The sequence below is a fragment of the Hyperolius riggenbachi genome, chromosome 3 (genome assembly GCF_040937935.1).
Source record: "Hyperolius riggenbachi isolate aHypRig1 chromosome 3, aHypRig1.pri, whole genome shotgun sequence".
Classification (NCBI taxonomy): domain Eukaryota; kingdom Metazoa; phylum Chordata; class Amphibia; order Anura; family Hyperoliidae; genus Hyperolius; species Hyperolius riggenbachi.
This window is the reverse complement of record NC_090648.1, coordinates 124,763,892-124,908,070: the sequence shown is the minus strand read 5'-3', so window position 1 is coordinate 124,908,070 and position 144,179 is coordinate 124,763,892. Positions and strand designations below refer to the sequence as shown.

The window sequence follows — 144,179 nt, the reverse complement described above, 5'->3', positions numbered from 1 at the left end:
TGCAAAGATTCATATGCAGATGATCCCGCCTTTAGAAACAAAAATACTTTATGAAGAAACATGAGATCATACTTCCATTTCACACAACCTCATATCTGACAATGTGCACACATTGCTGTCCCTCTGCAAGATCTCCTGTCTGCTGTCAGCCGTGCATGTAGTGATCATGTCAATCAATCAGAAAATGTATACAGTAATTCAGCCTAATCACACTATAGTTTAGATTGTGTCTGTACTCCTAATCACCCTTGATTGACTGTTGTTCTTTGATAGTCAGTAGGTTAAAATTCTGTACCTCATGACTTTATAAGAGACATTCTAAAGAAAGGACTGTGTTGTGTGCAAGGCACTGTTACTGATAACGAAAGAACAACCAAAAATAACCGTAATGGAAAATGTTAGGGCTGCTTTTAAAATAACCGCAGTGCTAAATGTGACCACTAGAGGGAATTTATAAAAAGTAGCTGCTAACTAGGGACCGTCAATGAGATGTAAATCATTCTTGAGTTGATGCAGAATTATGCAATTAAGTTTATGCAGCTCAGAAAATGACCAATCGAATTCCATCTTGACAAGATTTGAGTGGGCTAATTTAAAGCTGCTTAAATTTGCATAATCTTTAAATTATTTGCACCTCACCGACCATCCCCTACTGCTAACCGATAAGCATGCTTGGACCGGCAACATTGCTCACATAGCCTGCTTCAGCATCCCCTCCCATCCTGCTTGTGAAAGTACTAACAGCAGCATTCCTCAGATCAGGTTATGTGCTAGAAGTCACCGCTCTGATTGTGTCTTCCATGATATTGATATTTCAGATGTGAAGAATAACAGTGGGAGACAGAGCGCTGGAGTGCAGCTGAGATCGGAGTAATCTTCATCTTAACCACCCTTACCTCACCGGAGAGCCTGGCCTCGCTCCAACCAGAGACTCCTGACTAGCGTGGAGAAGGTCCCAAGCGGTGCCTTGCTGGTGCCTGTTCATTGTGCCATTCCTCTTTTCAGTGGACGCCTGATGAGAGCATCCAGCGGAGAGGAGGAGCTTCCCTGGCAGGTCACAGGAACTTCCCCTCCTCTGCGGCTGGTCCTCTGTAGACATTTCTAGGCATTTTCGGACATTTCCGTCCATGGACAAAAGCTGTACAAGAAGAGTTAGTGGAGACCTCCGCGGGTGCCAAGTGGAGGACTGAACACTGTGAAGGTGTTGGGCTATTAGTACTTTATAGGAGAGATATGTTATATGTTTATTTTGTATTAAGCTAATCAGGGGCAGGGTAAGTGGAAATTAGAAGCATTAACAGAAATGAAACCCGTTTATCCTCATGTGATGTGTGTGGTGACTGCTTTGGGTTATCTGGTAACACAACACCTGCAATTCCATCGTGCAGGAACCAAGCTTTCTCTTATGATCCTCTATGAAGTGCTACCTGCAGTTTAGTCTGAGCAACACAGCACACGGCGTACCTATGAAATAGCTGCCGGGAGACTTGGGAGCAGGATACAGCCGATATACAGCTTCCCCTCCTCCTGCACAAGTCCCAGCGACGCTAATTACCTTTCCAGGTCCACGTGGATGGTGGGGAATGATGTAATTCGCTATTGCTAGCGCCCGAATTACATTGTTTTAAAAGTAACAAACTCCAGAGGAAACACACTTCTTATTTGTGTATGTTTACATGTATTTGACATTTTTTGCAATAGAGGTGCTATTGCAAAAATGTCAAATACATGTAAACATACACAAATAAGAAGTGTGTTTCCTCTGGAGTTAAATGAGCCATAAATTACTTTTCTCCTATGTTGCTGTCACACAGTAGTTAGTAGAAATCTGACATTACCGACAGATTTTGGACTAGCCCATTTTCTCAAGGAGGTTCTCAGAGTTTTCTTTATTTTTAAAAGCACTTAGTGAATGGCAGTTGCTCCGTCCCAACTGCCAAAAAAGTGTGCAGCAAGCAGGGAGGCTGGCCAGCATCTTTGTATAAATCTTTTTCAGGGAATGTCTTTAAAGAATAAAGGCCATGCTGAGAATCCCTCATGAAGAGATGGAATAACCCAAAACCTGTTGGTAAGGTCGGATTTCTACTACCTACTGTAAGTGACAGCAACATAGGAGACAAGTAATATATGCCTCATTTTACTCTGGAAGAAATTTACTTCTGATTTGTATGTGTTTTAAATGTTAAAGATTTTAGCGACAGTTCCTCTTTAACCTCCTCAGCGGTATGGACGACTATACACGTCCATCACCGCCGGAGGTCGCCGCTCAGGCCCTGCTGGGCCGATTTTAATGAGATAAAAAGCAGCACACGCAGCCGGCACTTTGCCAGCCGCGTGTGCTGCCTGATCGCCGCCGCTCTGCGGCGAAAGAGGGTCCCCCCAGCCGCCCGAGCCCTGCGCAGCCGGAACAAAAGTTCCGGCCAGCGCTAAGGGCTGGATCGGAGGCGGCTGACGTCCATGACGTCACTCCGCTCGTCGCTATGGCGACGATGTAAGCAAAACAAGGAAGGCTGCTCATTGCGGCCTTCCTTGTTTATTCTGGTCGCCGGAGGCGATCAGAATGACGCTTCCAGAGCGCCCTCTAGTGGGCTTTCTGAAAGCTGGCTGCATGAAAGTTTTTTTTTTTTTTTTTAAAAAACCTCCCGCAGCCGCCCTGGCGATCTTAATAGAACGCCAGGGAGGTTAAGCTCAGTCTTCTGACGGCACGGAAGTTACTCACTGTGCGCCACTATAGCCGTAACTCCTATTACGGTCTAAGGTGGTGCCAGCTGCGCCCAAATCTCCTGCGCTGTTTTAAAGGAATACTTAAGTCATTTAAAAAAAATGACTTTTACTCACCTGGGGCTCCCCTCAGCCCCCTGCAGCTGAACGGTGCCCTTGCCGTGTCCCTCCGATGCGGCTGGTCTCGCCGGCGGCCACTTCCGGTTTGGCCGTCACCGGCCGACAGGCTGTGAACGCGGCTCATTATCCGCGTCCCCGGACGCAATAGCGCCTTCTACAATGCTGAGGGGAGCTCCAGGTGAGTAAAAGTCATTTTTTTTAAATGACAAGTATTCCTTTAACAGCACTCACTGCACGTGCCCAACAGCATGCTAGGCAGGCGCTGTAGAACTGCAGCCCTGGTAAAGCTTGGCTAAGTGGCATGTATGGATGTGGCTCAGATGGTAAAGCTATTGCCAGTACTCAAAAGTATCAGAAAAGTGACAAATGGTTAAAGCTGGTCAATGAGTTGTTTTTGCAACAAGCAGCTTGTAACTGGGTGAGTCAAATGCACTTCCTGATGGTATCCCAATTCCAAGCTGCGTACTGTTTACATTAAAGTACAACTGAAGCTGGAAGGATATGGAGGCTGTCATATTTATTTCCTTTTAAGCAATACCAGTTGCCTGGCTATCCTGCTGATCCTCTGCCTCTAATACACATTTAGCCATAGACCCTGAACAAGCATGCAACAGACCAGATTTTTCTGACATTGTCAGATGTGACAAGATTAGCTGCTTGCTTGTTTCTGGTGTTATTCAGACACTACTGCAGCCAAATAGATCAGCAGGGCTGCCAGGTTACTGGTATTGCTTAAAAAAAAATACACAGCAGCCTCCATATTCTTATCACTACAGTTGTCCTTTAAAGTGAACCAGAGACAAAGCAGTGAGCAGCCTCATGTATTTTACCATATCAGTGGAAGCATTAGAGAAAACACCTACCCTGCTCTCTGTTTCATAGTTTACTGCTCAGCCTGCCTGTTATCAGCCCTGATAAAATTCCTGACTGATCATTCAATCTGGCTTTGCTCAGGAATAATTATAGCAGAGCCAGAAGGCAGCAGGCTTGGGCTTGAAAAGACATCATAGAAGATAGACTCCGCTACAATGATTGCTGAGCAAAGCCAGACTGAGTGCTCAGTCGGGGATTTTATCAGGGCTGATAACAAGCAGGCTGAGCAGTAAAGGATGACACAGAGAGCAGGGTAGGTGTTTTCTCCAATATTCCCACTGATATATATGGTATAATACATGATTCTGGTTCACCTTAAATTTATATGTCAGTCGGGAAAATTAGCATCCACTGACTGTTCTCATCAGGTTTCCTCCATCTGATGCTTAACCCTGAGGTCCCTTTTCCACTAGCGATTGCGATTCAGCAAAGTCCTTCTAATTCCCCGGGGATTGCGATTTTGCAATGCAATGCAATGCACTGCATAGCAAAATAGATTTCAAAATCACTAGCTATTTGCGATTTAGCATCGCAATCACCGCTAGTGGAAAAGGGCCCTTAGGGCTCTTTTCCACTAGGAAACGCAATCACAGTTCCATCTAATTTTGACTACTGCGATTGAGCTTCTGTACAAAGTATACAAAGCTAAATCATAGGCAAAACGCGGCAGGATGATTGTGCTCTGAAGAAAAATCATAACACAATCTGATTGCACTAAAAGAACCAATCCTTGTCATTTCCATAAATTGACTAACTGTAGCCTGCGTTTTGCGCTCTCTTAGTGACCGCCTGACCGGAATTGGAACACAAAACACAGGGTAGTGGAAAAGAACCCTAATCAATGCCATTAGGCGCCTGTGCATTAGAGCAGACCCGATTGGGCTTGGACATTTCCTCAGGAGCCCATCGGAAAGCCACTACTGCGCCTGCACTGGATTGTGGTAGGTAAATATTGCTGTGCTTGGTGGGGAAGTTTTCTGGGGGGAACCAGTGCTGAATCCCCAAGGCTACAGAGGATGGGGAAAGCCTCATTAAGATCCTGAAGCTTTTCCCTCCCGAGGTAAGTACCCCCATAGGGGTTGTTTTTTTCTTACAGGTATACTTAAAAGCCAAGTTTTCACTTTTCCCTCTGCGCCATTGCGGAGATTTTGTCCTCATCTCCTGGGTCCTTCATGAAGACAGGTTATTAGGGACAACAGAAACCTGACTGGTTTCTAACTGCATCACTCTACAAAAACTATGGCCATCTGAGTAGTCCAGTCATTATAACTAGCACATCTACACAGAATCATGCAACGGAAGAATATTCATTATTATTGGACTCGGTCCACATTTATGGTTACAATTCTCAAATGTAACTACTTTGAAATGATCTCTATATTAAAGGGTACCTAAAGTGAAAGAAAAATACCCAATTTAACTTACCTGAAGCTTTTTCCAGCCCCTTGTAGTCCTTCAGGTCCCTTGCTGGCATTCTGCTCTGATCAATTCAGCAGTTTTGGCCGTCTAAGCCAGTTGCAGGCTACAGGGCCCTGGCTTGGAGCCATGCTGGCCTCTCATCCTCTGAAGCAGAGAGGTGGATGGGTGGACTACATGGGACTGCCCATCTATCCAGCTTTCTATGTTCCCTTGGCAGTGACCAGCCCCATTCCATGCATGTAGAGGGCTGGATATTGGTGCCCATTCAGCTATGATCTGCAGGTGATGTGAGCACAGCTCCAGGATAGTCAGCGCAGGTTCCTGAACCCGTAACAGCAACCCTTAACACACTGACGCCTCTAGTGTGTCTCGTGCTAAGTCCACCATGCCTCATACACAAGTCCTCACTAGGTTGTTATTTATATAGCACTGACCTCATCCACAGCCCTTTAAAAAATGTCTGTGGTCATGTCACTAAATGTCCCCTCAGTGGAGCTCACAATCAAATCCCTACCGTAGTCCGAACATATGATGTAATCATTCCAGCCGCATTGGCACTACTAGCAGCAGAACTGTGACTGTTAGTTGCTATTACTAAGCTAACACCACTGAATCCAGTTGTCATGCGAGGGCCAGCAGAACTACTAAATGACATCAGTCATTCAAAGGACTAGAAGTTTCATATGGATTTATTCAGCAAATATAGAGCAAATATAGTAAAATACAAAAAAAAATAATAAAACAAGCAAAGGTAAAAATATTTTCATTCAGATTTACATATTTATAGTCCTGTCATCTGTACATTTTGCCCGGAGTTCTTTATTAATATACTTACTTGGTGTCCTCTACAAAATTTATAAGAACACATCTGCTATATTAGATGGAGCCAGATCTGCTGCTCTTTGGCCTCTGCGGTCCTGCACGTCCCTGAGGCCACTGCGGTGATGCAGGAGGAAATGGCATAAGTCCCGCCAACCTCCCTCTGCTGCCTGCGGAGCACACAAAGAAGAAACCAATTCACATATACCATAAAACCGCATACATCATGTAACATGCTGAACTATAGTTAAAAGAAGCAGAAAGGGACACTGAGCAGATAGTTAAAATGAAAATCTGCACTTACCTGGGGCTTCCTTCAGCCCCCTGTAGTCCATGAAATCACTTAGCATCCTCTGGGTCCCCTCCGTTGTCCTGATGGAAGCCCTGTTAAGCCAGCGACTTCTGTAGAAGTCGTGCGCATGCGCAGCCCTTCCATGCACCTGGCTCCTCAATCATGCGTGCATCCATCGCCGTAAGCATCCTATGTCCGTTCAGTCTTTTGAGAACCACGCATGCACCGGAAGCTTACGGCGACGGGTGCGCGGACAGAGGCCACACATGACTTTGCCCGACGGGCTAACAGAGCTGCCAGCAGGACCATGGCGAGGACCCAGAGAATGACAAGGAATTTCGCAGGTTGAAGGAAGCCCCAGTAATGTGCAGATTTTCATTTTAACGATCTCAGGTTCCCTTCCACACTTTTTGGAGTTTTACTGCTATTAGTATCTCCAACTGCAGGAATTTTCCATATGTTCTGCCAACACTGACAGACCATGATAAAAAGTTATTGAGTTGCATCTTCTGTCTGGCGCCTGCTTTCACCCCTCAAGTAGCCCGGCAACACCTCTCTATCCTCCCCAGCAACGCCGTGAGTATAAAAAAAATTGCCTGGCTGTCCTGCTAATCATCTGCTTTAACCACTTTGTCCTCCTTAATGTTGAACTACGTCAAAAAGGACACGTGCGCTCCCGCGGCCGATCGCACGCGTGCACCCGGCCCGCGGATCTATAGCCCAGGAATCAATGAATCGGGCCATAGTGCCCGTTCACTGATTCCTCTCCCCTGCAGAAAAAGCGACAGCTTCTCTCGGAAGCTGTCACTTTTTCTGGCTCCTATTTCCCTCTAAGCCAGGGGTCTCAAACTCGCGGCCCTCGATACAATATTTTGTGGCCCTCGCTGGCAAAAGTTTCCTTATAGTTAGCTTCAGTGCTCCCAAGTAATCTGCCGCATCCCCGCCGCTAAACGAGGGCTGCAGAGCCCCCAAATTGCCCGGGGGGCAATCCTCTGGCATTTCCTGGAAGGGGCAGAGCTTTCAGCCTCAACTCTGCCCCTCCTGATGTCAATCGCCGCACGGATCGACACCTCTCCCCGCCCCTCTCTGTGAAGGAAGAGTGAGAGGGGCGGGCAGAGGCGGCGATGCGCCGCGATTGTGAAATTCCATTGTACGCTTACATTGTACGCTTAGAGTAACGTCATGTAAACAAACTCACGGTTGCCATCCTGTGGCCAAAAAGTAAAACTACATCTAAATGTAAAAAAATAAAAAACAAACATATATTTACCCCAAACAAATACTATTCACATCCCACCCTCCAAAAAATACCCACATAAAATGTTTAATAATAATAAAAAAAAATTACAATAACAAAAAACAAAAAAACACGTTTACCGAGAGTCTAAACTTTTTAAATATCTATGTAAAGATGAAATATTTCTATTTTTTTTTATATAAGCTTGTAAAAAGTGATGGACGCAAAACGGAAAAATGCTCTTTTATTTCCAAATAAAATATTGTCGCCATACATTGTGATAGGGACATAATTTAACCACTTAACGACCGCCTAACGCCAATAGCGGCGGCTGGTCGTAACTGGAATTACATGGAAACGGCTCACGGAGGGTGTCTCCGTGAACAGCCTGCGAGTCGCCGATCGCAAGCTAAATGTAAACACGCGGGGAAGAAATCCCCACTGTTTACATCATACGGCGCTGCTGCGCAGCAGCGCCGTAAAGGAGATCGGCAATCCCCGACATCTGATAGGCTGAAGCCTGTCAGAGGCAGTGCAGGACGGATCGCCGTCCTGTGCCGCCCAGAAAGACGAGGGGAGGGAAAGGAAGCGAGGCTGGGAATCGCTGCGGAGGGGGCTTTGAGGAGCCCCCCGCAACACGCAGGCAGTCGGCGCCCCCCCTGCAGTACATCTCCCTAGTGGGGAAAAAAAAAGGGGGGGGGGGGGTTGGGGGAGTCTGATCGCCCTGCCTGCAACAGGATCTGTGCTGTGGGCTGAGTAGCCCACGCAGCACAGATCCTTCTAAAATAGCCCGGTCCTTAAAGGACTTACAAGGCCAGTTTAAAAAAGAAAAAAGTTAGGTACCTGCATCCATTTGTAAGGCACGGAGGACGCCGTCCACGCACTCGGTGCCGTCCCACCGTTCAGTAGCCCCCCGAACCGCCCCGCACTGCCTGGGTCGGGCTCTCCAGCCTGCAGAAAGATGGCCGCGGCTGCGCAGTCCGCATAGCCGGGAGTATGGCTGCGCAGCTCTAAGGCCAACCCCATGATCCATACTACAGGAAACAGCCTGTTACGTGGATCGGGGGGTTGGCCCTAGAGCTGTGCAGCCAGCTCCGGCGGCCATCTTTCTGCAGGCTAGAGAGCCCGACCTGGGCAGTGCGGTCGGGGGCGGTTCGGGGGGGGGCTACTGAGCTGCGGGGACCCGGCGAAACGGCACGGAGGGCACAGGCGGCGTCCTCTGTGCCTTACAAACGGATGCAGGGACACCGACTTCTAGGGGCTGGAAGAAGCCCCAAGTAAGTAAAGATGCATTATTTTTTTTTTATTTCACCTCATGCATCCTTTAAAGAGACACTGAAGCGAAAAAAAAAACTATGCTATTATGATTTGTATGTGTAGTACAGCTAAGAAATAAAACAACCACTTCCCGACCGCCTAACGCACAGAGGCGGCCGGAAAGTGGACCCCGCAAGGACCAGCTCATGCCCAAAGGTGGCCGTCCTTGTAGGGGCATGGGCGGCACGATCGCGTAATTCGTGACGCGATCGGCCGCCGGCACCTGGCTCCGCCCCCCTTGCGCTGTAACCCGCCGGCCGTTCGGAAGCGCCGGCGGGTTACTAGCACCCGGATCGCCGCTTACAAAGTGTATAATACACTTCGTAATGTTTACAAAGTGTATTATACAGGCTGCCTCCTGCCCTGGTGGTCCCAATGTCCGAGGGACCACCAGGGCAGGCTGCAGCCACCCTAGTCTGCACCCAAGCACACTGATTTCCCCCCCCCCCCCCCCTGATCGCCCACAGGTTTAATTTCCCAGCCTCGGGGTGACCTACATGGACTGATATCTTTTGCAAAAAATCTTTTAACGAACGAAAAACGGGAAATTAGATCATATTTCTCCAACGAATGCACTTTATATTGAGTCTGTTTCAAAAGCATTTAAATTGTAAAAAGAAAAAGGAGAGCCCACAATAGTGCAGTATGTTAAAGTCACGTTGCATAAAATAAAATCAATGTGAATGAATGCTCACAAGGAAGAGTTACAGCTAAGGCAACCACTATATAGGCAGGTGGGGAGATTACACCTGACCCCACTTGAGCAGTTGTTAAAAATTAAATTGGTACTTACCTGGGGTTTCCTCCAGCCCACCGTAGGCCACAAGGTCCCCCTGTGTCCTCCTAGCTCCTCTCTCGGTCCCGCTGGTGTCTCTGTTAACGGCGACTTTCGGGCTTCAGACTTTCTTCATCACGCTGATGACGCGGAGCATGGACTTCCAGGAACTATACGGACGACTTTCAGCCCCAAAAATTGCAGTTAACGGAGCCACCAGTGGGACCGGGAGAGGAGCCAGGAGGATGCCGGGGGACCTCGCGGCCTACTGTGGGCTGGAGGAAGCCCCAGGTAAGGCCCCGTTCAGACTGCAGAACGCAGACCGCAACGCATGCGGACCGCAACGCGTACGAACGCACGCCATCCGCGTTCGTATGCGTTGCGTGGCTGATCCCATCACTGAAAAGTGAATGGGACAGCCATGCGTTTTTACAAAAAATGCGTGCAGCATGCGTTCCCGGACCACACAGGTCCGGAACGCATGCAGTGTGAACATCAGACATTGCACTCTATGCAATGTCTGATGTCGTGCGTGTCGGCCACCTGCACGTATTTCCAAAACGCGGCTGGAAACGCGTGCAGTGTGAACGGGGCCTAAGTACCAATTTCAACTTTAACGACTGTTCAGAGTCCCTTTAAGAAGTTGCTCTCTGTAGATTGGAAAATAGGGGGTACACTCCTCCACCAAGGGTGGACAAACTTGGAAATAGGATAAAACAGAGCGCCAGGAAGCTTAAAATGCACTAAAAACAGTTAAAAAACGATTATGAGCTCTTAGGCACGGATGCCTCGACAGAAAAATTGGCTTCAGGTGGCAAATAGTGTACAACCAGCCTATTGAGGAGTCTGTGCCTGCTAAGAGCTCGTATCAGTTACACCTGCTAATTGCCTGAAGAAGCGAGAAAAATGCCTGTGAAACGCGTCACACTGTTTTGCGGCGTATGCAATAAAATTTGCCTGAATTAGACAAGTCATCAATGGGGAGGTAAGTCCACCACTACCTACCATTCAAACACACTAGCAGCCTTTTCCAAGCACTAGCGTTTTGAAAAACTTGCTAACGCAATGTTACGTGGGATTTTTATAAAATCACATCACTCAAGTGGGATCACACTCATAGCATTACATCAGCAAGAGCTTTTCAAATCACAAAGCGCTCAGAAAAGCGCTCCTAGTGGGTTCCAAGCCTTAAACTGTTTTTAGTGCATCTTCCTGGCACGTCTGTTTTATCCTATTACCTAAAAGCATCCAAATACAGGTTCAACACTTGAAGTCAACTGCAGACCTTTTACCTGCCCAACTATAAATGAGATGGAACGGACCACACCTTGTTACTCCATTTACAAAGGAGAAGACTACATCTAGCATAACATTTCTGCCTCCATTGGTTAGGATTTTCTAGGAAGGTAAAATAACTAACATTACCAATCTCCAGCTGCTTATGTACCAACCACACATGGTCAGATCAGCATCTTTCTGTTACACCAACTCTTCTGATCTATTCCCAGATGAGTATTTGACTGGATGGGAATTCCAACTAAACATACGCAGGGGTGCAGTTATTAAATGCCTATATGGAATGTATGCTGAAGCTTTATGTGGATCTGGTTTCCAGAACCACACCAAGGCATGCACCACATACAGAGTGCTGCCATTACTCTACAATGGAATGCTGTGCTTACCTTGTGCAGAGCAGTCCTCCCATCAGAGTCTGTCTTGGCTGGGTCTGCTCCATATTTCAGCAGTAGCTGGACCACTTGTAGGTGGCCACAGTATGCTGCTCGATGCAGAGCTGTGCTGCCCCCATGTGTCTGGGCATTGCCGTCTGCTCCACTATCGAGAAGAAAGCTGCATACAGGCAAGTGACCATTCCGGCAGCTGTAGTGCTAAAACAAACCGAGGAAAAGACAGAGTTAACACATTAGAAACAATTTAACTATAATTATGGTACATTGTACATGAGCTGTCATCTCCTTTCTGGAATTGACTCACCAATCCGATATTCACTACTGAGGCAAAGTCTGTCACCATTGGCTGCTCAGGTAATCATGTGACGCACCTCAGAGCTACAGCAGTCTGCAAGTTGGCATTGTTATGTATATTCTGCATGAGTTGCACAGCTACTGGGTTCACATTGCACAAACATCCATTCCGCAATGCTGTTGTGGAAACAACCTCTCATTCAATTCATTATTTAAATTCTTAATTGTGTAGATCCTGTCCGGTGTTTGGTGCGGGAATCGATCTCACAGGATGCTGTCCTGGAGATGACCGGGGGAAAAAGTCCTTCACATCCATTGAGCCTTGCACTAAAAACAATGTGCAGACTGTAAACTGGCACTTATACTACAGAAATGGAAGTGGGCATATTGTGTCTGCTTAGATCAGCTTAGGCCAAGGGCCATATCGCCGTTCTTGAGAGTGCTATGATGAGGCTGAACTAGTGAAACAAAACACAATTTCAAATAATGTCAAATAAAACATTTCCATGGGAAATAACTCAAGTTATTACAGTGCCAGCTGCTAAACAGTGGCTACTACTGCTATAGTGGAGGTCGATAACCTATAGGTGAACCTATAGGTGAACATAGGGGGAGGCAGAGTGGCAACACAAGGTGGCCCTGCAGCTATGACCTGCGTGCCCCACGGGATTAAATGTAGAGAATTTTGGATTACCAGAGCCCGGAACAGGTGGACACTGGGGGGACTCCGTGGCCTACCAGGGGGAGGGGAGGGGGGGGAAGGATGGTGCTCAGAGTCCCTTTAAGTTAATTATACACATATTGATTTTAGTTTGATCAGATTTAAAATTTGATACATAAAAAATAAAAATCGATCACCCCATCATACAAGGCATGATGTGTGGTCAATTCTATGATGAGGAAACAGAACATAAACACAGTGATAAAAGGGTTACTTTGAATGCTTCTATAATCTGACTGGGCAGCACAGTGGCGTAATGGTTCGCATTCTCGCCTTGCCGCTCTGGGGCACTACCTGCACAGAGTTTGTATGTACTTCCCATATCTGCATGGGTTTCCACCGGACACTCTGGTTTCATCACACACTTTAAAAAAAACATACAGATAAGTTAATTGGCTAAACTCTAAATTGGCCCTAGAGTAGACTATGAAACATGCACTACACAATACTATGGTATGGATTTACTATGGTAGGGATTAGATTGTGAGCCCCTATGAGGGACAGTTAGTGACGAGAATATGTAGACTCTGTACAGTGCTGCGGAAGACGTCGGGGCTATATAAATACTGTTCGCACTTGAGCGATTAGCAGGTATTTCCCGCTAATCGCTAGCGCTTTTTAAAGCGCTAGTGCAATAGAAAGTATATTGCAGTGATCTCACTGCCGCAATTGGCTCAGATCGTGGGCGATTTGTGCCAATCGCAAAATGCGTTACATGCCTAATTTTGCCGCGATTCTGAAGCGATCATGGTATAGTGCTTAGTAAAGCGCTGATCGCTCTGAATCGCAGAAATGTGAGCAGTGATTTACTGCGCTAAAAATCACCCACGTAAAAAACGTTTTGCAATTTATAGTGTGAATGGGCCCTAAAACGCACGCAAAATGCAAGAAAAATACATGTGCAGAACAAAAATGCAAACGCACACAAAATGCACAAATGAATATACATAAACACTAACGTTCACGCACTGCCTAGTGTGTTTCCACCCTAAAAGGTCAAATGGACTGCCTCACTGGATGGATGAACGGTCTCTAGTATGGCAGGCAATACACCAACAACAAATACAAGGATACTATTTTGAGCTGATAAACCCATAAATAAAATTAAAATATGGCAGAGCTTAACCGCTTCCAGACCAGGCTACTTTAAATCTACGCCCTGCTTGGGACCTGTTATCCCTCCCAGGGTGTAAATTTCAATTAGCCCACCGATCGTGCCGCTCTCCCAATTCTCCAAAAACTGAGCACTATTTTGCAGGTTTTGTTCAAAGTGAACCCGAGGTGAGACAGATATGGCAGCTGCCATATTTATTTCTTTTCCAACAATACCAGTTGCCTGACATTCCCATTGATTTTCTGGCTTCAGTGGTGACTGAGTCATGGCCCTGAAACAAGCATGCGGCTAATCCCATAATCTGCATGCGTGTTCAGTGTCTATGGCTCAAAGTATTAGAGGCAGAATGGGGAGGACAACCAGGTAATTTGCACTGTTTAAAAGGAAATAAATATGTCAGCCTCCATATTACTCTCACCTTGGGCTCCTTTTAAAGTACCTTTAAACTGAGAGGGTTATGAAGGCTGCCATATTTCCTTTTAAAACAATATTTTCCTAATGCCTCCATGGCAGCACCTACGGGTAGTTGCCCCGCCCCCTACCCCCATTGGACAGGTAACTAGATAAGTTTAAGCCACCCCCCTCAGTACCTGTCTATGTTTTTCGTCCTCACCTCGGACAGGTACTGGAAGGTGCACCATACCGGCCACTTCGGTGGTTAAAGTTTGCGTCCCCAGGTTCAGCCTCTCCTGGGAGGTGTCCGGTAGGCTCTAAATGTGTCTCTGTGGCAGGACCCCCGTTCTACTGGTCTTGGGGGGGGTCTAGGTCACCCCTCCGGTGGGCTGTCAGGTAAGTGGCTAAATGTCACTTTTTTGGAGGGGTGGCCAGTGTAACTCTCGGGGGCTAATAGCCGCCGAATGCGCAGGGTCAGGAGCTTACCTTCCGGGCTGGATGCAGCCTATCAGTGCGGGGACGCCTTCCGGGTTTCTCTCTAGGCCCGGGAGCGTCTTTTAGCGTCACTTCCGGTTGCGTTCCATGCGACCGGAAGTACGCGTCCTTGCGCTCCAGCGCCTGGGAACGCCCATAGCAGGAGGCGGCTGAGTCTTTTTAGACGGGGCTTCTCGCCGGCATGGCGTCCTCGGTTTCCCTTCGGCGGGGAGGACGCTACCAGTCGGCAGAATCGATTGCAAGCCTTGGAACAGCTGCTTTAGGTAGGTGCTTGCAGGTTTTTTTCTGGCTCGCTTTTTGCTGTCTGGGCGGGGGCTGTGGTAGTATAGTTAGTTACCCCACTTGTTTATGCTCTATTACAGCACTATTACTGATATTCCTCAAGATGGAGGACGAAGTCAGTCAGGAAGGTTACCCTAATGTGCAGCCAGTAGACCAGTCTCAGGTTGATAGGTATGTGTGCACCAGGTAAGTATTTCTTTTTATTGGAGCACAAAAGAGAGCAGAAGATAAAGCGACATATTTGTTTGTCCCCTGACAGCCCCAGAAGAAATCAGCAAAGACATCAATCCGAAACACATCAATCTGAAACACATCAATCAGAAAGACATCGGTCAGAGAGACGTCAATCAGAAAGACTAGGATCTCCAAGAAGGGACTACTATTATTCATCAAGATCATATCATTACAGGTCCAGAAGTAGATCTCCCAGGGATTATCGTTATGATCACGGACATAGGAGGCATTCCTCTAGAGGTTGCTGGGCCTGTGGCAGAAGACCTATGCCTGATAAACAGGTGTGCCACAGATGCTTTACACAGATAGCGACTGAACAACAGCAGCCGGTGGAGGTATCCGATCTGATAAAGAAGGCAGTACAGGACTCCATGGCGGAGTATATTGCCAACATGCCACAGGCACCAGTGCGGGAACCAATGCCATCAACATCCCAGCAGGAAGATCCAGCCCTTGATGACGAACTTCAGGCAGGTTTCGACTTTGCTCTGGTTGAGCCGTATATCACGGCAGTGAAACAGGCCCTGGAATGGGAGAAGGATGAAGAAGAAGCCCAAAGAGAGATGAAACCACAGAAGACCTATTTCAAACACCTGAAAAAGAACAAGGCATCCTTCCCGCTTATGGACGAGATTGCAGAAATAATAGAAGAGGAATGGACTAAATTAGAGAAAAAACCTAACCTCAATAACAGACTTACAAAGCTGTATCCGGTGCCAAACAAGCAGAGTGCGAAATTAGAGAATGTCCCGGCGGTGGATGCGTCAGTTATGAGACTCGCCAAACACGTCACTCTACCGTTAGAGGACGCAGTCTCCTTCATTGAGCCTATCGATAGAAAAATAGATGGGGACCTAAAGAAGATATATACAGTAATAGGGGGAGCAGTAAAACCGTCCATAGCGCTAACATCAGTAAGCAGGGCATTGAGAGTATGGACCGACAACTTGGAGACGGCGATTTCTACAGACGCTGATAAAGAAACCTTGATAACAGCCCTAGAAGAGTTCAAACTTACTTCAGATTTTATAGGGGAGGCGGCAGTGGATTTGGTACGCAGTACCGCAAGATCCATGCTCTACGCAGTAACAGCTAGACGAGCTCTCTGGTTGAGGGCATGGTCAGCAGACCAGACGTCGAAACAGAACTGGTGCAAGATTCCATTCGATGGGAAAAACCTGTTCGGTGAGAAACTGGACACAGCCATTTCTCGAGTAACAGGAGGAAAATCCGGACTACTCCCACACGATCGTAAACCAAAGAAATCGTTCAACCAGCAGAATCGGCCACAACAGTCAAGGTTTCGCAATGCTAGGTCCTACAAACCTGGCAAAGAGTTTCGCAGAAACTGGCAGGGTGGTCAAGCAGCACTACAGAGAGCAAACAAGCAAAAGACGGCGACCACAATGCCAAACACCCCGAAGGGTTTTTGATGGGGCGCCCGCCCAGGGGTGTCCGGTTGGTGGAAGACTTCAGGTCTTCGGACACATCTGGGCGGAGCACATTGGGAACCCTTGGGTGCGGGAGACGGTGCTACAAGGACATCGTTGGAGCTTCAAGTCTCAGCCGCCGGAAAATATATTCGTACCCACTCGGATTCCCCAGTCAGACCTCAGGAAGGAAGTGCTCAGGGAATACGTACAAGATCTGTTAGAGAAGAAGGCAGTAAGCATTGTCCCAGAAAAGGAGAGGGGCACTGGACTTTATTCACCGCTGTTCTTTGTAAAAAAGACCAGAGATTTAAGGCCTGTATTAGACCTCAGGGCATTGAACAAACATATTCCAATTCATCACTTCAAAATGGAGTCTCTACAATCTATAATTCTGTCCACGAGACAAGGGGATTGGATGTTGTCGATCGATTTGGCAGACGCATATTTACACGTCCCGATACACCCAGACTTCTATCGCTATCTCAGGTTTGCTGTAGGGAACCTTCATTTACAGTTTACGACTCTCCCTTTCGGGATAAGCACAGCGCCCAGAACTTTCACAAAGATCTTAGTTCAGATAGTAGCACTTCGAGTGAGAGGGTTAAGAGTCCACCACTATCTGGATGATATACTCCTCCTAGCACAAGACAACCAACTTATACTCAGACAGAGGGAAACATTGCTGGAAGTCCTTCAACAATTTGGATGGATAATCAGCTGGAAAAAAAAAGTCAGTTGGAACCGGCACAGGACATGCTGTTTTTGGGGGCAAGGTTCCAGACGCACAAGAACACAGTTGGTCTACCTGCAGACAAGAAGTCAATCATAATAGACCGCATATACACGGTCAGACAAACCCAAGTGCTAAAGGCGAGGCAATGTCTGAGCCTACTGGGCACGCTAACGTCGGCTATACCCCTAGTTCGTTGGGCGCAATGGCATTCAAGAACTTTTCAGTGGGGGTTTCTGTCCCAATGGGACGGTCACAGTATGTCTCAGAGAGTCCATATATCACTCGACATGAGGAACAGTCTACAGTGGTGGCAACAGGATGCCAACTTGTCCAGGGCACACCCCATAGAGCACAGGGAACCACTGATCGTGACCACAGACGCAAGTGGCAGGGGCTGGGGAGCCCACTACAGAGAAAAGACAATGCAGGGTACTTGGCACCAAGCGATGGCGCAGTCCCCAGCCAACGTCTTAGAACTGAGGGCAGCATATCAAGCACTACAACATTTTCTACCTTACTTAAGGCGCAACCCAGTCTTATTGAGAATGGACAACAAAACAGCTGTTGCTTACATCAACAGACAGGGGGGCACGAGAAGTCTTAAGGGCTCATTTCCACTATTGCGAATTCGCATGCGTTTTTCGCATGCAAATTCGCATAGCAATACAAGTGAATGGGACTGTTTTCACTTGTCAGGATTCCTTTGCGTTTTTCTGTGCAGAAAAAATTCGCATGGCAGAGCCATCAGAATTCGCATGCCGCATAGAAACAATGAAAAAGCACACCAGCAGTGCCATGGTTAAATTCGCATGCATCATCATCCATGCGAATTCGTGTGCGAATTCGCATGAAAATTCGCATGGACCCGCATGCGAATTTTGCATCCGCATGCGAATTTTTTCCGCGGCGATTCGCACCGCACAAGTGGAAATGCAGCCTCAGACTGCTGCAGGAAACAGCACAAATCATGAGGCTGGCAGAAGACAATCTAGACAGTCTCAAAGCAATATACATTCCAGGAGTAGAGAATGTGAAGGCGGACTTTCTCAGTCGCAGTTACATATGCAACAACGAGTGGGCGCTGGACAACAAGGTGTTCCTTCAGATCTGTCAGAGATGGGGAGTCCCGGAAGTAGACATGATGGCCACGACACACAACACGAAGTGCCAGAGGTTTTTTTCTCGCAGGCCGAATCCCTCAGCGGAGGGGGTGGATGCACTGACGATACCCTGGAACTTCCGTCTAGGATATGTTTTTCCACCTGTCCCAATGATCAGCAGGCTGCTCAAACGCCTGACGAAAGAGAGGGTGACCCTCATAGCCATCATCCCATACTGGTCTCATCGCCCATGGTTTTCGTTGTTGTGGAGCCTGAAGGTGGAGCAACCTTGGAAGATCCCGGTAACTCCATCATTGACTCAGGGACCAATACAACACCCAAATCCGGAAAAGTTAAATTTGATGGTGTGGCTATTGAAGGGGAGAGACTAGAGAAAGCTGGGTGCTCAGACAAAGTGATACAGATGTTACTAAAGTCCAGGAAACAGTCAACGAATAAAACTTACCACGCTATCTGGAATAAATTTCTGGAATTTGCCACAATCAAGAACTTTGACCCTCTCCAACCACTTCCTTGTCAGGTTCTCGAGTTTCTACAGTCCGGACTGGAGAGACAGTTGAGTTACTCGGCACTGAAGGTGCAGGTAACAGCGTTATCTGCGCTCACGGATGTAAGGTGGGCATTTAACCCATTAGTATCACAATTCATGAAGGGGGCAATGAAACTAAGACCCCCAAGGAAAACCCTCTTTACCAGTTGGGACCTGCCAGCAGTCCTGGATGCACTCACGGGACCTCCCTTTGAACCACTGGAGTCCTGCTCAGTTTGGAACCTGACACTGAAGACAGTGTTGTTGACGGCCTTATCCTCTGCAAAAAGAGTGTCGGAACTACAGGCAATTGGAATCAAGGAACCCTACCTAGTCTTCTTCCCTGATAGGGTGGTAATAAGACCTTTGCAACATTTCATCCCAAAGGTCTCCTCTACGTTCCACTTCAAACAGGAGTGGACGTTACCTACCTTCCAACAACAGGAGGAGGAGGCCCCACACAAACTCGATGTGGGGCGGACACTCAGGAAGTACATTCAGGTCACGGAACCCTTTAGGAAATCAGAAAGGTTGTTCGTAGTCCCAACAGGATACAGGAAGGGGGAATCTGCTTCTTCCAGAACCATATCATTGTGGATAGTGAAAGGCATACAGAGCTATCAACCTAGAGCCTCCGGTGCAGTTTGGGGCGCATTCCACTAGAGCAATAGCTACTTCGTGGGCAGCCTATGGAGGAGTGTCGGCAGAGAAGATCTGTCAGGCAACCAGTTGGAAGACCATCCACACGTTTATGAATCATTATAAAGTTGATCCTGCCGTAAGTTCTACTGTACAGTTTGGAAAAACAGTGTTAACTTCACAAGCTACTTAATCTCGCAATGGAGATATGCTTAATCTTATTAAATTTTTTTCTTTGGTGCACCAGCAATTTGGTCCCTCCCGTGTATCTTTTGAATGTTTCTCTAGTTAGATCCCGTAGGTGCTGCCATGGAGGCATTAGGAAAACAGAAAATTGTATACTTACCTATCGGTAATTTTCCTTTCATGATGCATCCATGGCAGCACGGGAGACCCACCCCTTTGCTCGGTGAGGTCGAAAAAAAGGACTAGACAGGTACTGAGGGGGGTGGCTTAAACTTATCTAGTTACCTGTCCAATGGGGGTAGGGGGCGGGGCAACTACCCGTAGGTGCTGCCATGGATGCATCAGGAAAGGAAAATTACCGATAGGTAAGTATACAATTTTCCATTATTTGCATGGCAGTCCTGCTCATCTCTTTGGCTGAAGTAGTGTCTGAATCACTGAGTTGTGAAACTCACTTGTTCAGGATCTATCGATAAAGGTATGAGAGGAACAAGATAGCCAGGCAATTTGCATTTTTTTAAGAGAATCTGTAAACTTAAAAACATCCCGTGCAAGGTACTAACCTTGGGAGAAGGAACCCTCTAGATCCTAACGGGGCTTCCCCTGCCCTCCTCCGTCCCACGGTGGCAGTGTCTCAATAAGATCCAGAGGCTTCACCCTCCCGAGGCAAGTACCCCCCAGGGGATGTTTTTTTCCGTTACAGTGTCTCTTTAAAAAAAGAAAGATATATATCAGCCTCCATACCTATCTCAGTTTAGGTGTGCTATAAAGGGAACCCAAAGTGAGAGGGATATGGAGGCTGACATGTTTAGTTCCTTTTAAATAATGCACATTGCCTGGCTATCCTGCTGATCCTCTGCCACTGATACTTTTAGCCATTGATAATGAACAAGCATGCAGCAGATCAGGTGTTTCTGACATTATTGTCAGGTCTGACTGGATTAGCTGCATGCTTGTTTCTGGTGTGTGATTCAGACCCTACTGACCAAGGAGATGAGCAGAGTTGCCAGGCAATTGTTTAAAAGGAACACAAAGGAACCTCAGGTTCCTTTTAAGAAGACTTAATATACTCTCTGTCTTAAGAAGCTATGCAGCATTGTAGAAGGTAAATAACGCAAATGTCTCACCAACGCTGTGTAACCAAAGTTATCCCTCAAGTCTGGATCCGTTCCCTTCTCCAGGAAGCGCTGGACACGGCTGAGTTCACCATCCAGAGCAGCTGACCAGATACCTGTATGAATAATGCAACATGTCCAAGTTCAATACATGCTGTTTGTTCTTGGCCATCAGGCACAATACAGACAATACAGCTTTTCTGCCCCAGGTGTCAGGAAGTGCTCAGCAGGTGCAGGGAATACACCAGGGGGCCTCACTGTAAAGGAAACCTGTAGGGGAAAAAAAAAAGCACCCAATTTGGGTACTTACCTCAATAGGCTAAACCTCTGAATGACTGGGAGGCTTCACTTGTCACAATTTTACCGCTAAATAAAGCCTTAGCGGTCCGTGCATCTGTGCAGAACGGCCACAGTTCAGGGGTCCCTGCTTGCAAACGACTTGGTGGAGGAAGAGGCGGGGAAGCATCCCAAGGTATCTGGTTTTTCTCTTCCTAAACCTCACAGGTTTACTTTAAGAAACTATTAAAGGGCCTATTTATGACGTTCTGATTCATAAATTCACCAATTCTTAGACATTACTATTTGATTATCACCAGATTTATTAAAACAAAACTGTCTAACACATTCATGTCAAACTCCGGCCCTCGGGCCAAATCTGGCTTTCGGACTCATCAGATTTGGCTCTCAGGTGCTTTCTCCAATTTGAATTATGTTTGGCCCACTCTAGACCACCAGAGAAGCTATATTGGAGGGTAAACCCTAGATCACCAGGGAAGCCATACTGAGAAGGGGACAGCACTAGATACCAGGGAACTGTATAGGAGAGGGAAGGGGGCCACTAGACACCAGGGAACTGTATAGGGGAAGGAGGGGGTCACTAGACACCAGGGAACTGTATAGGGGAGGAAGGGGGCAATTAGACACCAGGAAACTGTATAGGGGAGGTAGGACCACTAAACATCAGGGAACTGTATAGGGGAGGGAGGGGGGGCTATAAGACACCAGGGAACTTTATAAGGGAGAGAGGTGGCCACTAGTCATTGCGGTCAGCCCACCACTTTTTCCCAGAGCTCAATTTCGGCCCACTTTTTTATTTAAGTTTGACACCCCTGGTCTAACAGCAATAACTGTTCTGCAGCATTGACGTCCCCATTTTTTTTTCAACACTTTCTTCTTTGGAAAAGTCATTCTAAAATTACTTTAGGCAGTAAAATGCCTTTTTGCCACTTTATAAACAGCTAACAGGAATATAGAAGTGTAACGACACTGGGCACCTACTGGCACTAGTCTAGCTTAGGGGACCCAGTAGAAAACCTCACAGGGAACGGTTCTCCAATCACAGCACCCTCTACACTACAAAGCATTGTGATTGGACAAATTGTGTGGGCATAGTTTACTACAACCTACTGGAAACCTAGCAGTTCGAGAGGGTGCTGTCCACCCGATCACATTAGCTGAATTTCCCTATGAGGTTTCCTGCTGGGTCCGCAACTGTAGACGACAAGCTCTTTTCAAAAGCATCACCATGGGCAGGGGCGTAGCAATAGGGGTTGCGACCGCATCGGGGCCCTTAGGCCAGAGGGGCCCCGATGGGCCCTCCCTCAACTACAGTATTAGCTCTCTATTGGTCCTGTGCTGATAATAATCACTTCTATAGATACTTTGAATAGTGGTAATTATTAATAAACTGCTCCCCGTCCCCTTCTTGCACCTCTGACACTGGGGTTGCCATTGGCAGGTTTTGGTGCGCCGTATCAATTGTTATGTATAGAGTGCTTGGGGGGCCGCATTGTAAAACTTGCATCGGGGCCCACAGTTCCTTAGCTACGCCACTGACCATGGGAAGCCACCGTTGCTCACTTAAAGGGAAGGTTCAGGGACTGTTAAAAAAAAATAAAAATCCGCATCCACTTACCTGGGGCTTCCTCCAGCCCGTGGCAGGCAGGAGGTGCCCTCGGCGCCGCTCCGCAGGCTGCCGGTGGTCTCCGGTGGCCGACCCGACCAGGCCGGCGGCCAGGTCGGGCTCCTTCCGCGTTCCAAAATGCGCCTCACGGCGGCGCACTGACGTCATCGGACATCCTCCGGGCTTTACTGCGCAGGCTCAGTAAAGACCGGAGGACATCCGATGACGTCAGCGCGCCGCCGTGAGGTGCATTTTGGAACGCGGAAGGAACCCGACCTGGCCGCGGGCCTGGCCAGGTCGGGTCGGCCACCTCCTGCCTGCCACGGGCTGGAGGAAGCCCCAGGTAAGTGGATGCGGATTTATTTATTTTTTTAACAGTCCCTGAACCTTCCCTTTAAAGCTGAAATATTGAAAATACCTTCTGTTTTATGAAGGCAAATTCCTATTCATGGCCACTGAGGCAGCAGTGTGGCAGCATTTTTACATACATGTATTGCATATGGCCCAGTGAGGCAGCTGTCAGGTAACATTGGCTATAGGTCTCCCTGACCTGGTCTCAGCACTGCCAGTGGTGCACATACCTCTCTGGAAGTCCATCTCTTGCACAGTCTCTCTCACTGCGGGATCGGCACCAGTACAGGAACCCTCACAGCCCCGGGGGTGAGAGGAGCAGACTCCGGGACCCTCCATAGTGGACAGCAGGCAGCCAGGCACCACTCACAATTCACTAACCACAACAAACATGGCGCACACAGCATGCATCCATCCACCAACCAGGACGCTGCAAGCGTCCTCCAATCAGCTGTGAAATTGCGCCGGCCAATAGCATTATTTCCTTTCAAAGGCTGTCGTCATTTACCTCAGCCGCCAGCAGATGGCGAAGTTGGAACAAAATTGCAGGGCTGTGGGAGACGAGATCCTGCATGGGCTGTACATCCCGGCTGCTAAAGCTGGACCTGGCTGGCTTATCATAGTTCAGCCTCCCCATCCATGATTTACCTGACGGAAGCCTATAGAATTCAATAAAATGTTAAGATGTACTCCAAATTATATCCCTGCAATCCTCAAAGGAAACATCTGGGAAATATATATATATAAAAAAATCAGATTTACTTACCTGGGGCTTCCTCCAACCCCTGGAAGCTGTGGCCTCAATTCACTAAGCTTTATCAAACACTTTATCAAACGTTTGATAATTTTCCTCATGGGTAAAATCTAATTTTGAATTCACTAAGGTGTTATAGATTTATCGATCATTTAATCGATAAAACATTTGATAAATCTATAACACCTTAGTGAATTCAAAATTAGATTTTACCCATCAGATAAATTATCAAACGTTTGATAAAGTGTTTGATAAAGCTCTGTGAATTGAGGCCTGTAGTGCCACTGCTGCACTCTAATCGGGTGGTCTCCCATGGTCCCCTCCATAGCAACCGTGGACTTGGTCAGGATGGCAGCTACTGCGCATGCATGAGGCCACACTGCTCGCGGTCGCACTCTTGTGGCTCGGGGCGTTCTGCACATTCCATCTACTTAGAGCCTGAGCCCACTGATGCAGCTGTATCCGCTTCTTTCCGCTTTTCAGCATCTCTAACATTGATGTTTAACTGAAAAGCGGACACAACTGCGTCAGTGGGCTCAGGCCCTAAGTGCTGCCTTCTAAAACAAAACTTCCGCTCTAAAGGAAGAAGTGTAAGAGGATGGAACGCAGCAGGGAGTGCGTCAGAAGGGAATTGGTAGCTTAGGGGAGTTAACCCCGCATATACAGCCTGTTGTTCTCGACTCCATTATTTGCATGTCATTAAGTGGACCTTAACTCTTGCACTGGACAGAAGGAACAATGCACCCTGTATGTATTTAGAGAGTTTAGCCTGTCTAATTCCCCCTCGCAGTGACGTAGCAATAGGAGGTGCAGAGGTAGCGACCGCATCGGGTCCCTTGGGCTAGAGGGGCCCCATAGGACCCACTCTCATCCACAGTATTAGCTCTTTATTGGTCCTGTGCTTGTAATCATCACTTTTATAGATGCTTTGAATAGTAGTGGTTATTAACAAACTGCTTCCCATCCAATTCTTGTACCTCTGACACCGTGGTTATCCTTGATTGGTTTTGGTGCGCTGTATCAAGTGTTATGTATAGCATGCTTGGGGGCCCCAATGCAAAACTTGCACCAAGGCCCAAAGCTCTTTAGCTACCCCACTGCCCCCTTGCCTGTGACTAATCGCTACTGTAATTTGATCTGTCAGCTCAGGAATCTCCTCTGCCATGGCAGAGAAGCTAATTGGTAAACAGGATGTTAGGCATATGTCTGCTTCCATGAAAGCAGGAAGTAGACACACTGCAGATTTATTGCAGGATTTGTATCAGCTGTAACAAAGAAATGTTTTTCTTTAAAGTTATTATGCTGTTGCAATTCTTTTAGAGCACTGAGGAAGGTTTGAGTTCAGGTCCGCTTACCGGTATACATTGAGTACTTGTATGTGATACTATTTTGTATTTGCACTGTTTATAAAAGGATTGGCTCAGACGTAAGATAGTGGTGTGGGCAGGAGCCGGGAGTAGATACAGGAGCTGTCCATTCCTCTGCTATTTCCTTCAGTCACCGACCACAGTGACAATATAAAAACCTGTCTGTCACCAACTCTTGTCACTAAACTTCACCTATCTGCAACTACTTGTCACCCACTACCTGTCATTACTCATCACTCACCTGATACATGTCATTACTTTCACCTAGTGAGTACTAATTACTACCAAACCATCACTAGAATCTACCAGTCATGTCTTGTCTCAACCTAGAATCTACCAATCACTGCCTGCTTGCCACTAGAGCATATCAATCACTGACTGCCTGGCAGTAGAATTACTGATTATCTGCCTGTCACATGAATATACCTATTACTACCTTTCTGCGACTAGACTTTCACTAGCTGCCTGCCAACAAAATCTTCCAATCACTATCTGCCTGCCGCTAGAATCTTATTACCTCCTTGTCACTAGAATATAGCTAACATTACCTGCCTGCCTTAGGATCTACCAGTCGCTTCCTGCATGCCACTAGGATCTACCAGTCGCTTCCTGCATGCCACTAGGATCTACCAGTCGCTTCCTGCATGCCACTAGGATCTACCAATCACTTCCTGCATGCCACTAGGATCTACCAATCACTTCCTGCATGCCACTAGGATCTACCAACCACTTCCTGCATGCCACAAGGATCTACCAATCACTTCCTGCATGCCACTAGGATCCACCAATCACTTCATGCATGCCACGAGGATCTACCAACCACTTCCTGCATGCCACTAGGATCCACCAATCACTACCTGCATGCCACTAGGATCTACCAATCACTTCCTGCATGCCACTAGGATCCACCAATCACTTCCTGCATGCCACTAGGATCTACCAACCACTTCCTGCATGCCACCAGGATACACCAATCACTACCTGCATGCCACTAGGATCTACCAATCACTTCCTGCATGCCACTAGGATCCACCAATCACTACCTGCATGCCACTAGGATCTACCAATCACGTCCTGCATGCCACTAGGATCTACCAATCTCTACCTGCATGCCACTAGGATCCACCAATCACTTACTGCATGCCACTAGGATTTACCAACCACTTCCTGCATGCCACTAGGATCCACCAATCACTACCTGCATGCCACTAGGATCTACCAATCACTTCCTGCATGCCACTAGGATCTACCAACCACTTCCTGCATGCCACTAGGATCCACCAATCACTACCTGCATGCCACTAGGATCTACCAACCACTTCTTGCATGCCACTAGGATCCACCAATCACTACCTGCATGCCACTAGGATCTACCAACCACTTCTTGCATGCCACTAGGATCCACCAATCACTTCCTGCATGCCACTAGGATCTACCAATCACTTCCTGCATGCCACTAGGATCCACCAATCACTACCTGCATGCCACTAGGATCTACCAATCACTTCTTGCATGCCACTAGGATCCACCAATTACTACCTGCATGCCACTAGGATCTACCAATCACTTCCTGCATGCCACTAGGATCTACCAATCTCTACCTGCATGTCACTAGGATCTACCAATCTCTACCTGCATGCCACTAGGATCCACCAATCACTACCTGCATGCCACTGGGATCTACCAATCACTTCCTGCATGCCACTAGGATCCACCAATCACTACCTGCATGCCACTAGGATATACCTATATCACCATCTACCTGTTGATAGAAACTATCACTATCTGCCTGTCATTGGTATTATTTGCTTGTGATTAGTAATATCTGCATGGCATTGGTGATACATTGAATTGAATACATGTCATTGAATCATACAAAAGTAGCCATTTTCATCAAGTTTGGACCTAAATAAGAGAAACACAGGTGCTTATGGATGTGGCTAATTTACATGCATACAGTCATTAACCCTCTGCACTCAATATACATACAATATGCTGGAACACCGACAGCAATAAAAGCAACAGAGAGCTGTCAAAATAGAAGCCGCAGTTTACAAAAAAGATTGCAGTATCTTCTGTACTTAGCCAGTCCATCCCTTCACAGTTCCCGTTACCTACACCATTCCTATGCCAGTCAACGAGCATCAAGGCCTGGAACACGAGTTTCAAACTGAGGCAATTCTGGTTCTTTATCTTTAAACAAAGGGAACACAATCATGTATTAATCAGTCTCTCTTCAGGGAGTAACAAGTTGTATTGTTCACATAATTAAAACTATGTCCTATGCCTGATGCCATGTGTACCACAAATGATTCCGGGTGTGATACCTGTCGCACTTCATTCGCAAATAAAGATGCTTCTGAAATGGGTTGTGCTGGCATAAGGGCAAAAGAGCTCCAGCCTACAGTCAGACCACATGACTTCAAAATATATACACAAACAAGGGTAGCCATGCTCATGCTGCTAGAACCTAAATAAGGGAAATATAGGTGCTGATGTATGTGGTCAATCTACACGCAGGTTATTAACCCACTGCATTCAAATGCATGCTCACAACAGTGGACACTGACAGCTATAAGGGCCCTTTTCCACCAGCGCGTTTGCGCTGGCTGAATCGCAAAAACGCAAACCGCTAGCGATTTTACAATCGCTACGGTTTGCTTTTTAACATAGGAATCGCGGTAGGTCATTTCCACTACCGCGATTCGTTTTTGTCGGGAACGCGAACGCGCGGCGGAGCGATATTTGATGGATTTTGCTATGCAGTGCATAGCATAGCAAAATCGCGCCCGCGAACGTCAGGGAATCGCCGGTAATTGCGATTCAGCAATCGCTAGCGTTCAGCGTGAACGCTACCGATTGCTAGTGGAAAAGGGCCCTAAAAGACACTGAGTGTTGTCAAAATAAAGGATCTTAGTTGCTCAAAAGACTGCAGTAAATTCTGTACTCTCCCAGTTCACCCCTTTGCAGTTCCGTCCGTAGAATTGGTCTTCACACTTCATGCTCTGCAACCTCATATTCAAGCTGAAGGATAATTGTTTGCATGCTTGTCATTGATCCTATCACTGGTACGGGAGGTGATATCTGCACATCATTGGAACTTACCTGTTGTTTTTGTGTTACTGTGTATTCTTGGGCCCAGTGCACACCAAAAAACTAGCAGATCTGCTAAACGCTAGAGGTTTTTGAAGCAGATTTCAGAGCGATTCTAGGCATGTTTAGAGAGGTTTTCTAAACATGCCTAGCATTTTTTGAAGCGTTTTTGTGTAGCAGATTTCATATATTGTCAGGCCTAGTGCTCACCAGAGCGGTTCGGCAGCGTTTTCAGATCCGATTGCGGATGTGGAAACGCTAGGGTAATGTATTTCAATGGGGTGGTGCACACCAGAGCGGGAGGCGTTTTGCAGAAACGCATCCTCCCGGGCTGCTGCAGATTTTGGATTGCGGAGGCGTTTCTGCCTCCAATATAAAGTATAGGAAACCCGCAAACCACTCCGAAAAACGGCAGTTCAGAGCGGTTTTGCAGGCGTTTTTGTTACAGAAGCTGTTCAGTAACAGCTTTACTGTAACAATATCAGAAATCTACTACACCAAAAACGCTTCCCAAAACCGCAAAATGCTAGCTGAAACGCTACAGAAAAATAAGAAAAAGCGCTTCAAAATCTGCTGGCATTTTGCGGATCTGCTAGCGGTTTTTGATGTGCTCCAGGCCTTACAGTAAAGCTGTTACTGAACAGCTTCTGTAACAAAAACGCCTGGAAAACCGTTCTGATCTAGCGTTTTTCAGAGCTTTTTTCTACTTTCCTATACTTTAACATTGAGGCAGAAACGTCTCAGAAATCTACAAAATGCTGCAGGACAGGAGTTTGCGTTTGTGGAAAAAACAAACCGCTCTGGTGTGCACCATCCCATCCACTTTTATTAGCCAAGCGGTTTTCCCCCTGCAAGCGTTTTAAAAAATGCTTCAGAACCGCTCCGGTGTGCACCAGCCCTTTGAGGGTTGTTGGAGAGTTGTTTTGGCAGCACAAGAGGGACCCAGACAATATTAGTCAGGTGGTTTAATGTTCGAACTAATCAGTGTATTTTTACATTGGTGCCCAAGTTTGCCAGAAATGTTGTCTTTTTCTTTTCTCCAGGTGCCCATACATCAAGCGATTTTGGTGGCTGATCGACCAAGAGGCAGATCTCTCGCTGATCGAATCAGATCGGAGAAAGGTCTGTTGGATGCCATAAACCGCAGGCCAATTCCCAATCAATGTCAGTATGAAATCTTTTGGGATTTGGCCTCATGACGCTGCCGTATTGCCTCGCCGCCACCCGGCTGTGCCCCCCAAATAATAGCTGTACCCCCTGGTGCTTGCGCATTTATACGTTACCTGTCCGCTTCCCCCGAGTGTCCGCTGCTATGTCTGCTCTGTAATACCTCATTGGCGCCCCACATGGTTGCCAGCATTATAGCACGTGGGGCGCATGTGTAATGTCACATGGAATATGCCAGTAGTCACATGGGGTGGGCACAGCAGCAGTTTTCATTTACATCTGATTTTCAACCAATTTTCATCAGATTCAAATTAATGAATCGGATGAGTTGATCAGCCCCCAAGTTGACAGATGTACAGCCATCTTTAGACAATTTTTCTACACTTAAAAATGGTTAACAAAAGTGTGGAATCTTCATTCTATTTTCAAATGCGATTTAAAAAAAAAGGGGAAAAGAACAAAATTTTTCTTCGCTTTGTATTGACAGATTCCAGATCATGACAATTGTTGGAATACAAATGACCTTACGGCAGAATTAATAACTGACCCATGAATATCTGAGTGAAAGTAAATTTAGACTTTAAACAAAAGCAGCTGTCTGACATTGTGCGGCGTTTGCAGAGAGAGGTGGGGGGAACTGCCAGATAAGCAGATGAAACCACAGCACAACTTGTGCACAGTGGAGTCCTTTTTTTCTTGTACAATAGCCAGATTCATCATTTTCAGCCAGTTTCATCTGAGCAGTTTCTTTTTGAAGTCTTAAATATGCTTTACCACAAAACAATCTCAGTGTAGCTCTGCTGCCCATATTGTCACAACAGAACAAGTAGAATTACAGCAGCTAACGCCCATTGTCATCCTGTCAGTACTGATTTTTCCAGGAACGTCTGCAAAAAAACGACTGGGTGGCACACGAAAATCCATCCCGCCCCCATGGGTAACGCTCTCATATGGCAGCACATGCAGGTGGCATAGGCTTCAGTAAAGCCGAAGGCAGGGCCAGTTCAAGTGGCACAGGGGCCCCAGGGCGAAGGTAACCAGGGCCCTACTCATTCTTCCCCCCACCCCCCAGCAAAATCAGTCCCAGGGGCCCCCAAGCTGGCTGTCACAAGGTCCGGGGCAAATACTTTAATAGGAGAGGCTCCACCAAGTTCACATTATTCATGGTGCCCATCACACCGATCAGGATATGTCCTCCACAATGTACTCAATTACATGTCGTCTTCAACATCCTCCGACATTCACTGGCATTGCAGCACATACTTCTACTATTGCGTGCAGCATTGCCTTCCAGTGCCCTGTGCTTCCAAATCAGGTTGTACCACACTCTAATTGGTGGAGCTGCATACATGATCTTACGCCTTCCATGCAGTCGGAGGGAGCCAGGTCATTGGTCCGCCCTAATGTGATACCTGGACATGCAGCCACACAGAGTGCAGGGGCCCCAGTCAGGAGGAGACCACCAGGGGGCATCCATCAGCCTGGGGGACCACCAGGGGGCATCCATCAGCCTGGGGGACCACCAGGGAGCATCCATCAGCCTGGGGGACCACCAGGGAGCATCCATCAGCCTGGGGGACTACCAGGGAGCATCCATCAGCCTGGGGGACCACCAGGGGGTATCCATCAGCCTGGGGGACCACCAGGGGGCATCCATCAGCCTATGGGACTACCAGGGAGCATCCATCAGCCTGGGGGACCACCAGGGGGCATCCATCAGCCTATGGGACCACCAGGGGGCATCCATCAGCCTGGGGGACCACCAGGGGGTATCCATCAGCCTGGGAGACGACCAGGGGGCATCCATCAGCCTGGGGGACCACCAGGGGGCATCCATCAGCCTGGGGGACCACCAGGGGGCATCCATCAGCCTTAGGGACCACCAGGGGGCATCCATCAGCCTGGGGGACCACCAGGGGGCATCCATCAGCCTGGGGGACCACCAGGGGGCATCCATCAGCCTGGGGGACAATTTCCCCAGGCCATGCCGGAGAAGGGCAAACACACAGTACAGAGAGAGTAATAGGTGCAAGGGCAAACACACAGTACAGAGAGAGTAATAGGTGCGCAGGGGCAGCCGGCCGGTATCTGTCTCTATGCAATCACAAGTGGCAAGCAGCCGTGCCAGTTTTTCATGCGCCCCCTGTATAATGCACTTATCCATGCAATTTTTCCATTATTCTCGAATTTGTGATTCTGCATTTTGTGATATTTTTTTTGGTTATGAATATTCTTTTGTTTGTGCGAGTTATGTGAATTTACAGAATCCAATTTTCATGTATGCCAACTGAGTTTATCTACATGAAATTGCATGTAATTAACTTCAACATCTGAAAATGTACACAACACAAGTCAAATGCTATGCCATTGACTTGTATTAGATATGCGGCGAATGCAAATTCGCACATGAATTTTATGTGTAAAAGGGGCCTTGGAGATAAAAGAAGCACAAAAGTAGAATTCTAACTTTCAAAAAGTGGAGGGCGCTTTTGTAGACTTCCTAAAGGCTTGTCTTACCCGCAGCTAACCAATCATGTGTGGGGACCCACTAGCCCTCACAAAACAATATATAATATTTGTAGACTGAAGAACCAGTTGCGCTGGGTATATATATTCATCAATCTAAATAATCAATAATAATTAGTGTCTATACACCTAATCAAGATTTAAAATGTGCAGTTTTATTGATACAAAAAGCATGTACAAAAAATAGGAATAAGAAAAACTTTTAAAACTTCCACATAGGTATTTATAAGTTTGCATATGTGTATCAGCGCCAAGGAAACAAAGTGGCCGCTGCTGAGAGAAGAACGATGTCCAGAGTTCACAAACAGGCAAATTATATATGCTCAGCGCAGAGTCCAAAAACAAAAGACGAGTCTTCAACAAAGAATAAGAGCAGGCAAATCTCCACCACAATAAATATTGGGTTCACGGCACAGCTCTGCAATCATGGATACCCAAAAAAGGAAAGAGGTTTACCAGCTGGTGACAACCCACATTATAAGGTTGTATCAACGCTTTGGTAGGACATCAGGAAGCAACAGTCTGTCCAGGATCCACCAATTCAGCAATGATTCCTCTCACGAATGGATATCAGTAAACATCATAAAAAACAAACAAACGGCAACTCTAAGTGTAAACCGTTTAATATAGTGTTTTCATAGTAAAAACAGCTTAAAAATAGCATAAAAATAGCATAAAAACAAAACTTACATACGGGGCCCATGCAATGGGAACCCAGAGAAAGTTGCACGCGTGTATGGGTCAGCAGTAAAGGACAGTATGAAGGTGCCGCCTGTCTCCTTCCCGACCGGTTTCGCAAACTAGCGTCAGCAGGGGATTCGATGACGCTAGTGTGCGAAACCGGTCGGGAAGGAGACAGGCGGCACCTTCATACTGTCCTTTACTGTTGACCCATACAGGCTTGCAACTTTCTCGGGGTTCCCATTGCATGGGCCCCATATGTAAGTTTTGTTTTTATGCTATTTTTAAGCTGTTTTTACTATGAAAACTCTATATTAAACGGTTTACACTTAGAGTTGCCGTTTGTTTTTTATGATGTTTACTGATATCCTTTCGTGAGAGGAATCATTGCTGAATTGGTGGATCCTGGACAGACTGTTGCTTCCTGATGTCCTACCAAAGCGTTGATACAACCTTATAATGTGGGTTGCATCAGCTGGTAAGCCTCTTTCCTTTTTTGGGTATCCATGATTGCAGAGCTGGGCCGTGAACCCAATATTTATTGTGGTGGAGATTTGCCTGCCTTTATCCTTTGTTGAAGACTCGTCTTTTGTTTTTGGACTCTGCGCTGAGCATATATAATTTATAGGTATTTATAAAACAATAATTAATATCAGAATTCGCATATTTAATCAATAATTGCCATATGTCACACTCATCCACTCACTCATGCCCAGACCATCCAATGTGTACAAAAAAAAAGAGGGGGATATAATTGTAGTTTATATCAACCGGTTAGAAAAAATATATAGGATATGGTAGGGTAGTTTCAGATGGGAGATGGTTGTATCGTGATGGGGGATTAGAGTATGGAGATGGACGTGTGGTGCTGTGCACAGTCCCTCTCCATAAGTTTTACTTCTCTATTAGAACTTCCCTCTTTCTTCTCAAGTAAGTTACTCGTTTAGTTGTATGAGGATTTTATGCTATATATAATCATGTGAGAATGTTCTCCTTGTCCTTGGTCTTGTTAGCAAGTGTAGTGCCCTCAAAGTCTATTCCGGTTTTATACCATCCTAATTAGGTAACTTTCCGTATAGGTTATATGTATACTCACGCTCCCCTCTAGGTTTCTGCGGGGTTGCGGCAAAAAGTTCACTTCTTGAGTCAGAGCTCCTGCCGGCAGCTCAATGACTCGCAGTAGCTCTCGTCTCCCGTAATCACTGGTCTGCAATAGTGGGATGCAGTAGTTCCGGGTGGCGGCTGGTTCACTTCCGGTGACGTCACCTACTGCCCGCGTCTCCGGTTGCTTAGATACCACTCCGCTGCGCTTTTTAGAGAAGTTAGTAGAGTCTGTCTCAAGCGTATGTGCCTGTGTAGTAAAGTTCCTTAAGCACCTTGGGACTCCGGGAAGGTATACTTAAGGGCTGACGCATTTCAGCAGTCTACGGCCGCCTTTCTCAAAGCCAGTATCCTTGTGAACTGCCGTCCATTAGTAGATATAGTCTGGTTACTCCCTCCCATCTTTGGTCACGCTGCTCCTGGGTCATAAAGAGTAAGCAGTTTGTCGGCATGAATTGCCGTAAATCTTGCGTTGTATTCACATATATTTCTTTGCATAACAATATTCATAATTAAATGGGATTGTTCAGAGAGACAAAGTTAAATTCCAATCTAGGGTTATAGATGCGCCTGGAATTATTATAAAAGTATTAAAAATAGGGGCGAAAAACACTCCATTTAATATGAAAATAGGGATTAAAAATTGGGAATAAATATATATAAAATATATATAATATATATATATATAAATGTGCACTAAAATTAGGGTACTAAACTCCTAGGTGATAAGGATTACTACACAGGATTATATGTACACATGGATCGTCTGTCACATTGGTTGGGTATGGTATACACATATACATTCACAGGAACCCAAATATCTCAAACTCAGCATTTAATCCTTTAGGTATCATAGTTTCTAAGGTGAAGATCCAGTAGCTCTCCCTATTAGACATTCTAGCTATAAAGTCCCCACCCCTGGGGTCTCTGTTCACTATTTCTAGGCCTATAAACTTTGCAGTTGTGTGTATCCCTATAGTGTCTTGATAGGGGGTGGCCATCCCACCCTTTCTTTATATTCTTAAAATGTTCTCCTATTCTTTCTTTCAGCGGTCTTTTGGTTCTACCAACATAATATTTATCACATGGACATATGATACAATAAATTACCCCCTTTGTATTACAGGTTATAAGTTCATTAATTAAGGAACTTTACTACACAGACACGTACGCTTGAGACAGACTCTACTAAGTTCTCTAAAAAGCGCAGCGGAGTGGTATCTAAGCAACCGGAGACGCGGGCAGTAGGTGACGTCACCGGAAGTGAACCAGCTGCCACCCGGAACTACTGCATCCCACTATTGCAGACCAGTGATTACGGGAGACGAGAGCTACTGCGAGTCATTGAGCTGCTGGCCGGAGCTCTGACTCAAGAAGTGAACTTTTTGCCGCAACCCCGCAGAAACCTAGAGGGGAGCGTGAGTATACATATAACCTATACGGAAAGTTACCTAATTAGGATGGTATAGAACCGGTATAGACTTTGAGAAAGTGAACTCTTTGATTTTGGTGCCTCCATAGTATCGGACAGGCACTACACTTGCTAACAAGACCGAGGACAAGGAGAACATTCTCACATGATTATATATAGCATAAAATCCTCATACAACTAAACGAGTAACTTACTTGAGAAGAAAGAGGGAAGTTCTAATAGAGAAGTAAAACTTATGGAGAGGGACTGTGCACAGCAACACACGTCCATCTCCATACTCTAATCCCCCATCACGATATAACCATCTCCCATCTGAAACTACCCTACCATATCCTATATATTTTTTCTAACCGGTTGATATAAACTACAATTATATCCCCCCCTTTTTTTTTGTACACATTGGATGGTCTGGGCATGAGTGAGTGGATGAGTGTGACATATGGCAATTATTGATTAAATATGCGAATTCTGATATTAATTATTGTTTTATAAATACCTATGTGGAAGTTTTAAAAGTTTTTCTTATTCCTATTTTTTGTACATGCTTTTTGTATCAATAAAACTGTGCACATTTTAAATCTTGATTAGGTGTATAGACACTAATTATTATTTGATGATTTAGATTGATGAATATATATACCCAGCGCAACTGGTTCTTCTGTCTAGAATTCTAATTTTACATATACGCTACCAGTCAAAAGATTTAGAGAAACCCAGTTTTTTTCAAGCAGTTTAATGTCTCGTTGTGCTCTGAATTAAAAGCATAGAACAAATCAAAAACTGAAAAACAAACCATGGAATCCGTGTATAAAACTAAATGTATTCTATAGTTTTGACTCATCAAACTGGCCACATTTTATAGATACAGTATAGTATAATTACTGAACACACTTGTGACATTCTTTCTACAATGGAAATAAATATTCTTCAGAATGTTCTTTCCAGCAGACGTTCCCTTAGCAGACGTTCCTTTAGATGTGTGCCACTTGTAAGTTGCTTTGTTTTCACTCTTCTGTTCAGTGCATACCAAACTTGGGGTTCCCTGGGGCATGGGATTTATGTCTGGAGACTGTGCTTATCACTTCATGTTTACAAGCTTACTATCTTTGTTTGCTTTTCCTAAGGTAGTTCTAGCATCACTTGGACTTATCATTTGGGTCATTACCTTGCTGTAGGATGAACCCCTGACCAACTAGGTCAGCACTGAGGTTCATCCTACAGGTTCAGGCGTTCATCCTACAGCAAGATAACGACCATGTCCAACTTCATGGGCAGGGGCAATGGCTAGCACTGGATGTTTCAATTGGAAGGGGCAGAGCATCATTGTCCTGACCTCGGGTGGGGTGGAGCTAAGCACAAACAAGAGATGGGCCTGCCAGAGGAGGGGACGGACACAAAAAATAGTCCAGGAAAGCGTGTGAGGCCCACGGGCCACATTCGGGCCACAGGCCGCCAGTTGGACAGCACTGAACTAAGTGCATACCAGAGGGGTGTGGCGCTGCAGAATGATGTATGGGCGTTTTGGTTCAGAATGCCTCCCTCTCTCTAGAAGTCACTAACCCTGGAACCAGGATCATCACACATTCTCCCCCATGTTTGACAGTTGTCACACGCTGAGAAACCATGCTTTTGCCTTCTCAATGGTGTACAAAAATCCTGCATGATGAACCAAAGATGTCCAATTTTGATTGACCAGTCCCTAACACCTTCTCCCAGTGTTCAGTAGTCCATTGGCGGTGTCTCATGGCACAGGGAAGCCTCTTTTTCTTATTTTGACATCTTAGCAATGGCTTTCTTAATTCAACTCGACCTGTTGAACCTGCATCTCAAAGTTTCCTCTTTACACTTGAAACTGAGACTTGCCTAGTACCGCAACTAATAAGATATGCTTGAAGCTGTGGTCCTGTAAGCCACCTGTCACGCAAACTATTTACTCTCAGAAACGTGCTTTCTTATGCTGGTGTGGTTTTGGAGTCTGCCAGACCTTGTCCTGTCAGAAGCACCTCCACTTTCTGATTGTCTTTTGATGGTGAAGGAGAACTCACCGACACCTTTCCTTTTGTCGTAATTTATTTGTAGGAAGGACCTACACATTTAAGTGTTGTGATTATCTGTCTCGCCTCCATTATTAATTGCCATTTGTATAGCAACACACTACTTTCTGCGGTACAATACTGTTCAAATAATGCTAAGAAGGGTATGGTACCATAGTGTGTTCCAACACTACTTTTATGCAGGTAGAGGGGGTTGAGAGTAACCAGTAAAAGTTGGCACACCTGTAGAAATTGGCAACAACTTTCAGAGATTGATCAACCTCCATTGTTGTAGAACAGCTGTAAGTCGTTAACCCATTTCTTGTTCCCTGCAAGAGGCCATTAATTTTTATCATTCTGAAATGTACATTATTTTCCAGTTTGTTTGTTTTTTCAAGCTATTCATTGGATTTGACCTCCTGCCTCAATGTGTTTGTCTTGCAGGTTCACTTAATGGTGTATACAAGGGGGAACCAGAGATGGGCCTAAAACAGCAAATATACATACCTGGGGCTTCCTCCAGCCCCCTCGAGGCTGATTGCTCCCACACCGTCCTCCTCCGACTCCCCATTTGCCTGCAATTGGCCCCGGAAAGTCCTCTGGTCCTGGGCAAACTGCGGATGTGTGGTACCGCTGCATTCTTGTAGACGGAAGCAATGCAGGGGACGGGAGTGCACCTGGATAGACTGTGACTGTGCTGTCTGGCCCCGACTGGAGGGTTTTCCAGGCCTAGTTGTGGACGAACGGGTAGTCAGTAGGATGGTGTAGGAGCAATCAGCCTTGAGGGGGCTGGAGGAAGTCCCAGGCATGTTTACATTTTAATGTGGCCCTATCTCAGGTACAGTTTAATGAAGATTCTTTGAGAGTACAAAAAACAACTGGAACTGGAGTTCCTATTAAAAGTGCCTGCACTGAGAGGGCATAAAAGTTGCCATTGTTGTTTAAAAAAAATGCTCACTGCCTGGTTTTCAGGGTGAGCAGGAAAGTAACTAACATGTTTTAGAATAATAAAGTCACCAATGGCGGCTCTCGTGATCTGTCAGGATAGATCTGCTTTCATTCTGCTTTTGATGAAAATGTAGCCGTCACAACTCAGTGCAGAGGCCAGAGCCTGCGTTCAGATGATATGGCTCTAAGTGACAAACCGTTACAGAAAACCATGTTCTGAAGACACTAAGAGAAGGAGGTTAAACATCCACAGCCGTGGCTGGGTTCCCACATCAGCCTCTGAGAACCCTGAAAAAGAAGAAACAGTCTCCAGCTTTCTCTCTCCCACGGGAAGCAAATTATGTTATCTCAGCAGCTGCAAGACCTCAATTCCCATTCCAAGTGAATGTTCCCATCGGCTCCAGCAGTCACCCCACATACAGGAAGAATAGGCAATGAGACCGCGGCCTCTTGATTAACAAGCAGAGAGATTCTGTTGAGCAGATATCTCGCCCCTGTTCACACGGCGTGGGTTTCCCCATATCTGCTTTATGCGAATGGAAAGTGGAAACCGCTGCCAGAACAGTTCAGAGGGGAGGCAGCAAGTTGCAGCAAAAACTCTGAGTGTAAAACACAATGCGCTTTCTCAGAGCAATGAAATCCATTATAGTAAACAGATGTGAGGTGAAAAGCTGCCGCTCCTTCCTGTGGGGAATAAATAACTGCGACACACTTGGACGACTTTCAACAGGAAAAAACTCACCTTTTCGGATACCAGCAAATAAATATAATTGGCATTACAGTGGCTACTGATTCTTTTAAAGCATCTTTAATCCTTTTACACCAGAGCAAGCTGAGTATTTTAGCACTGCATAGTGGGAAGTGCAGGGTGACGAGGAGGCACTGATAGCAGCAACACAAGTTCAAAAAAGTATCAGCTGCTGGAAAAGAGAGGGGGCGGGACTATGCCTACAAAAGAAAACATTAAAGTCTTCCTCTGGCTCCTTGGCTATTAAATGGCACTCCAGGCCTGTGCCTGTAGTGGATATGTCCCAAAACGACCCCGACTGCATGAGTGAGGTTCACCAGTAAAAACAATGTTTAATCTTTACAATATCTATTGTGTTGCTGTTGTATGTCCTTAAAGGACCACTATCATAAAAAAAATTGTAAAATTTAAAATACATGTAAATACATACAGAAATGACATAGGTTTCTTCCAGAGTAGAATGAGCTATAAATGACTTTTCTCCTATGTTGCTTTCACTGACAGTAGATAGTAGAAGTCTGATGAAACTAGCAGGTTTTTGACTAGTCCGTCTCTTCATGGGGGATTCTCAGTATTTCATTTGTTCTTTACAAAAGCATTTCCTGAAAGGATCTATATAAATATTCAGGCCACCCCTCCCGCCTGTCTGCAAATTCTGAACATTATTCTGGCAGTTGGACTGAACAACTGCTGTTCATGAAGTGCTTTTGAAAACAAAGAAAACCCTGAGAATCCCCCATGAAGTGATGGGCTAGTCCAAAACCTCTTAGTTCTGACAGATTATTACTACCTACTGTAGTAGCAACATAGGAGAAAAGTAATTTTTAGCACACTTTACTGTGGGAGAAATGTATTTTTTTATTTATGTTTCTTCATGTATTTTAACCGTTACAATTTTTTTTGCGATAGTTGTCCTTTAAATGCCTTCCTATGTACAGTGCTGCCCATAAATTTTCATACCCTTGGCAAATTTTGACTTAAAGTCACTTTTATTCCCAGCAGGTAATGTTTTGATGGGAAATGACATAGGTGTCTCCCAGAAGAAAATACGGCAATGCACAAGAGGCATTATTGTGGACAAAAAAAACATTTCTCAGCTTTTATCTACACTTGAGCAAAAAGTCCAGTCCAAAATGATTCATACTCTTCACAAACTGTCACAGTCTGTGGGAAAATCCAAAGTTTTATACCATTCCAAATAGTCCAAGCTGTTCTAAAGCATCTTAATTACCCTGATTAATTGGGAACAGCTGTTTTAATCAGTTCAACAGATGAAATACAGCAGCTCTCTGCAGTTGGTTTGTGGACAGTCATGGCTAAGACAAAAGAGCTCAGTGAGGACCTGCGGTTGCGCATTGTGGCTGCTCACTAGTCAGGAAAGGGCTACAAGGCCATTTCTAAATGTTTTCAAGTTCCAGTGGCTACAGTGCAAAGTATTATTAAAAAATACAAGATGTTCCGCGCTGTGGAAAATCTCAGAAGATGTGGTTGAAATTCAAAAGTGACACCTGTGCTGGCCAGGAGGATAGTGAGAGAGGTGAAAAAGAATCCCAGGATCACCACCAAGGCCATCCTGGTGAATCTGGGCTCTGCTGGTGGCAATGTCTCAAGGCAGACAATCTAACAGACACTGCACACTGCTGGGTTCCATGGATGCAGACACCACTTCTCCAGATAAGGCACACAACGCTCGCTTGGCCTTTGCAAATGCTCATCTGGACAAAGAAGAAGACTTCTGGTCTTCTGTGTTATGGTCAGATGAAACAAAAATTGAATTCTTTGGTCACAATGAAGTTTACTTCATTTGGCGTAAAAAAGAGAAGCCTTCAACCCAAAGAACACCATCCCCACTGTCAAACATGGTGGTGGGAACCTAATGCTTTGGGGTTGTTTTTCAGCCAATGGACCAGGGAACCTAATCACAGTAAATGACACCATGTAAAAAAGAGCAATACATGAGGATTCTCAATGACAACATCAGTCTGTAGAGAAACTTCGCCTTGGGCACCAGTGGGCATTACAGCTTGACAATGCCCCAAAACACGCAGCAGAAGTGGAGAAGAAATGGTTAGCAGGCAGCAACATTAACGTTTTGGAGTGGCCCCACCAGAGTCCTGACTTAAATCCAATTGAGAATCTGTAGAGGGAGCTAAAAATCAGGGTGATGGCAACAAGACCCTCCAACCTGAAAGAATTGGAGCTCATTGCTAAAGATGAATGGGCAAAAATACCTGTGGAGACTGGAGACATACAAAAAGCTGGTCTGCAATTATAGAAAGCATTTGATTGCTGTAACAGCCAATAAAGGCTTTTCTATCAATTATTGAGAAGGGTGTGAATAATTTTGTCCTGGACATTTTTTGCTCAAATGTAAATAAAAGCTGAGAAATGTTTTTTCCCCACAATAATCGTCTTGTTCATCGTCTTATTATCTTTTAGGAGACACCTATGTCCTTTCCCATCAAAAAATTACTTGCTGATTGAATAAAAGTAACTTTAAATCAAAATTTGCCAGAGGTATGAATAATTATGGGCAGCACTGTAGGTGTGTGCATGTCCATGGCAAAATTGTATATGTTCAGATTTTCAGACACCCCCTAGCAGTCACAATGCCTCACCATGGAGTCATGCTTGCTGCCTACCGCCAAGGCTCCCTTATGCCATAGCACATGTGACTTAGGCCTGGAACCCACTAGAACACTTTCAACTGTGCTTTGGGATCACCGGCGATCCACTGGGTTCCCAGTTCGAATTCCAGCCAGGGTAACATCCGCAAGGAGTTTGTATTCATATGCCCTTATACTGTTTATCCACTGATCTAGAATCATGTGACAATGTTGTCGGTTAGTTAAAGTGGTTTAACACCAAGCATTACAACTTTGCTTTAAAAGATTGCTTACAGCTTACAAACTATTATGCCAGATTTTTTTTTAAGCAGAAATTCACTGAATGGGTTAAACATGACATTTTAGTGTTGGATTTAACTAGTTCTTATCTTTTAGTTACAAATGTATCTTTATTTGGAATACAAATAGACCTTTGAAAAGCCTGCCGGGGAAGCCCTCTTTGTTCTCAGAGCAGTGTTTGTTTGTTACATTGTAGATAGATACATTTGTAACTAAACAAGCAAGCATGGAGGAGTATTTCTAGCTAAATGCAGCACTAAAATGTCATGTTTAATCCATTCAGTGAATTTCTGCTAAAAAAAAATCTGGCATAATAGTTTATAAGCTGTAAGCAATCTTTTAAAGCAAAGTTGAAATGCTGGGTGTTAGACCACTTTAACCAGGAAGTGTTAAAGTTTAATCAGAGAGAAGAGAAAAGAAAATAGAATAGAATGTTTTCCTGAGAGAAACCAAAGCATGGTGTGCAGTTTATCCTCCACCAGAAATCTGCTGTAACTCACAAGATAAGATTAGAAAGCAGCATCAGGCCAGATAGTATCCCATCTCTAAAATCAAAATGGCAACATCATACAATATACATACAGTGCTAAGCATTGCCCAGTGCACAGTCTGCACCAGTGGCGTAGCTAAGGAGCTGTGGGCCCCGATGCAAGTTTTACTTTTTACCCCCCAAGCACTCTATATATAACAATTGATAGTATACAGTGCACCAGAACCTGCCACTGGCAACTACAGTGTCAGATGTGCAAGAAGGGGGCGGGGGAGCACTTTGTTAATGATTACCATTATTCAAACTATCTATAGAAGTGATTATTATGAGCGCAGGACCAATAGAGAGCTAATACTGTAGTTGAGGGAGGGCCCCTCTGGCTCAAGGGCCCCGATGCGGTCGCAACCTCTGCACCCCCTATTGCTGAGCCCCTGGTCTGCACTGTGGTCCATGGCTCTATAGCTATACCACTGCACCTTAGCAGGTACTTTTCTGTGATGTATTTACGTAACATCAGCTACTCACGGATCTTCTGCACACATGCACGAGTTCTGCCACTGTCTGCCCAGAATTAGGAAAACATCTGTGCTTGGACTTGAAATAAAGTGCTCCGTGTTACATTTGTTAGCCAGGATTTTATTTGAATCTGGCAATTCACTAGAATGTATTTGTATTGCTTGTCTCACTAGAAACAGTTTTTATAAAAGGAAAATCTGTGAAATGGAGCAGCCAGGAACACGTGAAGACAGAGTGGGTGAGCAGAGAGCACAGGGAGGGGACAGAGGGGTGACGTGAGGAGACACCAGAGTGTGGCAGGAGAGGTGACAGGCCAGTATGCAGGCATAATACCACATGCTAGGAAGGACAGTTTACTACTAGTTCTCTGATTCTTACAAAGAGAAAAAGTCATATAATCAATCACCTGCATTATAAATAAATTACTACAAGCCTGTAACACAATAGCCAAGGCTCCTTTAGGGCCCACTCACACTAGAAGCGCTTTCTGAGTGGTTTGCGATTGATTAGCGTTTTTAAAATCGCTCCCATTCACTTTCATAAAAAAAATTGAAGAGTCGATGCAATTTCGCGATTGTGTAGGAAAAAAATCACGGCCATTTTTACTGCAATTTTAATGAAAATCAACTGCAAAACACTCAGGAACGTGATTCTAGTGTGAATGGGCCCTTACCGTGCATAACCTGGGCTCAGGTGGCCCCCTTAGGGTAAGCCATGGTGCTTTCTCATTCAACTGATACCTGAGTCTCTCCTGGAAATCTGCTGACCGCACCACACACATCAGTGGCCATGAAATGCTTCAGTAGAGTATTGTACTGTGATAATCATCAAGCTTTGAATTAATTTATAACAAATGCTAGCTGAAACTTGGCCAAAGGGGCCGATAATGACCACCTCAGCTGAGAATCTACTGTGTGTGCATCAGCCCCCAATGCCCCCCAACGCCTCAGCCAGTGATCACCCTGACAGATTGATTTGGCCGATCACCAGCCCACAGTGTTCTCCTCCTCACGCACCCCGGCAGTCGCGTGACATTACTCGCACATCACTTCCTCCCCCACAAAGTAAATTTTATATGCAAATGTATGCAGCTTGAAAATGGACCAATCAAATTTTACCTCAGCAGGATTTGTTTGGTTCATTTTCAAGCTGCATGCATAATTTGAATAATACTGCATCAGCTCGAAATTATTTGCATCCCATTGACCATCCCTACTCCTGGATGATCTGCTGCTGCATCCTCCATATGGTTGCTGATGAGTGCACGTGACTCCATGCGTGTCCAGTGACGCATCGGGAGCCTGAGGAGAATGCAGCCGACAGCTGTAAGAGGTGGAGAGGACCAGCGCATGGAGCTCTGATGTTTTCCACTGCACACTGCTTTGTATTAGTGAGAGAGAGGCACGCCCCCATGGCCCCTATAAGTGCCGGTTAGTTGAGAGTCCCAGTTGCCTGAGTTTTGGTTAACCGGGACTCTACTGTAGTATTTCTTCTTCAGACTCTCATCCTGTGTAAGGGACATAGTTACATAGTTATTTGTGTTAAAAAAAAAAAAAGACATACGTCGATCGAGTTCAACCAGAAAAAGTACAACACCAGCCTGCTCCCTTACATATCCCAGTTGAGCCAGAGGAAGGCAAAGAAATCCCTTACAAGGCATGGTCCAATTAGCCCCAAAAAGGAAATAATTCCTTCCCGACTCCAGATGGCAATCAGATAAAATCCCTGGATCAGCAACACTGGGCATTACCTAGTAATTATAGCCATGGATGTTTTTCAATGCAAAGAAAGCATCTAAGCCCCCTTTAAATGCAGATATAAAATTTGCCATAACTACTGCCTGTGGCATTGCAATCACTCTTACTGTAAAGAACCCTGTCCTAAATAAATGGCTAAAACATTTTTCCTCCATGCGCAGATCATGTCCTCTAGTCCTTTGAGAAGGCCTAGGGACAAAAAGCTCATCCGCCAAGGTATTATATTGCCCTCTGATGTATTTATACATGTTGATTAGATCCCCTCTAAGGCGTCTTTTCTCCAGACTAAATAAGCCCAGTTTATTTAACCTTTCTTGGTGAGACCTTCCATCCCACATATCAATTTTGTTGCTCGTATCTGCACCTGCTCTAAAACTGCAATATCTTTACTGTAATGTGGTGCCCAGAACTGCATTCCATATTCCATATTAAGGCGAGTTCATCAAGGTCATAACAAGCAGAAAATAAATGTCTATTCAATCCATGATCTACTGTAAGTACTGGAAACACAGTAATATGGAAACACTTTGCTGACCAAAAAAACTACAGGGAAGCCTAATTAACAACAAAAAGTAGAAACTACAAAGACTAAACCTACATACACACTTTAGGATCTTCGATCAGAACAATTTTTCATAATTTTTTTGCCTAGAAATATAAAATGTCCCCGTTGCATAGCCCTTGTTTGTAGCAATCTCTGACTTGTTGGATCGCTGTTCCCTTCAAAGGAAGGTCTAGCAGCATGAGGCCGCTTGTATGTCTCCTCCTCTCCTCCGCCTACAGCAGAACACGCAGCTTGGCCAGGAGCTAAACGCCATGCTTGTACAACGACTGTTCCGAACGTGCCACCTGGAACATTTCATTAAGATTATTTTAGCGTCACACCATCAAGGTGTATATTATGTGCAGAAGATTTACAATAAAAAGTGGTTGCCTTGATGCGACAGTAGAAAAAGAGCAGACCGCAAGTGTGATCAACCTTTCCTCATATATCCTCATGGCCCAAGCACAGTACTGGTGAGATTGCAGCACATCCCATGATGAGCAGAAAGGATCATTGGCTACAGCTTCCCCTTGTCCTGCAGGTGCAAAAAGAGACAAGACTGCCACAGACCTGTTCACCCTGCCCTCTCCATTTCCCAGCACCTTTCTTCAGGGCTACAGATTGCCCAGCAAGCTCATGGTGAACCTGAAAGCCTTCGTGTGTGTAAGGGGCTAAAAAGGACCAAAAAGCCCTCTTACTAAAATGCTATGCAAAACAGAATTTTTACCTTCTTAAAGAGACACTGAAGCGAAAAAAAGACGATATTATGATATGTATGTGTAGTACAGCTAAGAAATAAAACATTAAGATCAGATACATCAGTCTAATTTTTTCCAGTACAGGAAGAGTTAAGAAACTCTAGTTGTTATCTCTATGCAAAAAAGCCATAATCTCTACGACTTTCAAAGTGGTGGAGAGGGCTGTTTTCTGACTTTTATTATCTCAACTGTAAGTGAACTATTTACTTTTTCTCTGCCAGAGGAAAGGTCATTAGTTCACAGACTGCTCTGAAAGAATCATTTTGAATGCTGAGTGTTGTGTAATCTGCACACATTAGAGAATGATGCAATGTTAGAAAAAACACTGTATACCTGAAAATAAAAATATGAGAATACTTTCTTTGCTGCTAATCTTCTAGTAATTATTCATAGTACACAACCAATTCACTATATCATATTTTTTTTTCCGCTTCAGTGTCTCTTTAAAACAGAAGGTATTTGCCATTATTCAGGTTGGCGTGAGTAAATGAGGTGTCCAACAGTGCATTACTGCTGAATGCGCAAATCATCCCTTCCTTTAGGGATGAGATACCAACCTGCTTCATGATAAATCATGCAACCTCCAGCACTAAAACTAATGCTGCAACTGCTGAAATAAGGTGCAGTACACCACAGAGCTGTACACGTGTAGAACTAACACGTCATGTCCTTTTAAAGAGGAACTGTTGCGAAAATCTTAAAATTTAAAGCACATACACATTTCTTCCAGAGTAAAATGAGCTATAAATTACCGTTCTCCTATGTTGCTGTCACTTACAGTAAGTATTAGAAATCTGACATTACTGACAGATTTTGGGCCAGTCCATCTCTCCATAGGGGATTCTCAGCATGGCCTTTATTCTTTATAAAGACATTCCCTGAAAAAGATTTAGGGCTTGTTTCCACTAGCGAAGTGATGCGAGTGTGGCTATACAGCCGCATCGCATCACTTCCGCCGCCGGCCGCATCACTTCCGCATCTCCCAATGCGGAAGTGTATTGGGGAGATGGGACACGGCTGCAGGCGGATGCGGCCATGCGAAAATCTGCAGTATGTTGCAGATTATCGGACCGCTCCGCGCTTCACCACATGCACGCAGTGGAAACTGTTCCACTGGCGTGCATGTGTTTCAGCACACCTCCTAGTGTCAACGAGCCCTTATACAAACATGCTGGCCAGCCTCCCTGCTCGCTCCACACTATTTTGTCAGTTGGATGGAGCAACTGCCATTCACTAAGTGCTTTTGAAAATAAAGAAAACCCTGAGAACCCCCCCCCCCCCATCATGAGAAGATGGGTTAGTCCAAAATCTGTCGGTTATGTCAGATTTCTGCTACTTACTATAACAGCAACATAGGAGAAAAGTAATTTATGGCTCATTTCACTCTAGAAGAAACGTACTTCTTATTTGTATATGTTTCCTTGTATTTAAAGGAGTTATCAGGCTAAAATAAGAAAATAAGCGCTACTTACCCGGTGCTTCCTCCAGCCCTAAGCTCCCAGCATGTCCCTCGCCGCAGCTCCATCCCGGTCCCCGGCGATGATGTCAGGCCAACCTCCAGGTCGGCCTGTACTGCGCCTGTGCGAGCGGCGCTGTCAATCACAGTCACGTGGACCGGTGGCGGACTGCGCAGGTGCAGAACTACTGTGCCTACGCAGTCCGCTCCGGTCCACGTGGCGGTGATTCACAGTGCCGCTCGCGCAGGGGCAGTACAGGCCCACCTGGAGGTCAGCCTGACGTCATCGTCGGGGACCGGGACGGAGCTGCGGTGAACAGCTGACGGCAGAGCTGCAGCGAGGGACATGCTGGGAGCTTAGGGCTGGAGGAAGCCCCGGGTAAGTAGCGCTCATTTTCTTATTTTAGCCTGATAACTCCTAAGATTTTCGTGACAGAGGTCCATTAACCACTACTTTGTATATTATCTAATTGTTATATTGTTGGCGCTAATCTAGTTGGGCAATTTTAGTGTCACTATTTCCCAGAGTCCTCTATGGCTTACAAATTAGTGAACGTGACTAATTTTCTGCGAAAAGGAACAGGCAGTCAGGTTTCCCACTGGGTCACCTCAACTAGACTAGTGCCATGTTGTCTGCATTTGTTGAGCAACTGCCAAATCAAATTTCTCTTATGTGAAAACTTACTTGGTCGATGAAATATGATTCTAAACCGCAGCTGACAAGGGCACCTTCCAGAATACTTTACTAAAATAAACCTACAGTCAAATCTACACCCCCTCCCTTAAGCTGTTGGCTAGTTGATGATGATTTCACTATACTCCATCTACTGGCAGTCTAACCACCTGATCAATATTTGGCAGTTCCCAGCTGATTGATTTTCTCTTCAGTGGAAGTCACATTGGCGGCCAGCATTTGTCATAGTCACCAGCCTGCCAAGGGCTCTGCGAGGAGTAGACTGTTTAAAGGAGAATTTGATCAGGTTATTGCCAGGTTTTTAAGGTTGGTGACATCAGTGCTTCCACCCTCCACATCTACAAGCAAACGTTTTACTACAAGGTGGCGTTTTTGAAACCTTTCTCTTAGCTGAAATACAATGTGGAGTGAGGCCAGAAAGACTTCCTAGTAGTTGGTCCAATTATAAGAGAAAGTGATACATCTGATTCCATCCTTCACTGGGAATAACAATAAAACAAGCTCTATGAATAACAATAGGCAAGTCTGTTCAGAATGGCTCAGAGTTTAGGTTTGTTTGTTTGACTTTGTTAAAGTGTACCTGTAGCGAATAAAAGTGCCTCAGATTGGGGGCACTCCACCAGGCCATTCCAGCCCTGTGTCCACCCAATCCAGCAATGTCCCCATGACGACGAGAGTTCCACGATCCATCTTTCGGCCAGCAGGTACATGCGATGACATAAAACGGGCGCGAACAGGAAGTCAAGCAGTTGTGTTACTTTGCACAGAGTCGTCAATGATCATAAAAGATCCAATCTGCCATGATGGTCGTTACATTCTTCTATAACCCCTCCCTTCTAATAACTTTGTCTACTACCCCCCTAAAAAGCACAGTTTTCCAGGAAAGGAGAGGTGAGAAGCATTCAAATGGGAGATTCAGCTGTGTCTTCACGATTTCCTTGTCCATTCGAACTACAGGATATTAAGGCTCTGATTTAATACGTTTTTCTCACCCTATCAAAAACTCCCTTTTATCATCCACCAGCAGGAAACATTTTTTTTTAAATACTCAAATTTACTGAAACGTTGAATGTACTGTAAATTTTCTTACTTTTCACTTAATATATGCTGAAAAAAAGTATTTTGTATACAGGATAAGAAAACACCTTGCATGCAAAAAATAATAATAAAAAAAAAGATCAGGAGAAAAAAGTTCATTGTCTCAGGGCCGAAGTAGGTTAAGGGTAAAGGTGCGTACACACGCCGGACTGGAGGCAACGACGGGTCCGTCGTTACCTCCCGCTGGGTGGGCGTGCCAACGACAGTCCGGCGTGTGTACGCACTGTCGGCGGACTGATACGGCTGCTTCTGAGCGATCCGCCCGCGGATCGCTCAGAAGCAGCCGTATCAGTCCGCCGACAGTGCGTACACACGCCGGACTGTCGTTGGCACGCCCACCCAGCGGGAGGTAACGACGGACCCGTCGTTGCCTCCAGTCCGGCGTGTGTACGCACCTTAAGGAACACCTGTGCTTTTAATTAATACTTCTGTTGCAGAATGCTGGATTCATACGCATGCATGGATTAGTTGGTCCAACTTAATATCCAAGATATTGATCAATATCCAAGACTAACGAACAAGGTGGCTATACATTAATAGATTGCCACCAGATGTAACCATCAGATAAATCCTTCTCAGATTAGATTTAAATTGAATTCTTCCACACACACTGTACACAGATTTTAAATAGATTTCAACATTAAATCTATTAAAAATATGCAGAGCCGCACATTGCCTGCCAGGCACCCCCACCCCGTGCAGTGTTTGCAACAGAGCTTACAATCACCTGTCCGCTGGGCAACTCCTCTCACTTCTCTCCATTGCCTGGGTCTCGTGACAAAAACTAAGGGCCCATTTCCACTAGAGCGGGAATCAGGCCAAATCCACTGTTTCCCTGCAGGCAAATCGCGTAGGGAAACTTTGCCATAGGGGATAATGCGGCCATGCAGCGTCTAGTGAAAACGGGCCCTAAAGGTCGGACACTAGAGGCCTGGTGGCATGTACCTAATGTGACCACATCACACCGAGCCTCTAGTGTTTGACCTTCAATGTTTGTCACACTATACAGGTGATGGTGAGAAGACAGAAGAGACAGAGGAGTGGAATGGGCAGCGATGGAGAAGACACATGCTGACAGACAGGCAAGTTTAAGCTCTGCTGCCAACACTTTGCATGCAGTCATCTAGAAACTGAACACCGCTACCAATGCACTCCCAGCCTGCTGCAATCGACTGATTCAAGCAATTCCAATCGAACAATCAATTGTGCATTGTTTGCGGCGTTAACCGTTAGCAGATTCGATCAAATCTGCTGGACATGGATGGAAAAAAGTATTAAATGTATGGCCACCTTAAAGAGACACTGAAGCGAAAAAAAAAAAAAATGATATAATGAATTGGTTGTGTTGTATGGATAATTACTAGAAGATTAGTAGCAAAGAAAATAGTCTCATTTTTATTTTCAGTTATATAGTGTGTTTTATCACATTGCATCATTTTCTAATGTTTGCAGTTTATACACTACTCAGCATTCTAAATGTTTTTTTCAGAGCAGGCTGTGAACTATTAACCTGTCCTCTGGCAGAGAAAAAGAAAATTCTTCACTGACAGTTGAGATAATAAACTTCAGAAGACATCTCCATGACCAAAGTCCTAGAGCTTAATGCCTTTTTTTGCATAGAGATAACAACTGGAGTTTCTTAACTCTTCCTGTACTGGAAACAATTAGACTTTTGTCTCTGATCCTAATGTTTTATTTCTTAGCTGTACTACACATACAATTCATTGTATCATAATTTATTTTTTCGCTTCAGTGGGCCATATGCAATTCACTTTTTCATCTGAGTTGGAGATAAGTTTTCATCTTCAATTTAAAATAACTTTCAAGCACTTTTCAACTAAAAAAGTACCAAAACGCAGGTTAAAAAGTACTATCAAAATTATTTTGAGTATTTTTTTGCTTGCTGGTGGCTTGAAAGGCATGTTTTTGACAAGTTTAAAAATTTCATCTAGGAGAAAAAACTCAGGTGAAAAAGTGAATTGCATATGCCCCAGTGTCTCTAACTTGCCTCTTCTTTTACTCTTATTCCACCTACACAAACAATTTAAAGTGGAATATAACCCAGCATTTCTTCTTTGCTCTAAAAAAATATTTACAGCATATTATATGAAACCAGCATTTTTTTTTACTAGACTAGCATTGGAAGGGTTACACACAGAGCTTGAAAGTTCAGTGCATTGAAATCTGGAGGCATCTGAAGTTGTACATAATGTTATCTTGTGTTAACTTAAATGTACCAAGTGAGGAATGTGACACGTTCTCTGACTGTGCAGAAGCTCCTGGACACAGAGAGACACTGAAAGCATTTTTCCCTTTAATACATAATGAATAATCCCAGTTATTAATAAAATGCAAAGTCAGCTCACAAAGCAAAAAAGTGTACTTTTGGGAACCTATAACTTCTAAATAATAATACGTATGCACAAATGCAAATATGATAACCATATGGCATATAAACAGTAGGAAAACATGTTTTTATTGAATATTATGTCAGGGTTTTAAACCGCTTTAATGTACCCGAGATCATAGAAGTGCCACGGAAGGTGTTGGTGCTATACAAATCAATAATTTTAATACAATTTAACTCATTTTCAAATGGCTAACTTACAATCTGCCTGTTGGAAAGTAAGTAAATGCCTACAAAGAGTTAATATGTTAATCTGAAACAATTAATCTTGCTGCTGTAGCCCAGGCCTCAAATACCGAGTGATATTAGAGATAAATTGCTGTATATTGCAGCTGCAGGAGAGTTTGATGAACTGCTAGATTAGTCTTGGGCAACATGAGTGAGTGTAATTGCTTAAAGTGGCTCCGGCACAGGTTTTAAATGACGTACAGTAAGGCCTAATTTACACTATGCATGTTTTCTAGAGTGGAAACACATTAGAATTGACAGCCCATGTAAATCAAGCAGCTTGTTCACAAACAACAGTGTAAAGTCCATTCTCTCTGGAAACTGAGTGTTTTATATGTAACTAGCCCTGAAGCCCTAATAACCGGCACCAGAGAACTTCCTCTCAGCACGTGGGCCCGTCCACGGCCACGCATGTGCAGCTTGCACCTGACACCGATGCAGGGGAAGGGAGAATGCAGCAAGGAGGGAAGTAATTATATAGGATGCACTAGCTGATTGCCCGGCGTTGCCCGGGTAAGTATTTGGCTGGTGTTGGCTCCGCCTACTTTTTCTAACCCTAACACACAATTACTCACTGACCAAGTTTGTGAGCTTTGCGGTCTTTGGTATCAATAATCTGCATTGAAATGAAACAAATCTGATTGGCTGTGTGTGGCTCCACCCCCTTTTCTGAATTTGAACCCCAGTCACCCAAAAACCAACTGTACCAGGTTTGAGGCCTGTGCCATTAACAGTTCAAGAATGGTAGCAATTAAATATTCCCCTTGAAAAGCAACAGGTGAAGTTTGATTCACTTTTGTAGGCTCCACCCACTTTTCTGAATATTAATTCCAGTCATCCAATGACCAACTGTGCAAAGTTTAAAAACCCTGGCATTAACAGTGTAAGAAAGGCTGCAGTTTACATGTTCCCAGTGAAATTTGTATTTGTCTCCACCCATTGATGACCCGGCGTTGCCCAGGTATGTATTTGACTGGTGTTGGCTCCGCCCACTTTCTAACCCTAACACACAAACACTCAATGACCAAGTTTGTGAGCTTTGGGGTCCTTGGCATCAATAATTTGTATATTCCCATAGAAATTAAACAAATCAGATAGGCTGTTTGTGGCTCCGCCCCTCTCCAGCATTTGAACCCCAGTCACCCAATGATCAACTGTAGCAGGTTTGAAGCATCTGCTATTAGCAGTGTAAAAATGGCAGCAATTTAAATATTCCCCTTGAAAATCAACAGGTGAATTTTGATTGGCTATTATAGGCTCCACCCACTTCCCTGAATATTAATCTCAGTCACTCGGTGACCATCTGGGCAAAGTTTGGGAACCCTGAAATAAACAGTGTAAGAAGGGCTGTAGTTTACACTTTCCTAGTGAAATTTGTTTTTGGCTCCGCCCACTTTTTGTAACCTGGACACAAAGTCACTACTCAATGCCCAAGTTTGTGAGTTTTGGGGTCCTTGGCATCAATAATTTGTATTTTCCCATGAAATGAAACAAATCTGATTCACGGTCTGTGGCTCTGTCCCCTTTTCTGAATTTGAACCTCAGTGACCCAATGACCAACTGTACCAGGTTTGAGGCTTGTGCCATTAACAGTGCAAGAATGGCAGCAATTTTAATATTGTCCTTGAAAAGTGACATGTGATTTTTGATTGGCATTTTAGGCTCCACCCACTTTTTTGAATATTAATTCCAGTCACCCAGTCACCAGCTATGCTAAGTTTGAGAACCCTGCCATTAACAGTGAAGAAGGGCTGCAGTTTACAATTTCCCAGAAAAATCTGTTTTTAACTCCACCCACTTTGTGTGACCTTGACACACAGTCACTACTCAATGACCAAGTTTGCGAGCTTTTGGGTTCCTGGCATCAAACTTGTGCTAATGGAAGCAGTTTATCCAGCAAAGAAATCTGGCTGTTTTTGGCTCCACCCCTTTACTGAATTTGAACCCCAAACACTTAACGACCGACTGTAGCAGGTTTGAGGCCTCTCAACAGTGTGAGAATGGCTGCAGTTTCAATATTCCCCTTGAAAATCAATAGGTGAATTTTGATTGGCTCTTGTAGGCTCCACCTACTTTTCCGAATATTAATCCTAGTCACCCAGTGACCATCTGTGTGAAGTTTGAGAACCCTACCATTAACAGTGTAAGAAAAGCTGCAGTTTACATTTCCCCATGTAAAAAGTTAGTTGTTTTTGGCTCCGCCCACTATTTCTAATCTTGACATACAGTCACTTAACAACCAAGTTTATGAGCTTTGGGGTCTTTGGCATCAATAAATCGAATTTTACCATTGAAATTGAACAAATCTGATGTTTGGCCCGATCCCTTCAGAATTTAAACCCCAGTCTCCCAGTGACTAACTGTAGCAGATGTTAGGCCTCTGCCCTTAAGAGTGCATGAATTGCAGCAATGTAAATATTCCCCTTGAAAATCAAAAGGTGAATTTTGATTGGCTGCTGTAGGCTCCACCCACTTTTCTGAATATTAGTCACAGTCACCCAGTGGCCAACTGTGTCACTTTTGAGAACCTTGCCAATAACAGAATGGCTGAAATCAATCTAACAAATCTGATTGGCTGTTTGTGGCTCCACCCCTTTAGTGAATTTGGACCCCAGTCACCCAATGACTGACTGTATCAAGTTTGAGGCCTCTGCCACTAACAGTGTAAGAATAGTAGCAATGTGAATATTCCCCTTGAAAATCAATAGGTACATTTTGATTGGCTGTTGTAGGCTGCACCCACATTTCTGAATATTCATCCCAGTCACCCAGTGGCCAATTGTGTAAAGTATGGGAACCCTGCAATGTAAAAAATGAAGTTGTTGGCACCGCCCACTTTTTCTAACCTTGACATACAGTCACTCAATTATCAAGTTTATCAGCTTTGGGGTCCTTGGTATCAATACTTTGTATATTCCCATTGAAAAATAAACAAATCTGGCTGTTTGTGGCTCCGCCCCCTTCCTGAATTTGGACCCTAGTCACCCAGTGACAAACTGTACCAGGTTTGAGGCATCTGCTTTTAACAGTATAAGAGAATGGTAGCAGATGAAATATTCCCTTTGAAAATCAAAAGGTGAATTTTTATTGGCTGTTGTAGGCTCCACCCACCTTCCAAAATCTTAATCTGTCACCCAATTATCAACTGTGCAAAGTTTGAGAACCCTGCCATTAACGGTGTAAGAATGGCTGCAGTTTATATTTTCCCAGTAAAAGTTATTTTGGCTCCGCCCACTTTTTGTAACCTTGACACACAGTCACTCAATGACCAAGTTTGTGAGCTTTTGGGTTCATGGCATCAAAAAATGTGTGAATGGAAGCAGTTTATCCACCAAGGAAATCTGATTGGCTGTATGTGGCCCCGCCCCTTTAGTGAATTTGGACCCCAGTCACCCAATGACCGACTGTAGCAAGTTTGAAGCCTCTGCCATTAAAAGTGTAAGAATAGCAGCAGTTTAAATATTCCCCTTGAAAATCAATAGGTGAATTTTGATTGGCTGTTGTAGGCACCACTCACTTACCTGAATATTAATCCCAGTCACCCAGTGACCAAGTATGGCAAGTTTGAGACCCCAGCGATTAACAGTCTAAGAATGGCTGCAGTTTACATTTTCCCATTTAAAATGAACGGCTGAAATTTGATTGGCTGTTTTATGCTCCGCCCACTTTTCCTAGATTTGTAACCTCGGTCACCAAGTGACCAACTGTGCCATGTGTGGGGACTCTGGCTTGATTACTGTGAGAATGGTAGCCTTTTACATTTTTTCCATTGACTTGAATGGGTGGAATCTGATTTGCTGTTTGTAGCTCCGCCCAGGTGTGCAGGGGGGCCGCGAGACCCCCAGAACATATCATCCCAGGTATTAAGGGATCTGTATACCAAGTTTCGTTCAAATCGGTCAAGCCGTTTGAGTGATCGCGGCACGCACGCACGCACGCACACACGCACACACACGATTTTATATATATATAGATAGATTACAATTGGCTGCAGGCAGCACAAAGTATGAACATGGCCCATGGCTACATGTGAGCGACCTTAAGCCGCTCCCACACTTATGAAGGTCTTCCAGTAGGGATTGGTACTCAAACCCTCAGGTGACATTGTAGGCCCAAGGCTGTACGGACGAGTCACCAGCTTGGAGGCTAGTGACATGCTCTGTTGCTATGTGGGGGGGGGGGGAGGGAGGGGGGGGTGGAGGACTGACAGAGTGGCAAGGGAATTATATCACACGTTGGGCAGGGTGAGCGGGGAGAACAATGCCCTTGGAAATGATCTGATAAACTGATCACTGGCCAGGAAATCATGGAGTATTAGGGGCACGCTAGATTTTCAGCAGAAGGAGTTTTATCTAGCGTGCTTACTAGGCTTTACTGTCCAAATCATCCCCCCCCCCCCTCCTCCATGTGAGGGAACAACTCTGAGCTCCCCGCCATTTCTGACACATCCCAGTCTATCTCTATGTGTCATACTGGGAACCGCTGGGACTGCCAAGCTGTTGGGCAGATCCACCAAGCTCTTGCCCTAGTGTTGTGAAATTCAACTAGGCAATTTCTCATGGTTTAGAATCAGCACATCTGTAGCAGTGAAAGGGCAGTAATGGTGTTGGGAATAGGGCAGGCTAGGCATATGTGGGTTGGGTGAAGAAAGCACCATGGCTGGGCAGGTATCTCTGCTGCAGTGACCATAAGGCCTCCTACACACAAGCAGCTGCAAGAAGTGCATTCACCGCCTGTCATTTCTGTTATCCCCAATTATAGCACTTCTAATTTTAGTGCCCCACATTAATCTGCAGCTTCACCCCCTTGCGGAGAGGACTACCGTACATAGTAGTTCCCGGCTTGATCTTTCTACTTCCTCTTCGTCCATTGTACACCTGTCCCAGCCTCCTATGTAGTCCATCACCACAGTACAATGGTCATTTGTCAAGTGAAAGTCACATGACAAACTGTACTAGTTTTGTCAAAAAGAGAGGCTGGAACCTGGGATAGGCACAAAACGAGTGAACAGAACACTGGGAAGAAACAAAAATGCCAGGAACCACTGTAGAGTCCTCAAAGAACAGAAAATAGAAGTAAAATGTAGGTCAAATACTGTGTGTATGAGAAGGGCCTATACACACTGAACATCGCCAAGTGCAATCGCAGTGCAAAGCAATTGCGTTTTGTTAACCAAAATTCTACTTGCGATTTTTGAGTGTCTGCGATGTGATTGCGATTTAGCTGAGGATATCTATTCCTGGTTTCCTGATTGTTTAACTAAAAAAAAAAAAAAAAAAAAAAAAAAAAAAAAAAAAAAATCGCATGCATTGCATTTTTTTCATGATTTTTAAAGCATAGCGCTTAAAAAGCGCAGCAGTAACTGTCGTACTAAAAAAAAATAAAAAAATAAAAATTCTGTGTGCCCCCATACAACATAGAAATGGTAAAATTGGATGCGTTTACACCCCATAAGTGTGTCCTTTTGATTTAACTGACATGTATTAGGCAAGACAAATAACATTTATATTGTATATATAGTAGAGAAATGGATTCATCCGGCACTACATCTGAGGTTGAGCAAAAGCTGTTCTTTATTGTATCTCAGTTGCTGATCATGCAAACAAGTCCATAAACATTGTAAATGTATGGATAGAAAACATACCCTTAAGATGCTTGCAGTGGGGCAGTGTGGGAGCAGCGGTCCGCCTGACAGCTGTTTCGCTCAAGTGAGCTTCTTCTGAGGCTCCGTGCGCCTGGAGCACACAGGAGGTTAATACCCTTAATGTCCGGATCCATTTCGACCCCTCCAGAGAATCATCCCCATTTAGACCCTGTGACCGCAGTGCCAGTCTCTTTTTTTCTTTCCACTTGAAAACATTTATATTGTGATTTCTCCTGGCAGATTCGAAGCGCCAGAGCTGCAACCACTAGGGGGCGTTCTATAGGCAGTAAAAGTGTTAGGGAGTAAGGATGATCAATGAGATGCAAATATTTCTGAAGTTCATGCAGGATTATGTTAATTTTTATGCAAATATATGCAGCTTAAAAATTTATCAATCAAGTCTCACCCAGGTTTAAAGGGAACCAAAGATGGAGACATGAAAAAGATGTTATACATACCTGGGGCTTCCTCCAGCCCCATATGCTCTGATCGATCCCATGCCGCCGTCCTCCGCTGCCTGCATCTACGAGAACCGGGTCCCGTCACTGATGTCATCAGAGCCAGCTACGCAGGAGGAGTGCGCCCTCTACGTATCTCTCCAGCGGCTGCTGCAGAGATACACAAACAGTGCACTTTCCTTATGCTCAGACTGACTCCGACTGACGGCAGAGCGGGGTCCCGGTTCTCATAGCTGCAGGCAGCAGAGGACGGTGGTGTGGGATCGATCAGAGCGTATGGGGCTGGAGGAAGCCCCAGGTATGTATAACATCATTTTCCTGTTCATCTATGGTTCCCTTTAAATTGATTGGTCCATTTTCAGGCTGTATATATTTGCATAAAAATTTACATAATTCTGCATGAACTCAGAAATATTTGCATCTCATTGATTATCCCTATTAGGTAGTGTAGCCTAAGCACTCCTTACTGATCAGGTACTGGCTTTATTTACAGGAAGAGCTGAGATTGGAACCCAGGAAACTGATAAATTTAGGTATTTTATGATTATCACTATAAGTTAGGGCTCGTTTCCATATAACGCGCTTTCTTGCGAGCTTATGGAAACGCGATCGCAGGAACATCAGAGTGCATAGACTGCACTGTCTGCCGTTTCCATTCACCGCTGAATCGCTGTGCATGGTTTGCTGCATTTCGGGACGCTTCAGCCCGCGATCCCATTCAATATAATGAATGGGCTCGCAAGCCCTCCCCCACCCACGGGGCTCTTCGCTGCATGGAAACGAGTCCTTACTGTTTGTAGGCTAACACACACACACTTCTGTAACATATTTGTTTAGAATAAATATTGCTCATCTTAAATGAGGTTTTATTTATTTTGAGACTACGGCACTCTCTGTGCCTTGTTCATCTCTTTTGGACGTTGAATATTGTTACTATAGTGACAGTGCCATTTGTTAGGCTTCCTCCTTGCTTGATTTTAATTCTGATTAAAATAAAAAAGGCAAAGAGCATCAAGCATATGGCAGAACGCATCAAAGGCAGTGGGGGAAAAAACAAAACAAAACAGTTTTTAAATTTAATTTTATTTTTTCTCAATATAAAAAAATACAATTATGTACAGGAAATAAATATATTTCAAAACAAATAAATTATACAGTGACCTACAGAAGTGAGAAGGTTCCGGAAGAGAGAGAAGGAGGAGAGCAGGTGGGAACGGACAATGATATTTACAAGAGGGAATGGAGAGCAGAGATTTTTAGCGTGCAGACCCCAAACAGGGTACGGTGCTGAAAAAAACATTGGATAGGCTATGTATATACAAAAACACAGCTCTCTCATCGGGGCCTTCACACACTCGCAGACACGCCCACAGACACAAAATTGGCATTTGGCAGGGGGGGGGGGGGGAACCACACAAATTCTGGCTTAAAAAAAATGGAGTTTTGAAATGTTATTTATCATAGGCTGCAGTATTGCAAATTGGGTCTTTACACTGGTGGAATATTCAGGAGATATGTGACTGGGAGGACACTTAAGAAGTGGTATTCTGGAAGGATTGTCCCAGCTTAAGACATTTAAAAACATATATTTATAAATATTACTACATCCTCACATTCAGTTTCATGCGCCTTGAAGAAAAATTCATTTACACGAACACTCAGCAAACAGCCTGGGCTGCATCAACATTACGTGACTGAAGCAGTCATCTTGGATGTGATCCACATGTACAGGTCAAAAAGTGATGGGGGGGGGGGGATTGGTCGGGGTGTTAGAGGGCAGATTACATTTACCAGGAGACTGCCGCCATTTATAATTTTACAATAAAGTTTGGATATGTTCAGATGACTTTCTAGAAGAGGTCACAAACACAGGTTCTCAGCTACACCACAGATTAAGCATCAATCATTGGCCAACAAATGGTGACCTTATGACTTGCATATATGCCACTTGCTCCACAGGACCTGGCTAGCATCACTCACTAATATTCTCCACTAAATAGCAACTCCACCTAAAGCAAAGGAATCAACTTTGGTTTCTTCTACAGAACCACGATGAAGAAATCTACCCAACAACACTAGTACTGGTAGGCTGAGAAGGTGTAGAGCGAGTCCTCTATACATTACCGGTAACATAGGGAGAGCACAGGAGCTACCAATATACAGCAGAGTCCCTAATATCTGGCATCGGCAGGGATCACCTAATGTCGGATACACCTGCTTGCCAAAATACTTACCACACCTCCTTTTCGCTTTCCCGCATCACCTAGGGGCTGCTAGCAGCTTTCCGGCTTCCCCCGTGCACAGAAGTCGGTGTGTCAGCTGACCTGCATCAGGTCACATGACACTCCCGACATGCATGCACGAACGCCAGAAGCCGATAGGAGCCCGCTAAGTGATGCAGGAAGGCTGCTACACATCACTGGAGGCTCAGTAAATATTCAAATAGCCTCAAAACCCACCAAATGCAAAGTCCCCATTATCACTCAGGCATGCCAGTTGGTTGAGACTTGTCTCGAGTATACTAATCTATTGAGTCTTTTTGAATTCCTTCTAGAAAATATTCAAATTTCCTGGATGGAATGCTGTTCCTGGAATGTTCATACTTATGCTTCATACACACTTGAGATAAAAGTCTTTGGAAAAGGCAAGATCACAGACCAATTTTACCCCCTTCCATGTAGTATGAGAGCCATACTCTACACAGTCTATTCTATGGAGCTGCACTCCCCATCAGGTAAAATCTTTGCAAGATGCTGCACACAAAGATGCCCGTACATACTCAAAAGATCATTATCTGCAAAAGATCTGTTCCTGCAAAAAATCCATTCCTGCAAAATGCATTCATAGTCTATGAGATCTGCAGATCCTCATACACACCTGGTTTAACTGATAGTCATCTGCATATCTGGCAATCATCTGCAGATCTGAAGATCCATCCTGGTGGATTTGATCTGCAGATGATTGTCTGTTAAACCAAGTGTGTATCAGGATCTGCCTATCTCATAGACTATGAATGCATTTTGCAGGAATGGATCTTTTGCAGGAACAGATCTTTTGCAGATAATGATCTTTTGAGTGTGTACGGGCATCTTTGTGTGCAGCATCTTGCAAAGATTTTATCTGATGGGGAGTGCAGCTCCATAGAATAGACTGTGTAGAGTATGGCTCTCATACTACATGAAGGGTGGTAAGATTGGTCTGTGATCTTTCATTTTCCAAAGACTTTTATCTCAAGTGTGTATGAAGCATTATTCTAGAGCTAATTTACAGTTCAGGTGTGGTCTGACTATAATGGTTTCTGAACTACTGAACTGGGAGAAGAATGCAGCACAAGAAAGTCATTTTAACAAAACAGTCAGTCAAGGCATTTTTAGAAGGAGGTCAAGAAAGCAGCCTCCATAGCACTTAGTATTCAAAGCAGACCAACATCTAAAGTAATTCTACACAAGATTCAGTAAGGCACAGTCCATGTGGTGGCAGCAGCCATGTGTGTTAATGGAATGAGGGGGTTCTATATCATTTGCGACTTGGTGCTGATCTAAATGAATGATCTAAGCCCAGCAGGCTAACAAGTTCAAGAAAACACACTGAATTATTATTATTATTTATATAGTGCTGACATCTTACGCAGCGCTGTACAGAGTATATAATGTCTTGTCACTTAACTGTCCCTCAGAGGGGCTCACAATCTAATCTCTACCATAGTCATATGTCTATGTATGTATCATGTGGTGCATGTATCATAGTCTAGGGCCAATTTAGAGGGAAGCCAATTAATTTATCTGTATGTTTTTTGAATGTGGGAGGAAACCAGAGTGCCCGGAGGAAACCCACACAGACACGGGGAGAACATACAAACTGCTTGCAGATGTTGACCTGGCTGGGATATGAACCAGGGACCCAATGCTGGAAGGCGAGAGCGCTAACCACTACACCGCCGTGCTGCCCATAGGTCTCTAATTAAAAAAGGGCATTGCAGCTCTAATCCGCTTCACTTTGCCATCTTGATTTCTACTTCCTCTTCCTCGAAGTCACAGGAAGTAGTAATATAAAGAGCATTTTTTTAATTCGTAGGAAGAAAAGAAGGAGATTTGAAACATATCATATGATTTGGTAATACCAACATGCACCCCATTGATTTTTGGAAAGTGTAATTTTTGACTGTGGGCCGCTTTAAGTCACCCAAGGGAAGCTTGAAGTTTAGTGTTTAAAAGGTGCCAAGTAGCAACCAGTAAGTCAACAGGCTAGGCTGGTCATGCTAACTTGTGTTTAGTGTTGTCTTAGTAACCACAGATACTATCCTATAATTTTAGAGTTGTCTTGGTAACCACAGATTTTCTCCTATAAGTTTCAATGACTATCAGCAATGTCAGCTTGTCCTGTGGAGAGTGGAATGGAGCACAAAAGGGTCAAAGCAATTTCTGTACACTCAACATAAAGAGATACAAAAATTAATTAGAACCAAAGGCGTTTTTGTGTTGAGTGCCAAAAGATTGCCATGTCCCGTTCTCATATACATATCTACAAGCGGAAATAAGTGGTCATGTCATAAAAATGGATGTCATCGTATGGCAGGCTTGTAAACGCAGGACACAAAAGCTGGAGATCACAGTAGTAAAGATTTTACTGCCAACGATGCCAGAGCAAGCCTGGCATGTAGTGGTTAATGATTGCTGAGCGCAGTGCAGAGTTATCGTGCCGCTGAGTTCTCCATCTGTTATTGCTGCCCTGGCTGCAGGCTTTAGGAAAGGAAGGCAGAATAGTCACACTGGTTTTTACATCACCCATGAGTGTGCCAAATCTTACAAGAAAGATTCACAAAATACTGAACTTTTACAAGTCTCTCAGAAGTCAGTAAGTAGTGAGCAATGACACTGGAACAACAAGGGAGCCGCTTAGGTCTTTTCCTCACGTTCATAAATCTGTAGACCATTAGTGGAGACATTGAGGGAGAGAAAAAAAAATTTGGCTGCGTCCCTCCCCCCCCAGCCTCCAGTCCCTGAGGTAGTTCAGGAAAAACAAAAAAACATAACAGTGCAAAGTGTGCAGGTGGTGACAGGTGGTGTCACACTGAGGATTCCTCAGGGTTGGAGTCTGGCAAAGTCTGTCTTTGTTTCAGTTTCCACCTCAGTTCCTCGTTAAGCTCTCCAAGTGGAGGGCGATCCTCCCCCATTCCACCACCCAAATTGAGCCGTATATAGCCATTGCTGCTGGATCCTCTTACTCCTGACAGCAGCATGTGGTTGGGGGAGTGAAGAGGAGGTGATGGCAGTGGCTGACCAGGGATCCCGTTTCCAGAAGGAGAGGAAGAACCAGTGCTGTTTTGGCACAGTGCATGACCAGGGACTATTTTAAGTGAGCCATCAGAATAATAAAAAGAGGTTGGGTCCCAGAGTTTTTCATCAGAGTCTGCACTGGGCAGGCACTTGGTCATTTTGGGTTGAGAAGGCAACTGGATAGGATACACAAGCGTGTTCTCAAGAGATTTAGATCCTTTCTCCATCTCATCCTGCAGCTTTCTTCTCAAGTAAACCACAGCCAGAAACAAGGCCAAGCACACTGCTCCAAGTGCAATTACCATCATCCATACCAAACCCAAACCGTCCATGGGGGCACGGGATTCCAACGTGAGAGAAGGGGAAGCCACAACGCTTAACTCGTAGCGCTCGGATGCAAAACGGGTCCCCTGTTCAACTGAATAACAATAGTATGTTCCAGAGTGGTGGAAACTAACACCAAGAATGACTAGAGCCTGCAGGGTAATGTCATACAGCACAGATTCATTGTCTTCCTGGGACAATTCCCGCCCATTAAAGGTCCACACAGGTTGAGCCAAGTTGGATGTCAACTCACAGGGAAGAACAACATTTGTTCCAATGGCCACAGTGAGGTTTCTTGACAAGGGTTTTACTGGAGAGAAAAAAAAGGCATAAGTAATTATATTTGGAAAAGTTTATTATGGAAAAAACAAGACAAAAAGACAGTCCTTAAAGGGATCCTTAAAGGACAACTGTAGGGAGGCTGCCATGTTTTTTTTCCTTTTGTGCAATTTCAGTTGCCTGGCTATCCTGCTGATCCTTTGTCTTTATACTTTTAGCCATAGACCCTGAACAAACATGCAGCAGATCAGGTGTTTCTGACAATGTTGGAACTGACAAGATTAGCTGCTTATTTCTGGTGTTATTCAGACACTGCTGCATCCACATAGATCTGCAGGGCTGCCAAGCAACTGGTATTGCACAAAAGGGAAAAAAAAATACATGGCAGCCTCCCTACAGTTTTCCTTTAAGCCTAGAAAAAGAAAATCAGTTTTACTCACCTGGCGCTTCTCCCAGCCCCCTGCAGCAGTCCTGTGCCCTCACAGTCACGATCGGATCCTCCTGTCCCCCGCCGTCAGCTACTTACATTTTTTGGCCGACAGGCTTACGGCGCCTGCACAGGCCTGACCTTGCGTCTCCTACACGTTCCTGTCGGCAATAGCACCCAGCACAGGAATGCGTAGAAGGCTACGTGTGGCCAGGCCTGTCAGCAAAGTGAAAGTAGCTGGAAGAGGGGGACAGGGGGATCCAATCGTGACTGCGAGGGCACGGGACAGCTCAACAAATCCAGGTAATGCAAAGAACCGGGGCTCACCCAGTTGTGATGTTTTCACTAAGTAATTTCCATTTATTTCAAGCAGAGTACATGTTAAAACTTTACGACAGTTTGTTGCATTACTCGCAGAGAAGAGTCACCCATTTGAGAACATTCACACTGTGATGCTTTGCAGCATGAAATAAAGACTAATACCCATACATTTCAGCTGTACATACTGAATGCAAGCTATAGCAAACAAGGAAAGGGGGACAAAAACAGGATGTAACAGCCACATCTCAGAAGAGAAGTAAATAAGACCGCAAAGCAACAAAATGTGAATACTTTCCTGTACCCACTGTAGTAACAATGAATTTTAACTATGTGGTCAGCAAGCTGGTAAAAAAACAAAACAAAACATAAATCCACTTAAGAGAACCTCAGGTCAAACGTTTAAGACTAACCAAAGGAGAGGAAATCTTCTGAATGATCCACGTTGTCCTCTGTCCTGCCCGGGACCCTCATGAACATCGCCACTGCGCTCCTCTTCATGTACAGGCATGGCTGTGCTGCATGAATGGCTCCAGCTTACTGTGTAGGTGTGGCCATGCTTGCGCTGGTGCAGTACAGCCACGCTCGTGCTTAAAGAGTGCACGGTTGCAAGCCTAGAATCAGATAGGAGCTTGTCGGAATCTTTTGGGGTCCGCACTCAGCAATGGGGGGCTGGAGGGTGGCCTGGAAAGCCTCTGGAGGATCCAGAAGCTTACCTTTCTTTAGGCAACTATTTAACTTTTGATTCAAGGTTCACCTTGGGTACTCTTTAAATTGATATACACTGCCAAGCTATGGCTACTGCCATCTTGCATTCTAGCAAACCAGCCATCTCTATGAATACATGGAAGACCTAGGAAGCCCCTAACCACAAAGCATGTGTGTACAGTAGAAAAAAGGTTTCAAAGCCCCTTTCTAACAAGAAAAAATAAATACAATGAATAATGATGCACAACTTACCTGCTTTTGTAAACTGGATCTCGCACATGGATGTATCAGAGCTCTCAATATCCTGAAGCAGCAGATCCCTAGAAGGAACACAATCCGTGTCACACACATTTCCAGCACACAGGATGTTACAGTCATCATGGTGCATGTGGCCATCACTCACCCATAGTTCTCCTCAGAGTGGACACAGCGACTGAGGTTGACGTTCCATGCACAGAAGGGGTCCCGAGCCAGTACACAGTCTGCACAGGATCTGTATTTACTGCAGTCTGCTAGGGGCAGCTGTACCAGACCAGAGGGGGAGCCAGCAAAGAGAAAGGACTGCAAGAGAGACAAGAAGCCATAAGAGGAGGCCAGCCTGGGAGGCATCTACTACACAGACACAGTTATTGAATCATCAAAAATGACTCATCCAAAACTACAATTTTTTTTCCTAAACTAAGGTCAAAATCACGGTTAGGTCTTTATTACCATCTGTGTCCTCACATTGTGCTGGATTTATTGTGTATGCTGAGTTATGATAGACGTCCATCGGGACCCCTGTTTAGAGCAGCTAATAAGCTCACTTACCCCAAAATTCTAGTTGTGTTCCTGAGACAGGAAAGAAGTATTTGTAGAGCCCCTGATAAGCTGGGTTTCCAGTCTACAAAGATCCTGCGGCTCCACCATAATTGCTCTAAACACCACAAGCCTTACGTACACATTGGCATTATGAACTGGAGGCGTGGCTCCACTTTCACATTAAAGTGGACCTGAACTCTTGCACAGGACAGAAGGTAAACATAGAGCATTGCATCCTCTACGTATTTAGAGAGTTTATCCAGTCTCTTTCCCCTCATTTGTGTCTAATCACAAGTCGTAATTTTATCTCTCCGTGTCATCTTACTTCCACAGCAGATAAGCTCATTTGAAAGTACAGGATGTTAACAATATGTCTGCTTCCATGAAAGGAAGTAGGAACAGTTATATCAGCTGTAACAAAGAAATGTTTTTCTTTAACGGTTATTATGCTGTTGTGTATCTTTTAGAGAGAGAGGACGCTCTGAGTTCAGATGCACTTTAAACAGGGCCGTTTTTTCCACCGTGCGGGCCGGGCGACCGCACTGAGCGCAGACTGACAGGACAGGAAGGGGGGCGCCGGCAGGAAGACACTGACTGAGGGAGCTGCTGAACAGGACAGGTGATGCACGGTGCAGGCGAATGAAAGTACACAAGCGCGATCACCATCCTTCCCACACTCCTGGCTCCTGGGCGTCCTGCAGCATTCTCCTTCCGCTCTGACGTCAGCGCGTGATGACAGTCACTTGACGTCTGTAGCGGTATTGCAGGAGAGGAAGAGCGCCGTGGAGTCCTGGCTGTCTTCACGCCACGGCGATGCGTCTGTCTGTGTTCCCCTGCCTGGTGACCCGCCCTGCGTGCTTTGCCACCTGGATCGGCGCCTCTTCACAGACACTGCTGCTGTGCTGTCCCCTCTGCCTCTGTCCTCCGCACCGATGTGTCCGCTATCAGGGAGGGGGGAGGGACGCTCTCTGCCGGCACCTACCTAATCTAACCTATACTGGGGGCTCCTACCTATCTAACCTATACTGGGGGGCACCTTCCTATCTAACCTATACTGGGGGGCAGCTACCTAATCTAACCTATACTGGGGGGCAGCTACCTATCTAACCTATACTGGGGGGGGGGGGCACCTACCTAATCTATACTGGGGGGCAGCTACCTATCTAACCTATACTGGGGGGCAGCTACCTAATCTAACCTATACTGGGGGGCAGCTGCCTAATCTAACCTATACTGGGGGGCAGCTACCTAATCTAACCTATACTGGGGGGGGCAGCTACCTAATCTAACCTATACTGGGGGGCAGCTACCTAATCTAACCTATACTGGGGGGCAGCTACCTAATCTAACCTATACTGGGGGGCAGCTACCTATCTAACCTATACTGGGGGGCACCTAGCTAATCTAACCTATACTGGGGGGCAGCTACCTATCTAACCTATACTGGGGGGCACCTACCTAATCTAACCTATACTGGGGGGTACCTACCTAATCTAACCTATACTGGGGGGCAGCTACCTATCTAACCTATACTGGGGGGCAGCTACCTATCTAACCTATACTGGGGGGCAGCTACCTAATCTAACCTATACTGGGGGGCAGCTACCTATCTAACCTATACTGGGGGGCACCTAGCTAATCTAACCTATACTGGGGGGCAGCTACCTATCTAACCTATACTGGGGGGCACCTACCTAATCTAACCTATACTGGGGGGCACCTACCTAATCTAACCTATACTGGGGGGCAGCTACCTATCTAACCTATACTGGGGGGCAGCTACCTATCTAACCTATACTGGGGCACTTACTTATCTAACCTGTATTGGGGGCACCTACCTACCTAGCTAGCCTATACAGGTGGAAATTTTACCGGCTACCTATATTGGAGGCACCTACCTAACTAACCTATACTGGGGGCACCTACCTATCTGACCTATGCTGGGGGCAACTATTCTGGCTACCTATATTAGAGGCACCCACCTAGCTAACCTGTACTGGGGCACCTACCTATCTAACTTATACCGGGGGTGCCTGCCTATCTAACATATACTGGGGGCACCTATACTGGCTACCTATACTGGAGGCACCTACCTGGCTAACCTATAGCGGGGGCAACTATACTGGCTCACCTATGCCAGGCTGCCTATACTGGGGGGACCTATAGCTGGCTACCTATACTGGGGTACCTATTCTTGGCTACCTTTACTGGGGGGACCTATATTAAGTGCAACTAGACCTGGCTAACCTATACTGCGGGCACCCATACCTTGCTTCCGGGGGGGGGGGGGAAATCAGGAAATACATAGGTCAGCCTCCCTATCCCTCTCACTTTGGGTTATGATCCGCAGTGCCTCCCATAGGGAGCTAGAAATTGCAGTGAATGTGTAGGTAAGAAGGACCCCATAGACATGCTTACCATCTGGCTGGACAGTACAAGGCTGTGCACTGGATATGGCTTATCAAACATCTGAAGCTCTTCAATCAAATGTACGGAGGAACCCGTTCTAACTGCTTTGTTCAGCCAACCATTTCCTGGAGGGGAAAAATAAATAAATAAAATAAAAAGGCTCATAATCTGCTCATACAATCTTAGCCAATATGCTTTCAAGCAAAAGAAAGGAATACAACCTAGCCTTGCTGTTCATCAGGCCTCATGATATAAAGCTCACCTGTGCCAATGAACAGGACATCATAGAGTTCCCCATTGAGCCCTGTAGTAGTCTGCACTGCGAGTGTGGTAAAGTTAACTCCTTTCCTGACCAGCAGAGGGCGCCCATTAACAGGCTGGACTTGCTCATCCATCAAAGGGTGTTTCTTGGCAAAATTGAGGGTGTTATCTGGAAGCGCAAGCGAGTTCATCATTCCGTGACGCTTGTGGAAGTCTGTGATGCACTGGAAAAAAAAAAAATACAAAAATATTTTCATAACAAATCACAACTGCAGAAAAACTGAACAAACACACATGCTTTAGATGTTTAGTTTAAGCCACAACTGCCAGCTCCTGTTTCTCTACCAGCACCCATCAATAATCTCCAGCAGCACAGAGTGTATATTTCTGATAAGAGGTAGGGCAGCCCAGCAGTCATTCCGCCTCACAGCCAATCAGACCCAGCTAGACTGAACCGGAGCAGAGCAAATCTGAATAATGCTGACATCAGGGTAATGCGAGCAGGTTGCTGCAGCTCTACACAGGTTTACATCATTGCTACAATCATTCAACTGCAGAGCCAGTCAACATCAGAATGGATATCTCCTATGCAAGCATTACAGTAACCTCACCTGCCGGGCTGGCTTTTGTACTTATAAATACCTTTCGTCATACATTCAAAATGTAGCCCTGAAATCTTCTGCAGCACTTTACAGAGTACATAATCCTATCACTATTACTCAAGGTTGCTCACATTCTAACACCTACCAGAGCCACTATTATTATTATTTAGTATTTATATAGACATCATTTGCAGCACTGTACAGAGTATACACAGAGTATACATACAAACAGCTGGAGGCACAATGCAAGGACACAGAGGCTGGTCATTGTATACAGAACACCCCTCTGTGTCCTAATAGGATTTGGCAAACCCACCTCGGGTTCTCTTAAAGCGGAATATAACCCTGCATTTCAACTTTGCTCTAAAACATTATTTACAGCATATTATATGCAAAAAGCATTTTTTTTTACTAGACCAGCATTGGAAGGGTTAAACACAGAGGTTTTAAGTTCCGTGCAGACATTCAGATGGTTACATTCTATTTAGTTAGTGTGTAACTGTTTATCAATAGATACATCTCTTTGGCTGTCCTCCAAGCTCCTTCTCAGTGAGAGAGATGAGTCATAATAAACACATATTTGTAAACAAAAAGTATCTAACTCAAGTTCGGATTCCTCTGCAGAAATCTCTAGGGACTTTAAAGCCCTGTGTAACCCTTCCAATGCTGGTCTAGTAAAAAAAAAAATGCTGGTTGCATATAATATACTGTAAATAATGTTTTAGAGCAAAGTTGAAATGCAGGGTTATATTCCGCTTTAAACTGGTCAATAAAATGCATTTTAAGCCTCCAGAAAGCAAGAAAATACTCCAAATAATTTTGATAGTACCTTTTCACCTACTTTTTTAGTTGAAAAGTGCTAGATTTCAATTTAAAATCGAAGATAAAAAAAATTATCTGCTAGGAGAAAACTCAGATGAAAAAGTGAATTGCATGCATATGCCCCCAAGTGTTGATGCAATCATTGCTGTGGTTTTCCTGGATTTGTAATATAGGTGAGGTTGTATCCTAAAAGTCATATAATCGTTTTCCTGCGTAGTGAAAAAGTCACATAGGCCACATCATGTATAGAAGGTAGGTGTTGAGGACGTAGTCTTCCCAGTGGTGTGATATTATCCACAGCCGGTAAGGATCCCAGGAGAGCGACCATCCAGTTCCGGCCATACCTGAGATTCCGAGCGGGGACATTTTCTTCCCCGTAGACTATATACGGTGGTGGCAGATTCTGCAGCCCACCTCTGTGAGTAGAACTACTCTTTTTCCATATCCAATATTACTGCACCATTTGGCTCTTGGTCTTATCTTGTCACACAGGCTACCATGGATCCAACACAGTGACTGCTCCTTATCTCTAAGCAGGTAGGCGTGGTGAAGATGCTAATGATTTACAGTTATTTCCAGTTAAAGTACATTTTTATGTAAACAAAATCAAATCAATCAAATGCAGTGACTAATGATTTTCATTGGTCCATTTCCAATCTTGGTAAAAACATAAAATTGGCATCAACTTTAAATGAAAAGCAACCTTTTGAGCAGCTCTACTTCTTGCGGGCCACCAATTGTTTAATGGCGTTTGTAGCAGCTGTGCAATTCCTCTGTGGCAGCTGGTCCTAGAGCCGTCCACAGCAGCTGAGCAAGTCTGCAGACCTACTGTGTAATCACTCTGTGTCACCAGGCCGTAAAGAAACAGTACAATAGGAAAACCTCACCTGTTACATAAGGTTTAGCCTGTGTCACTTTTCCACTGTCACAAAACTATAAAAAAAAGTGATGGTCAGACTCACTTTAGAAATGTTCAGAATAAGAACAGAGAATTTCGAATTTAAGTGCTGTTCAGTGTATTGGACTCTCATCCTGAAGAGGCTTTGTAACTTTTGGTTTAAATACTCCATTTCGAGAGACATCATCAAAAAGAACTAAAGAGAAGAAACTCCACCACTTATTGAAAATAATGGCTTTTTCAGATGTTTCTTGTAGCAAGCCGAAATGGTAAGTCACCACAAATAGTTCATTGTGCCGCTGCAAGTTTTCCTGGCTTTGTCTCAGGGGATGAGCAGACTGTTCCCGCTCTCTCCCTGCTCAGTTCATATGAGGTCAGTGACTGCAGCTTACATGCCTTACATCTCCAACATTAATTAGTAATTAAGCTAGACTTACAGATCCAGGCCGGGGAGTGGGCACGAGGTCAGAGTAGCGGCCCCACTTCTGGGCCTGCTCGCGGTATTCCTTGTACGGCCCATCAAACACGTTCTGGATGTCCTGGATGTCGTACTGACAGACAGCAGAGACCGCAACATCACCCCTGCAATGACAAGAGACCATTAGCCTGCAAGAACACACAAACAAATTATTTGCCATATGCCCAAGCATAACAGAAGGGATAAGAACATGGCAAATTCTAACAGAATAGAACATAATGGGGTGGATTCCCAAAGCTTACTTATTTTTCAGGAGAGCCAATGTATGAGATGAACAAATAAGGAGAGATACATTATGAGTTAAAGTCAGTTAGGGAGAGGAAAATAGTGAGTGAGTATCAAATAAGGGGGTTGATTTATTACCTGTAAAGCAGGCAAACCGCGTAAATAAACTGCTGTTACTTGTGCTAATAAATCAGCCTTCACTAGCTGCGCGTGGTAGTGACGTAACGCATGCTACGCTGCCACTAGTGTGCATAACTCGCATGGCGTGCTGATTTATTAGCTGTTTGCCTGCATTACAGGTAAAGAATAAACACCATGGCAAGATAATTCAACAGAAAAAAGTTTGTGAATCAGCCCCAATATCTTCTTTTTTTTTAAATCAGCCTTTATTAAAAGTCAAAAAGGCATAGAACAATATAACAAAAACATTGTATGAAGTACATTACAAACAGAGCAGCAGCTAAACTTCCAAACATACATAGCAAATCAACCCAAACAATGACATAACATGACCAGTCCTAAACTTACATGGGAAATATCTATTAGTAATCTTTCTTTATTGGGCAAGCCCTCCAAAAATTCTGTCTTGGATTAAAGAGCGATCCGGTAGCCCGGGAGAGTCCATCCATCCAGATTAGATAAAATTTATGAGGAGCGCCTATATGAACATAAATTAATTTTTCCATCTTTAGATACTCATTTATCTGTTTAACCCAGGTATCTGCTAATGGGGGACTAGGATCCTTCCAGGATCTTAAAATGAGCAGTTTTGCCTGAAATAGGAGTCTATGAACCATCAATTGAATATGCTCTGGTATTGGTAGACCTGTAAGCAAACCCAATACACAAAATTGAACCATTCTGGGAATTTTTTTGCTTTACAACAGTATCAATAGTATCTAATATCGTACCCTAATATCTATGTAACTTTGGACAATGCCAAAGCATCTATATATATATATAATTGACTAAGTGCCTCAACCTTCAAACAAGAAGAAGAAGTACTTTGCATGAGAAAATGTATGCATGCTCAAACACCAAGTTTAAGGCCTCTTTTCCACGGACTGTTGAGCTGTGTGCTCAGCAAGCAGTTACCAGGCAGCAGCAAGCAGTTACCAGGCAGCAGCAAGCAGTTACCAGGCAGCAGCAAGCAGTTACCAGGCAGCAGCAAGCAGTTACCAGGCAGCAGCAAGCAGTTACCAGGCAGCAGCAAGCAGTTACCAGGCAGCAACAAGCAGTTACCAGGCAGCAACAAGCAGTTACCATGCAGCAACAAGCAGTTACCAGGCAGCAGCAAGCAGTTACCAGGCAGCAGTGAGCAGTTACCAGGCAGCAGTGAGCAGTTGTGAGAGTTTGAGAGCCATTTCACTGCCTATTCACAGTCCATGGAAAAGAGGCCTTACCCTAGCAAGTCTGACATTGCAAATCTGGCCTAAATGGCTATTCATGAGGCAATGCTCATGCAAATGCATGCACAAACCAATACCACAAAGCAGTCACCCTGCTACATGCTACATTAGCACTATCCGGCTTAGTGCACACCAGAGCGGTTTGGCAGCGTTTTGCGATCCACTTGCGGCTGCGGATACGCTTGGGTAATGTATTTCAATGGGCTGGTGCACACCAGAGCGGGAGGCGTTTTGCTAAAACGCATATTCCCGAGGTGAGGCATTTTTTGGATTGCTGAGGCGTTTCTGCCTCCAATGTAAAGTATAGGAAAAACGCAAACCGCTCTGAAAAACGGCAGTTCAGAGCGGTTTTGCAGGCGTTTTTGTTACAGAAGCTGTTCAGTAACAGCTTTACTGTAACAATATATGAAATCTACTACACCAAAAACGCTTTACAAAACCGCAAAATGCTAGGTGAAATGCTACAGAAAAATAAGAAAAAGCCTTTTAAAAATCTGCTAGCATTTTGCGGATCTGCTAGCAGTTTTTGGTGTGCTCCAGGCCTCCAGGAGCGCCACGGGGAGGATTCCTAGCCTCCCACTCCGGGGTGCCGCGCCACCCAGCCTCCGACTCCAGGGTTCCGCTGTGGTTCCCAGGCAGCGAGAGAGCACTTTGCAGTATTGGTTTTTTGACCCTGCATAGTTTGGTATGCGAAAGCAAATGCATATTTGCATGAGCATTGCCTCATGAATAGCCAATTAGGCCAGATTTGGAAAGTGAGACCTGCTAGGGTTAAACTTGGTGTTTGAGCATGCAAAATTTTTCTCATGGAAAGCATTTTTTGCAGTTGTATCCTTTGGAGGCAGGTGGTGGATGGCTTGCTCTGGTGGTGTGAGCCCTGGAGTGAGTTGTCTGCGCCTGTCCTCCCCCCACCCCGGAGTGTTGTAGGTGAGCCAGCCCTGAGCTCTAAAGCTCGGGGTGACCGATGCTTCACTCCTTTCTCATGTGGTGCCCCCAAGTTAATGTGCATGTTGCAGAACGCAATGGACGTTAAGGTAAGTGCCTGTTTTTAATATTGGGAGGTGGGTGCGGAGGGCTCTCCCCGGCGCTGACCACATTTGGGGGGGGGGGGTGGAGGGGGTGCAGCTGCGCCACCCAGCCTCCCCCTCCGGGGTGCCGCTGTGGTTCCCAGGCAGTAAGTGAGCCTGGGACCCCGCAGTCCCCCGGTTGTATGGGGGCATTCGGAATCCTCCCCGTGGTGCTCCTGGATAGTGCTAATGTAGCATGAACTAATACCCGCAGGGCGATCGCTTTGCGGTATTGGTTTTTGACCCTGCATAAGTTGGCATGCGAAAGCGAATGCATATTTGCATGAGCATTGCCTCATGAATAGCCAATTAGGCCGGATTTGCAAAGCCAGACTTGCTAGGGTTAAACTTGGTGTTTGAGCACGCATACATTTTCTCATGGAAAGCCTACTTCTTCTTGCTTCAAGGTTGAGGCACGTACTCTATTAGATAGATAGATGCGGCGTATGCTACGACACGGGTTGGCTAGTATGTAATAGATCTCCATGGTCTCTACGGCACCTGGGACCCAATATCTTCTTTTAAAGATTCATACCCACACTAAAGTAGTTTGAAACGTCCGACAAACGTCAGGTTTTGCCGCGTTGGACGACAACTGTGTGCAAAAATGTAGCCACAAACAAGAAAAACAAGCAGCTAACATTGGGCATTTCGCCCAATCCATTTGCCGGATCACCTGTTGGGCAGATATCGTGCAGTCAACATGTGTATAACATTATTTGAACGACATTGTTCTACTGAATGCGGACATGTCGTTTTCACTTGCAGGTGTAGTCTAAAAACGATCATCGCTTGCAATACCGGTGTGTGGAAACGGCAAGTCTTTTCAACAGCATCGCTGGTAGTTTCCGCGAGGTTGGTCGACTGCTTTCTGCGATTTTTGGTGAGGGCGTGTGTGTGTATGGACCTTCGGGGCCCGTTTCCACTATCGCGAATCCGCATGCGTTGTCCGCATGCGGATTCGTATAGCCAATACAAGTGGATGGGCCTGTTTCACTTGTCCGTATTGCTGAGCGTGTTTGTGTGCGGGGAAAATCTGCACGGCAGAGCCGTCTGAACTCGCTCCCCACACACCGCTATGCGAATCGCATACAATGTATTTTAGGGCTCGTTTCCACTAGGAGCGGTGCGATGCGGCTACATAGCCCCATCGCACCGCAGGTGTGCTGAAACACATGCACGCCAGTGGAACAGTTTCCACTGTGTGCAGGGTGTGTGGAGTGGTGCGGTGCGATCCGACCATCACTGGTCTATACAATGCTTGCTGAACCTTACAGGGTACCTGTAGTCTCTAAAAAAAAAAAAAAAAAAAAAAAAAAAAAAAAACCTCAGTCGGAGCTTCCTACGCCCCTCCTGGTCGCGGCCACACTCCCCTCCATGAACGAGTGCGGGTGCACTGTGCAGGCACAGAGTACGGCCCGTCTCTGTGCAGTAGCATGAAACTGCACATGCACAGCTTTTTGTCCTTGCACAAGCGGCTCCGTGCTACTGTTCAGGTGAAGGCAGTACTTAGTGTGTGCAATGCAGCTGCACTCGTACATGTAGGGGGACGACGGGCTCTTGGACATGAGGAACACCTTTACAGCATCCAAAGGCTTCCCCCTACTGACGCAAGTATGTAACTTTTTTTTAACCCTACAAGTTCCAGTTTTGCAGTAGTGTATCTCACCAGAGTGCTTGGAAGACAGCATAGAACTGTGTAGACCTCCAATGATCAGCGCGCAGCGTGTACACAGCCTGCAGCCGGTTAAAATGAAGTTTTAGCTCTGGAATGGAGCACACCAGCCGGGCCTTCAGGAAACTGGTCCACTTCCTCTGCAGAGTGCGAGCCCCTCCTAGGTCCCCCTGCAACAGAGGCAAAATACTGTGTTACCCACAGCTCATGTGGGAAAAAAAAGAGGAAAAGCAGGAAGTCTCAATCAAAACTCTGATTAGAGCTTGTCGGCTGAGAAATCTGTGTTTATGTGTAGGAAGCTCTGCAAGTGTATTAACCTCCTTGGCGGTTAATTTTTTTTGCCAAATTGGCAAAAATCCTTTTTTTTTAATTTTTTTTTGTTTCATGTAAAGCTACCAGAGTGGTAGCTACATGAAACACCACTAGAGGGCGCATGTGTCCCTCTAGTGCGATCGTCGCCGGCATCTATAGCAAACAGGGGAACGTGTATATAACGCGTTCCCCTGTTTGGCTTCTCCTGTCGCCATGGCGACGATCGGGATGACGTCATGGACGTCAGCCGACGTCCTGACGTCAGACACCTCCGATCCAGCCCATAGCGCTGCCCGGAACTCATTGGTCCGGGCAGCGCAGGGCTCTGGCGGGGGGGGGGGGGCCTCTTTCGCCGCTGCGTGCGGCCGATCGCCGCAGAGCGGCGGCGATCAAGCTGTGCGCGCGGCTAGCAAAGTGCTGGCTGCGCGCACAGCAATTTACAGCATAAAAATCGCCCCACCGGGGGCTGAGATCTCCCCCTGCGCGGCATAGCCCGAGCTCAGCTCGGGCTTACCGCCAGGGAGGTTAAGGCAGTGATGACAAATTGTTATTTTAGTATATATTAAACTTGGGGATGATTTATAAGGACTGGGTGAAAGAGAAGACATGGGCCTATAGCTCGCAGTCACTGAATAACTGCCATTTTCTAAGTGGCCGAGAAAAAGGACACAGAATGGGAATGGTTTACAGAGAAGTACAGTGAAGAATAAAATCTAAACACTTTTTCACCTGTTTCCGACCGCGTAAAGTCCTGGGGCTGTAATTTGCATGAGATCGCGCGCACGCTGCGCGCGCATCTCGTGCTTGGAGGGCGGAGCTCCGCTCCCTCTTCAGTCTCCGAGCGGCTATTGCCACACGGGAGACTGTTAGACGGCGTGAGCTGTCTATTTACACTGTGCAGCACTGCGATCAGCAGCAGCGCTGCACTGGGGACAGCCATGTGACACGGCTGTCCCCCTGGGGGACAAGAAAGCGATTGGCTCTCATAGGCAGAAGCCTATGACAGCCGATCGCCGTAATTGGATGGCTGTGGGGAGGGAGGGAGGGAGGGAGAGAGGGAAGGGTTTTAAAGACAGTTTTTTTTTTTTTTTTTTTAAAGCAGGAACAATATTTATTATTAAAAAAATAAACATGGGGGAGCGATCAGACCCAACCAACAGAGAGTTCTGTTGGTGGGGAGAAAAGGGGGTGGGGGTGGGGGGGAAATCACTTCTGTGCTGTGTTGTGCAGCCCTGCAGCTTGGCCTTAAAGCTGCAGTGGCCAATTTTACCAAACATAACCTGGTCACTAGGGGGGGTTTAGCCCTGCAGTCCTCAAGAGGTTAAATGCCAGAGATGCCAGGGTGATTTTAACAAATCACATCGCTCCAGTGTGAATACTCACATAGGAGAACATTAGCAAGAGCGTTTAAAATCACAAGCGGTTAGGTAAGACACAGACCCAGAACATTTATATCGTGCTTTTCTCCTGTCGGACTCAAAGCTCCACTAGGACGCGCTCTATAGGCAGTAGCAGCGTTAGGGAGTCTTGCCCAAGGTCTCCTACTGAATAGGTTGGGTTACTGAACAGACAGAGCCAAGATTCTAACCGGAATCAGGCCGCTTGTGTCAGAGGCAGAGCCCTTAACCATTACACTATCCAGCCTCTGTATGTAGGTAAGGCGTAGGGATGGTCAAGGAAATGCAAATAATTTAGAGTTGATGCATGATTATGCAAATGTATGCAGCTTGAAAATAAACCAAAGAAATCCTGCTGTGGTAAAATTGGTCCATTTTCAAGCTGCATACATTTTCATAATGTTGCATCAACTCAAAATTGTTTGCATCTCATTGACCCTCCCTAAGGAAGGAGAACAATGGGCTTGGCCAAGACTATTCATCCTTCCAGATCACTCAGTGAGGAATCGGGCTGCTTTCTGTGTACATGCTGGAAGGCCCCACCCCCTCTGGATCCTGTCTCCTGCACACTAGGAACACCCATCCCAATGATGGGTCAACATAGAAGCATCAGAGCCAGGATCACACATCAGATCACATGCATATTCCTACATAAAATACTAGGAGTGCATGGAGGTACCTCTAGGTGGCCACACTGCACACCGCTATCAGAGTGCAAGAATAAGGCTATTCTTGGGTGACAAGAGCATATGGAGTGCTTCTCTAGAGCACAGTACAGACATTCCATTGGCACCCATTTCAAGCCTTTGGAGTCTGCACATTACTCACCTACACACAGTGTAACTACCGCTGCGCAAAACAAATAGCAACCTCTTGATAATCTCTGTGGTGAGTATATTTCCCCACTGCATGGGCTTCCCATCCTCTCCCACCTCCACAGGAAGGATTACTTGGATCCCCTCACCTTGCAGACACGGGCCACCCGGGAGACCACTTGCTCGCTGTAGCAGTCATATTCCAGGGCTCGCTCAGTGAAGAAGAAATAGATCTTATCATCATCCCCCATCTCATTGTCCATACTTTCCGGGATGTGAGAGGAGCTCACAAAGTTTGGCTCTGGAAACAAAGAAGACAGAAAATTAGCAACATACATTCACATCACCAGTAGATGAATGCCGTGCAATGCATAGGAGAATGGAAGGGCAATATGGGGACATGCACAACAAGGCAGAAAACAGGATGAAGTGTAAAGCCCAAGTCCAGCAAAGAAAAACATCTTAATATACCTTGACAGGATCCGAGTCCATTGTGACAGATGTCATGTGTAATAAAAGCAGCCACATGCCTCTACTGATCAACATACCTATATTGATCAGATCACAGTTCTTAATTAAGGCTCATCTCCAGTTTTACAAGCCATCAACCTCCAGCATCCTAACTAATTTAGCCACTTCCTATTCTGGGATTTGTACCCCATAAGATTCCTGACCATTTGTCACTACTGATACAGCAAGTATTACCTATGCCACCAAAGTAATGCATATATTGATTTTTTTCAGGACAATCTAGATTTTTTAGGATAATTTTGTTTCCTTGAATTGTTTAATACTACAGACAATTAATTGGTGAAATTTAGGCGTTCACACAAAAATTATACATCTTTTCATGTTTCACTCTTCCTAATTTTCACATGACAAGTGCCACAGTTGTAAAATACCTCCAGATCCATTATTTGGCTTGTCCACATGCTATACTTCCATCTCTAGTGGGGCATGTAGCATACCATTGTCACCAGTCTGAAGCAACTGAATGCGATTGATATGGCGCATCGTTTGCAGACCCCAATGCTGTACAGATACATTGGTAGGCAACAGCGTAGGGGTTAAAAGTTAGCGGGGGGGGGCGCCATTTATTATTTAATGGGACACAAAATAAAGGTAAAAGTTAAAATTTACTTTCAATGAATGATCCCTACTATAGAGCAATCATTCACTTTACACTGGTGTACGTGCGGCAACAACGGTGGGCACGCAGCATCGGGATTAAGTGCAGCTCTCTCATGCCCCCGAATTTTTAGGGACAAAATTAGGACGTGAGAATCACACCCAAAAAAAAGGAGGGTGTTAAAGGTGACCCCCAATCCTTCACACAATCCCCATATACTCACTCACTCAGACCCCTGAAAGCTCCAGGGATAACCTCATTCTCCATTTGGTTCCCATTAGCTTCAGGCTGCAAATGTGGCATCAGTCACAGCACTGGTCTCCGAATGATGTGGCTGAGCTCTGGCTCATTAGGACCCATCCACTGTTCTTCCGAGATTCAGATCCTGGTATACTATTTAATGATTTGTTGGTATAGAACAGTCTGTCACCAATGATATAAATGGTGTCAGAAATAAAGTAGAGACATTGTGGAAAGCTTGATAACTGATGACTAGACCATTATTTGGAACCGTAGAGGCAAAAAATTAAATTGTGAAATGAACATATGTGTTTGTAGCTGGACTTGGGCTTTATGTGCACCGGAGGACACCATACTGACAGAACAAGTCGGGGCTCACCATTCAGCCATGTTGCCAGATATTCTGTCTTCATTGTGTTGTGCGGCCCCGCACTGCGCTGTATGACTGGCTCCGTGCCCAGGAAGTTTAACAAGGTTGCGGAATACAGAGCTCCCTCTGAAATACATGAATGATGGATGCAACTGTGTGAATTCCACAATTGGTGAACAGTCCAGCAGGATTAGATCATACCAGCACACTTCAGGATCACTCTGCTCAGAGGTTAACAGACACTTTAACAATACAGAGTTTCTCCATGGAAGCAAAAAACACACAGAGGGACGTAAACCCACGTCATCAGTGCTGCCAGGCACACTAAGCCACCGCACTGGAGAATCCAATCTTTCTAATGCTCACCTTGATTCCCATTCCTCTTCAGTTGACTGATTAACATTCTAACAATACCGCCAAGAGCCAAGCATGTTGTAAATAACAGCGGTGGCTAGAAGTCCTCTTCCAGCAATCCGATAATTACTTGTCATCCGTTACTGCTCAGCATTGTTATCCGCACTGCCACTATGTACCCTGCATATATATGGCACTACAACTAGTGGTGTCAGACATAAGACTGTCTTAATGCTGCCAGGATCAGGGTTACCCCCACCTGTTTTGCCATGGCCCACCCTCAGCTAGGCAGGTGTGACGTAACTGGAGGCTGCAAAGATGGGGTTGGGCCACAGCAAAGCAGGTGGGGGTGGCCACAGAGCTTTGGAAAAATGGTTGCGCCTGTCTTACAGCTGGAGGGGCGGAGCTTCACACCCCAATCCTGCAAAATTAAGACCTCACATGACAGGCTCAGTCCTTTACACTGGAAGTACTCTTTAACTCAGTAGCTTTAGCAGCTAAAGGGTAAATGATTCTCTTTTGTCAACTTGATTCTTATCCAGTATTCCCGTTAGGCTCAACACACACCATACAATCTTGGTTGTTCAATCTTACCACTTTCATGTAGTATAAGAGCTTATCCAATCAATCATTCAAGGTATTTTCAACCTGTTGGCCCTTATACTACATATATTTGGTAAATCTGTACAACCAAGATTGTATGGTGTGTGTTGAGCTTTAGTCTAAAGCGGTTGTTATTTTCACAAGACTCATTGATCAGTTGACACTAATCAATCCCCTCATCACTAGAACTCCTTCCAATGCCTAACCTCACCCCAAAGATTTAATCTTTCCTATCCCTACCAACAATTATCCCCTTGCAACGACCACCTCTATCCTGAACCTAACAGGTAGCTCTAACTGAACTCTTCTCTTTTCTTGAACATGAATCTTCTGAAACCAGGTCTAGCCCTAGCCACAAATTGGGGTGGGAGAGAGAAGATCTGTACAAAGTAGCTATGAACTGACCCACAACAAGTCCTGTGTGGCCTGTCGATGGATCATATGGACATCTTCCCTTCCCATCTTCTAAGTTAGCGCCATCTAGAGTGAATGTTGCCAGGTCCTGCAAAAGAATATAATGAAAGTCAACACTATGTGGAAAGTACAAAAGTCTTCTCTAACTGTAAAAAATGAATGCACTGCTACAGGCAAAATTGGCAGGAAGCCCTAGGAGTTGAGGTTAACAATCACATCCGCCAAAGGGTTTTTCCAGGAACGTCAGGCCATTACACCAGCTCTGAAATGGGATTTTGTAACACTTAAAAGAGATATCCAGACAGCAGTAATGGCTATCAATGTTCTCAGATGTACTATAGAGGAAAATAGGCGTGCCACAGGGTGAAGTGGGGACTTTTCAGTCAGGACAATTAGTGAGTGGCAGGGCAGGAGGTGCGGCCATGTCTAACATTGAACAAGCATCACTGTGTCTATCTTGCAGTTGGCTGTGTGTGGCAGCTGGATAAACAAATGACAGGCTGGTCTTCAGCTGTACCTCAGACTACATCACAGAGGAGCTTCCTTTATCAGAGAACATGGTACTCACAATATAATGACTACAGTACAGAGGAGCTGCCATCATGAGAGAACATGGTACTCACAATATAATGACTACAGTACAGAGGAGCTGCCATCATGAGAGAACATGGTATTCACAATATAATGACTACAGTACAGAGGAGCTGCCATCATGAGAGAACATGGTATTCACAATATAATGACTACAGTACAGAGGAGCTGCCATCATGGGAGAACATGGTACTCACAATATAAGCACATTTGGGCTGAAAGGCGTATGTCCCACATGTCAGGAGGTGAGTTTCATTGTATTCTTGCAAAATGCGGATATAATTGAAGCACTCGGTCTGGAATAATGAATAATAAACTGGAGTTAGAACAAAAAAAATATTACCAATTCATAGCCGTGACAGGTGAAGCGTACATAATAAACTGTCCAACTTGTAAGCTGCCATTTTTGGGGTGCAGATCATGCTGCAGACATCAGTGAACACAGAGATAATGTGGGGCTGGCAGCAAATAGCCACCAGGCACTCCAGAGTTGGGTTTTTGCGTAAGCAGAATCACAACAGACCGACATGTGTGAACAGGTTCATAGGAAAGCATGGGTTAATTCTGCATGTCCACTAGGCCGCTGTCATCCTCTGTGAGAAACAGGCAGTAGGCCTAGTGTGGGCAAAGCCTAACAGAGTTCCGTATCTTAGGTGTCCATATTCGTGACTGAATAATCGCAGGCACTTGTAATTGACCTGAGGAAGTGGGCAGAGACCCGTGAAACGCGTTTTCTTATGTGCATCAATAAACGTACTTTTTCCTTTACTTATGGTTTGATCTTCTAAGAAGGTAAGACGTTACACTTCTCATTAACGGTATTGCAATCAGCTTATATTGTCAAAGGCGCCTCCACCAGTGTTTGTTAACAGAGTTCCTAGTCAGAATCTGCACGGTTACCACATGATTGGGTAATAAAATAAATGCAGCATTCTGTATTTTGAAGGTGAAATCAAAAAGGGGGGGGGGGGGGGGGTGTGACTCTTCCACACACACACACGCACACACTTTGTTGGTCATAGCTCAGCCTTTGCAATACTCAGGAGGATGTAGGTCAAATTTCCTGAAATACGATCAGCAGTTTGCAGGCAATAAGCTTTTGTACGCATCAGTCAACCTTCTAGCCACACAGCAGCACAAATCAACTTACCAGATTGCTCTTTCCTTTATTCACGCACTCTGACTTCCTGTCACTGGGGGCTTCCCACACAATCTGCCAGGGGGAAAAAAAAAATAAAATTTCTCGTGTTCCATTTATGCATAAGAAAAAACAAACAAAAAAACAAACAAACCCCAAAACAAATGACTGATTTAATACGGAGACTACTTACCGGAGGCTGTAGCTCCTTTCCTATGTTCGTTAGATCCAGCGCGAATATGAACTCCCGTGCCCCCACGTACAACGCCCCGCGGCTCTCATCCAGCGTTAAGGTCAGGTAGTGGGAGATGCCAATGTGCCAAGACTGGCGAATTTCAGAGACACCTAAAATAGGCCAGCAAGTGAGCATTACTAAGAATAACATACAGTACTATAGAAACACATGCACAGGGGGCCTCCCTAAAGATTGCTCTCAGCCATCTCTACCATGGGTCATGCCATTCGTCACTGGCTTACAAGCCACAAGGGGACAGAGGCAGTATAATTACAGCATGACATCACCTCCCTGTAGATCCTAAGGCACACAAACAGGTGACAGCAGTCAGGCTCAGCAGCAGCACAAAGGCAGAGGCTGTGCAGCAACATTGCTTGCAGCTGTCTAATTCATTAGGCTGCACTGTTAGGAAATTTTGGGAAGGAAGGGGAGGCGGTTAGAGCTGGTAGAAGTCTCACCTGAGTAGCGGACAGTCTTCCGTGGCAGCTGATTCCACCCTCTGACCTCTATTCTCAGCAGCAGGGCCACAAAGCATAACCACCGTGGAATCATTCCCTTGTCTGGTCCGCCTTGTCTGCGTGGGAGTCTGCAGAACAACAACAATAATAAGAGACATTTCCAACAACAAGGCTTTGTAGAAATAAAAAATGTTCCATGCATAAGATGGACAGATGTCTCTCTGTAGCTGCTCTGGTGCCTGTCATACAATCGGGTCAGTGTTTCTTAAGGCCATACTCACTGAGCTATTTTTCGCGAGTGATTTTGCAAGCAATTTTTTCACAATATCGTGTAACCATTGTTTAACAAAAATGTATTAAACAATGCTTAACGACACACACCACCTGTGGTGATTGTTCATTTCTAAATGACCGAAATGTCCGATTAAGTAGTTGAGGATCGTTCCGATCATGACATGCGTGGATTTCACCGCAATCGTGTAATTGATTGTTTACATGATAGTTTGTTCCCGCCGGTGCAAAAGACGCATGAAGATTTGGCCAGATAGATCGGGGAACGATCGTTCGTCGGGGAAGATCCCCAATCCATCTGGCCGTAATCTGCTAGTGGGTACTCAGCTTAAGAGGTTTAAACACTTTCAGCAAATCTGCCCGTACTCTAGTGAACCCCAACATAGCTGAGCCATATACCTTCTACAGATTGCCCGAGCCAGGGAATAAAATGTGACAGCTTGGTAGTGCATACTGTAGCACAAAGCTAATGGGGGCAGCAGCACAGCGAATTCTCAGATTGCTGCTGAAACAAGAAAAAGTGGGGGCAAGATCCATAGCTACCCGAATCAGGGAGAGTCCGTTTGCTTGCTGTATTGGGGCACTATCTAGCTATCTAAATCTAACTTAAACATGAGTTCCTAATAATCCATTAGAAAATAAGAGGTCTAAACAACTAGCAAATCTAAAAGGTGAAAGGCAGCTGATACAAAATGGGAAGAAGGTGGAAGAGTTACAGCTGGAGCGGCAAATTAGAGCTCATTAATAGAAAATACATTACCACTGCTTTGTCTGGGCTACGCAGCTTCAGTTAAGGCTTATACACAAGTCAAACATAATGCACAACCAACCGTACAACTAAACAACCAACTCACTTAAATACTATGGGCGCAAGCTAAACGACAAACTGCACATGTCCGCATTCATAAACAACAAAGTTGTTCAAAAGACTTGTATACATCAACGGTTGGAACTAGTAAACCACCTGTTATTAGTTGGTTGTCTTGTTATTTGCCAGCCGTACACACATCCAACTATCTTCCAACAGACCAAGTTTAGATGATAGTTGAGCAGATAGTTTGGGCGTGTGTACGAGCCTTTGGCCAAGTTAGAGGTAAATAAATACAGGATTCAGGGAGCCAGCTCCACTGACAATTATAGAAACCCTCTGAAGTCCAGGCTGCCTGACTTCTGGAATTTGTCCCGACCTGACTTTATTAGCTGCATACTTGTTTCAGGTGTGTGATTCAGATAATACTTCAGCCAGAAAGATGAGCAGGACTTACGGGCACTGGGTATTGTTTGATTGATCCAGTCGGATCTTTAAGCGACCATGGGGGATACATGTACTAACGATAGATTTGCAGCAGAGGCTGCCTCAACCAAGAACAGTCTAGCCAGGCTTAAAGGAATACTGTAGGAGGTCGGGGGAAAATGAGTTGAACTTACCCGGGGCTTCTAATGGTCCCCCGCAGACATCCTGTGCCCGCGCAGCCACTCACCGATGCTCCGGCCCCGCCTCCAGTTCACTTCTGGAATTTAAGACTTTAAAGTCTGAAAACCACTGCGCCTGCATTGCCATGTTCTCACTCCCGCTGATGGCGCCAGGAGCATACTGTGCAGGCCTAGAATGGTCTGTGCCTGCGCAGTACGGTCCTGGTGACATCAGCGGGAGCGATGACACAGCAACGCAGGCGTATTTTCTTGCTTGTTGGTGGCTTTAAACGCATTTTATTGATAAGGTGTGAAAAAGAGACTTGGGAGAAAACTTAGGAGAAAAAGTGAATTGTGTATGGCCCAATGGCCCATATGCAATTCACTTTTTCACCTGAGTTTTCTCCTAGGTCATATTTTTAAACTTCTCAATAAAATGCCTTTTAACCATTTTTGCCGCTGGGACGTGAGCCTCACATCTGCAGCGGCAGCTGCTACAGCTGCAGGGACGCGCTAGTCACGTCCCTGCAGTTTGGGGGGCTGTGTGCGTGATGGTGCGGGCAGAAACCCATGATTGCGGTGAGATTGGGGAGATTGGTTGCAGGGGACAAAAGTCCCTTGAGCCAATCAGTTCTTGTCCGCCGAGAATTATCACGGTTTTTGATTAAAAAAAAGAAGAAAAAAAAAGTGATTATTCTTAAATACAACCGCCGAGCTGCCTCCCACTCGCCGATCGTTAGATTAATGAATGGGAACAAAGTTCCTATTCATTCATCTCCCCTCCAGGCCACCGTGATCACAGGCATCAATGGATGCCTGTGTCACTTCCTTAGTTACATAGTAACACATTGCATCCTATGTAGCATACTTATTGGTCCTGTGTGAGGACATCTTGTGGCCAAATAGTTACACCTACAGGCATTAGGGACTGATTTTTTTTTTAATATGTATGACAAGAGGGTATATCATTTTTTAATTATGGGCTTGTAAATAGGGATTGGTGTAAAACTGAAAAAAATGCAACTTCATTTCAAAATAAAATATTGTCACCATACATTGTACTAGGGATATAATTTAAATGTTGCAATAACCGGGACAAATGGGCAAATTAAAATGTGTGGCTTTTATCCACAGAAGAATGTTTAATTTTAAAACTATAATGGCCGAAAACTGGGAAATAATGAATGTTTTCCATTTTTTTTTTTATTCCCGTTAAAATGCATTTAGAATAAAATAATTCTTAGCATAATGTACCACCCAAAGAAAGCCTAATTGGTGGCGGGAAAAACAAGGTATAGATCATTTTGTTGTGATAAGTAGTGATAAAGTTATTGGGAAATGAATGGGAGGAGCGCTGAAATGTAAAAAATCCTCTGGTCCATAAGGTGAAAACAACCCGCGGGCTGAAATGGTTAAACTGCCAAGAAGCAAGAAAACAATTTTTATTGTATAATAATTTTTATTGTACTTTTTCACCTACTTTTTAGTACTTTTTCAATTGCAGAGAGCTGAAAAGTTATTTAAATAGAAGATGAAGAAATATCTCCAAGGAGAAAACAGGAGAAAAAAATTAATTGCATATGGCCCCATGTATTAATGTGCGTACACACATACGGCAATGATCATTCGTAATAAGCGAGCAACGATAGTTAAAATAGTGATCAGCCCATAAAGCAAAGTAACAACTTTGAGGCTGCTTTCACAGTGCAACGTTAAAGTCGCACATTATAAAAAGGAATAACACAGACTAAAGCACAGCAACACAAATTATGTCCCACATTCACAGTGCTCACGTTGCGTTGTGTGTAACGTGTAGCAACATTTAGAGTGCTGCATGCTGTGCGTTATATGCGTTATTAGCTACGTTGGACTGTTTACACATGCTCAGTAATGTTTGTTGTGACGCATGAGCCGTTTTCTATCAGTATGCGACGAAAACGGTGCATCAAGAGACGCATAACGCAGTTCAATATAATGCCCAACTTCAAAACTAACATGCATTGCATTAGGGGCACGTTGTGCGACCTTAACGTCGCATCAAACGCAACGCCCCACTGTGATAGAGTCCTAAAAGCGGCCAATGATGCAGTGGTAGAAAAGCTAACAATGTAGAAAAAAATGTTTTATTTAAAAGTGGTTTTTACGCATGCGCTGTGGGTTGTGAATGATTGTTTCCTTAACAATCTCCAAACAACACACACACACACACACACTTAAACGATAATCGATAAAAAAAAAAAAAAAAAAGACAGCAGGTTGGATCAGGCTTTTTTGAACGACTTGGCTCATTTAATGATCGTTTTGTACATTTTTACCAATGATAGTTGGCCAATACCTTCTGGAATGATTGTTTCAAAAGTATATAGTCGGATGTGTGTAAGAGGCTTTGGTCGCTGTGACTAAAATGAAGCCCTTTCACCTCTATTATGTACCAGTGCCTGTATTATACAATGTTTATTATTTTGTACAGCGCTACAGAAGATTGAGCTTTAGAATAACAAACAAGCATGGGGTACACAGTGATACAGACAATGGTGTATGCCAATATACAAAATACAGAGTTGGCAGAATTGGTGATTATTACAGTGACATGAATAAAATGTATAATTCCAGGGCACAAAATGGTAAGGGAGTCCCGCCCTTGCAAGCTTACAATCTAAAGAGGAGTACGTTTTGGAACAAATTATTTATATTCTTATTCTACTGTTTTGTGTAGACAGAGTATGGTTGAGCTTCAGTGCTTAAAGGGAACCTGAAGCAAGAGATCTATATAAAGGCTTCCATATTTATTTCCTTGTAAGCAATACCAGTTGCCTGGAAGCCATGCTGATCTTTCTGACAACAATAGTGTTTGAATCATCAACATGCAACAAGCAAGCGACTAGTCTTGTCAGGATTCTGTCAAACCTCTGCTCTGCATGCTTGTTCAGGGTTTTGACTAAAAGTATTAAAGGCGGAGAATCAGCAGGACAGCCAGGCAACTGGTATTGCTTTTAAGAAAATAAACATTATCCTCCATATCCCTTTCACCTCAGGTTCCTTTTTAAAGTTTATGAAGCAGAAGTGTTGCCGCATAGGACGTATAGCCAGAGGCTGTAGTTTGGAAGTGAGACTCCGAGGTACAGGAAGCGCCAGGTTCCTCCACTCCTCACTCTCACCGGACACTGAACTGGGTGGGCGTAATTGTAAGACAATAAGCCTTGGCAAGGACTAGGAAACTGAAGGAGCTACCGGCGAGCAGAGTTAATCCACTGAGAGAGGCTGCGTACGTGTGCACGTCCTATAATATGCAATGCTGTGTACACAACATTAAGGATTCATGTCAGCACTGTGGATGATTCAAGGAAAATGAGGTTAACATCAGAGATAAGTGGAACATTTTGCTATGTTCTCATTTGGTATGCAATCATAACACATGGTGAATTTTACCATTACACACACACTTAAGCTCCGTAATGAGCCGTTGCTGGCCCTGCATTGTAAAACCACCTCCAGCGGCTGCAACAGGCGGCCCGATACGGGTGACTTCACTTCATATCCATGGCGAAATTTCTATTTAAACCGAAACATTAACTGTTCTCTGCAAGGGGGGAGCGAGGCTGCAGCCATTGGCCCGTATACCTCTCCGCAGCAGCAGCGGGGGAAGGGTTAACTGGATGACTCAATATATACTGTATAAAAATCAAAAGAAAATTAAATCACTAAGCGGTGCCAAACGTGTGGAGGAGGACAGAAGAGCAGCGAGGGATGAGGGTGGGAGTTTCAACAGGATACACTTCCTGGGATCTAGCCCACAGGCTGCAGAAAGACTCACTTCCTTCTGTTACAAAAGACAGCCCCCCCAACCACAATACTGTGCAGGGGGAGGAAGAGAGGGGCGCACAGCCTTCCTGTAACTCAGACCTGTTGGCCTCCAGCTGTTCTGGAAGTATAAACTTCACACACAAATGTTGGAAAGATGTGCTGAAATATCAATGGCTCAGTGACAGCAGAAAGCGGAGCTCTATTTAACTGACTGCATTTGAGAAGGGGAAAAAAAAAAGTGGACTTAAAGTGAACCTGTTATAAGCCTTATACAACAGCTGTTACTTTTATGACTAGAAGTGCATGCATGATGATAACACGGCTGCTGCTGTTTCAGTTTCATTTATTTTACTGGGGATCCAAATGGTCCAATTCCAAGTGGCATAAACATTTGCATCAACTTAAAATGATTAGCACCCAGATCTGGAACCATACAACTGGCAACCCTGAAAGTTGCAATTAGCGTCGCAAACTGGCTCCATTCGCCAATTTACTCTATTCAAAATACGCACATTGCGCTGCGATTATGATGCAATCGAGTGGGTTTTCACTATGTGATTGAGAGTCCCATGGGCATGAACTATCACTAAGGGCTGGGACCCACTACAGTCTTTTTAGCAGTGCTTTCTAATTGCCGGTGAGCGGAAATCACTGCAACAGTAGAACCCTATTGGGGGGTGGGGGGTGCCACTGTGTCATGATCGTGGAGCAATCGCAGAAACGCTGCTTGCAGAATTCTTCCTGCAACTGCATTCTAGGGACAAATCACAATCCCGCCGGGAACTGTGCTGAAAATCACGGTGCGGCACATTTTGTAAATCACAAATGATTTCCGAATCAGAGCTGCTAGTGGGCCCCAGCTCTAACTGTCACTGAACTGGTGGTGAGAAGATTAGAGACAAATAGCTTTATGTGGTAAAAGGCCAGAATATCGGTGTGGAGATTCACACAGATATTACGTTTTCCTACATACCCTGTGCCTATGCAGGTGTTAAAATACAAAAACCCAAACTAATCCCCCCCAAATAAAAACACCATGGGAAAAAAATGCATTAAATATGAACAAGCCTACAGACAAACATGAGCTGTCAGTTCTAATGGAAAACCCCAAAAATATGTGCAGTGTGAACAATGCCCATGGATTCTTTTACGTGGTGGGCCTGATGCACTAACCTCCAGTAAATGTGCAATGCACAAGGTACACGGAAATTTTACCATTACTGGTGCAGGGCGAGCACCGGCTGTTAAGCCATTACCGCGGTAAAGTGCAATACCATAGCAAGCAAGGCATACTGTACGTTAACCCATTAGAGCCACACGCATTACTGGGGTAACAGCCGATGCTCCATCTGTGCTAGTAACGGTAAAATCGCTGTGCTCCGCCTGTGAAGGGCAATTTTACCCGAGTTCAGTGCATCAGAGCCTATATCAGTTGCTGTCAGTTATAACTGAATGGACAACTGATGTCCACATTTCCCTGTGGCTCAGTTCACATCATACACTATTTAACTGAAAGCTTTTTCACAATGTACTGCTATCGAGCAACTAATCAGTTAAAAGCGTATCAGTCTTCTCAGCGTACAGTGTTAAGCTACATACACACGGGGGACAATTGTCCCCCGTTGCATGCACGCAAGCGAACAGGGAGCGACAGCTCCCTGCCGGCGACAGCTGTCCACACGTCTCGCCAGAAAGGCAGAGACGCGGCGGAAGCTGTTTGTGAATGGAGCATCCCCCGGCCGGATGCTCCATTCACTCGCGTAGGTCTCCTGTCGCTAGCCCGCGTACTCACGCGGGACTAGCGACAGTTCCAGCGAAGTTGCGGCGACAGCTGTAGCCGGCGATTAAACATGTCAATCTCCTGGCGACAGCTCCGATGGGCGACGGTTCGGGGCGTGCGCGTCATACACACGGGCGACCTGTCGCCGCAACACGCGCTTGCCACGTGGTTGCGGCGACGGCCGTAACCTGTGTGTATGGGCCTTAAGGGCCTGTTTCCACTACACGCGATTTTTCTGGTGCCGATTTTCCTATAGCCATTCAATGGAGTCAGTTTTTTCTACATCCAATCTGCGTGTAGTGGAAACAGGCCCATAGGCTTCTTTTACACTGGATGCTAGCAACACAAGAAAGTCTCAGGAAAAAAAAATGCAGCATGCAGGACTTTAATTGCATCAGAAATCAGATAGTATGTAAAATCGCATTGAGATCGCATGTTGTGTAAAAGCAGGATTCACACGTATTGCGAAAAACAAAGATTTTTTGTGTTAAAATTTGCGATTGTAAGTGCAGGCGCATGTACGGCATACATGGCAGCATGAATGCCATAAGAGCAAAACAGAAGTAGCATCAGTGGCCCGATATCTAATGTCTACAGATAAATCTAGAGACACCTATGAAAGTAGATCACTAAAATAAAATCCAGTATTGGTCGAGATTTGTAAAGTGGGCTCATGAGTTACACTGCAGGGATGCACACATACATCCTGATGAAACAACAAGTAACAGCACAAAGAAACAAAGGCTGGCCAAAGGATTGTCTCATTATTTCTACAATCAAAAAGTACTGCAGAGAGGAGCCTGAATGATGTCACTCTACCATTATAAAATTATTGCCAAGAGGACAAGAACAATAAAGCGGCGGTGATGAAATATCCACATGGATGCACACTGGAGTTACAGACTATCCGGCAAATCCATTCAGACTTGAAAGAACACATTTTATTGAGACAATTAAATCTTTAAAGGACACCTGAAGGGAAAGGGATAGAGGTTGACATATTTATTTCCTTTTAAACAATGCCTATTCCCTGGCTGTCCTGCTGACCATCTGCCTGTAATACTTTTAGACAAAGACCCTGAACAAGCATGCAGATCAGTAGCTCTGACTGAAGTCTGACTGGATTTACCACATGCTTGTTTCTGGTGTGTGATTCAGATACTACTACAGTCAACAAGATCAGTGGGACTGCCAGGCAACCTGTACTGTTTAAAGAGACACTGAAGCTGAAAAAAAAAAATATGGTACTATGAATTGTATGTGTAGTACAGATAATTACTAGAACATTAGTAGCAAAGAAAAAATATTCTCATTTTTATTTTCACTTATATAGTTCTTTTTTTTTAATAAAATTACATCATTCTCTAATATTTGCAGTTTACACACTACTCAGCATTCTAAATGATTTTGCAGAGTAGGTTAGTGAACTTTTGAACTGTTCTCTGCAGAAAAAAAACAAAACAATAGTGACTGACAGTTAAGATAACAAGTGGATTTTCTTAACTCTTCCTGCACTGGAAACAATATCAGACTTATGTCTCTGCTCCTAATGTTTTATTTCTTAGCTGTACTACACATACAAATCATATCACAATTTTTTTTCGCTTCAGTGGCTCTTTAAATATGGCAGCCACCATATACCTCTCCCTTCAGGTTCCCTTTAAACAGTAGTCTCATGTATCAGTAACACAATGAAAAAATGTTCCCCCGAACGCAGGTGTTGAACTGGCGCATTCACACGGCTGTTTTAGTGTATCTGGTTTTGTCCGCTGCGTTACCACAACCGACAAGTATGATTTTTTTTTTCAGATAGTCAGATAGTGAAAGCATTACCACATATCTCATGACACCCACCGACTGACCCCTAAGAGGTTTGCAGTGTATCAGTACTATATGCATATGCTACCGCAAGTGTGAGCCAAGGGCCGCATCACATCTTCATCCCTAGTCATGCATTTTTCTGCAGCTGGGATTGGGCATGCAGAAAGTGCCTGTGCCTTCCTAATGCACCCTGTTCACATTTACCCAGACAGTGGACTGACTGCCACTCATGGGATAAATGTAAGACCTCTGCTCTGGAGTGGCAGCAGACCCTGCAACGGTCACCGATAGTGGCACAGTGCATTCATCACTATGTAAATGCTCCAAGCATACATAGTTTAGCTTTCTCCACTAAGGCAGGGCTCACACGAAGTGAATAAAGATGTTCTATACTGACCTACATGTGACAAGTACACAGCGTAATCAGTGGCGTACCTAGGAAATGTGACACCCGATGCTGATTATTTACATTGCAACCAATGTTTTTGATGGGAGGGTTGGCAGGTTGGGGCGCAGAAGCGTATTGTTGCAAATTTGGGGGCGATGTTTGGGGAAAAGGAGTCATCAGGATGTGGACAGAGCTAACTGTAGTCTATACAGTGGTGCAGAAGATGTCAGTGCTATATAAATACACAATAATATTAATATAGTAGCACATGACACAGACCATGACTATGGCACGATTAGATTGTGAGCTCCTGAGGACAGTCAGAAAAGGGGGACATACGAAAGCAGGGGATGCATAGGAGGAGGGGGGGGGGGGGGGGGGAGATAAAGAGGTAGAGGCACAAGAAAGAGCCTGGTGGGAGAGGAGAAATGGCAGGCAGGACTGCAGTTTGGCAGGGAAATGCTGTTAAGAGAAGCCACTAATGCTGTTTGATCGATCGATCGATTTCCAAATAGATTTCCATTCACTTCTATGAGAAATTGACCAGAAAAAACGATCGAAAATAAGATCGAACATGACGGAAATTATCTATCGAACCATGTAACAGAAAATTGTATGGTGTGTACCTAGCATAAAATCTGAAAAGAGAAAAAGGGTCCTGGGGAAGACTACAGGGTGGGAGGGGGAGCTGGGAAGAAGAGATAAGATTACCTGCAAGCTAATCTAAATTGCCTGGAGCTTGCTTCTCTGCTCACTACAGAAGTTGGCTGTCAGCACCTGTATCACTGGCTTCTGCAACAGCAGACTGCCCTACATTATTGATTAATTACTCTGATCAGGATAAATAAATAATCAATAGTCCAGGGCACTCTGGTATTACAGCAGCCAGTGCACATGGCTACTAATGACAGGCAACTTCTAAAGCACTAAACACATCCTGCCACAGCTCCCTGCTAATGTCCCAGCAGCAGCACAGCAATCATTCTCTCTACTCACCTTGCTGCTCTGCACATTCACTCACTGCAGGCTGTGTGTAGAGAGTGAGGAGACACATTACCCATGGGACAGAAAGGGGGAGGCATGCTACGAGTGCAGGAAGTAGTACAGTTCCCTGCACTGCCTGCTGCTATTTTCCCAAATGTTGCCCAAACTATGAGAAAAGGTCCCAGGTGGAAGGACACAGTGGCTGAGCACCACAGCGGCACCCCTAGCTAGGGCTACACCTGGTGACTGTGAGCACCTGCAGCCTTGTGGTAGGTACCCCACTGACCGTGATAGCCGTATACACGCCACATTCTATACCCTAGTGACAGGTATAGCACTAATGGAAGAGCTGGGGATTCCGAAGATGGATGGGCACCGCATGGTGGGCGACACAGAAAAGGAAATGTATAAATGCACACGAGGGGCACTATTATACCAGGGCTGTGGAGTCGGTACAAAAATCAACAGACTCCGAATTTTATAAGACCACTGACTCCAGGTACCCAAAATTGCTCCGACTACACTAGGGGGGCAGTGGCAAGGCAGCGATTCCTGGGAGATTTCTCTCTAATCAGATTTGTTCTGAGAGAGATTTGTCTCTTGGATGAATCTGCCCATCATCGCTAGATGTATGGGTATCTATACTCATCGATTTTCTAATGCGATTCCTAGCAAATGTATTTCATTTGCTGGGAACTGATTGCCCAAAACGTCAGACAGATTTTTGATCAATTTTGACTAAAAAGAAAAACGTTCACATGTATCCATTGGAAAGGATAGAAAATGTAAAACAATTGGGGGCGGGGCAAAAGCATTGGCAGATCGATGGCCTATAACTTTGTACTGCATCAAACAGTGCAACTCTGCAGTTTGATCGATTTTTAATAGATTCCTTGCAGAAATCTATTAAAAACTGATGTGCAGTGTGTGATAGGAAACAATTCAGAATCGATTTTCAGAAAGGAATCGATCATTTTGAAACATTGGGTGTAAATCTGTAAGTGTATGGCCAGCTTTAGTGGTAAAACAAACCTACAGAGGTTTTTACTGTTGTTTTCTAGTGGAAATAATAAACAGTCATACAATACAGTAAGGAGAGTGTAAACGTGGACTGCAGTAATTGTTTCCGTACTAGTAATCCCCTTGTATAAAATATTCATAGACACTGATCCGGGTTAAACAGAACAGTTATCATACGCTGCGAGCCAACGAGGGAAGCACACAGCTAAACAGAGCCCTGCCACAGTCTGGAGCTGTACGCTTCCCAAGAAACACATAATAAAGGGCTAATTATCACTTCCATCTACCAAGAAACACCCACCAAAAGGAGCCGAACATTAGTCATTCACAGTATATATACTTTATATGTTATTTTACAAGCAACGCAGACAGTCTGAGCAGCTATTGCGACAACTGTTTTTGCGCACAAGTTGTGGCTAGATCAACAGCTCGAATGACTGGTCAGTCCTTGAAGGAAGCAGAGTAAAAAAGGAACATGGAATACGTATTTGTTCCCTTGTCCATTGTAATATATAAATCATAGAACAAATATTTCTTTAGATCTGTTTTGATTTTGTAAGAAATACTATTGCTTCCTTGTGCAATTCTGACCATGCTTGTGCTATCCCTTCTGCGTTCCTGAATGGCAGGAGAAGAAAATGCAGTCACATGTGTTTGCGTTTTGCGATTTACAGTAGAAAAGGGCCCTTATAGCTGTGCTTTCCTGCATGTGAACCTCTCAATAGAGGTGCATCTTGCTTCTATACACTCTGTATCCACTTTGCTTTATCGCTATTAAAATCTGCTCCATTCAATTCTGGTTTTAGTTGGGCCAGCACTGTAGACACACTGGACGGTTCTTGGCTGAGGCAGCCGGTCAGGGTGACTGCGATTGGTCTACATGGCGGACCGGCTTGCGAGAGCCCTGTTCTCCCCCTTATACCACACACTGTATCATGCCCCATTGCCCCCCCACACACGCACAGTAACATAATGCACCGCTAGCCTGTAGGCCAGTGACAAATTTGTACAGCCTGGATCTCGCACCGTCGCCCGAGGCATAGAGTCTTGATGCCTGCCAGGCTACAATCCTTATACATGTGTGTAAGTATCTTGCATCTGTACTGTCCCATTTCCAAGCCTTGAGCCAGACTTGGCCGATTTGAAAAGCGTGTGTTTGGTACCATTTCTGACTGGAAAATATGACTTGTCTGCTTAATAGGCTGATAGTCTGTATTTAATGAGATCCTGTAATTGTAGTCCACAGATATCACAGTGTACGTTCTGTCCTCTACTGCGTGACACATATTTCTCACAGGAGAAGTATGAGGAGGTTCATCTCTGAGTACGTTTGTCTGTTGAGTTACCTCAGAGTTGGTTTAGATCAGGGATGTAAAAAACTTAAATACAAAAGGGGTCAAAATTGTACACTGGGACAAAGTCGTGGGCCAAGCTCAATGTCTACAGGCCACCTTCCACTCTTAGGGCGCATTTCCACTTGAGCGGAAACCGGCGCGAAACCGCAGCGTTTGCCCGCAGGCGAATAGTGCGGGGAAACTCTGCCATAGGGTGCAATGGTAACGCCGGCCGAATCGCTACCGCTAGCGATTCGGCCGGCTTTTCCATCCGAATCGACGCGGGAGGCTGCGGATCCCATAGCCGTGCATGGCATGGCTGATGGTATTTGTCTGCTGTCCCCGCAGACCCAGAAAAGCCGGCTCGTGTCTCGCAGACGCGCGCCGCTCAAGTGGAATTGCGCCCTTATAAAGTTCTCTTGTGTCTAATGCCCCCCCCTCCAACTCCTATACAGTTCCCTGGTGTCTAGTGTTCCTCCCTCCCCTATACAGTTCCCTGGTGTCTAGAGACCCCCACCTTACCCTATACAGTTCCCTAGTGTTTAGTTATTTCTCCCTACCTCCCCCGTATGGCTTCCCTGGTGATCTAGGGCTTCACCTCCAGTATAGCTTCCCTGGTGGTCTTGAGTGGGCCAAACGTAATGCAAAGTGGGGAAACCACTTGAGGGCCAAATTGAATGGCTCTGAGGACCAGATTTGGCCCGCGGGCCAGAGTTTGACATGTATGGTTTAGATAGATTAATGCCTTGTCAAGAAGGCTGACTGAAAGAATTGTAAGAGCATAATGCCTGGGGGCGGGGGTGGTCAAGGGGCCTGGGGAAACCTTCAATTTCCCCTCTTGTGCTGACACAGTCAGGAGCAATTCATATATAAAGAAAAGAGCATAATGTACATCAAGCAAAGACGAGTGAGCAACCATGTCATGCCATGAAATATCTAGCACTGACGTTACTAGCTGTGGGGGTGTCCCTAAGGCTAAGACTATGCGTCTTCTGCATTTTGCAGTACTTTGTTTGGGGGGGGGGGGGGGTATTTATTTGTAAGCATTTTGGTGCTTTCGCATTTTATTCCATAGTTTTCTTTTTTTTTCAATTGAGTACAATACAGTATCATAATTAATAAAAAAAAAAAACGCATAAAAAATGTATGTGAAAAAGCAGTCTCCATGTAAATTCATTATGTGCATTTTAAATATGAAAGGATGAAAGAATCTGACACAGCAAGTGCTCCTGGCCTGAACCTCCTCCACAGGCTGTCATTCACCGGCTGGCCAGCATGCTGCCAGTGCCATCCTCCTTCCACACAAAACCTTGTTCCGCTCACAGCACTGGCGTGCCCCTGCACACATCTTCCCTCCGAGAGCAGCGACCTAACCTTCAGTTCCATTTACACAGGATGATGTCGATGGCTTGCGAGGAAAGGAGCCAGCACCTCCATTGAGAGAGATTCCTCCGGCACCACTGACATAGCATTTGCCACTCCAAGGGTCCCTGCAAATTCGTAGCAAGTACTACGCCAGACCCAACACGCAGACAGCTTGTGGGCTTAAATTTAGGCCTCAGGCTTCTATACGGGAAGTAACTGCAGCCACCTGGCTTCAGATGCAATCACAATATTATTTCAGTTATTTGCTCCTTCTACATCACTCTGAACTGAAATATCAAAGCTTTGGTCTCCATGCATGCAGTAGCCCTCATGTTCCTCCACTGTGCTTACTCTTCTCAGGAGACTTCCAAAGTCAGACAGATGTTAACAACTGTATAACCTCATTCACTGTGCTGCAAAACAAATCACTGTCCTCACAGAAGCATTACAACAGCCAAACCATGTATATGGTTAATGTTCTCTGTAGCACTGCAAAATAATGAAAAAAATTGTACAATGGTAAGACCTCAACAGTCCAGTAACTGGTCACCACACAATGGGTTCACTCTGAGCTCTTTGCATTGCAGGGCTGTGAGGTCGGTACAAAAATCATCCGACTATGACTCCTCAGTTTATGAAACCACCGACTCCAGGTAACCAAATTCGCTCCGACTCCTTAATCTAATTTTTACAAAGGCTTTGGATTTGGTAAAAAAAAATTAAAAAAATATAAATTCATCCGACTATGACTCCTCAGTTTATTGAAACCACCGACTCAGACTCCAGGTATCCAAAATTGCTTCGATTCTGTCTCCACAGCCCTGTTGCACTGTGCAAGGTATTTGCCAGCATATTTCTCTACGGTATGGTCATGTGATGTCATGCAGTCACATGACCATTGTGTTGCGGAATAAAAAACAAAAAAACAAACAAAAAACAAAACACTACGCAACCTGGCAGTCAGTTCTTGTGCTGGAGCATGGCAGGCTATACACAAACATTGAGGCAAACTTCTCCATACTCCAGCCCAGGCTATCTGCCCGAGTCTTCCCCAATATGGTGGCCAAGTAATAATTACACAACAGTAACATCACAGCCATGCTGGGGGAAGAGGCAAGCTGGCAGTCGGTACTCAGGAAAGCGGTGTGATGCATCTAAAAATGCTTCAAGTGACACACACACACACACACACACACACTTTATATTATCCTCAGGCTCCAGTTTTCATCAAGGTATAATGGTCATACTGAGCTAAAATCTAAAAATGGCTCTCTGCCCATTTTCCTGCCACTCAGGCCATTTTTCTACCATAATTATAGTATACAGAGTCCAAAAACAGAACTGCAAACCACAAGGTTGGAGGTAAAATCTCCCTTTTTCCAGATAAAAAGTTCCCATTCCAGGATTTGCCCACACTGGCTCGCCAGCTCCTGGCATCCGCTATCTATAAATCATTGGAACCGGTTGTAATAAAATGGTGTACTGAATAATGTCCAAGAATTCAGTTCTCACAGGCAACAAGCACACAAATCGCTTCACTTCCCATTAAAGCTAGTTTCACACATGGGGCTTGATTCACGAAACCGTGTTAACTCAAATATCACACCTTATCAAAGTTAACACGCTTGCAGGTTCGTAGCGCTCGCTATGCTACTCTGATAAGGCATGTTGACTTTGATAAAGTGTGATATCTTTGATAAGGTGTGATATTTGAGTTATCACAGTTTAGTGAATCAAGCCCCTGGTGCGGTACGATGGTCCAGCGGCACGAGAGCTTGGAGCAGGACAACCGAACTGCACTATTCCCCCAGTGTTCATTACCCTGCAACAGAGTGCATAGCTCCGGCCCCTGAACAGTGACTTGCTCCCAGCTGGACAGGAAATAAGTCACTGGAAGTATGACTGATAGACACATGCGCTAAATAGGTTGTTGCGGTGTTATAGACTCCAATGCAAATGTCTGCCGCACTGCAGAGTCTGCGTCGTCGTGACCACTTCCGCTACATCGTGTCACACCATGGGTAGTGCGTCATCCCTCATTGAGACTAATAACCACTGCGATAGAGGAGCATACCGCAAATGTGAAAGTAGCCTAAAACAGCAAGCAGATGCTAAAGTCTTTATTTACCTGTAGTACTATGTTGTGGGGTATTCCCCAGCCTGCAGACCTCTTATAGGGCACCTTAAAGGGATACTGTAGGGGGGGGGGGGGGTCGGGGGAAAATGAGCTGAACTTACCCGGGGCGTCTAATGGTCCCCCGCAGACATCCTGTGTTGGCGCAGCCACTCACCGATGCTCCGGCCCCGCTTCCAGTTCACTTCTGGAATTTCTGACTTTAAAGTCAGAAAACCACTGCGCCTGCACGCCCATGTCCTCGCTCCCGCTGATGTCACCAGGAGTGTACTGCGCAGACACAGGCCATACTGGGCCTGCGCTGTGCGATCTTGATGACATCAGCGGGATCGAGGACACGGCAATGCAGGCGCAGTGGTTTTCAGACTTTAAAGTCTGAAATTCCAGAAGTGAACTGGAGGCGGGGCCGGAGCATCGGTGAGTGGCTGCGCGGGCACAGGATGTCTGCGGGGGACCGTTAGAAGCCCCGGGTAAGTTCAACTCATTTTCCCCTGACCCCCCTACAGTATCCCTTTAACTGACAGGACTATGGAGGCTGATATATTCATTTCCTTTAAAACAATACCAGTTGTATTCCTACTAGGAAAGATGGATGGGTTGAGGTGGATGAGAGTGCAAGGAGGTTGAAACGGTCTGTATGGAGCTGGCCACCACAAACAAGTACTTTGCATTTCTTAATTGCAAAAAACAAATACTTTTACACTTTAAAAATGCACATTGAACTGAATTTATACAAACTAAAGCTCACCCAGAGTTTTACCCTGTATGGCAAACCTACAGGCTCCAGTGACTGCGCATCGCACAAAAGTATCAAAAAAACAGCACCAAGTACTTCAGCCCAGGATAAAACTAAATTCAGAATCTCCATGACAGAGGCTCTGCAGCAAACTCCCTGCTACTCCAGGCCAGAAATAAAGGGCTTGATTATGAGCAGTCAGCACTGACAACAGACTGAGAGGCTGGCCTTTGTACTCTTGTCAATGTGGCTTGCCCCAAATGCTCAACAAGCCAAATACGGTAATTACACCAAGCTTTGAAGAGCTGTTAACAAGATGTTAAGAAAAACATAACAAAAAGATGGTTTATTTTAAAAGATGGAGGAGAAGGAGTGGAGAAAAAAAATAACACAAGGAGGAGAGAGAAAACAGCAGTTGGAATCATTTAATAGCAGTGTGCTTTTTTTGTGCTTGTGAAGGACTGCATTATGTATCCATGTTCTAGGCCCAGTTCCAAGTCTACAAAACATGCTACAACCAAACAGGAAGAGGGAGTTTCTCCGAGGGCGAGACTTTCACTCGTCACATCAGTTATCACCCACTGATGGAGTTTATTATTTGCAGCAGACTCTCCCATAATTAATACACAATTTCAGACTCTTGTCAAATTAGGAATGGAAGTAAACATGGAGCTGGAAGGAGGAAGAGAGTCGGCTTTGCCAAGTGGCTGAAAGGTAAACAAGAGACATGAAAGGAGGCATCTCTGAAGAAGTCTATTACTGCAATTAAAACAATATCACCAATTACAACAGAAACACTGGTTGGACATCCCATACATCAAACCCATACGGACAATAGCGGCCTTTATGTCCTCAGAGAAATAAGCTCCTTGGGTGTGGTTTCCTGTTATACCTGAAGGCTAGAGGCAAGCTGAGGTAAAGTGTCCTGTCACAAGACCAGTCTGCAACATGACGCTCTTAACAGCCATTAGATACCCGAGTAGAGCACTGAATCCCATTATGATGTCTGATGACAAGTCCTGTAGCATATTACTAGAAATTAGGTTCAGGAAGGGACAGGATGTTCCCTCTAATCTCATTAGACTCCAGGAGGTTTGCAAACCAACCTAAAAACACAAAACTGCCTTATAGAAGCATTTTAGCTACAGATCTGCAGATGTATAAAATATAGATATATACACGAATCAGACAGATTACAAAGAAATGTTACACAGCTGAAATCCTCCATTTTTATTACATGGCCAACAATTTGAAAAAAAAAACTGACTGTTGGAAGGGTCTTCGTGCAAACAAGAGTGATTCATCTTATAGACTCCTCTGTGACAGGGAAAGGGGGAGGGGAGCCCTCTGAGTAGAATCATGGGTTCTCAGGTCTCCATCACATGCCAATGCTTAATCCATAGATAGTAGGCCAACCAGTACCATTGTCTGGCCAGTCATCTGCACAGGAGCCCTTACACACTGCAGAGCAAGAACGGTTTACTGAGGGAGTTATTAGTGACAGTTTGTACTACACATGGTTGGCCAAAAGTAACGGATGATAATAAAATATCTGTCGATACTTCTAGGTGAGTATGTGTTTATTAGAACCAGTCTTATCGCCAAGCACTATGGAAGCCTTGAGTCTAATTAGGGATTGTCAGAAATGCCCATTTCCGATTCTGTGGAAATTCCGATTTCTTCCAATTTACGATTGCCTTTTTTTTTTTTTTTTTTTTTTTACAGAGTATTTTGTCTTTTTTTTTTTTGGGATAAATGATGTGTCTAAAATAACCGGGGTAATCCCGTTTTTGGAGTAAATTCTGCATTCTCTAAGTGGTCCAAAGCTTCAAAGTTCTGTGATTGGGCTAAAATTGCCGAGTTGTGATAAATCGGATTTCTGTGGCATTCCAATTTCCCTTTTCCATTGGAAGTGTCGATTTCCGATCGGAAATGCAAAAATTTCCATTCTGCAGAGACCGAATGAGCATACATAATTCTAACTCTCTAAAGTACATGCATACTTAGCCCCCTGTGTGCTGTTGGGTACCAGACTGTACATGTACCATGGTCTGCTCCAATCATAGGCGGTGTCATTGTCTCTGTGTACAGGTATAAACTACCTTCTCTCTACATACAAATCATTCATGTGAAAAGTCCAGTCACATGCTTTATAGATTTCACGAAAGGTAAACAAGGCATTTGTCCGTCTGCTGGGCAAACATGTACCACAGTCATTAGTCAACACGCCAAGCCTTAAAGCATTTTCTGTGGTTCAATATTGTTAATATGTGACCCCAGGAAAGCTCAGCTAAACATAGATCTGGGAGTGGCCAGATTCCTCTCCTATGCTCCAGTGCCCCCCTATTGGTTGTTTGACGGTTTACAATCCCTATTCAAAAGTTTATTATAAACCCAGAGAGAGGGACAGACAGAAACCAGGTTAGCCTACACACAACCAGCTGATCTGGCTTAGGTGACAGCTTTAAGGGCCCGTTCTCACTTAAAAGCGCAAAATGGCAGCGCTTAGGACTATAGCTTTGCATGGGCGATTTTACCGCAATTAGCATGGTAAAATCAATGTACACTCTCGCGATTCATGACGGTCAGCGCTTTAAGCACTGTATAGCGATGGCTCCAGAATCGTGGGAAAACGCTGCAGGCAACACGTTTTGCGATTGCCTCTAATCGTGAAACACCCGCAATTGGCGGCAATCGCGGCAGTGAGATCACTGCCATATAGTTACAATTGTGCTAGCGCTTCGTGATTAGCGGAAATTACCCGCTAATTGCCCTAGTGTGAATGGGCCCTTGGGCCCAGTGTAGTGCTGGGATTATCAGGGCAGTGTGTAGAACAGGGCAGGGAGCTGAGACTGCAGGCTTCAGTGCAGACATGGTTTGGAACAGGTAGGCTGCATAAAAACACACACTTGTGAAAATCTCTTTACAGAACATTCAAATTATTGATCAGGATCTTCGGTTATAGCCTTCTATGAGGAAAATGCCAAGATTATGATTATATGCTTAAAGAGAACCTGAAGGGCCCTTTTCCACTAGCAGTCGCTAGCGTTCACGCTGAACGCTAGCGATTGCTGAATCGCAAAGCTAAAAAATGACCGGCGATTTCCCGACGTTTGCGGCCGCGATTTTGCTATGCTATGCACTTCATAGCAAAATCGCGGCAATAATCTTTCCGCCGCGCGTTCGCGTTCCTGTAAAAAACGAATTGCGGTAGTGGAAATGACCTACCGCGATTCCTATGTTAAAAAGCAAACCGTAGCGATTGTAAAATCGCTAACGGTTTGCCACTTTCCGATTCAGCCAGCGCAAACGCGCTAGTGGAAAAGGGCCCGAACTGATTATATGCTTAAAGAGAACCTGTGTAGTCTACTCCTCAATCTCTTTCTCCTCTCCTGTGTCCCATTTGTCCACTGTGATCAATGGAATTCTCCGTGCTCCATTTTAAAACTGGCCATTACCCCATAACCGCTTCCTGGTCAGCACACTGTTAAAACTGTAATATCACCCACTTGAGCCACAGGGAAACATGGACATTACCTTGCATATTCAGTTGTAACTGACAGCTGCTGATATAGAACTGACAGAAACTGGTATATTTCAGTTCTGACAAAATATTGTCAGAACTGGAAGGAATCACTGCAAGAAAAAATGGTGAGCTTCTAAGAGAAGCTAGTATGGAATATTCATTTGCAGCTATGTCATGTGTTTATTTTAAATAATTTTACTCACCCTCCTAACAGACTATCAAAAACATTCACTTTACAAAGATCCTTGTAGAGACCTTACATTTGCCATGAAACAGCTATGGGTCATGTGACTGGAATCAGGAAATTTGGGAGCCTGCAGCTAATAGACTATTTGTGCGCTCCATAGGCGCTAATGCAGATATCGGCTATTAAGCACCAAAAGCCGAAATTTGGGAGCCTGATAAATAGCAGGCGCCGGGCTCGTCTAACCAAAATTTTTCGTTTTCAGAATGAATGTTATGAAAAATATTCTACATCAGTAGAGTTAGGGTTCTTTGTGAGAGTAGGGTTTAGTTGTAGTATAATACTGGTCATATTTACCAATGTTTTACTATCCTCATGACTGTAAATATATTTACGATTTTATTGTTATAGACCATATTTTGCAATTTCAGCTTCACCCTGCACCCTAATACTGTTATTTTAACATATTTATTATTCTATCTCAGATAAGGATGAAGAAGGGGGGGTGTTTGTCACACTTGTATGCGCAGAAAGTCCACACATTTTCGCATGTTTGCCATACAAGACGCGCATTCATCTCCATTACAATGTCCGTGGTTTGACAAAGTAGATTATGATTTTAAAATGAAAAATCGCACTGCATGCAGAAGCTGAATTCGATGTGAATGAGCCCATTGATTTACATAGGCTGTCCATTTGGCTAAAATTACTAGAGACAGAGCATCAGCCGGATAGCCAGGCAACTGGTAGGGAAATAAATATGGCAGCCTCCATATCCCTCTCGCTTACACTATCCAGCTACCACATTTCAGGCCATAAGTGACCTGTGTATAGCTAGCTATAGTCCATTTGGAGGGTGTGGAGGCCAAAGGATTAAACACTTTAGCTGGACAGGAGCTTATATGTATTATAAGTACTGGCTGAGTGGTTTGACACAATACAACCATAGCTGTGTGCAACACTAGCCTTCTGCCCCATCATTGTCTCTGAACAAAGCAGAGATCTCCTCAGACAAAGCCAGTATGCAAGCTGCCCACCAACCTGGACTGACTCACATTCAGCTCAGCAGGAAGCAAGGTGGAGATTTTACTGTTAGGAAAGCCACAAAGATGCCCCCCCTCCCAGCAGAGAAGAGATCAAGCCCACATCCTCAATAAGAGTACATCTCACAGCAGTGAGGAATCTAGCATTAGGGCTGCAAGAGTGACGTCAGCCTTGTGGATGCGAGAGGTGAAGATGAGCAGCAGGTGACAGAAGCCAACTCCAGCATCTGAACTGTGTCCTGCAGGTTTATCACCACACCAGAGGCACGCCAGCTAATATCTGTGCAGCCACAGGCTATGGGATAAGTAACTAGCTTCCTGTATTAAAAATGCAACTCAAAGCCATAAAATATACAGTTAGCTGAGCCGGCTGCAGTAATCCGGAGGCTGCCATGGGTTACTGCACTCCACCAATCCTCTTTGTTCTCAGAACTGCTTTACGGAAAGCATTGAATAGCACATGGAAACCAAAATGCTCCCATTTACCACATTGTTTCCAAATGTAGACATTGCTGCATTACAACGGGTGCAATATTCTGCTAGACTGAGGCTAGCGTTCTGAAAACCTTCATTTTAGAAGTCCCTGGGATATACTAAAAACATAATAATCATCCTAGCTTCATATCCTTAGTAGAGCACAGAGGCGTTAGACAAGCTCACTCACAGACCTAATCAATGGAGTCCTGCTCTGTACACACACACACACACACACACACACACACACACACACACACACACACACACACACACACACACACACACACACACACACACACACACACACACACACACACACACACACACACACACACACACACACACACACACACACACACACACACACACACACACACACACACACACACACACACACACACACTTCTTGTGACAACAGACCTAATCAGTGGAGTCCTACTCTGTCCACACACGACACACACTTTTTGTGACAATGTTTTTTTTTATGCAGGGTTCTGGTTCAGCGAGTAAATCACAACGGATGATGAACAGTTAGCTGTTCCCGGCATGCAAACCAGTTCTGCAAGAGCTGTGCTAACTACATAAATCAATAATTACCGTGGCTGAAAAATAAATAAATAAAACACACAATTGTTGTTTTAAAGCTCAACTAAACCTAAAATTGAAAGTGATTAAAGCCTGAAAGCACACACCGTTCAGTGCAACATATAAGCATTACTTGTAGCACTACATTTGCAAATTGAAAAATAATCTATTTTACTTCTGTGTTTGCAGGCAGCTGTGCACTACAAGTCCTCTGGCACTTTGATGGCTTCCTGTTCCAAAAGTGAGGTCTTGCAATCCCACTTCCTGTTCCAAAAGTAAGATCTTGCAATCCCACTTCCTGTTCCAAAAGTGGGGTCTTGCAATCCCACTTCCTGTTCCAAAAGTGAGGTCTTGCAATCCACCTTCCTGTGAACTACAAGTCTGCAGCAGGTTGTACCAGCATGGTGACAGATAGAAGCTCCAGCCCACCTCTTGCGCATTCAACTCAATAGGGATGGGGTGAGGGGCTGTGGACTATCTAGATAAAGAAAGAAGCTACAGAAACAAATGTACAAACCATTTCCATGCTCCTCCCCACATTTTTTAATACTGGTGGGAAATGTAGTCTGGCCCTTCAATCTTCTTTTTTCAACTTTGAGAGTCACATGGTCACTCCTGACTGACCTACTCAACAGCTGAATCTTCCAAAGGCAGAAAGCATTGTACCACAGCTATCATTTCATTCATGAATAGGGATGAGCAAGAAGTGAGACTGTTCCAACGTGTACAGGAATACGGGCAGCGGCGCGGCCCCTTGCCGCTACACTGCTCTCCATCTTCTTGACACTTTCCTTCACTGCAGAACTTCCGGCTGTGAAGGCGGAATGGAGAGCAGCATAGGGGCGAGAGGCAACGATACAGGCAAGTTAACCCTCTCTGCCGCAGCCCGTTTTCCTGTACAAGACGGAACAGATTCACTTTTCGCACAACTAATCTCACTCATCCTTGAGACAGTATTTTGTCCAGCGCTTGACTTTTACGCTCATTACATCACTGCTAATTTGCCTTATTAAAAATCGGAGGTTATTTGGGCGGTAAAAATATACTAATCAACTCTTTACTAAAAACATATGACTGTTCAGTCCCTGACCTGTTTTACCAGATCAAAAGGAGACAGAGAGGGCTTCAGAAGCTGCACAGTGGCTCACTGGATTCAGTTATGGACTGGAAGAAGATTTGTAATTTATACCCTTAAAACCCTTTCTCCTTCAAAAGGTGTAAAGCCTGGTACACACCTTACATTTTTGATTGGGCCAATCACTGACCAATTTAACCACTTCTATGTAATAGGAGCGTTGACCTACACAATCTGCTCATAGCATTCAAAAATCTGTTGACCCACATGCTGCATGGAGTTGATAAAATTGGTCAGTGACTGGCCACTCAAATTTGAAGGTGTGTATATAGCTTTAGGGCCCATTCACACTAGCCGGCGATACCTGAAGGACTTGTTGCAACTGCATCACACGCCCCACAATCTTAGATCAAAAGGACTTAACACCTTGGTCACCCCCAGAGTCCACCTCAAAACCTTTGGAGACAGGGCCTTTTGTCATGCTGCCCCTACACTTTGGAACTCCCTGCCACACCCAATCAGGACAGCTCCATCCCTGGAAGTATTTAAGTCTAAAATGAAAACCCACCTCTTCAGTCTGGCATTTATGAATACCTGACTATCTCCTCTGTAACGCAACCCAGCCTGCAACCCTGTATTGATCTGAGACACAACTATGCGCTTTGAGTCCTATGGGAGAAAAGCGCTTTACAAAATGTTATTGTATTGTATACCCTATGGGCCTGTTCTCACTTGGGCAATTTCCATTAATTGCCGGTGATTAACGCAAATGTGTAGCATGCACCATTTTCAGGTGATTTCTTGACGATCGCGTTTCAGTGCTATAGAAGCGCTAAACGTAATCGCAGAAAAATCGCTGCAGTGATTTTTCTGCGTTAAATCGCGGGGAAAAAAAAAGTCACTCCCGCAAAACACTTTGCGCTTTTAAGTGTGAATGGGCCCTTACACCCTCTACAGCCAGCTTCAACTAAAAAAAAAAGTACCAAAAAGTAGGTGAAAAAGAACTATCAACATTATTTTGAGTATTTTCTTGCTTTCTGGTGGCTTGAAAGGCATTTTATTGACACGTTTTAGGCTACTTTCCCACCAAGACGTTGCGTTTTAGGGGACGTTATGGTCGCATAACGTGCCCCTAACACAACGCATGGTGGTGTTGAAGTTGGACGTCAGATTGAGCTGCGTTATGCAGCTCTCAAAGCAGCAGATTAGTGATAGGAAATCCGGATCTTGTTAAGGATTCGGATCATTCGAATCGGATCATTGAAAAGATCCGGATCTTTGAACCAAATCATTTTACTAGGGAAGCAGACTGGGTGAAATGACTAGCAGGACAGGACTTTCCCTGCACTGTACATTCTGTATGTTCCTGTTTCTTCCAGACAGACATCCACTGTGAAACGAATCTTTCATTGTGATGATCCGACTCACAAAAAAGATCCGGATCAAATGAACGGTTCGTTCATGATCTGGACGGCACTACAATCCCACCACGAGTCTCTGCAGTGCACTGAATATTAATTAGCCATGTGGCTGGCCGCAAGGAGGAGGGGAGACCTCCTCCTCAAACATTACTGAGCATGTGCAAACAGTCTAACGCTGCTTAGCCCAGTAAAAGGTACAGCATGCTGCACTTTCCCAGAACGTGCAGCGTTACAATGTAACGCAACGTGGGCACTGTGAACAGCACAATTGATTTTACAGTGCTGTGAGTTAGGCTGCGTTACTGGCCGCTGTAACGTGGGACTTTAACGTCCCACTGTGAAACCAGCCTAAAATTAACACCTGGGAGAAAAATCAGGTGAAAAAGTGAATTGCATATGGGCCATGCTGTCTAATGAGTCACGGTATGGCTTGAGAAACTGATTGCTTGACCAACAGCTCCAATGATACAGTATTACTAAGTGAGGTATGTCTGGGGAAAAAAAAAAAAGAAAAGTACTCATCAATGCTAAAACAACAAAAAAAAGATATAACACTATGATTACACTTACAGTCATTACTGGTTGTTTGCTGATCTCCATTAGCGTAGTGGAGTATTGCCCAGTATCAAGGTCCATGCAAAGGAGTCTGTCAGCACAGTCAGAGCTTGACCCACTCTCAATATGAAGACACTCTGTCATCACATCAAATAGAAGATGGTTGGCGAGAGATGTCACACTATGGGCAGAGGCAGCCACAACAATCAGATCATGCTCCAGCAGGTCCAGGGAATACGCCACTAAACTAATGGATGAAAGATCAGAACATGGATGCCACTGACCAAGTACAGTCATGGCTCTGTATGTAGCTGTGCTGATTAACAACTTTGTCCTAATTATATAGAGTCACTTTGACTAATCCTGGAGATCTTCTTTAACCTTCTTGGCGGTAACCCCGAACGTAGTTCGGGGTAAGCCGCCGGAGGGTGCCGCTCAGGCCCTGCTGGGCCGATTTGTTTAATTTTTTTTTTGCTGGACGCAGCTAGCACTTTGCTAGCTGCGCCAGCACCCCGATCGCCGCCGCGCGCCCGATCGCCGCTATACGGTGCGGCGCGCGGCCCCCAGACCCCGTGCGCTGCCTGGCCAATCAGTGCCAGGCAGCGCCGAGGGGTGGCCCGGGACTCCCAATGACGACCCGACGTCAGTGACGTCATTCCGCCCCGTCGCCATGGCGACGGGGGAAGCCCTCCAGGAAATCCCGTTCTTTGAACGGGATTTCCTAATCGGAGATCGCCGAAGGCGATCGAAGAGGGCGGGGGGATGCCGCTGAGCAGCGGCTATCATGTAGCGAGCCCTGGGCTCGCTACATGATATAGAAAAAAAAAATAAAAAAAAAACTGCCGCGCTGCCTCCTGGCGTATTTTTTTATACCGCCAGGAGGGTTAAAAGGGACTCCGAGGACTGCCCGAATTTAAAAGAATACACTTTCCTGGGGCTTCTTCCAGCTCACTGTAGGCAGCGAGGTCCCGCGTCTCCTTCAGCCTCCGCCGGCCCGTTACCGGCGTTACCTGGGCCTGGTGTCGGCCGGCTCTTCCTGGTTAATGACGCAATGCATCATCACGGCGGCCGGCGTGATAGGTCTGCGCATGCGTGGGTTTTCACGCCGGCTGCCGTGATGACGCATTGTGTCATTAACCAGGAAGAGCCGGCCGACACCAGGCCCGGGTGTCACTGATAACAGGGGGCCGGCGGAGGCTGAAGGAGACAAGCCAGGAGGATCCTGCGGGACCTCGCTGCTCACGGTGAGCTGGAAGAAGCCCCAGGTAAGTGTATTCTTTTAAATTCGGGCAGTCCTCGGAGTCCCTTTAAGCAAACCATAGAGATGCAGCAGAGCCAAGATTAGGCAAAAGTACGGTGCCACCTTGGTTTGCGAGCATAATTGTTCTGGAAACATGCTTGTAATCCAAAGCTCTCTTATATCAAAGTGAATTTCCCCATAAGAATTAATGGAAACCCAGCTGATTTGTTCCACAATCCAAAAACAGTTATGGTAAAATAGTATAAAACAAAAAAAATGTAAAACAAGACTTTCATTATAACTAACAGAATCGTTGCCATCTGTTGGCTCGCCCCAACGTGCGTGTGTGTGTGTGTGTGTGTGTGTGTGTATAGTGTGTGTGTGTGTGTGTGTGTGTATAGTGTGTGTGTGTGTGTGTATAGTGTGTGTGTGTGTGTCTGTGTGTGTGTGTGTGTGTGTGTGTGTGTGTGTGTGTGTGTGTGTGTGTGTGTATAGTGTGTGTGTGTGTGTGTGTGTGTGTGTGTGTGTATAGTGTGTGTGTGTGTGTGTGTATAGTGTGTGTGTGTGTGTGTATAGTGTGTGTGTGTGTGTGTGTGTGTGTGTGTGTGTGTGTGTATGTGTATGTGTGTGTGTGTGTGTGTGTGTGTGTCTTTAACAAGGAACTTATCCAATGACAGTTACTTTTGAGGATTAAATGGAAATGTGACTTTGCACAGTCTCTACACTGAGATTAAAGTACAATCCTGCAGCGGTGCCAAAAGGGGAAAAAACTATCGACTCAGTTGCGATGATGTGACGCATGTATACTTTTTTTGCTTTTAAATCAAGACGTTGCTTGTATATCAAGGCAAAATTTCACAAAAATGTTTGCTTGTATTGCAAAGTGCTCTTAAGCCAAGTTACTCTCAATCCAAGGTTTTATTGTACTAAATGCTCCATTTATTCAAAGTGGGAAATACAAATATCCCAACTTCAGGGTTCCCAGACAGTTTCCACCACACCAGGTACGAGAGGGGATCCAGTGAGGGAGGCCTGCTAGAATGGCAGAACATGTACAAATCCATATCCACAACAGTAAAGCCAATCACAGCTCCCCATATCCTCTACACAACGCCAGCCAGGTTTGTTGTCTTACTGACCCACAGCATTTCAAATTGGAATGTTTCTGCTTGGTGTAGATCAGGCTCCCAATCTGATGACAGGCAGACAAGCTCCCCTGGCCGATATGTGCAGCCCACACAGTGCCTGGTGGCACCACGTCAGACGAGCACTGGTTGCCTGTGTGTGACAATAAAGCAGTGTTGCCAACTCATCCCTTTAAATAAGGAGGATTATGAATTATACATGTCTTGTGCCTAGTTAGATGCAGTTTTGACACTGATTATGTGTGAGAAGCCCCAGAACCTGTATAAAAACTTAGATGTGTCAGTACTTAAATGGATGAGTTGGCAAGCCTGCAATAAAGTCCATTTAGCCACAGCTAGATGGGCAATGCTAACCTGACACTTGCAGTTTCAGAACTCAAACCCAGCAGTTGTGATATGAAATTTAAAAAGGCAGCATCTCTTGTCCTACATAGCTCATGTGGACCTTCAGGCCCTGTTCCCACTTGCTTCACGTGTGGAAAGCGGGAGTACAATGTCCGCCCTTCTGGTCAGCAGTGATGCGGCTGGCGCCTAGGGGCGGATGCGCTCCCACATAGGCTATATAGGGGAACGCATGTGCCTGCCCGGGATAATTGCGGACTGCACTTGAGTGCGGTCTACTTACTGCAAGGGATTCCGCCCTAGTGGGAACAGAGCCTATTATGTACACACCATACAATTTACTGGCAGATTTACCTGCCAGATCGATTATTTCCAACATGTCCAATCTGAATTTCGATCAATTTTCATAGAACTGAAAAAAAAATAAAAATAATAATAATAATAATAATAAATCAAAATTCAGGACATGTTGGAAATAATCGATCTGGCAGCCGGTTAATCTGCCAGAAAATTGAATGGTGTGTACCTAGCATGACACAGGGCCAATATCAGAACTCAAAGATCAATACCTGTCCATCTGATTGACAAATCAGTCAATAACTTCTGAATCTGATTAGCCCCCAGCAAAGCTCCAGTTCTGCCTACAGGAAATAAATTCCTTTAAAAGCAAGAAAAACCCCTTGATGTGTGGGATATGTGACGCTTAGCGCTATGAATTAAGTTTCAGGCAGATAGCCATTATTTGTAGTGGCAAATATTTTTAAGTGATAATCTTTAAGATAAACTTTGCTGAGGCATGCTAATTTCCTGGCTGTCAGGCTGATCCTCTGGCTGTAGTTCTGATCTGCTGAGCCATAAGCACATCAGGAGGGCTAGACTTTGGAATTCCACAGCCTGCATGCTTTTTACAGGCCTATAATGAATCAGTTATAACAACCCCCCAAATGTCTAGAAGGGTCCTTCTAAGTTGAACGTGATACGGAGGCTGCCATATTTATTTCCTTTTAAACAATACCAGTTGTCTGGCAGACCTGCTGATCTTTTTGGCAGCATTAGTGACTGAGGTTTTCCCTGTGAATAGGCAGAACAAGGGCATATGACCCCCACACGTTAATTAAGGTGCATACACACATTCAATTTTTATTGGCCAATCACTGGCCAATTTTACTACCTCCATGTAACATGAGGGCCAACAGATTGAGTAATATATACAGACTGTGTAGGTAAGTTTTCATAGTACATGGAAGTGGTAAATTGGACAATCATAATTAAAAGCGAGTACCAGGGGATACAGCAGCTATCAGCCAGCAAAAACACCCAGGTCAGTCCCATGATCCTCTGAGCAAGTCACAGGAGGTTTGGCACACCTACAGACTTCCATCCACTACTCAAGGCCCGTACCCAGTTCGTGTTTTTTTCCCCCAACAATCTGCGAACAACGTTTGGCAACAACGACCGTCACAGCATATCAGATCATTAAGATCCCCAAAGACACCTGTGCAAAGTACCAGGATCACTTCAACTCTCGTTCATATGCCTGACGTGTGGCATTGCGTGTACCCGTTGGCAAGAAGATGGATCGGGAAACGCTCATCGTCGGGGATGTCGCTGTGATCCAGCCTCCTGCATCGCTAGGTGAGTATTCAGCCTCAATCATGCGTGTACATACCGTAGTTAAAGGATTCACATGAAAAAAAACATGCCTCTGAAAATCATAACACAAATAAATATAAATGAATGGAGCCACTGTGCACAGAGGTAACCCCTGGCAAGTGTCTCTGGGTAACAGCTCCTCTCTCAGTCTAGCTTTGCACATCGCAATCTATTGTGGCCGCAGACAGCATCGGGATCTTGTACAAGAGGCAATTAAAACGAGGTGAGGAGAATGGAAGGCACACAGTCACTCTCTAGAATGGAGAAGTCTGACAAGCAGCTCCGCTCCGGAAGTATCCAGTGCTACTACTGCAAATGGACACGTAGGCCGGTCATTGATTAGTCCTACTCCTGTGATTCACCAGATGCACATTAGTAACGTACACCAAACACCAAGCCCACTCTACAGGAAGCAGCATGGGGCCAATCAATACCCGACGACTCTGCACCAGACGCTAAACCTAATTTGGGGACATCAGATCAACTGTCAGACGCAAGACTGGTATTCATGATTTTACCATATTCTGGCTAACTAATCCCCAGTTCAAAAATAAATGTACAAATAAAAACCAAAAACAAACAAGTACATTCATGCCTCCATCTCACTTCCATTCACTATTAGGTTTCAAATTTAAATGAAGATAAAATATAAATTCATGAGACAGCAAGCTCTGTACATTCTTCCACAGCATAAAAGCATGCTTCCTCCACAGCAGCCTGCCGCCGCAGATCAATATATGGGAGTGTTGCCTGCGTTGGTGTAGTGAAGGATCCATGCTGCTTCTATGAATGGCTTCTAGTAAGATGTGGCAAAGAGACTGAAGATCCTGCCACAGATTTCAGCCATGCCACGTACAGGTAAAAACGAGATAAGGACTGTAGGTTCATTCTTAACACAAACCACTGTGCCATCTTTGTCCCCTGCACCCAGAGCCGGGACAAGGTCCTCCAGCACCCAAGGCTGAGACATCAAAGTGCACCTCTACCTCCCTCCTACGCCAGCCGTCACACACTGATAGCTATTACACTAAGAGGCTCCCCAGTGCCCCCAACACCTTAATCTCTAGTTATCTGGCTTGCAGCCACGGCCATGTATCCCTTTTCTTATTTCTCTTTGCTTCAAACAAAATAGGCGAATGATAGCTGAGTGAGTTGTGCGCCCCTCCTACACTGCGCCCTGAGGCTGTAGCCTCTCTCGCCTCTGCCCTGCCTGCACGTCTAGTGTCCCCCTCGGTGTCACCTCTGTTCCCCTGTGCCTTCAGCAAAATTTTATTTTACAGGTCTTAAAACCTTTTATTATTATTATTTTTTATCAAAATTGATTTTCTCAAAAATTGACAGGGTTTTTTTCTTGGGAAAAAATAAATAAAAAGTATAATTATAACTGTATCAACTGGAAAAGAGAATTGTCACAAAATAGGGTCAAGATTGCCAATCATTCCCAGCAAATTAAATGTTCATTGACACTTCAGTTGCACCAATTATGAAGGGCTATCTTTTTCCATTGAAAGATATGAATGACTAAAGGTACCCATACACTTGTCAGATTGGCAGCAGATAGATAAGAAATGCATCTGATGATCTATCTGATGTGTTTTTAGAACATTTTTTACCAGGATAGAATTCCAATAGATTTCAGTTTGAAATCTATTGAAATTCGATCTGATGGCATTTTTTTGCCATCAGATTTCCATTAAGGCCAATGCAAAAAGATAAGCAATCTCATCAGATCGACCTAAATTTTCCACCCTGCCAGTTCGATGGAAATCCATCGAAATCGATCGAAACTGGCCAGCGATCGGTCGATTGGCCAACCGATTTGCAATCGATCGATCGGTCGGCCAGAAAATCGGCTGAGTGTATGGGCCCCTTAAGACTAAAAATGAAGTCAGTGATGGCCTAAGGAAAACAATGATAAATATTTCATAATGCCAGCTCCACACTAAACTATGAATAGTGGATGTGAAATAGGCCCAGTACACACTTGGACTTGAACTGAATATTTCTGCAGACAACCTACAACATTTTATCGATTACTGTGTGATCAGATGGGTCATTAAGCATCAATTTACCGCACATAGGTGGTGCTGTGTGCACGTGTGACCAACCATCTAACAATATGGAAAGGTACCGGAACTTGCTTGGAAACAAAGATTGGACAGAGGAGCTATCATACATGTGTGTACGTTGATTTGAAATTCCCATCTAATCAATTAACAATCGGAAAATCGATTATAATGATCACTGCCAGGAAGGTGGAGCACAGATCCCCCCCATGTACCAGGCTTTACTGTACTTCATTTAAAACTCACATGCATTAAAATACACATGAATTAAAGTATATAAGCTGTATAGTATAAAGGTTACAGCTACAGTCTTCCCTGCCCTCAAACAGCAGTTCCATCATAGCACTGCAACTGTCTGACAACTGCACGATAAAACAGCCAGATATTAATACAAACCAGCACGTCTGGCAAATCTAGCAAGTAGAGAGCTGCACACCCACTGGCCTGTGGAAAATCAAGATTCATTCTAGCAGGATCTCTGCTATACATCCACAGCGTGAATATAAACAGAGGGACATAGAAGCTTAGCAGGAACTGTGGAAAATAAAAAAAAAGTAGCAAAGTGCAGCTCCAAGCATCTGTAGATACAGACTGCAGAAGAGGAATTAACCCAAATTATTTAAATGATGCTGTCAAGAAACAGAAGGCGGTCATGTGAAATCGCTTGGCGGAGTGGCCCCGGGCCTGCCCTTTCCTCTGTCACTACTGGTGAAGCCCTACTTAAAAGCATGAGGTAATGATGATCAGAAGGGAGGGGAGTTACGTGGACCAATTTTATTGACCTGTAACAGATGCCAGAGCAGGGGCAGGCCATAGTAATTGGAGGGGTAATTCTCCAAAGCAGCCCATCTGGAAAATTAGTAACATGATGTGTCAAAGAAATCTGATTATAGCAGCCCTGCCACAAGTTGAATGGAAGAGAGAGGCCAGAAAAACTTGCCTAGTGCCCATAAACCGCTTCCATATGATGTATACAGGTCACAGGGCCAGCGATGCATTGTGCAGGGCTGTCTGCAAAGGCCACAGCTGATCATTACATATGGGATTTATGTGATGAAATATAATACTGTGTGTACAGGCTGCAGGCCATCTCTCCCAGGCCAAGCTCTTCCCTATAACAATGCACCTCCCTGCAAGAACAGTGATATGAAGGCAGGCAAGGGATTAAGTGTCAGCAGCTCAGGTTTTGGCTTGTTGGAAAACCTGAGCTGGAGGCAATCCTGTACTTCCCAGGATTGCAGCAGCAGCGCTACACATGGCGCTCCTCTCTAATTAGATTGTAAGCTGGCAAGGGCAGGGCTCTCTCAATGAATTTGTTATATATTTTGTGTCTTGCAATTTGTTTTACATTTTATTTATCATGTTACTTTTGTCACTTTAAATTACCTATTCTGTATTTTTGTAACAATTGTTTGTTTTTGAACCAATTCTGTATTTTGTATAATTGGTGTCCACCACTGTCTGTATTATTATGTACCCCATATTTGTTTCTTACTTTGTACAGCGCCACAGAATATGTTGGCACTTTATAAATCAGTAATAATAATAATAATCTATAGAGAATGTAAACTATCAGCAGTCATCCCACACATCCCCCCTCCACACACACACACACGTGCAAATCCCCCCTCCACACACTCATCTCCCCTCCCCCCTTACACTATACACAAACCTCTCCCCTCCTCCTCCTCCTCCTTATACTGTCCAGACTTCAGCGAGTCAGCAAAAAATCCCATTCCCTGCCCCCAACCACTATATACATCCAGACCAGCCACTATACATACAGCCCAGCCACTATATACATCCAGACCAGCAGTAATATACATATAGTCCAGCCACTATTATACATCCAGACCAGCCACTATACATACAGCCCAGCAGTAATATACATATAGTCCAGCCACTATTATACATCCAGACCAGCCAGTATATACATACAGCCCAGCAGTAATAAACATACAGCCCAGCCACTATTATACATACAGTATAATACAGTAATAACAATATTTGCCCCCAGCCTCACCTGCTCCCCGGGTCGGTGTGGGAAGCTCTTGTGCCCAGGTGGAATCCCAGGTCCAGCAGTACCCAGCCGGGCAACTCCTGCACTACTGCTGCTGCTCCCGATCTCCGCTGGATGCACCAAGTGATCAGTCCCAGCAGCGACTCCCCACAGCAAGTAATGCAAAGTGATCCAATACACACAGCAGATCCAAGGAGAAGCGATCACATCCACAGATCACACAAGGGTCAGATCTGCACACAGACAGACGATCAGATTTGCAGATAGCCGATATCTCTCTACAGACACAGGGCTGGATGGGGCTCCGGTAGGGGGGAAGCGGTCACTGTACTCCTGCACTGGATGAAGTCTCCGCGCATCAGTCCCGATCTCTGGATACACTGTGTCTCCTCCTCTACTCCTCACATCTTTTTCGTGCCAGTTTTTCCCCCTTGTCCCCGCCCTATTCCTCCTGACGTCAGGGCTGGGGGATGGGCCATCCTGCAGGCAGATTTCCCTGGCGTTATAAATACGTCTATTGTCCTGATGGAAGGCGATGCACTAGAGGTCAGGGCGTCTTCAGAGGACCCCCAGCGAGGAGGCAGCGGCTGCTGTGCCACTCCGAGCCCGTCACTGGTCCTGCAGTCATCTATCAATCACTGGCTGCCTGTGCACGCTGCTATACCCGGGGATCAGAGCCGGGACAAGGTCCTCCAGCACCCAAGGCTGAGACACCAAAGTGCGCCCCTCCATCCCTCCCACCCCAACTGTCACACACTGATTGCTATTAGACTAAGAGGCGCCACAGGGCCCACAACCTCCCCAACACCTTAATATCTAGTTATCTGGCTTGCAGTCACTGCCATGTATCCCCTTTTCATATTTCTTTCTGCTTCAAACACAATTAGGAATGACAGCTGAATGAATTTTGCGCCTCCTCCTACACTGCGCCCTGAGGCTGGAGCCTCTCCAGCCTATGCCTCGGCCCGCCCCTGCCGGGGATCATGGCACACACTGCATGCACAACTAATACACACAGACAGTGCAGGAAAGTGATGACTGCAAAAGTGCTTGTGTGCATTACAAACCTCTAACTCCTGCACATCCGCGCTTGTTTCACTTTTCCAGGCGTATGAATGAATGTTTGTAGTGGACACAGCTTCTCAAAAAAACTTAAAATCTCCTGTTACTTTTAAACGGGGGTGGGGGTGGATAGAGATCAGTGCAATAATATTATTGATATCAGGATTGCTTAAAGAGCAACTGTATTGAACATGACATAATAATATTGCTTATTTTTTACAATTTTCACTTATAAGTTATTTAGTCAGTGTTTGCCTACTGTAAAATCTTTCCTCTCCCTGATTTACATTCTGATAGTTTTCACTGGTGGTGACATCTTTAGTTCTGCCAGTTAATCTTTACGGAATGTTCGTTGCTGAGAGTTCTATTCATAGAGGGAGATATTGGTTGCTTGGCAGTTGGAAAAAAACAATTTATTTCCCACAATGCAATGAGGTTCACAGACAGCAAACTGTCAAGACCATGCAGAGTCAGATCATTCATAAGGCAATTCTAAGCAGTTGCGTAGGTCCTGGAGAGAGTCTAGGGGCCTGGTGGGTGCTAGGTGGTTGGGTGCCAAATTGTACTAAAAAAAGCCAGGTGACCATCAGCGGTGGGCTAACACTAACTTGCCTAGGGCCCCATTTCATCTTAATCTTCTGGGACCGCCTAACGCCAATGGACGTGACCAAGGCGGCAGCCCCAGGATCGCCTAACGCCAATTGGTGTCAAGTCCTGGGATTTGCAGGAGATCGCGTGCGCATCTTTCACATGAATGACGGAGCTCCGCTCCACCATCAGTCCACCTGCAGCAATCAACACTAGGAGACTGTTAAACGTCTCTTATAACTGTACAGCGCTGCATCTATAGCAGCGCTGTACTGGGGACAGCCGTGTGACACGGCCGTCCCCCTGGGAGACATGACAGTGATCGGCTGTCATAGGCTGAAGCCTATGACAGCCGATCACATTAATTGGCTGGCGGGGGGAGGGAGGGGGGAATAAAAAAAGAATTATACAGGAAAATGTATTAAATATTTGTATAAAAAAAAATAAACATTGGGGGAGCAATCAGACCCCACCAACAAAGAGCTCTGTTTGTGGGGAGAAAAGAGGGGGGAATCACTTGTGTGCTGAGTTGTGCGGCCCTGCAGCGATGCCTTAAAGCTGCAGTGGCCCATTTTGTAAAAAATAGCCTGGTCTTTAGGGGGGTTTAAGCCCATGGTCCTCAAGTTGTTTATATTTTTCTGGGACCATGGTCATGACATCACACTGTGGGAGTCGTTTCACCACAATATAAGCCATAATGAACATAGGTTCTTCTTCGAATAACACAGGGTTACATTGTTTTTCATCGCTTTAAGCAGGTTTGGGCCCCTTCTCTGTAGAAGTTTGCAGGTTGCTCCTGAAGCCATGACTTGACAAATCATCAGCTGGGAAGTGCTTGTCCTTCAACAATTACTTCATGGTTGGAAAACGGAGGAAATCAAGTGGTGTGAGATGGGGAGAGTGGTTGTGAGAGGTGAGGAAAAAATTCTTAGCCACGGGACTTTGCTTCTGTCCAGGCAACTTTTGAATTGTGAACCAGGGACTTATCTTGGAGGAAGTGGACACATTTATTCGGCGTGCCACACGTTTGATTTGATGGACACCCGAAATTGCTGCAGCAGTGAAGCATAATACGTCCAGTAATTGTGGTACCCTTTGCCATTAAATCCACCATCCACAGCCTGTGCTAGTCCCAAAAGACTGAGCAAGACTTTGCCTGCCGAAAATTGGATATGTGCCTTTTTTGCAGGTGGTCAGTCATGCTTACAATGCTCTGACTGAGCTTTAGTCCCAGGATCATAATGATGAACCCTGCATGATATGTTTTGAAAATATCCTCCTGTTTTTTGGGCATATGGCTAAAAGGCTAAACGTACCCAGGAGAATTTGACTCATTCCTGCTTCTGGAAAGGTGTGAGCAGCTAGGAATATGGATATGGATATTTTTTTTTTCTGGAGACCCTACTCAGACCTTGACATTGTAGGCTTGTTTTCTTCCTCCTCTTCATCCTGGTTGATCTGGAAGTATCTTAATTAATAACTCTCCTTACTGTTTGCAATCATGCCGAGCCAGTCACGGAGACTGTTCTTAAAGGAAACCAGAGCTGATGAAACATAAAAGTTTTATACATACCTTGGGCTTCCTCAAGCCCCATCCGCATGGTTCCCTCCCACAACGCCGTCCTCCGTCTTCTGTACCGGGTCACGTAAATTCAGCCAGTCGTGGCCAATCTGACGTAAGAGAAGTGCGCTCTTTGCGTATCGCTCCAGCAGCCGCCGGAGAGATACGTAGAGGGCGCACTTCTCTTGTGTTTCATCAGCTCTGGTACTTTTTAAGATATTTCTTAGATACTTGAAGTATCTCTTTGAAAATGGCTCCTCTGAGGTCAGGTCACAGTCATTTTGCTCTTGCTTCTCTAAACAGTGACCACACCACCACCCAGGTTGCCAACTTTTTCATTTAACTTTATGCAATCATGCAAGAACTATTCAAAATTAGCAGCATCCTTGATGCCATCTACAGGCTGCATACAGTCCAAGGTGAACTTGAGCAGCTGCTTCTTTATCTAGAGGCCTTTTGGTGGCCTCTGGTGTTTTCATTAATGGCAGGCTTTGGCTGCCTTGGAATGGTGGCAGTTTCCACTGAAGTACGACCACACTTGAACTGACTCTGCCAGTACTTGACTACATCACAGGATGGGACATCCTCACCATATGTCTCTTTTATCCCATTGAATGGTACCTGTGGGGTGTAAGCACAAGAACCTGATGACAAGGTTTTTGGCATCAAATTTAACCACTTGCCGACCGCACGCTTATACCGTGCGTCGGCAAAGTGGCAGCTGCAGGACCAGCGACGCAGTACTGCGTTGCCAGCTGCAGGCTAATTAATCAGGAAGCAGCCTCCTGTCAATTCACGGCGGGGGGCTCCGTGAATAGCCTGCGGGCCGTCGATGGCGGCTTGCAGGCTAAATGTAAACACAAGCGGAAATAATCCGCTTTGTTTACATTTGTACGGCGCTGCTGCGCAGCAGCGCCGTAAGGCAGATCGGCGATCCCCGGCCAATCAGCGGCCGGGGATCGCCTCCATGTGACAGGGGACGTCCTGTCACTGGCTGCACAGGACGGATAGCGTCCTGTGCAGCCTCGATCGCCGGGGGGGCAGCAGGTAGGAGAGGGAGGGGGGAATTTCGCCGCGGAGGGGGGCTTTGAGGTGCCCCCGCAACACCCAGCAGGCAGAAGAGATCAGACCCCCCCAGCACATCATCCCCATAGGGGGGAAAAAGGGGGGGCAATCTGATCTCTCTGCCTGCTACCTGATCTGTGCTGGGGGCTGCAGAGCCCACCCAGCACAGATCAGTAAAAACAGCGCTGGTCCTTAAGGGGGGGGTAAAGGGTGGGTCATCAAGTGGTTAAAAGTATACCTTTTTCATATCATTTCAATAACATTAGTAATTTTCAGCATCTGTTATGCTGTCACTTTACAATTTCCAATTAATGATAAGTTTAAAAAAACACAGAACTCTGGCTTTATTGGTGAAGGAAAGTATAACCAGTTTACAACACAATACTTATTCATGAGTAAACAATTAGGATGCAAGTTTTACAGATGTGGGAGGGTTTCCTCCTAATACTATATTGTGATTCCTCAAGAATTGCATGGCATAACATACATGGTAGACTGTAAGACTGTGAGAAAACGCGGAAAAGCCGCCGCGTGTACTGATAGCAAGGTGGCTGGCTCCGTGTCCAGCGCGGCGGTTTGTACGCAGCAGCATGCGTCTGATAATATGATAGATCACGGAAAAACCGCCGCATGTACTGGCAGCAAGGCGGCTGTTTCCGCGTCCAACGTGGCGGTTTGCACGCAGCAGCGTGCGTCTGGTGTGGCTGGGTCTGTTGGTGGTGCACCTGGATGGAGAACTACGCGCGCGAGCCAGAAGTCAGGACCTTTATGCCAGCAAGAGATGGATCAGCTGATTAGGACGATCAGCTGATTTCTGCTGGACTCCTCATTGGCTGAGTGGCTCGGGCGGGGCGGCAGAGTCCTGCAACTATATATATAGCTTGCTTGCCAGTTGCTGGTTGTCTGCCATTGCGAACACTTACGTGGAAGCATTCACACCATAGTCAGATCCCACAGTGTGTTTGAACCAGGAGGGCCTGGGAATTCACACTGAGCCAGATTACTTTTGTTCATCATTTGTATTGTTATTCAGACTAGTTCCAGGGTGTAGAGACCAAGGACCTCACACCCAGACTAGGGAATTTGTATTATCATTTGTGTTATACTCCAGACTAGTTCCAGGGTGCTGAGACCACGGACCTCGCACCCAAGACTAGGGAACTGTATTATCATTTGTGTTATACTCCAGACTAGTTCCAGGGTGCTGAGACCACGGACCTCGCACCTAAGACTAGGGAACTGTATTATCATTTGTGTTATACTCCAGACTAGTTCCAGGGTGCTGAGACCACGGACCTCGCACCCAAGACTAGGGAACTGTATTATCATTTGTGTTATACTCCAGACTAGTTCCAGGGTGCTGAGACCACGGACCTCGCACCCAAGACTAGGGAACTGTATTATCATTTGTGTTAGTCTCCAGACCTGCCTGTGACGCCCATCTTCCAGGGGTCACTTGCCATCGGGTCTTCTTGCTATTCAGCCTGGGACTCCGCCTCTTGGATGCCTCTGGCTGCTGCAAGATCTCTGCACTTCCAAAGGGAGGTATTTCTCATACTGCCAAGGACCACCTGTTCCTCGGGTGGTCCTCACTCAAAGTTATTACTGTTGCACCAAACACTCACACTATATAGGTGTCCAGAGGTTAGCAATATATCTGTATTATCGGTGATTCTGCAGATTATCAATAATCAGGTAAATATCTGTATTCTTGGTGATACTGCAGGTCACCAATAATCAGATTCTCTCTGTGTGCTGACACCGATCGTTACAAAAACTGCATAGTTAATGGAGATGAAGTTAATTATGAACAGTGAGGTATAGCAGGACTATATCCATATTTAGAGCTAGCTTATCAGGAGCACAGCAGTGCAACACTCAGTATATAATTACCGTAGCAAACTACAATTTCTGCAAATCAAAGTCTAGTCATAGTTTCATTATAATGCGGTTAAGGACGCTTACAGAAAATCAACGTTCTTTCCATTTACCCCATATAAGATACAATTTCTCAGTCAATTAGTATTGGACATTTCTATATAAGATAATGATAAGGTTTAACCACTTGCTAACCATTGAAATCTGTGGTTTGTTTTTGTTTTGTTTTTTTGCAAAGTATCCCACCTTTTTGCAAATAGGGTTTTAAAGTGTACCAGATATGACATGTGACATGGTGAGATAGACGTGTATATACAGTAGCAAGCATATAGACCAGTGGTCCTCAAACTAAGGCCCGCGGGCCGAATGTGGCCCCCTAAGGCTTTCTTACCGGCCCCCCACACAGAAAATGTATTGCTTATAAATGCAGTCAGCTACATCTTTAAATATTGGTGGTCCACATATGGAATAGCAGTGCAGCACCCCCCATCCACATGGAAGCCAGAAAGCAGAAATTTTGCTGGTTTCCAATCAAATTCCACATCAGGTGACACTGCTGTCCAATTGGCTTGCAGATTGTCACCTGGGTATGCTTCACTGTCTGGTCCGCAAAGACGTCTACATCATTTTATGTTTACTCCGGCCCACCAGCGGTCTGAAGTATGTTGACCCGGCCCTCAACCCAAAATGTTTGGGGACCCCTGATATAGACACTTGTGCTGTGCTCCTTTTCTTTTTCCCTGCCTGAAAGTTTATAATCAGGTATGGAACTGACCGTTTTTCTTCAGTCAGGACCCAGTTGGCTCACTGATTACAAATTACAGCTATTAAACACTATCCTAAGTAGATACCTGGGCTTTTTGCTGTGAGAGGAAAAGATAAAAAGGTCAATAGTTCATGTATTTTCACTCTGGGACTCTTGAGACACTACAATTGAGCAGAGACTATAAATCATTAAATGTTTATATATAAAATAAAACCTTGAGATATCTAAAAGTCATTTATAGCAGTAGGACAGATCCAATTATTTATCTCATTAGTTTATTTTCATCTGTGGTTCACTTTAAGTAGTGATCTGTGGAATCTTATTCCTGTGCATTGTTATCACTGGTGATGGGGCCTCCACTGATCTAGGGACACCTGAGCAGCAGTATTCAGCATCTCTTTGTTCCTTGAACATGGCAGTATATTCTTAAAAGCCGCAATGTGCACAGTGTATGGACACGGATGCATAGCCCCTCCTTTCCTGGCACTGCATCTGTATGTGGCTGGAAAGTGTACTGGTTAAGGGCTCTGCCTCTGACACAGGAGACTAGGGTTTGTATCTCGGCTCTTCCTGTTCAGTAAGCCTAGCACCTGTAAAGTAAGGAGACCTTGGACTGCTACTACCTATAGGGCACACCCTAGTGGCTGCAGCTCTGGCACTTTGAGACCGCCAGGAGAAAAGCACAATATAAATGTTCTGTGTCTGTCAGTATGTATTGATTTTTTTTCATCTCCACACTCATACACTTCCCTAAGTTCCTCAACTTCATTTAAATATAAGTTCCTTACACAACAGGAACATCCTGGACCCCCCTTGAGCTTGAGCCCTGTAGCAGTAGCTATGACTGTTGCTACACCCCTGTGTGCTGTGCTTTTTTGTGCAGTAGGAAATGTAGTTAACAGGCGGCACTAAGATGTAAAACACATTGCATAATATGCATAATGTGTTTGCTTCTGTTCGATCTATACAATCTCCCCTTCTGAATGTTTTATTTGCATGTATACCATATTTCATAACTAAATCTTTGGCTTTAGATGAAGGCAACTAGGCAGTTGCCTGGGGCACCACATGTTGAAGAGAGTGCCAAAGAACCATTGCAAGCACACTGTTCTTTATGGAATTATACACAGCTGCTGTCTGTGCAATGGGATGGAACTATAGTATATGTAGGGGGAAAAAAGGACAAAGGGCATGTTGTAACTCCTAACCAGCCTACTAATCTAATCTTTCAACACCCATATAGCTGCTAGTTCTCCATTAGCACAACAAGAGTGAGCTGATTAGTGTAAAACAGTGGGGCAGGCAAGATAAATGTGTTAAATTTACTTAAAGAGGAACTTCAGCCTAAACAAACACACTGTCATTAAGTTACATTAGTTATGTTAATTAAAATAGATAGGTAATATAATCTCTTACCCACCCTGTTTAAAAAGAACAGGCAAATGTTTGTGATTTCATGGGGGCAGCCATCTTTTTGGTTGAAAGGAGGTGACAGGGAGCCTGAGAAACAGTTCCAACTGTCCTATGTCCTGATCACTCCTCCCAGCTGCGCGCGCTAGGCACCGAGAACAACAACATCAGAAATCCCATCATGCTTTGCACAGCATCAGGGGAAAAATGCCAAGGCAGTTTTACTTGATGGGCGGAGCTTAGCTTCTGTGCAGCCAAAAAATAGGGCTTGGGTAAGAAAAACAAAGTTCTGATGCTGTGAAATTGTTAAAGAAACACCAAGCCTTTTCAGTGCTGCTGAGTAGATTTTTAGTCTGGAGGTTCACTTAAGGATGGGTTTAGTTGTTTTTTTTTTTTGTTTGTTTTATTACTTGGCATACAGTCTCAGTGCCTCTAGATTTCAATGAAAACCTGCCAATGGCAACTACAGTGTCAGAGGTGCAAGAAGGGAATGGGGAGCAGTTTGTTAAGGATTACTACTATTCAAAGTATCTATAAAAGTGATTATTATGAGTGCAGGACCAAGAGAGAGCTAATACTGTGGTTGAGAGAGGGGCCCCTCTGGCCCAAGGGCCCCGATGCGGTTGCAACCTCTGCACCCTCTATTGCTACGCCCCTGAACCCTAGTGATTTAGTTTAATCCATTAGCTTTCTGCCAAATAAGTCATTTAACATGTAAAAGTGTGTACAGTACCGTAAAGGTGCATCAGCCTATAGTCAGGCATGTGTACAGCGGCCACCAACACATGAGCAAGCCGTCCAGCGAATCAACTCACCCCTGCAATGGCCAATGGATTGTCTGCACTGCACTCCACCTGCACGTGCTGCTCCGTTGTCCTTCCGCCCCCCACCTAGCTACAGAACGCATTGTCAGCTACACAGCTGACTCACACCTGTACAGGCCTGCCAGCAATGTCAGCTAAGGGGATCAGGTCCTAATCCCTGACGTGTGACATAAGTGAAATGGTGTGTACACACCTTAAAGAACAAGTGACACCCATGCTAAAAATTAAAAAACACATACAGTGGCTTGCAAAAGTATTCAGCCCCCTTGAAGTTTTCCACATTTTGTCACATTACTGCCACAAACGTGAATCGATTTTATTGGAATTCCACGTGAAAGACCAATACAAAGTGGTGTACACGTGAGAAGTGGAACGAGAATCATACATGATTCCAAACATTTTTTACAAATCAATAACTGCAAAGTGGGGTGTGCGTAATTATTCAGCCCCCTGAGTCAATACTTTGTAGAACCACCTTTGCTGCAATTACAGCTGCCAGTCTTTTAGGGAATGTCTCTACCAGCTTTGCACATCTAGAGACTGAAATCCTTGGCCATTCTTCTTTGCAAAACAGCTCCAGCTCAGTCAGAATAGATGGACAGTGTTTGTGAACAGCAGTTTTCAGATTTTGACACAGATTCTCGATTGGATTTAGATCTGGACTTTGACTGGGCCATTCTAACACATGGATATGTTTTGTTTTAAACCATTCCATTGTTGCCCTGGCTTTATGTTTAGGGTCGTTGTCCTGCTGGAAGGTGAACCTCCGCCCCAGTCTCAAGTCTTTTGCAGACTCCAAGAGGTTTTCTTCCAAGATTGCCCTGTATTTGGCTCCATCCATCTTCCTATCAACTTTGACCAGCTTCCCTGTCCCTGCTGAAGAGAGGCAACCCCAGAGCATGATGCTGCCACCACCATATTTGACAGTCGGGATGGTGTGTTCTGAGTGATGTGCGGTGTTAGTTTTCTGCCACACATAGCGTTTTGCATTTTGGCCAAAAAGTTCCATTTGGTCTCATCCGACCAGAGCAACTTTTTACACGTTTGCTGTGTCCCCCACATGGCTTGTGGCAAACTGCAAACGGGCCTTCTTATGCTTTTCTGTTAACAATGGCTTTCTTCTTGTCACTCTTCCATAAGAGCCAACTTTGTGCAGTGCACGACTAATAGTTGTCCTATGGACAGATTCCCCCACCTGAGCTGTAGATCTCTGCAGCTCATCCAGAGTCAACATGAGCCTCTTGACTGCATTTCTGATTAGCGCTCTCCTTGTTCCGCCTGTGAGTTTAGGTGGACAGCCTTGTCTTGGTAGGTTTACAGTTGTGCCATACTCCTTCAAATTTTTGAACGATCGCTTGAACAGTGCTCCGTGGGATGTTCAAGGCTTTGGAAATCTTTTTGTAGCCTAAGCCTGCTTTACATTTCTCAATAACTTTATCCCTGACCTGTCTGGTGTGTCCTTTGGACTTCATGGTGTTGTTGCTCCCAAAATTCTCTTAGACAACCTCTGAGGCCGTCACGGAGCAGCTGCATTTGTACTGACATTAGATTACACACAGGTGAACTCTATTTAGTCATTAGCACTCATCAGGCAATGTCTATGGGCAACTGACTGCACTCAGACCAAAGGGGGCTGAATAATTACGCACACCCCACTTTGCAGTTATTGATTTGCAAAAAAATGTTTGGAATCATGTATGATTTTCGTTCCACTTCTCACGTGTACACCACTCTGTATTGGTCTTTCACGTGAAATTCCAATAAAATTGATTCATGTTTGTGGCAGTAATGTGACAAAATGTGGAAAACTTCAAGGGGGCCGAATACTTTTGCAAGCCACTGTATATAAGTAGATAAATATTAGTTCTACTTACATAACAGATGCATTGCACTGTCCACGTTATGATTCCTGTGAATTTTATAAAGGAAAAGCAGAGGATCCTATTCTAGACAGTTTCCATATTGGTTACCTTTGACCTCTTGACATCATTTCCTCCCTCACTCTTTTTTTCTCCTCTTGCTAATTGTGTATTTGTTACTCGACCTCCTCCCAGAGTCTTCAGACACTCCCACTGAGGTCTATACTTCGAAGTGCACTGTCTTATGTCACTAGAAGGAGGGGGAAATAAGGGGAAGAGGAGGAATACATTATAGATAAAAATACACCCCCCCCCCCAGCATGCAACTGTTTGGCAATGGCAGTTCAAGGGCCAGTGCTCCTAAGGTATGTGATAACTCCAAACCATAACAGCAGAAACAGTTTTGAAAGTTTTGAATGCAGGATTAGCATCTTCATCACTTAATACACTCAGACCAGTTGCTGTTGAAATTTGATTTTTATGGTGACAATCCCGCTTTAAGAGGAACTGTAGTAAAATTAAGGTGATTAATTAATATGCTTATTTTTTTACAATAGTCCATAAATTAGTGTTTGCCCATTGTAAAATCTTTCCTCTCCCCGATTTACATTTTGAAATTCATCACAGACGGTAACATATTTTTTTTTTTTTTTTTTTAACAATACATTTTCATTGAACATAAGTCAACAAGAATTACAAAATAGGATCACAATAAGAGAGGCAATCAAGCGATACAGGATAAATGCAGGAGATGGCAACATCTTTAGTCTTGTCAGACGCAGCTCTACAGATTGTTTGTGAGTATTCTAAAGCCAGGGAAAATAATACAAAATAAATAAACAGCCTAGGCTAAGTATCCCTGGGAGGGTGGGGGCTACATACCAATATGTAGCAATATATAGATGTAGGAAGCGTTTCTCATGGGTACCCTGAATAATTTACTGCATTCTACTACAGTATATGTCACTACAGTGCCTCTTTAAAAGATACCCAAAGAGAGAGACATATGGAGGCTGCCATATTTATTTCCTTTTATACAATACCAGTTGCCGGGCTGTCCTGCTGATCTCTCTGGTCAGTAGTGTCTGAATCACACACCTGAGACAAGCATGCAGCTAATGTGAGACACATCTGATCTGCCTGCTTGTTCAAAGTCTGTAGCTAAGAATATTAGAGGTAGAGAATCAGTAGGACAGCCTGGCAATGTGCATTGTTTAAAAATAAATATGTAAGCCTCATATGCAGGGCCGGTTCTAGCTACAATGGGGCCCTGGGGCAAAAGTAACTCGGGGGGGGGGGTGCCCTTAGTAATGCCCCCCCCCTCCCTGCAGCTACTGAGCCGGCTCCCAGGACCCATCCCACCATACTCCCAGCCACACACAGTCACAGGAGGCAGCACCATGCTCTATGTTCCAGACTTCTCCCCATGGTGCCTCTCTTCCTCATTCCCTGCAGGCATGTATGGAGTCACCAAAGCTGGAGGGAAGGGCAACACACATTGTGGGCCCTTACAGGATCTGGGGCAATTGCCCCCGTTGCCTCTATGGAAGCGCCAGCCCTGCTCATATGTCTCTCACTTTGGTTTCCCTTTAGGTCCCTAATAAACTTGGCCACTGTGTCACCCTGCGTTACGCTTCCATGCCACATCCCAGCTGCAAGAGCCATGCAAGTCTATAGAGACTTGCACACTTAACACAATGCGATGCTTTGCACCAGAAGTATCCAAACAGCCACATTTCCAATGCAAAGTCTGCAACACGTTGGAGCATGACACAGATTATGCAGCTGTGTAAGTCAATGGGCAATAAAGCACGTGTAAATGACATGAGCGCGGTGCGATGTGGCGCACATGTGCGGACCAACAGGAATCCCAGTTATGTACTTCCTGCCCAGCATGAAGTACGTCACTGAGCGAGGGGCGGCGCTATGCATATGAACTTGTCGCCGCACTGTAGCGCAGGGTCATATGAAGGCTGTTTTCTGCGGTGTCTAGTTGTGAAACCGGCCTTAAAGTGAACCCAAGCTGAAAATAAACTGATGAAATAAACAATTGTTCTTATACTCCTACTCCTAAAAATTATTTTTTTAGATATCCCATGGTTTTACTTTATATTGAAACATTTACAAACTAGATTGAATGTGTTGTTGCCTTTGCTTAGTGCCAGCCTAATCAGAGTTAGAAAATGATCAATAGTTCATGTATTTCATCTCTCTTCTGCCAGGAAAACTTTATGGCCCATATGCAATTAAATTTTCTCCTGTGTTAACTCCTAGTGCAGTGCCCCCCAGCCCTGTCCTCAAGGCCCACCAACAGTGCATGTTTTGTAGAAATCCACAGAGGTAGTTAATCAGCTCTGCTGAGACACTAATTACCCCACCTGTGATTGTGTGTGGTTTCCTGCAAAACATGTACTGTTGATGGGCTTTGGGGACAGGGTTGGGGAACATTTTCCTATTCTCTTTAAAATAACTTTTAGGCATGTTTCAATTGAAAAAGTAACAAAAAGTACTTGAGTATTTTCTTGCTCTTTGGTGGTTTAAAAGGCATTTTATGACAAGGGCCCATATGCAATACATTTTTGCTCCTGTGTATTCTCCTAGGTGATATTTTCAGACGTCAATAAAATGATTTTTTACATCACCAGCAAATCATTTTGGTAGAACTTTTTCACCTACATTTTGGTACTTTTCCCACTGCAAAGCGCTGAAAATGTATTCTAAATTGAAGATGAAATATTATCTCCTAGGAGAATACGCAGGAGAAAAAATTAATTTCATATGGCTATAATTTGCTTATCAGTGATGTTTTCTATATTCCCGACAAAGTACCCAAGACAGAAGGGGCCAAATGCAATTCACTTTTTCTCCTGAGTTTTCTCCTACGAGATAATTTTTCATCTTCAATTTATAATAACTTTTTAGCACTTGAAATGCAAAAAGTACCAAAATGTATGGAGAAAAGTACTATCAAAATTATTTTGAGCATTTCTTTGCTTGCCGGTGGTTTAACCCTCCTGGCGGTTTATTAACCACTTGATGACCCACCCTTTACCCCCCCTTAGGCCTGGAACCCACTGCAAACCGCAAACGCTAAACGCAACCGCTAGCGTTTTGTCTGAGCGGTTTGCAAGCGGATTCATGCGCGTTTTTGGTCGTGTTTTGCAACATTGTATTTTTTTCCCCAGCGGGTGCCTAGCGTTTTGCGTTTTGCGTTTTTATCCTGATTGGTCCTGTGAATTATTTTTCATTTTGTTACAGTGTGCTGAACCGCAAAACGCTAGCAAAACCGCTCAGTTTAGGTTTTGCTGAGCGTTTCTGCTAGCGTTTCAATACTTTGCATTGAAGCGCTAACGCTCCCAAAATGCTGCAGGTCCTGCGTTTGCGTTTCTGGGAAACGCAAACGCTCCTGTGGAAGTTGCCCCATCCATTAACATTAGCCCAGCGTTTTGGCAAACTGCTAGCGTATCGCAGTGCTGCCAAAACGCTGCCAAAAGCGCTCCTGTGGGTTCCAGCCCTTAAGGACCAGTGCTGTTTTTACTGATCTGTGCTGGGTGGGCTCTGCAGCCCCCAGCACAGATCAGGTAGCAGGCAGAGAGATCAGATTGCCCCCCCCTTTTCCCCCCTATGGGGATGATGTGCTGGGGGGGTCTGATCTCTCCTGCCTGCCTGGGTGTTGCGGGGGGGGGGCACCTCAAAGCCCCCCTCCACGGCGAAATCCTCCCCCTCCCTCTCCTACCTGCTCCCCCCCCCCCCCCGGCGATCGAGGCTGCACAGGACGCTATCCGTCCTGTGCAGCCAGTGACAGGACGTCCCCTGTCACGTGGAGGCGATCCCCGGCCGCTGATTGGCCGGGGATCACCGATCTGCCTTACGGCGCTGCTGCGCAGCAGCGCCGTACAAATGTAAACAAAGCGGATTATTTCCGCTTGTGTTTACATTTAGCCTGCGAGCCGCCATCGGCGGCCCGCAGGCTATTCACGGAGCCCCCCGCCGTGAATTGACAGGAAGCAGCCGCTCGCGCGAGCGGCTGCTTCCTGATTAATTAGCCTGCAGCTGGCGACGCAGTACTGCGTCGCTGGTCCTGCAGCTGCCACTTTGCCGACGCACGGTATAAGCGTGCGGTCGGCAAGTGGTTAAAATCCGCCAGGGGGCAGCACAGCCGTTTTTTTTTTTTATTATTTTGTTTTTCATATCATGTAGCGAGACAAGGTTTGGAAATATCACCTAGGAGAAAAAGTTAATTGCATATGGTCCAAGCTGTCACTTCCATGTCTAAAAAATAACTCTTTCAGGGGGCAAGATAGAACAAACAAAACAGCCTGGTTATCAATGTTTTGCACTGTTAATACACGTTTATCTCATACTGTCACATGTCGCCTCGGGTACACTTTAAGCTCACATTAATAGACATGTATGTGACACTGTTTGTGTTTGGGTCTGTGGTGTGTGTCTGACCAGGTGTTAGCAGTTGTCTCCTCCCCATGATAACTTGTTTTAGCAGCAGATGTGTTTACATTCCTGCATGCAGCCTAGTAATTGGTTCTTGGTGTCTGTAAAACGAATTCATATAAATTATTATTTCCATATTCACATGGTAGGGATGTGTTGTGGAGCCAGGATTATTGGAGCAGCTTTTTCATAGTTTATGAAAGAAAATCGCATGTCCCATAGCAGCTATAAAGGAGCCCCAATTAACTGTTTTAGTGCAGATTGAGGAAATATGGAGATTCTGGAGGGAAATCAAAAGTTCTTTCAAAGATTACAAGCAATGAGACATATTGCTGCAATATACTTACATAGGGATGTAGTTAAAAATGATGGGATCCCCAGCCATGGGGACTTATGAACAGAGGCGTATCTAGAGGGGTGCAGGCATGGATCATGCCATGGGCGCCACAGCATTATGGGCGCCAAGCCTGCTCCTGTGCTGTGCCCCCAGGCCTGCCACTGTGCCTCCCTGTCACTCAGATCAGATAATTTTGTTATTTGAGGAACATGGCTACTTAACTTATGTATGTAGGGAACCCTTTGCTTCGTGTTAGAGAAAACAGAGGAAATAAGAGATATTTCCAAAAAACTAGCTTCAGCAATATCTCAAGTAAAAAAACACAGGTAACCACAACACATGCACACAAGAAAGTATGTTTTTTTTATAGGGGAAGGGGGCTCTGACCTGGGGTGGGGGCGCAATTTTAGTGTTTGCTATAGGCTCTCTATTACCCAGACACACCGCTGCCTATGAAACTAGAGAAACTACCTTCCAATTATGGCTACTATGACCCGCCCATCATGTGACCTGAATAGGGAGAGGAACACTGCTGCACACCGAATGGCTGTAGTGGAGAGGGAAGAGAGTACCAGGCGCTGGAGCAGGCATGAGCGCTCCACTGTGGTGCTCTGCACATTTGGGTGGGAGAAGAGAGGCGGAGTCCACTATAGTTATGCGCCAGGGCACGGCTTCTTAATTTCCCCTGCCATCTCCCTGAAAGATCACTTATTTGGGAAGGGGGAGGGGTGTATTAGGTTATTCTGGGTGGAGGAGAGGGGGGAGAGGACTTGCTATGTTGGTGGGGGTTATGTTAGCCACACTCATTACTGTGGAAGGGGGAATGGTGGCTGCAGCTGTTGTTGGGGAGGGGAAGTGAGCTTTAACCAGCCTGGCGTTCTGATTCCTGCGGGAACGTTTTTTGCACATTTTTTTTTCATGTAGCTAGCCTAGCGCTAGCTACATGATTCCCCCCTCCCTGCGGCGTCCCTCCCTGCCCTCCGATCGCCGCCGGCGCAATGGCCCGTCCGGAAATCTCGTTCTGAACGGGATTTCCTTGAGGGCTTTCCTCGTCGCCATGGCGACGAACGTCGTGACATCAGCGACGTCACAGGTAGATACGATCCACCCCTCAGCGCTGCCTGGCACTGATTGGCAAGGCAGCGCACGGGGTCTCGGCTGGGGGGGCCCTGTATTGCGGCGGATTGGCGGGTAAGGCACGCAGCAAGCAAAGTGCTTGCTGCATGTTTAAAAAAAAATTATTCAAATCGCCCAGCGGGGCCTGAGCGGTGACCTCCGGCGTCTCTGGACGAGCCTAGCTCGTCCAGAGGGCAACAATGGTTAATTTGCATATATTCAGCAGTGATGCACTGGGAGACATCTCAAGCTCACTCCAACCTGAATTATCGCAAATTCTTTCTGTTTTAAGAAAGCAAACTTTTGTTATCCTTAGTATTTTAGTAAGGGGGCTTTTAGGACCATTGTAGCCCCTCACACACTCCAATAAGTTCTGGTTCACCATGAGCTTGCTGGTTAGTCTGTACCTCTCGGTGTTACAAGCCCTACTCCATAGAGCCAAATTAATCCATGCCATGCACTGATGAGGATCAAACAATCTGAAACAGTCTGTATGCATGTTGGATTATTATGGCTCTGTACAAATGAACAAGCTGACACATCATTACATTCCAGCGGTTCTGGAGGTGTGTTTAACTTCTAAGGGCAACAATGGTTAATTTGCATATATTCAGCAGTGATGCACTGGGAGACATCTCAAGCTCACTCCAACCCGAATTATCGCAAATTCTTTCTGTTTTAAGAAAGCAAACTTTTGTTATCTCAGCTAACAACCTCTCACCCCATTTAGATGTTCTGTTTCACTTAAGGCATCTTAATGACATGTATTTATGCTTGAAAAAAATCTATGTTTTCCCTTTTGATGTTGCATGCATATAGCTGTCTGTACCATCAGCCTGCAAACAAATAGGATGTAAGCCCGACGAAGGCTGCAAGGCCGAAAGCTTGCTTATTCTTATTGTTTTTAGTTAGCCAATAAATGGTATCATGATCATCCTGATTTAAAACTTCTTGCTTTTACTGGTGGCTAACACGGTACAATACCCTACTGCTACGTCTCAGTTTAGGTTCCCTTTAAAGGATACCTGAACTGACTTGTGACAAGATGAGCTAAATGTGTATGTACAGTGGCATTCCTGCATTGACCTAGGCTGTGTTTCTTTTCCTCACTCTAAGGCAGCGGTTCTCAACTGGGGTTCTGCGGAACCCTAGGGTTCCAAATCATTTAGACACTTCTACAGAATAAAATAGTCCCATTTCCCCATTTCTGTATTACAAAATAGTCCTGCTTCTTCAGTGATGCAGCTAGCGTATTGATCTGTAAGCTAGGCCACATCACCCAACCACAGTAAACTCTGGTGCAGTGGCGTAACTAGAGGGGTACATGCATGTCTTGTACTATGGGCGCCGCCACACCATGAGTGCCAAGCCTGCCCCCATGCTGCACTGATCCCAGTGTCTGCTGCGTCCTGGTTCCAGGTGATGCCCCTGCTGCCACTGCCTCTTTGTCACTGTCAGACCTCAGATAAGTGGTGACAGAAGAGACAGAGACACGGGACACATTAACCAGTCAGAAACAACAGCCAGAGCCAGTCACCAGCAGAGCAGTCAGAACCAGCAGCCAGCACAACTAAAACCAGCCACCAGTAGAGCAGTCAGAGCCAGCACAACTAAAACTAGCCACCAGCAGAGCAGTCAGAACCAGCAGCCAGCGCAGCCAGAGCCTGCCACCAGCAGAGCAGTCAGAACCAGCAGTCAGAGCCTGTCACCAGCAGAGCAGTCAGAACCAGCAGCCAGCGCAGCCAGAGCCTGCCACCAGCAGAGCAGTCAGAACCAGCATCCAGCGCTGCCAGAGCCTGCCACCAGCAAAGAAGTCAGAACCAGCACAACCAGAGCCATCAACCAGCAGAGCAGTCAGAATCAGCAGCCAGAGCCAGCCACCAGAAGAGCAGTCAGAACCAGCAGCCAGCGCTGCCAGATCAGCAGCCAGCAGTGCACAGCCGGAGCCAGCCACTAGTGTTGGGCGAACAGTGTTCGCCACTGTTCGGGTTCTGCAGAACATCACCCTGTTCGGGTGATGTTCGAGTTCGGCCGAACACCTGACGGTGCTCGGCCAAACCGTTCGGCCACATGGCCGAACTAAGAGCGCATGGCCGAACGTTCCCCGAACGTTCGGCTAGCGCTGTGATTGGCCGAACGGGTCACGTGGTTCGGGCCCGAACGCGCTCTGATTGGCCGAACGGTCACGTGGTTCGGGTAAATAAATACCCGAACCACGTCATATCTCCGCCATTTGTCTGTGGGTTTAGCTTTGGGTAGGCAGGCAGGGTAGTTCGCTCTCCAGCCACGCTAGCCAGGGTCCCCCCCAGTCATTGTGTGTCGCTGCTGGGAACAGTAGTACACCGCTCGCTCAGCCACACTATATATAGCATTGTTTACTGCCACTGTGTACCTCGCTCAGCCACGCTATATATATAGCATTGTGTTTTCTGACACTCTGTGTACACGGCTTAGGCTAGTCTGACTAATATAGCATTGTGTGTACTGCCACTGTGCACCTCGCTCAGCCACGCTATATATAGCATTGTGTGTACTGCCACTGTGCACCTCGCTCAGCCACGCTATATATAGCATTGTGTGTACTGCCACTGTGCACCTCGCTCAGCCACGCTATATATATAGCATTGTGTTTTCTGACACTCTGTGTACACGGCTTAGGCTAGCCTGACTAATATAGCATTGTGTGTACTGCCACTGTGCACCTCGCTCAGCCACGCTATATATAGCATTGTGTGTACTGCCACTGTGCACCTCGCTCAGCCACGCTATATATAGCATTGTGTTTTCTGACACTCTGTGTACACGGCTTAGCCTGACTAATATAGCATTGTGTGTACTGCCACTGTGCACCTCGCTCAGCCACGCTATATATAGCATTGTGTTTACTGCCACTCTGTGTACACCGCTCAGCCAGACTATATACCGTTGTTTACTGACACTCTGTGTACACCGCTCAGCCAGACTATATACCATTGTTTACTGACACTCTGTGTACACCGCTCAGCCAGACTATATACCATTGTTTACTGACACTCTGTGTACACCGCTCAGCCAGACTATATACCATTGTTTACTGACACTCTGTGTACACCGCTCAGCCAGACTATATACCATTGTTTACTGACACTCTGTGTACACCGCTCAGCCAGACTATATACCATTGTTTACTGACACTCTGTGTACACCGCTCAGCCAGACTATATACCATTGTTTACTGACACTCTGTGTACACCGCTCAGCCAGACTATATACCATTGTTTACTGACACTCTGTGTACACCGCTCAGCCAGACTATATACCATTGTTTACTGACACTCTGTGTACACCGCTCAGCCAGACTATATACCATTGTTTACTGACACTCTGTGTACACCGCTCAGCCAGACTATATACCATTGTTTACTGACACTCTGTGTACACTGCTCAGCCAGACTATATACCATTGTTTACTGCCACTCTGATTCTGCTGGGAACAGTAGTACACCGCTCGCTCAGCCAGACTATATGGCATTGTGTTTACTGCCACTCTGTGTACACCGCTCAGCCACACTATATAGCATTGCGTACTCTGCCAGTCAGTGTGTATATTGCTGGGATCAGTAATACTCCACTCACCGTCAACCACTATATGAGCTCAACATGAGTTCCCCAGAGACCTCCGCTGTGAGCAGCACTCCCAACAACAGCAACAGCCAACGCCCCACGCAAGCTATAACATCCACCCCAGCAGCCAGTGGTCAGCAGCAGCCCTCCCCGGAGGAGAACGTTGTGTCCATCGGTCCGGCGCCAGAGCGATTAATGAGGGCTGCCATTGAGGAGATGATGGGGCCTGATGTGGAGGAGGAGGTCTGGCTCAGGCCAGCATCCCAAGTTAATGTTGAGGACGATGAGGGGTCTGTGTCTGGGGATGTTGGGGTGGCAGAGGTGGTGGGTGGTTCAGACTCAGGAGAAGAGTTGTATGATGAGGATGATGATCGGGACCATCTGTATGTGCCTCAGAGTCTGACCCCGGAAAACATGTTGTATCGTGTGTTTAGGTACTAAAATCTGCGTTCCCTCCCAGTAGTGTTGGGCGAACAGTGTTTGCCACTGTTCGGGTTCTGCAGAACATCACCCTGTTCGGGGTGACTATATAGCAGCCTATATAGCATTGTGTTTAATGCCACTCTGTGTACACGGCTCAGCCACACTATATAGCATTGTGTTTACTTCCACCCTGTGTCTGCTGGGAACAGTAGTACACCGCTCACCCGCCACTGTATAGCATTGTGCTCTGTGTCGCTGCTGACAAAAGTGGTACACCGCTCACCCAGCACTGTATAGCATTTCTGTACTGCCACTGTACTGCTGCCAGTCAGCGTGTACTTTAAGGATAAGTGAAATGAGGAAGAAATCCGGTGAAAGAGGGAGGGGCAAGGGAAGAGGTGTTTCCCCTGACGGTTCACGTACAGGCCACAGGGGAGCACCCAAGAAAACCCACTCAATACCGCCCATGTTGTCCAGGACAACAACCCTCACAGATCCAAAAGAACAGGACCAGATAATTACTTGGATGACCTCTCAAGCGTCCAGCAGTGGGTTAAGCAGCACCAGCACATCACGCACGAGGTCCGAGTCCTCAGCCAGTTACAAGGAGCCAGTGGGCACAAAGCTGACACAACCGGCAGCGACACCACGCACACAACTGCCAGATAACCAGACGACGTTGGAGTGAGCTGCGCAGAGGTTGTTCTGGGGAGCTCTACTCCACGGCGGCGGCCCCCCACAATGACATATGACGAGTTTGAGGAGATGGAAGAGGAGGGTATGGACAATGTGGACATAGACCCAGATTTTGTTTGTGAACGAGAACATCGCCGTCGTAGCAGCAGCACAGATGAGTCTGTTGAGGAACCCACTGCTGCACGAGTTCGCCTTGTGCCACAAGGTAGGCGGCGCGCAATTTCAGGCACCGCAAGCATGGTTCAAGTGAGAGGCAAAAGAGGCGCAAACAGAAATCGCCAGCAAGGCAGGTGCTCCAAAGTCTGGGCTTTCTTTGAAGACTGCACTGAGGATGTTACCATGGCGATTTGCAAGGTGTGCAAGACCCGCCTGAGCAGGGGGAAAAGTATTAACAACCTCTCCACCACCAGCATGAGCCGCCACATTCTATCCAAACATCCCACACTGTGGGCAAACGCGGCAGGACAGGGTACCACCAGCAACACTGCCTCCCTTGGGTTCACCAGACTCACCACCAGACCCGCCTCAGCAGCAGCAGTAGCCCAGCCATTGCGTGGTTCACAACATTCACAAACATCAGACGATGCTGACACTGTCACTTTCCGGACTAGTGCTCTTGAGGTCTCCCAGTGTTCATCAAACACAACAACCAACAGCCCTTCGGTGTGCAGCCCTACGGTTGAGTTGTCTGTCTCTGAGATGTTTGAGCGCAAGAGGAAATTGCCAGCAAATGACCCCCGGGCCGTGGCAGTAACAGCCAGCCAGCATAGCCAAGGTTCTGGCCTGCGAAATGCTGCCATATCGAGTGGTGGAGACAAACAGCTTCAAGGGCATGATGTCAGTGGCCATCCCACGTTACGTGGTTCCCAGCCGCTACCACTTTGCGCGCTCTGCAGTGCCTGAGTTGCATGAGCACGTGGTCAGCTAAATAACCCGAAGCTTGAAGAATGCCGTTGCCTGCAAGGTTCACCTCACCACTGACACCTGGACGAGTGCGTTCGGCCAGGGTCGATACATCTCCCTTACCGCGCACTGGGTGAACCTTGTGGAGCCTGGCAGCGATTCCTCACCTGCTACGGCGCGGGTGTTGCCCACGCCGCAAACAGCTGCACCGCCGTCCCTCCCACTGGATAACAACAGCAGCACCTACCTCTCTGACTCCTTCTCCTCCAACGCATCTCAAAGCTGTACCTCATCCGGAAACGCTAACCCAGCAGCAGTAGGATCGTGGAAGCAGTGCAGCACAGCTGTTGGCATGCGTCAGCAAGCGTTGCTGAAGCTGATCTGCCTTGGGGATAAGCAGAACACAGGGGAGGAAATTTGGAGGGGAATAAAGGAACAGACAGATTTGTGGCTGGCACCGCTGGACCTGAAACCGGGCATGAAGCTAGACACCTGGCACGAACTGGCAATGTACGCAATAGAGGTGCTGGCTTGCCCGGCAGCCAGCGTTATGTCGGAACACTGTTTCAGTGCTGCCGGAGGCATCGTCACAGATCGGCGTATCCGCCTCTCCACAGAAAATGCAGACCGTCTGACTCAAATTAAAATGAATCAATCCTGGATTGGAAACGACTACGCAACACTCCAGGACCCCAACCAAGTAACATGACCAATGAACATCTGGGATGGTTTAGCGTTTCCGGTCCCTGTTTATTGAACCTCTCATCTGTATTACATTTATGACTGCATGGCGGTACAAAGCATGCTATCCGCACGCTTCTTGTCCTCATGCAAGGCCTGGGTTGTTGTGTCTCACAAAGCGTGGCCTTCTCCTCCTGCGCCTCCTCCTGTTCCATCACGTGTGCTGCTGCTGCTGCTGCTGGGTTAGCGTTGCCGGTCCCTGTTTATGGAACCTCTTATCTTTATTACATTTATGACTGCATGGCGGTACAAAGCATGCTATCCGCACGCTTCTTGTCCTCATGCAAGGCCTGGGTTGTTGTGTCTCACAAAGCGTGGCCTTCTCCTCCTGCGCCTCCTCCTGTTCCATCACGTGTGCTGCTGCTGCTGCTGCTGGGTTAGCGTTGCCGGTCCCTGTTTATGGAACCTCTTATCTTTATTACATTTATGACTGCATGGCGGTACAAAGCATGCTATCCGCACGCTTCTTGTCCTCATGCAAGGCCTGGGTTGTTGTGTCTCACAAAGCGTGGCCTTCTCCTCCTGCGCCTCCTCCTGTTCCATCACGTGTGCTGCTGCTGCTGCTGCTGGGTTAGCGTTGCCGGTCCTTGTTTATGGAACCTCTTATCTTTATTACATTTATGACTGCTTGGCGGTACAAAGCATGCTATCCGCACGCTTCTTGCCCTCATGCAAGGCCGGGGTTGTTGTGTCTCACAAAGCGTGGCCTTCTCCTCCTGCGCCTCCTCCTGTTCCATCACGTGTGCTGCTGCTGGGTTAGCGTTACCGGTCCCTTTTCCTGGAACCTCTTATATGTATTACATTTATGACTGCATGCCGACAAAAAACATGTTACCTGTGCAAAGAAAACAGACATTTCCCGCATTTAAAAGACAGTTTTCCCTTTGAAACTTTAAAATCGATTTTCTCAAAAACTATAAGCTCTTTTTGCTAATTTTTTTTTTCCTCTTGTACCCACTCCCAAGGTGCACATACCCTGTAAATTTGGGGTATGTAGCATGTAAGGAGGCTTTACAAACCACAAAAGTTCGGGTCCCCATTGACTTCCATTATGTTCGGAGTTCGGGTCGAACACCCGAACATCGCGGCCATGTTCGGCCTGTTCGGCCCGAACCCGAACATCTAGATGTTCGCCCAACACTACCAGCCACCAGAAGAGAAATCAGAACTAGGACACCTAGAGCCAGCAGAGCAGTCAGAACCAGCAGCCAGCACAGCCAGAGCCAGCCCCCAGCAGAGCAGTTAGAGCCAGCAGAGCAGGCAGAACCAGCAGCAAGCACAGCCAGATCAGCAGCCAGCAGTACACAGCCTGAGCCAGCCACCAGAAGAGAAGTCAGAACTAGGACACCTATAGCCAGCAGAGCAGTCGGAACCAGCAGGCAGCACAGTTTGAATGAAGTAGACTGCTGGTAAAAAGGAATACAGTCTGCCTCATCCATGTTAATGGGCAGGTCTCAGAGCTTCTCACTGTAGCATAATCAGCAATGCACTATAATTGCATTTTTGATCATGGATCAATTTGGGCCTGATTTAGCATGTTGATGTTTTAAATTCACCATCCTTTCAATTTTTCATTAGTTGGTGTTCATTAGGGAATATTATCAGATACAATTTTCGCAGACGTCACCTGCAAATAATCTGCAGTCTAGCAGTAAACCTGCAATAATGAGCTCAGTAAAGTCAATAATAGCAGACGACAGTTCCATGTGGGTGCGTTTATGTCGTGTCTGTACTCAAAATGTGAGTGATGTAGTGGTAGTGTAAACAACAGCCCCAGATGTATACACCACAGAGTCAGGCTAATATAAATGCTGTGTACTTTGCATGAGCCTATTTCAAAGGTAAGCGGGATCTTCTGAATTATCTAAACACGCTTTTAAAGAGTGCAGCCAGAGTTCTGACTCTGCACAGTATGAGCCCCATTCATCAAAGTGTCAGTACTAACAACCATCATTATTCCCCTACAACCACCAATCAGATGCTGGGTCTAGGCACATCTGCCAGGGTAGACACTTTACTTTGAAAATAAAATCAAGTAAATATTGTTGTTCGTTATTTAGAAGCAGCTTAGTTTAGGTTGGTAGAATGATAAAGGGGCTTAGTAAGGCATTAACGTCAGTGCTAAGCTTAGGAGAGAGGAGACGCTTAGCGTTATGGAAGCATCTGTGATTACATTTGTTTGGGAATGGGGTAGAAAGATGTGGGTGGTGGGGGATGTCGTGTGCATACCCATAAAGCACTGAGACATCAATGCTGACCAACAATTAGCGCAAGTCCAATGACATGAGGTATTGCAGTTACAAGTAGACGGGGCTGGCCTGCATGAGTATGGCCGTGCCTGCGCAGTACGCCGCACTAGTGGCTCCATGCTACTGTGCAGGCATAGCTACTCTTGTGCTGAAAGAGGAGCGCGGCTCCAATCAGCTGGAGGGTCCCGGGCAGTGGCAGAGGCCTTAGCTTAGTATGTGTTTCTGAATCAGAGCCACGGTTTGGGTTCTCTTTAAATGATACCTTAGTCCTCATGAAAATTTAAAGCAGAAATTAAATACACTTAAAAAATAAGAGTTTCACTTACCCCTGCAGCTGACATGTGCCCGCACAGCCACTCACCGATGCTACGGTCCCCCGCCGCGGCTCACTTTCACTTTGTGCAATTGGAGTGCACTACGTCTGTGTGGCCCTGGCCGCGTGTGTCCTCGTTCACACTCCTGGCTATGGCTATGTAGGCGCAGTAAAGATTTACTCATACTGCGCCTGCGCAGGACACTCCTGGCCCCGGGAACGTGTACGAGGATACGTGGGACCAGGGAACAGTGGAGGTTGTCTTAGAAGTTGGCTTCCACTGCGTGCA

General features: G+C 45.4%; 3 protein-coding genes across 6 annotated transcripts in view; 1 reads left to right on the top strand and 2 right to left on the bottom strand.

Moving 5' to 3' along the window:
- LOC137562992 (metal transporter CNNM3-like) overlaps positions 1-1,323 on the top strand; it is a 33,667-nt gene extending 32,344 nt beyond the window's left edge. For all 4 annotated transcript variants that reach the window (XM_068274882.1, XM_068274881.1, XM_068274880.1 and 1 more), the window contains one exon: positions 819-1,323. In XM_068274882.1, the coding sequence (XP_068130983.1) occupies positions 819-874 (56 nt within the window). In that variant the 3' untranslated portion in view covers positions 875-1,323. The remainder of the gene's footprint in view (positions 1-818) is intronic.
- Positions 1,324-5,893: 4,570 nt separating this feature from the next.
- Positions 5,894-23,222, bottom strand: LOC137561134 (ankyrin repeat domain-containing protein 39-like). Its single transcript, XM_068272396.1, has 4 exons — positions 23,035-23,222; positions 20,563-20,666; positions 11,256-11,459; positions 5,894-6,122 (listed from the first exon to the last, which is right to left on the bottom strand). Exons 1-4 carry the CDS (start codon positions 23,141-23,143, stop codon positions 5,988-5,990), a joined length of 552 nt encoding a protein of 183 aa, XP_068128497.1. The 5' UTR covers positions 23,144-23,222; the 3' UTR covers positions 5,894-5,987.
- A 37,574-nt stretch (positions 23,223-60,796) lies between these two features.
- LOC137562991 (semaphorin-4C-like) lies at positions 60,797-118,458 on the bottom strand. The gene is made up of 15 exons (XM_068274879.1): positions 118,051-118,458; positions 83,646-83,773; positions 83,146-83,297; positions 82,965-83,027; positions 82,012-82,110; positions 81,215-81,311; positions 79,862-79,978; positions 78,263-78,414; positions 75,584-75,759; positions 71,173-71,317; positions 68,415-68,637; positions 68,162-68,277; positions 65,346-65,503; positions 65,195-65,262; positions 60,797-63,520 (listed from the first exon to the last, which is right to left on the bottom strand). The coding sequence occupies exons 2-15, from the start codon at positions 83,737-83,739 to the stop codon at positions 62,676-62,678; spliced, it is 2,505 nt and encodes an 834-aa protein (XP_068130980.1). The 5' UTR covers positions 83,740-83,773; positions 118,051-118,458; the 3' UTR covers positions 60,797-62,675.
- Between the last annotated feature and the right edge of the window lie 25,721 nt (positions 118,459-144,179).

What these genes read in the sequence shown, in the direction of transcription:
- LOC137561134 (XM_068272396.1), bottom strand. Translation starts at nt 23,143, where the DNA reads ATGGAGGGTCCCGGAGTCTGCTCCTCTCACCCCCGGGGCTGTGAGGGT. An exon ending in AGAGATGGACTTCCAGAGAG is followed by an intron (nt 20,667 to 23,034) that starts GTATGTGCACCA and finishes TTATTCATACAG; the next exon opens with GTATCTGGTCAGCTGCTCTG. An exon ending in GGAGGACTGCTCTGCACAAG is followed by an intron (nt 6,123 to 11,255) that starts GTAAGCACAGCA and finishes TGTGCTCCGCAG; the next exon opens with GCAGCAGAGGGAGGTTGGCG.
- LOC137562991 (XM_068274879.1), bottom strand. Translation starts at nt 83,739, where the DNA reads ATGATTCCACGGTGGTTATGCTTTGTGGCCCTGCTGCTGAGAATAGAG. An exon ending in GGGTGGCCCGTGTCTGCAAG is followed by an intron (nt 75,760 to 78,262) that starts GTGAGGGGATCC and finishes CCTCTGTTGCAG; the next exon opens with GGGGACCTAGGAGGGGCTCG. An exon ending in GATCCAGTTTACAAAAGCAG is followed by an intron (nt 63,521 to 65,194) that starts GTAAGTTGTGCA and finishes TTTTCTCTCCAG; the next exon opens with TAAAACCCTTGTCAAGAAAC.